Raw genomic sequence first — 136701 nt, forward strand, 5'->3', positions numbered from 1 at the left:
AATAAATCTATAATTTTTTCACAGTGCTTCTAATATTGTCTTCAGAGTATTAGAAAAGATTCCTGGGACATTATTGTATACATGATGGTAACGCCTAGAGGCCCCAGCTGAGATCAGGGCCCCGTTGTGCCGGGTGCTGCACAGACACACAGCGAGAGACAGGCCCTGCCCCAGCTGAGATCAGGGCCCCGTTGTGCCAGGTGCTGCACAGACACACAGGGAGAGACAGTCCCTGCCCCAGCTGAGATCAGGGCCCCGTTGTGCCGGGCGCTGCACAGACACACAGCGAGAGACAGGCCCTGCCCCAGCTGAGATCAGAGCCCCGTTGTGCCAGGTGCTGCACAGATAGACAGAGAGACAGTCCCTGCCCCAGCTGAGATCAGGGCCCCGTTGTGCCGGGCGCTGCACAGACACACAGCGAGAGACAGGCCCTGCCCCAGCTGAGATCAGGGCCCCGTTGTGCCGGGCGCTGCACAGACACACAGCGAGAGACAGGCCCTGCCCCAGCTGAGATCAGGGCCCCGTTGTGCTGGGTGCTGCACAGACACACAGCGAGAGACAGACCCTGCTCAGGAACAGAATTTTTCTTCTGTAAAAATGTTTTCCATTTTCAGAAAAAAAAATTGATTCTCTTCAGTTTTCAAAATCTGAACTTTCTTTGTGGCAGAAAATTGAACATTTTTATTGAAAATGGAAAAGTTTTCCAAAAAATGTCTAATTTCCACTTTTTCAAGGGGAAAAAAAAAACAATTTTTGTGGGAAACTGGCTTTTGTTTTCTGTTGTTTCAAGGAAAAGCCAGAAAATGTTGACCAAGGCAAAAATTTGCTGGGAACATGTTTGATTTGGTTGAAAAGCTGTTCTTCCCTGGAAAAAAAAATTTAGGCCAAACATTTTTTAAAAAGATCTATTTATAGCAGTGTCATTTCAAACCCCAGCAAATGTCGTTCCATTTCTCCATCCCTTACCCTCCTTCCCGCCCCCAGCCACATGCTAAAGTGACAAGAAAATTCACTAAGCACATTGTATAGCACAAAACTCAGGGCAGGACAATTCAGCTTTGTCTCCGCTGGAGAGAATCACTGCAGGATTCATTCACTGTTTTATCTGCTTGTCACCCCTAGGGGGCAGGGTCTGACTATGCACCAATGGAGGGAGCATGGCCAGCGTTGTAATGAAATACACAACCATACTGGTGTGTAAACAGAAGCAGCTATGATGTATTTAACCCTTTTAGTCTGTGCAATGACTGGAACTCCTGAAGCCAGTGTCTGGTCACTATCCCCAGTTCGATGCCTCTTTTGTTCACGGAGAGAGCGATTTAGCAGATTTAAGAACACCACCATTGGACAGTCATCTCCTTGCATTTCAGGGTAATTTCTAGCTATAGGGCTCAAAGCACTTTACATAGGATTTAGCGATGGGGAAGTTTCTATCCTGATTTCTATTCCCACCTCTACTCGAACCCACTAGTGTAGACTAGCTCGTAAATCCAGGCTGGTGTGGCTACGTCAGTTAGAGGTGTGAAAAACTAGAATGAGATAATCTCATGGTGGATAGGTCTCTCCATAGCCAAGATGGTCCGGGATGCAACCTCGTGCTCTGGGTGTCCCTAGCTCTGACTGCCAGAAGCTGGGACTGGACGACGGGATGGATCACTCACTAAATTGCCCTGTTCTGTTCATTCCCTCTGAAGCATCTGGCACTGGGCCCTGTCAGAAGACAGGATACTGAGGCTAGATGGACCTTTGGTCTGACCCAGTGTGGCCGTTCTTCTGACGAGCGCACATCCCTGACTGACACCAACCGAACGCTCATTGCAGACGTAGCGAAGATGACGGAAGAATGCATCCATCAGTGTAGCTAATCGCACGGTGTGGAGTTCCTACACTGGAAAAACTCCATGCACTGGCATACATTGCATCTAAGCTATGAGGTTATGGTGTCATCGTTATGCCAACGTTTTTTAAATGGTCACATGTCTTGAAAGTTTCGATTTTGTGCTAAGAAAACCAGTCTTCAGTTCTCCTCGGAAAACTCTGCCAAAAGATTTTTTTCATTGTTGTCAAAATTATTCCCAAGAATCCCTCCTCCTCCGTTTCCTGACTGGCTCTAACAACAGGCTGTACCTGGCATTACATAGATACTAACTGAATATCTTCATGGGGAGAAAATACTGGGCATTGAAGGTGCTTTAATGTAGCCAAGAAAGGCAGAACAAGAGCCAAATCCCAGTTACAAACACGGCACATGTGAGGGTGATTAATCATTGGAAGAAACCCCCAAGGGCAGTGGTGGATGCGCCGTCCCTTGCTGCCTTTCGGGAAGAGGCTTTTAGTCAGACACAAGTCACTGGGCTCAGCACAGGGGTAACAGCGTGAGATTCTCTGGCCTGTGTTATTTGGAGCGGTTTCTTGGTAACTCTTTATGCTTCACCATCTCTTCCACCTTGTTTTGAGCTGTGACACTCTGAGGACCTTTCCCAGACAGGCAGCAGAGCTCAGTGAACCTCAAAGGCTTCTCTCTCCCCAACAGATCCAATAAAAGATATTAGCAGAGGCGATGCATGGAGGGGGGAGCATGCGGGGTTATGTGCCCCCATCCCCAGATTTGCTGCTCGGTTTGTACTGAGCATGCTCACAGGGACTGGGGCTGGATCACTGTATAGTTACCGATTCCGTTCTTTCCCTCTGAAGCACCTGACACTGGCCACTGTTGGAAGATGGGACACTGGGCTAGATGGACCTTTAGTCTGACCCACTATGGCCGTTCTTATGATCTGATAACTGAGCATGCTCAGTAACATCTGCCGAAGCCGCCGCCCTTGCTCTGCTCCCCCCAGTATCGTCAGGTCTCTGGATATTGCATTGTACCGGATTTCAGGCTAGATGACCTAGTGGTCCCGTGTGGCCCAAAATGAGGACACCTGCTCTGGCCCCCGTGTTTCTCCCTGAACCCGGTGCCCTTTCACATGGGGTGCTGCCCCCTGGCAGTAACCCCTTTCTCTCGGGGTCTCCCCTCCCCGGGAACCCCCACCCTCTATCCCCACCTCACCTCAGTGTATGGCCACTGCCAGTCATTGTCTAGCCCCACGTCCTGGGGCAGGCTGCAGTATCAGCCACTCAGCACTGGCAAGGAGGGATTGGACCTGCTGCCTTGGCCTACCCCTGGGCTGCCCTCTGCAACCCCCAGTACCCGTTAGCCCAATGCTAGGCCGCAGCCTGGGGCTTTCCAGGCTGGAGCTCCCCAGCTCCTCTGCCTTTCCCCAGCCCTGCTCCCCTCGGGTACCCTGTGTCCAGCTCCCTGCAGCCTGGCCCATCTCTACAGCTAGAGAGAGACTCCTTGGGCTTCTGGCGTCCCTGGCCTTTTTATAAGGCCCTGTCGCTCAGTTTGGGGCTGGCCCCAGCTGCAGCCACTTCCCCCAATCAGCCCAGCCTAACGGCTGTTTTCTCCAGCCACCGCCCCTGCCCAGGGCTATTGTTAACCCCTTCAGGACAGGAGCAGGGGTCCTCCCTGCTACAACACACAAAGCCATTGCTCTGCTTTGGGGACTTTCCATACAAAAACAGGCTCGGTCAACTCTTTAGGCCTGTAAGCTTGACCAGAGTCCTAAGGGCCCCCTCTAAATTTTCCTTTACAATCCCTCCTTTGTTGCCTCTTCAGCATCACCTTAGCTTACACCCTCTACCTGCATTTTTTATAAACGTTCATTACTGTTCCTGGCCATCTGTTAGTATAAAGTTCATTGACAACCGTTAAGCTTAATGTAAAAGAAAAAGTAGCGTTAACAGGTCTAGAGCCGGGCAGGCAATGATACACACATTTATTACAGCAACAATAACATAGTCCTACACTAAACAATAAAAACACTAACATTCCTATGTTAACACAATAGTGAGGTTGAGATTGTTGAATAGCTTTAGTCACAAAACACACTGCATCAGATTTAGTACATAATGTAGATACTCTATGGGTGGCATGAAAAGTATTTTTTTTTTCAATTTGATAGGTATTTTGGAGGATGGGTATTTGTCCCTGTAGGTTGGAAATTTTTTGGACTTTTGGTAAAATTGAAAGCAGATTTGGGAACCGGTCAGGTACTAGGGTACTTCAAATAAAGGGTATTTGAGGTTGAAGGGCCGATTGCCAAATTCTATCTGCAGGCCAATATATGATATGGCTTCCTGCAGAAGTGGTAAGATTTAAATGTACATTCTGCAAAATGGTAGCCTTGACAAACACACAGCTGTTATTAGCTTTAAAGATAAGGTGTCCTGTCATGGTAGTTTCTTGTTTTATACCCTCTCAACAAATGCTGTTATAAATTGAGACAACTTCTCCTGGCTTCAGTTTACGTGTACACTGAAGCTGTGGGGGTTTTAATGACCAGAGTGTCCACTGATTTTTTATTCCTATCCAGATATCAGGCGTTATTTCAGAAGCACTGACTATAAATTGGTTAGGCATACCAAAGCAACAAAGAATCCTGTGGCACCTTATAGACTAACAGATGTTTTGCAGCATGAGCTTTCGTGGGTGAATACCCACTTCTTCGGATGCGAAGAAGTGGGTATTCACCCACGAAAGCTCATGCTGCAAAACATCTGTTAGTCTATAAGGTGCCACAGGATTCTTTGTTGCTTTTACAGATCCAGACTAACACGGCTACGCCTCTGATACTTAGGCATACCAGTTTGTTTAATTTCCCAAATGTCTTGGTGAATTACTCAATTCCATATGTATCCTCCTTACGGACCTGGCATGTGGGAGCCCACATCCCTCCTACTGGTCTGTATGCTTGGAAGGAGCACTGTGAACGTCTGCACTCCCACCCAGAAAATTTCCAAGTATGTTTTCATGACCACAGATTAGATGGTACTTCCGAAGAGTCTGTAAGGGCAGTAGGCCACCCCCGATGTTTAAAATTGCTCTGAATGGCCGTGAGCTGGTCACTCAGAAAATCCCAAACCTCTGAACAAGCCAGATCCCACTGCAATGCCTTCCCAGACTTGCTGGTACTTAATACCATCTCTGCCAGCAGCTTGCGAGTCTTTGGACTAAAGGCAGAAATAACATGTAATTCACCAACACCAGCCTGGACTTGGGTCAATTGTGCTCCAGGAATAAGACCTGTGGCTTTTTCCAACTGTCCTAATTACTTTTCATGTTGCTGGCCTTTATGGATATTCCAGATTGCAGCTATGCCATTTGCACCATCCCATAGGTGTCCAGCCAAGTCTCTTCTCTTTTTAGGGGAAATCCAGGTCTTTTGCTGAGCTAGCCAAATGGCAGCTCCTTTAGAGCAATTTGGATATGTAGAGGTAATTTAAAAACTGGATAAGGGCAGTGTAAATTTCATGGTCCCTAATGTAGCATTAATTACAGTCCACCGATGTCCTAACACATCTCTCCTCTGTGAAGTATTATACCACATCTGTTGGCCAAACACCTTCACAAAGGGCAGAGAAGCATCAATGGCAAAGGAAGGGGTATATTGCAATAGGGTGCAGGATAAATAATTAGTTACAGGAATAATTTTCAGTACAGGTAAAATTTCCAGTGGCAGAACAGATTCTTTGGGTCTTCCAGTTCCGTCTAGGTGAGGTGCTCCAGCAGCTGCTTGCATAGGCTGTGCTGGAGCAGCCAACTGCCTGCGTTCTAGGAACAGGTCTATAAGATCGTCAGGAGGGGCGGAGGGGATACTCCAAAGGGGCTTTGCCTCCTGAAGGGGTCTCGATGGGTAGAGGGATATCTGCTGGCCAGCGGAGTTATGGGAAAGAGTCAATTTCCTTTTTGTCTTTTTTAGTTGGGTTTTAAGCTTTTCTTGGGAGTCCTTGGGACTCCCTACTTGAGATTTATGGTGCTGTTTTACTGTTTCCTTACAGCAATAGAAGTATGCATCAAACTGACCTTGTCCGACTTTGTTGGCAAGAAGTGCGCCTCAGAGGTGCACAATCTTGTCAAGGTCGAAGCTTCCTTCTAAAGGAAATTGTAAGTTTGGATTATCCCTGGTATACCAATTCCATTTTTTCAGAAACTTGCAAGTAAAAGGGCTACAATTTAGGTACATGTACACTGCTGGCGGGACGGTGATTCCTTTTGACTCACCGGCCCCCACATTTTTATGGACAATTTATACACAGACAGACACAGACAAACACAAACCAGGTGTGCCCTTTTGGCAAGATGGTGATCCCACACCACCCCATTTTTTTTTTTTACAGCTTTCCCGGCGAGACGAGGATCACCTTGGATCCTCCGGCCCCCAGTATCCTGACTTTCCTGGCGGGGTGGTGCTCCCGTTGAGCCCGCCGCCCTAGGACCCAATACTTTCACACAGGAAAGGCTTGTTTAGGTACGTCCACGACTGTCTACACCCCCGTCCAGCAAAGAGCGTCGACTAGCCTCAGAGAGAACGCCGCCGCTCACTCTATTGCTTTGGTGGGGCATTGGGACCCGTCAGGGGCTCCTCAGACTGCCTTTTACTGGCGGAGCAGGGGAATCAGAGGGAAAGAGGGTGAGGAAACAGACCGTTCACAGACGGTAGAGGACAGGATCACACAATCCTCGACCCAGACAGGCCGCTCGCCGGTCATGCCATGCAGAGGAAGCCTTATCCTGGTCAGGGCCTTTTACCGACCCACCAAGGTGTGGTCACAGGGCTTGTGTTCGAGGCATCTCTGGTCACGAGCTCAGGGCGTCTTCCTGTGGCCCCCACTCACACCGGTCTACTGACCTTCACTTTCACACTGGCACACAGGAGCAGTACAGAGGCCTATTTAGCCACACCCAGAGGCTCTTCCCAGGGAACAGACAGAACAGAAGGGCGTCAGGCTTATCTGGTAGCAAAAAGGTTCAGATCCAGCGTGCAACTCACCCAAACCCAGACCCTCCGGGCAGTCCTCCACCGGAACCCAATACAGAGATTTTAAAAGGATCTCTTACCTTTCAGATGGGCCTGGGTACGGTGGGGAACGGTCCACAGTCCTCCGATCCGGGGAAGTCTTCTGTGGATCCCGGATGAGCCTCCAAATTGTTGTGGAACATCAACCACACGACTGATTTTGGATCAGATCAGCCTGAGGCACCTTTATTGATTACAAGCACAGGGGGGTAACAGCTCTAAGTAGCCGCCCCCTGAGTTCAGGAACACACAAGCTTTTTAAAGCCTAAGACCACAGATAAATTACACATATTTCCATATTAATTACCTTATTTGGAATACATTGCAAAATCAATACAGGCCAAAAGGAAAAACAGGCGTCTCCCCCGCTAGGCCCCTGCTGTTACTCACTGTCTGTTCTTTTGCAGTCTTTCTAACACAACTGTTGCGGTTATATATTACATAAGCCCGGCCATGGCAAATTATGCTACTTGGAGACTTTTCCCCTCAAGCCTTTATACACAACAAAGCCATTGTTCTGCTTTGGGGACTTTCCAGACAAAAACAGGCTCGGTCAGGCCTAGGCCTGTAAGCTTGAATAGAGTCCTAAGGGCCCCACCCAAATTTTCCTTTACACCACGCTCTGCTCCCATGTAGCAGGGCTACTTGTGAAAAGATTCGGGCTAGCGTCGCCGGCGCTAGCATGCAAAGACTGGCAGGGTGGCTGGGACGGTGCTGTGACTTAGGCTAATGCCCTGAGCTCAGACCGGGGGGAAGGCAGGCGACAGGCCTGGCCGTGAGCTGCGAGCCTGAGCCAACACCCACGCTGCCATTTTTAGGGTGCTAAGGGAGGGAAAGTCTGTCTAGCTATACATAGAATGAAACAACTGCCCCAAGGCAAATAATTAATAATAAAAACACCAACTTCCCGCCCCTTGGACCACGCAGTTAAACCAGGCCAGAGAAGTTGGATTTCAAATGTTGGGAAATGCTGGTTCCCCCGCCCCTCTTCCCGCCTCCCCACAGAAAATGTTAATGGGAAGCGATTTTTGTGCCACCATTTTAAATCAACATTTTCAGTGGAAACTTTCCTCTTTTTGTGCATCCTCCCCACACACAATCTTTTGCCACCCACCCCTCAATTGCAACCTTTTCTTTCTGTGGTGGGGGGTTTTTAGTTGGGGGACAAACATTCCAAACTTTTCTGCCAAAAAATTAAAAAATTCATGTTAGTGAAACATTTTGATGGAAAACTGCCCCCCCCCACACACACGCCCTCTTTTCGAGCTCATTTCCGCCTCTTCAGCTAAAATAGCTACACAGGCTTTCGACAGCTAACCACCATGGGCAGCCCACTCATAGACCCTTTATTCTCCGAGCACAGACAAAAGCAGAGGGGCAGGATCTAGACACAAGGCCGCTTGCACTGGCTCTGCCTGGCTCCAGATTGGAATTTGCTGCCTAACTGAGTTAGGATCTGCATTGAATCGGAGTCGGGTCGAGCACCCAACTCTCCTGACACTTTTCCAAAAAAAAGAGAGCAGCTGGGGCAGAAGGTACAGATTATTCAGCCATTCGCCAAAGCCCATGCAGTGGTCAGAAGTGGATATAGTTCAACGGAGACAATATTTCCTGATAGAAGAGGTGTCGGGCATCTTACCTCAGACACAAGGACGGTGCCTTCACACCCAACTCCCTGCCTGTCACCTTTGCTGGCTATGGCTGAGGAGGGAGCAATCTACACTTATCTAACCCACCCGGCAGGCTCCCTGCCCAGCGACAGGTCGGCCCTGGCTCAGCATCACAGTGAGTGCACTTCACTTTGTGGCGGTTTTTCAGGGGGGTGGATTTTGGGAGGCTGGGATTCCATTTTTGCTGCTGTAATGTTGATAAATAGCAGGTCTAGCAATGCACGAGGGGTCAGATCCCCATCTGGTGTAGGCGGGCACAGCTTCACTGACTTCAGTGCATTAACTCTGGATTTACACCAGGGTCACAGAGATCAGAATTTGGTCCTAACTCCAGTGACTTCAGTGGGGTTGCTCTGGATTTACCTCTGGTCACTGAGGTAAAAATCCAGCCCTGACCCCATTCGTTGCAGTGGAGTCACTCTGGATTTGGAACAAGGTAACTGAGATCTGAATCCAGCCCTGACACAATTCATTGCAGTGGAGTCAGTCCGGATTTGGAACAAGGTAACTGAGATCTGAATCCAGCCCTGACACAATTCATTGCAGTGGAGTCAGTCCGGATTTGGAACAAGGTCACTGAGATCTGAAATCAGCCCTGACTATGAAAGAAAATAACCTGAAGACAATCGAATGTCTCTTTCAAATCAGCTTCATCAAACCCAGCATCCAAAATGCTAAAATTGTATCTGTATTTCATGGCATCACTACAGGGCATTCTTAAGTTGTGTGACTGCCTTAATTGTGCATTTCCAGACCTGGATTCCTTTTCAGGGTAACCTTAACTCTCAATTTTGGGGCAGTGCTTGGCGGTAGGATGATTCTAACACCCCTGGAAAGCTTTTACCATTAAATTACACGCCACCTTCACACAGATTTTTGTCTGGGCATCACTATGCAAGGCCAGAGAATCAACAGCTCTGTAGACTGTGGTGGCCTTTCAGCAGCTTTGCACCAGCTGGGGTCTGGGTTTAGGTTCCTCTAGCCCGTAGGAGAAGCTCAGCGTAAGGCTTTGACTCACTTCTGCACTGGTAAATGAGACAGTGACTCTGAACTCTTCCAAACCAGCGACAGTCTAAGAGCCAGGTTGGCCCTGGTGTAGGCCCTGGTGTAAATCGCGGTGACGCCACTGGCGTCTACAGGGCTTTGCTGATTTGTACCAGCTGAGCACCTGGCCTTTCCGCCTTGATTTATTTATTCATTTTCCCACAATGCTCAGCACCACAACAGGGACCAAATTTGCAGGGGCTCTCAGCTTTCGTGTGGGCACCCAACTCAGTGGCTAGGTTCCAGGGGAGCCCAGCGCATTGGGTGCTAATCTCTGGAAATCTGCCCATAGACCCCACAGCCGGAGGTGCTGTTGGACTGGGGCCATCTGGAAAGCTGTGTCCTGAGCCACCAAGCCCGGATTGGGGGTGGTGAGGAAAATGTGCTTTAGCAGCTACCCCCCCTTTGCAGCTAACCCCACCCAGGGAGACCTCCCCCCATGGAAGCTAACCCCATCTGGGGAGACTCCCCCCGTCCCCCAGCAGCAGCTAACCCTGCCTGGGGAGCCCGCCCCAGCTCACCTCGGGTCCACCTCCTCCGCTGAGCATGCCGGCCCCCTCCCAGGCTTGATAATGAAACCCTTTATCATAAGGCAGTTTTGTAGTTCCTCATTTACTTAATCAGGGTGACAACATTGTATTCCTCCTGCCCCAATAACAAAGAAATTGGGGCTCCCACAGCTGTGAAAATAACCATCCCAGGCTGCTGTGCGCTATGCTAAGTGGAGTGAGTTTGTCAATGCAAATGTAAATTCCTGAAATTCCTTTCCCCACTCCAATGCAAATGCTTGAAATTCCTTTGCCCACTCCTCATAATTTACCACCAGATGTCAGGGTAGAGCTCATCCTGACTCTGCTTACATCTGTATTATCGTGGCCTCTAGCAGCCCCAGTCGTTTACCAGGACTCCATTGTGCTGGGTGCTGCACAAACCCAGGATAAAAAGGCAGTGCCCTGCCCTATGGCATTTCCAATCTGGGCCTAAGGCAGGAGACGACAGACGGTTACAGACAGACGATGGGGAGAACGACGAGCCCATAACGGTCGCTGTGACGAGCTGTGGTAGCTGCACCCTCAGCCTAGCCATTGTCAAGTTTTTTTGTGGGCTTCACAACCAAGACGAGTGTTGGTCTCTCTGCGCTGGGTCTGACAGCTCCTCCCCCTCGCTGAATCGGGCTCGCAGCACAAAGGGATCCCTAGGAGATGACACCTTCTGCAAGGTGTGTCACTGAGCGATGTGTTCTGCGTCTCGCCTTCATCCCACCACATATTGCTGGGCTGGAGGCAGGAAATCCTGGGTGAAATTCCCAGCCCCGGCTGTTGCAGGAGATGGGTTGAGATGGTTGGAATCATCCTGTCCAGCCTCAGTTTAGAGATCATAGAATCATAGAATCTCAGGGTTGGAAGGGACCTCAGGAGGTATCTAGTCCAACCCCCTGCTCAAAGCAGGACCAAACCAAACTAAATCATCCCAGCCAGGGCTTTGTCAAGCCGGGCCTTAAAAACCTCTAAGGAAGGAGATTCCACCACCTCCCTAGATCCACTCAGAGCTGATGGTTTACACTAGTTTACTGTATCTCTGTATGATCATTAACATATGTTCACCTCCCCCCAACCCCCACACTTCCGGCAGTGGGTTTCCTGATCTGCTGAGCTGAGAAGAGCAGTGTCTGATCCACCTCCTTCTCAGAGACTTTTGCAGGAAATTTGCTCAGCTAGCCACAGTCAAACAAGGGGGCTTCTTTCCACCGACAGGTGAGAACTGCAAACAGGCCAGGCCAGAGCGTTAAAGGGCAGAGATGTTGCCTTGCAGATGTCAATGGGTGTGGGTGCACCACAGGCAGTTATCTCCCCCAGTGCATGCAAACTGGCTCTGCATTTCCCCCGTTGATTCTTGCAGCTTGTCCGCAGTGCCTGCTTTGGCATCGGATCGCTCTGCGGGTGGGCTGGGCCGGGAACATCGTCCTGCTGGGAGCTGTGATAGCGCTGGCTGTCCTGGGTGAGTAGCCCCCGGCTGTGGGTTTTGGGCTGCGGCCCAGCAACGCTCCGGGAACTCAACACACCTTGTTGGGGCTCAATGCAAGAATCGCTGAGCGGCGGCCTCTGGCCTGGGTGATACAGGAGCTCAGACTAGATGAGCCAAATGGTCTCTTCTAGCCTTGAACGTTGTGCTTCTGGGACAACTGTGCCAGGTTCTCAGTTGCAATAAATTGCCTTAGGGTCATTGATTTACACTGCCTGGGGATCTGCCCATCAACTCCTATGGAGCTATGGCTGAGTCACACCAGCTGGGATCTGGCCCATTGACTCCGATGGAGCCATAGGCACCTATGTCAGGGGTGCTCTAGGCCTCAGGCACCCACAGACAAATAATAGGGGTTCAGCACCCACCAGCCACAGTGGTTCGGCCTGGCCCCAGGGCTGGCTGCTGATCAGCTGTTCGGAGGGCAGGGGGATGGGACGGGGGAAGAGAAGGGGATGGGATGGGAAAGGGGATTTTGGAGGAAGGGGGGTGGAGTGGGGGCAAGAAGAATGTAGCAAGGACGGGGCCTCGGGGTGGGGAGAGGTGGAGTGAGGGCGGGGCTTTGGGGGAGAGGTAGTGCAGGGGCGGGGCCTCAGGACAGAGCGGGGGTGTATCACCCTCTGGGAAATCCAGAAATCAGCACCTGGGGATGGAGATACGGCTGATCTACCCCAGCTGGAATCTGGCCTTGTCTTTTCCAATTTTTCGCTTCTATTTATCTTGCAGTTGGTCAGTGCCCATCCCAGACTCGCCCAACAGCAGCCGTCGTCCAGCAGACCGCTCAGCAGAGCAATTCATGTGAGATCAATGAAAACACACCAGCGTGCAACCGTACATTGGAGGGTTTCCGATCTTACCTGAAGCGAAATTTGTGTGGGGTGGAAAACAGCTCAGCCGTTAACCCCCCCCCCCCGTTCCCCCCACATCCTGTATCCGACCAGTCACTCACTCTCACTGTTACACACCCAGATTTTTACATGTAACCCTTCTGCCCCTCTGAGCTGGCAGCAACAAGGGCCGGGTTCAGTATCCAGGGGTTCTGTTTCAATAACACATGGCAAAACCGGCTCGAGCCCCCACCCAGTGACCTGGGACAATTACCTACCACCCCCCCGGGCGCCTCTAGGAGGCAATACTTCCCCTCTCGCAAGCACGGAGTCCGAGTGTAGCAAAATCCTTTTAATAAAGGAGGGAAACAATGCGGCATCACGTTGAAGAAACACCACAAACAGGATTATAACACAAACCATAAGCGACAAAAACGCACCTCCAAGTACATTTGGCAATGTCCTTTCCCCCTTAGGGTCTTAAGTCCAATCACCTCAAAGTCCAACAACCCAAAAGTCTCTGGTCAGTGCCACCCCAGAGTTCAAAAGTTTATCTGCAGAGTTCCCCCCCCCCCAGCATGGGTGGAAATGGGGGGTACACACAGGGTGTTAAGGGGCACCTTACGTGGGCCAGGGCCAACTGCTCCGCCTCTCCGTGGAGTTCTGCTGCAGCCTTCACCACGACCGGCTCCACTCCACCAGCTGTGCCGCTCCTCCAGCCGTCCCCACGAGCCGCTCCACTCTGCTCACTGTGCCATGAGCTGCTCCAGCACGCTGCAAACTGCTCCGCTCTGCTTGGCGATAGATCTTCAGGCTCCCCCACTAGTTAACACAGCACTCAGGGATCTCAGCTCAGTAAGTTCAGCTCTTTCAGTTCTTAGTAGGGGAGCCTCAGTGCTGGCTACTGGTCCAACGTGAATTCAGCTTAGCAGCCTCTAGATGGACTCCTAAGGGAACCAAAATTAGCTCTGCTCTTTTGACAGTGGAGAGAGGAGGATGTGCAGTGGGTGATCCAGGCCCTCAAAAGGGGCCCCTACCATAAGCAGTCCCCAACCTCTCTCAATTCAGTGGGTTTTGGCACCCATGTCCCTTGTCTAGCAAGTGCTATTTAATTTAGGTTGAGTCATTCCTGTCATAAAGCAGTCTCATAGTTCCTCATTCACATAATTAGGGTGACAGCACTTTATTCCTCCTGCCCCAATAACAAAGAAATTGGGGATCCCACAGCTGTCAAAATAACCATCCCAGGCTGCTGTGTGCTATGCTAAGTGGGGTGGGTGTGCCAATGTAAATTCCTGAAATTCCTTTTCCCGCTCCAATGCAAATGCTTGGAATTCCTTTTCCCACTCCTCATAATTTACCACCAGATGTCAGGGTAGAGCTCATCCTGACTCTGCTTACATACATAAAGCCGAGACATCTTCGTTCCCACCCCCTCTATCCCATCCCTACTTTCATAAGCCTCTATAACAGGGGTAGGCAACCTATGGCACGTGTGCCGAAGGCGGCACGCGAGCTGATTTTCAGTGGCACTCACACTGCCCAGGTCCTGGTCACTAGTCCGGAGGGCTCTTGTTTACTTTACATACAATCGTTTAGTTCTATATTATAGACTTATAGAAAGAGCCCTTCTAAAAACGTTACAATGTATGACCGACACGCGAAATCTTAAATCAGAGTGACTAAATAAAGACTTGGCACAGCACTTCTGAAAGGTTGCCAACCCCTGCCTATAGTATTGCCAGGAATCTACAGCCTCAGCTGTGACAGCTCGTGGCCAGTCAGGATGGTCAGAGCCCTGGACAGGCAGCTGGAGCCATAATAGCGTAATAAGATTTTATAGTTCTTTGGTTGATAGGTGTATTACATGTGTAGCACCTAGAGGCACTAACTGAGATCAGGGTCACACTGTGCCAGGTGCTGCACGGACTCACAGGGAGAGACAGTCCCTGCCCCAGCTGAGATCAGGGCCCCGTTGTGCCGGGCTGCACAGACACACGGCGAGAGACAGTCCCTGCCCCAGCTGAGATCAGGGCCAGCATTGACTGACATTAGCATACTCCCTACTGAGCCCTGCAGCACAGCGCCCCCTAGCACTGCACTGGTGCATTGGGGTCAGCAGTGGCTGCAAGGTGAGAGCGCCCCCTATTGAGCCTCTGATGGCCTAGCACAGCGCCCCCCAGTGCCACATTGGGGCATTGGAGCCAGTAATGGCTGTGAAGGGAGAATGCCCCCTACTGAGCCCCCCGTTCCACTAACCTGCACCACACAGAGGTATTGGGGTCAGCACTGACACAGAGCACCCAATGCTGTTATGATGTTGCCACGCTCCCCGGAGCTGTGCCAACGCGCTGCACGTTGTCTCACTAACACACTGAGTGGGAAGGCTCCGGGCGACTCTGCGGGGGAAGCTGGTCAGAGCTGGTAGCATGATTAGACTCGTTATTGAGAACTGTTCCATTTCCTCATCCAGAGGGCTCCGGGTGCAAACTCTGCCCCAGGCACTGGGTGCCGCACATGGACAAGTGCTACTGGCTGTCGGAAGAGAATCAGTACTGGAGCTGGGGCCGTGATGACTGCTCACGGAGGGGGTCTCACCTGCTCATGATCCAGGACCGGGAGGAGCTGGTAAAGAATGTGCTAAACTTCACCTAACATATTTGTGTCCTTGTTAATGAGCGCAGGTCAAGAAACCCTCTTTTATTTTTCTATCAACAAACTTTTGAAAGCAAAATTTTCTTTCACAATTTTTCTATTTTTTCACTGGAAAATTTTACAGTGAAAAGAGCTATTCATCTTTTTCAGAATTTTGACAGATATCTTTTAAATTTATATTTTCAGTGGTGCAAAATTATGGGTTATAAGTATTTTTTATCTATTTTTATTGCTTTATATTTCCACAGTTGTGGGAAATCACGGGGCGGGGGCAGACACTGGGCAGAGAGGTCCGACCATAACTATTTAATGACAGTAGCTGTTGAGATTCAAAATGGTCACGTTTTGTAACCATCAAAATATACAAAGTAAAACTCCTTAAATCAAATGCTAATGTCTCAACCAGGGTTTTTCTTACTTTACCTCTCTGTAAATTATCATCATCCATGGAAATATTTTTTCATCGGTTTGTGTGTCTACAGTGAATTTGACATTTACCAATAAAAATCTAATCTTTCCAGGCCTAAATATATTACATAAATACATTAATAGTAGATCCCAAAGCATTTTACGGTCCTAAAATGATGAAGTGCAAACTGGAGACAGGGATTGTTCAGCTATCACTGGGATGCGACTACCTCTGGGGTGGGGCAGCTGCGTAACAGCTGTATAACAATGTTGCACAGGGTTTGGTCACTCAGTACAGAATCATGCCCTATATGGAAAGAGGCACAGTAGCTGGATAACAGCAGAGAGTTTGCCCTGGGCTGAAATGTTACTAATTATTCATTAGAGCTGTGTTAAAAAAAGCCAGCACAAAAATTTTTTTAAATTTTTTCATTCCAAAAAATTGAGAATGTTTACTGAAGTTCATTGAAAATTTGAAATAAAATTAATCAAAATCCTGGTGGAGGGGAACAGGACTGACTCAGTTGTTAATTAGTAGTGTAAGTTATTTGTTATGTTTACAGCACTTTCAATTGGCGTTTCAGCTAGTCCTGATTTGTCACTGATATTAATGATCAAAACCCAAACTAGAGATCAGGTCTCATTTGCATCGTGAGCAAAGGAGCCAGAGAATTCCACCATGTTCTGTTCTCTCTGACCCCGTGCCCATTTCACAGGAGTTCACACAGAATCTTACAGGAAATCGTATTCCGGCGTGGATTGGACTCAACATCACCTCCCCTGGGAGGAAGTGGACCTGGGTGGATGGTTCCCCGTTAAATCAAACACTGTAAGTGTTTCCTGATTAGTATTTGACATCAGTCTGCAATAAGTATATAGAGTGAAATCCCCATTAAAGTCAACGGTAAATCTGCTGTTGAAGGATTTCATCCATTAATTTTACAGTGTAAAGGCCTCAATCTGGCAAACATACGTGGGTTTGACTGTCTCATTGCAGTGAATGGCAGTACCCAGGGGAGGGAAGCTAAGCGAATACATAAATGAATCAGGGTCTCTGTTTGCCTGGGCTCATCTAGGGTTACCAACTTTGGTTGGATGAATTCCTGGAGGTCTCATCACATGACATCTTTAATTCTTGAAGACGCCAGGGCAATCTTGGAGGGTTGGCAACCCTAGGCTCATTGGTCCTTGGCAAATGTGGTCACTTCCTTCTTTCTGGGTGGGTGTTCCACCCTTGCTCTACCCTGAGGGCCTGCCCCCTCCCCCATAGCCCCATCCCCACTCCATCTCTTCCTGCCCAGGCTCCGCCCCATCCCCTCAGCATCTCCTGCCTGGCGCTGAACAGCTGATTGGCGGGTGGCTGGTGGATGCTGAGCACCCACTATTTTTTTTCCATAGGTGCTACAGCCCCGGGACTGATTGCAAAACAGTGGAAACAATTTAAGTCTTTTCTTGGTTTTTTTAATCAACATTTGAGATTTCAGAATTCCAAAGCTGATCAGTTTCAAAACTGAGAAAGTTCCAACTACCTCAATAGCTGGTCAAAAAAAACCCAATCCTAGAAAAAAAGTCACACAAATTTCATCAAAACTTCCCCATGTTTTAAACTGACATTTGAAACTGACTCAACTTTGCATGTACGTTTCAAAAGCGGAAGATTTGCAGGGTTCTGAAGGTTGGCCTCTCTGAAGGAGCACCCGCGTTAACTTCGCTGCACGTTTCTGTACCATGCACATCTCTCCAAAACATACCAACTTGCTTTACGTATTAACCTACCTAGGGAAAGACGGCTGGAACCCCAGCGTCTTGGGAGGAAGGAGAAAAGCGGCTCTGCTCCACCTCTGAACACACTGATAGTGACTGTCTCCTTCACTCCTTAGATTCACGGTATCGGGTCCTGCGGAAGAGAACAGCTGTGCTGCAGTCAAGAAGACTCAGATCAAGTCTGAAATCTGCAACACTGACTATAAATGGATTTGCCAAAAGGAAGCTGTGCTCATTTAACCGGCTGGATTGGTGGCCTCTGTTTGAAGAGGTGGAATGCAAAATATTGTGTGTCTGTCTTTATTACCACTAACAAATTCTCAGCTGGGGGAAATCTGGGCCCCTCCAGTAAAGTCAGTGGGGCAAGACTGATTCACACCAGCCAGGGGCCTGGGCCCACTCATTCAAATGGAGCTACGGCTGATTTCAGCCAGCTGGGGTCTGGCCTCATTGACTCCAATGGAGCTTCCCTCGATTTATACCAGCTGGGGATCAGGCTCTTTGGAAGGGTTCTGGATTTACAAAATTATAAAATCACTTCGCTTCTAAAATTGTTTTCAGTGTATAAAAATAATTTGATTCCTGGGACATCATTAGGTGCATTACGGTAGCGCTCAGATCAGGGCCCCCTTCTGCCGGGCGCTGCACAGACACACAGGGAGAGACAGTCCCTGCCCCAGCTGAGATCAGGGCCCCATTGTGCCGGGTGCTGCACAGACACACAGAGAGAGACAGTCCCTGCCCCAGCTGAGATCAGGGCCCCGTTGTGCCGGGTGCTGCACAGACACACAGGGAGAGACAGTCCCTGCCCCAGCTGAGATCAGGGCCCCGTTGTGCCGGGCGCTGCACAGACACAGTGAGAGACAGTCCCTGCCCCAGCTGAGATCAGGGCCCCATTGTGCCGGGCACTGCACAGACACAGTGTGAGACACTCCCTGTCCCAGAGAATTTACAATCAGAGTCTGAGATTCCAAGGCCCCTAAAGGTGTCAGGTGTTCAAATCCTAATGAAATACAACTCTTGGGCTCCTCTGAAAATCGAAGCCTGAATGGACAGAGCAAACATTACTATCTACATGTAAGACATGGGGGGAGTGGGGGTTGGGCACCCCCAGGGAAATGAGGAAGCCGGCGCCGTACCTAAGTCCCCTGCCAATTTTTGTGGTTTTAAAAAATGATTGTTCTCTTCCCAGCATATGAAAGATGCACGAACAGGGGCACTGGACTATGGTGCAGATTTTGGCCGTTATACAAAGTGCAGTTAAATGAGCAAAGTAACAAAAATAAACATAAATTCCAGAAATCGACAGAAAAAGGCCGTAGATTTTTAAGGCCAGAAAGGACCGTTCGATGATTTTGTCTGATCTCCTGCGTAACACAGGCCAGAGACTCCTCTCCGGTGATGCCGGCCTGGAGCCCAATCCGTGGGGCTGAGCGACCGCTCTTAGCCCAACCCACTTGTGAGTCAAACCGCTCACGCGATGGCGAATCCGCCACATCCCTCGGTAAGTGGCTCCGATGGCCGGTTCCCCTCACTGTTAAAAAGGGGGCAGCGTATTTGCAGTCTGAATTTGTCTTGCTTCACCTTCCAGCCATGGGATTCTTCTGCCTCAGTGTGTCCGACTCGAGATCTCGACTAGAATCCTCTTCCCGCGCAGACTGTGAACAGGTCTCCCCCGAACCTTGTGTGTGATGAGCGAAGTAGAACGACCTCTTTAATGTCACCCACTGCCCGGCATGTTTGCCAGAAGAGCCCAAATCCTCCTTGTAGTTCTCTGAAAGAGCTGCAATTTCTTCAACATCTTTGTAAGGAGACAGCTCTGACCACCTGAGGTAGCAGGTTAAAAAAGAAACCTCGCTCATCTTAAAGTGTGATTCAAAGTTAGCAGTTGATCTTCGACACCTCTGGAGCGCAGCTGACCACAAAAGAGCAGCTGTCGCTTTCCTCAGGCGACAAAAGACTCCTGGCAGGATTCCACGGCATGTGTGAAATGCGTCTCTTAAATGCTCATTAGAATTATAGTTACAATTACCAGGCCATAGCCCAGTGCTCCCCAAACTGTGGGGTGGGCCCCCCTACGGAGGGCACAGAGGAACGTGTAGGGGGGCCTGGGCCAGCCTGTATGTGGGGGCGGGCAGGAAGTGCTACACAGCCCCACGCTGCCCCGCCCCCAGCTGCAGCTCCAGCCCCACCCTCCCCACTGGCTCCCGGCCCCAGCTACAGCCCCAATCCCGGCGGGGCAGGGACCAGGTAAGGGGGGGGAGGGCGGGCAGGAGAGGAATGACTGAAAAAGTCTGGGGCTATGGCAGGGGTCCCCAGACTGCATTAACTGGCCCAGCTCCTTTGGCTTCTACCAGCTGGAGATTTGGCTCTAAGGACTCAGTGGGGCTCGGGCCGATTTACCGCAGCTGGTGACAGTGAAGTGAACTCTGGCTCCCTCTGCTGTCTGCACCACAGCACATAGTCAGTATTGTACCGTGATACGTAAACAGATCTGGATGTGCCGACACCTCCCCTTTGGAGATACAGAGCCTGAGCCCAGTTACCACGTTCCTCAGCTCAGGCTGGGATTTAAGTAGTTTTAAGCCCCCTTTTTGCTTCCCCCTATTCTGGGTCTGTGCAGAGCTCTGCCTGCTGTAGATCGGAGCAGCTTCAAGGCTGCTCTAACCTACAGTCTGTTCTCTATTGGCCTTAGGTAGCACAGAACAGTGCACAGTGCATTCTGGCCATGTCCTCAATCCAGCCCCTACACCAAGGGGCTGGAAGCAGGGTATGTGCAGGGCCCTATGCCAGCTCCACACCGGCCATGGTAGCATAAACGTTTCCTGCAGAGAGAGAGAGAGAGAGAGAGAGAGAGAGTTTGTGGGGGTGTGAGTGTGTTCATTCCAAACAGGAATTAGTGGTCGGCTCTGTGATACTTTACACGGAAGGGATTGTTTTAAAAAAATTCAATTTTGGAAGAATTTTGCAAAAACGTCCAGTCCCACCTCTCCAGCTCCCTGGCATCCCACTGGGAGCAAACTTCCAAACAGGCAGGAAGCACTGGGAGACCCAGCTCCCCCCTGTTAGGATACCGAGGACCTGCGAGTCTGACAACTCCGGCTCCTGAGAAGGCCACCGGGGGGCTGCTGAGGAGCCAGGCAGGCAGGCAAGCAGGTAAGTTTCCATCCAAACTTTTGTCAAAATAGACACGTCCCTGCAGAATGTCTTGATTTTTGATGAATCACCATTTTCCCTGACAGGAAAAACGGGCTGTCGAAAAATTTCTGCCCAGATCCATTAGCGATTGTAACCCACTGGTCAGTGCGGGTCACAGGTCGCTGCCTGCGCCTGCTCCACAGAGGATCGACGTCTGTTATATCCGTCGCTACAAAGCCTGGCCCTGCAGCTCCAGCCCAGGGCAGCTCACGCGTCTTGTTCTGAATGTAACCCTTCTGCCGCTCTGAGTTGGCAGCAACAAGGGCTGGGTTCAGTATCCAGGGGTTCCGTTTCAATAGCACAATGCAAAACCGGCTCGAGCCCCCCACCCCCTCCCAGTGACCTGGGACAATTACATACCACCACCCCCCGGGCGCCTCGAGGAGGCAATGCTTCCCCTCTCGCAAGCACGGAGTCCGAGTGTAGCAAAATCCTTTTAATAAAGGAGGGAAACAGTGCGGCATCACGTTGAAGAAACACCACAAACAGGATTATAACACAAACCATAATCAACAAAAACGCACCTCCAAGTACGTTTGGCAATGTCCTTTCCCCCTTAGGGTCTCAAGTCCAATCACCCCAGAGTCCAACAACCCGAAAGTCTCTGGTCAGTGCCACCCCAGAGTTCAAAAGTTTATCTGCAGTTTTACCCCCCCGCCCCCGCATGGGTGGAAATGGGGGGGGGGGGCGCCACACACACAGGGTGTTAAGGGGCACCTTACATGGGCCAGGGCTGACTGCTCCACCTCTCTGTGGAGTTCTGCTGCAGCCTTCACCACGACCAGCTCCACTCCACCAGCTGTGCCGCTCCTCCAGCCGACCCGTGAGCCGCTCCAGCCGTCCCCACAAACCGCTCCACTCCGCTCACTGTTCCATGGGCTGCTCCAACACGCTGCAAACTGCTCCGCTCCGCCAGCTGATAGCGATAGATCTTCAGGCTCCCCCACTAGTTAACACAGCACTCAGTGATCTCAGCTCAGTAAGCGTAGCTCTTTTAGTGATTTCAGCTCTTAGTGATTTCAGCTTGTAGTAGGGGAACCCCAGTGCTGGTGCACTACTGGCGCAATGTGAATTCAGCTCAGCAGCCTCTAGATAGACTCCTAATGGAAACAAAATTAGCCCCACGGTGAACCATCCGACAGCCAGAGAGACACAAACAGCCTTTGTCTGACAGAAAACCCGGTTCACACCTTTGCCGGTGACCACCCGCCTGGACACAGACACTGGGACCATGACGGTCGGTGTTTACACAGAACTGCTTGCACAGCAGCTGCACGTGTGTTTCACAATGACAGTGGTGACCAGTGACACGCGCTTGAACGTGAGACCTCACGCCCCAGGCACCTCGCTGGCCCCTTTGCCAGGTGGCACTAAGGGGTCCCTGGGTCATACCATGCGTCTATCGCGGGACAGTCCAGGGGTCACCCAGAGAAGAGAAGCAGAACGAGAGGGTCCCCTAGTCACGGTGAAAGATGCAAATGCCCCAAGCCCCCTGGCTTAGACCAGTGGGTCTCAAACTCTTGTACCAGTGACCCCGTCCCCACAGCAAGTCTCTGCGTGTGACCCCCCCCTTATGAATTAAAAACACCTGTTTATATATTTAGCACCATTATAAATGCTGGCGGTGGGGTTTGGGATGGAGGCTGACAGCTCACAACCCCCCATGTAATAACCTTGCAACCCCTTGAGGGGTCCCGACCCCCAGTTTGAGAGCCCCTGGCTTAAACCATTGGTTTGCAACCTTTCTTCATTTGCAGAGCCCTACAGCATTTCCAATGGAGGTGCGAACCCCTCTGTAAATCTTACACATGGTCTGTGGATCCCCAGGGGTCCATGGAGCACAGGAAACCACTGGCTTAGACAGTTAGAATGAAAGTCCTGCAACAATCTCCTCTCATTGTTCTCTGGTTCTCTCCCTGACTGTTTCTTACACTTAGATTGTAAAGTCTTTAGAGCAGCTCTTTGTTATATGTTAGTGTATTATTGGTTATTGGTATTTCAAGTGACACTTATCCCCAGTCATTTAACGTTGCTTAACATCACCAATGGAGTGAAGCAGGGCTGCGTAGTGGCTCCTACACCGTTTAGTATTTACTTCCCACTCCCGCTTGAACGTGCGTTCCGTGATGTCCGAGGGGGTGTCTGTACTAGCACCAGACAGGACGGAGCGGGGTTTAACACTGCACGGTGCAGAGCTCAGACGAAGGTGAAGGAGATCATCAGAAGGGACCTGCTGTTTGCAGAGAATGCAGCCCCTGTGGCTCACCGTGTTGATGTCCTGCAACAGCTTATTACCAAGTGCTCTGATTCATGCCAAATCTCTGGGCTAGAAGGAGCTTGAAGAAGGCAGTTATCACGCCCCAGAGCCAGTTCCAGATATCACCTTAGGGGGTATTCATCTGGATGGTGTGGACCAATTTTGCTACCTTGGCTCTAACGTTACCAGCCATGTAGATCTTTATGCTGGGCTCACTAGCAGAATCAGCAAAGCAGCCGGGAACTTTTGTCTTTTGCAAGATAGATCCTGGAACAACAAATGGCCAATTAAAGTGAAAATCCATATTTATAAGACGTGTGTGTTATCCACTGTTCTATAGGACTCAAATATGGATGACTTATGCCAAACATACCAGGAGATTAACTAGCTTCCATGTCAGATGCTTGGGTAAAATTCTTCAAAGATGGCAGCAACACGGGGTGACAAATGTGGAAGTGCTAAATCGTGGTGGCATGTCATTTACGGGAACGTTAATTAGTAAGAAAGGGCTCAGGCAGCTTGGTCATGTCACGTGAATGCCGGATTGCAGGATCCCGAAGAGTTTGCAGTACTTTGACACTTGCGAAGGGTCTAGAAAGAGAGGCAGGCCGCTGCACAGATCCCGGGATGCTTGCAAAGCTTAGTGTCCTTTGGAATCTCTCTGGATGATTGGGAAAGGAACGCAGAATGCCGCACCGGTTGGCAGAATCAGCTTGTAGATGGAGTGAGGCGTTGCAAGGTGGACTGGATCAAGCTTTGTGATGACCAGAATCAGAGGAGGATTGAGAGGAGCCAGCAGAGGGGGTTTGGGCAGCTAATAAGGATGCCCCGGTTGGCTTCCTTTGGAACTCTACTGAACATGTACCACTGGGAGGCCAACCCAAAACATGCTGGAGGGATTATATCTCCCAGCTGGCCTGGGAATCCCCCAGGAGGAGCTGGAATCTGTTGTGGAGGAAAGGGAGGTCTGGTCCTCCCTACTCTCCATGCTGCTGCTGCGACCCTCACCAGGAAAAGCAGCGTAGAGGAAAAAAGAAAGAAAGAAGTTGGGGTCATCACTAGGTTCCAGAGTTAACAAGTCAATTAATTAAACGGGGCACTTTTCTGAGTTATTGTTTCAAGCTCTCTGCTGACTCTGATTTGCCAGGGTATATTCAAAACCAAGGAAGCTAGAAACATACTCTTTTTTAAATAAATAAAAGCAGGGATTCTTCATAATTTAAATAATTTATCCACTTCACCTATTAAGGGAATATTAAATTTAAGCCCCTAAAACCTCTGTTCGGTAGCTCCATGGCAATGGTGTTATTGTGCAGTAGAGTTAGTGCAGTGAGCATTGTAAAGATGTTTTTTCAGCCAGGATCTAGAGGGAGCAATGGCTGGAGAGGTCAGATGCTGCACAAGAGATGATGTATGTGTAAGTTCTGCATCCAGTGAAGAGGCTGCATTGGTCCTTTACATGATCTTAGACATTCTGTTCCCTCCTGCAGCACTTGGCTTCCTTCTAGAGCACTCGTCCGGCCGCTTGCAGATAAAATGTCTCTCTGAGTAGCACCTGGAGCTGCTGACCCCATATTCGTCCAGGTAGGCACAGTGCCCTTCCCCTCTGACCTGAAACCTGCAATGAGAAGCAGTGTGGGGTTATCAGATGCAGCCGGCTCCCGTTCCTGCTCACATACGGAGAAGCGATGTGGTTCAGTGCTGTACGACGCAGGGGAACTGGGTTCTCAACCAGGCTTTGCTACTAATCAACCCTGAGCTAGTCACTTCTAGCTGTAAATGTCACAGTGGACGCTGAGCGCCTGAAAATCAGGCTCACAGAGAACAGGAAACAGAGGTTGTGAAGTTTCTTGCAGGTCTTTCCAGTGTGTGAGGGGACATAGGCCTGGAAGGGAGCTCCTGGGTCACTGCGTCCAGCCCCCTGCTATGGCAGGCAACCCCGGCATATCATCCTGTTCACAGACTTCTCAGGCTCCGTGTTCTATCTAGTTAGGTGGTTCGCCCCACGGCTCCTATGGGGCGGCTGCTTCAGAACCTCCCTCCTCTGATGGGCAGAAACCTGCTAATTTCCAGCCCCAGATTAATTCCTGGCCAGTTTATCCCTGTGTGATCTTGTGCCAACATTGCCCTGTAGCTTCAGTAGCTCCTCTCCCGCCCAGGTGTCTACCCCCGAGGTATTTACAGAGCAATGAGAGACCCTCTCCTCTTGCTAGGCTCAACCAGCCAAGCTCTTTCAGTCTCCTCGGATAAGAGAGACTCTCCATTCCCACGAGCTGCACTTCTCTGCACCTATTCCAGTCTGAGAGCATCTCTCTTGAATACAGGTGACCAGAACTGGACACCTTAGTGCAGCTGGACTGGAAATCAGGCAATACCTCAGGGTAAGCAAACCTCATAAGAACGGCCGTGCTGGGTCAGACCAATGGTCCATCTAGCCCAGTGTCCTGTCTGCTGACAGTGGCCGGTGCCAGGTGCTTCAGAGGGAATGAACAGGACAATTCTCAAGTACCCATCGCCTGTTGGCCACTCCCAGCTTCTGGCAATTGGAGCTAGGGACATCCAGAGCTTGGGGTTGCTTTGCCTCTCAGACTCGCCTCGTCCAGCAACTTCTCTCTCCCAATATCCTTTTTCTGCCTCACCTGCCCCCTCACATTATCTTCTCCCCCTGGGTCTCCCAACCCCTCCCCCACACTTCCCATCCATTTCCTCTGCGTCCCCTTCTGCCCCAGGCAGCCAGAGCCCAGCTGTGCTCAGCAAGGCCCTAACGCGGCTACCAAGCTGCTCCCCCACTGAGCTGCCGCATCTTCTGCCGCATCCCGTAGCCATAGCAATTCCCCTCAGTGGGGTGTCATTGTGCACGAACGATGGGATGTGCTCGTGAATGCCTCAGGGGGGAACCGTTTACACAGAGGTGGGTGGCAAATGGAATTTCCATCTTGATGGAAATTCTCATGTTTTGGGACAAAAAGTCAAAATTTAAATTTCCTACAGAACAGAAATTCTCTTCCCCTCTCCCCTCAAAAAATTATTTAGGTTGACCCAAAATGAAACATTTTTATTAGACTGAGGCTGATGCCAGGCATCATGGGAACTGTAGTTCCTGGTTCTTCCACCCATGTTCTCTCCTATAGGTTCTGATTCCCAGCTGGACTACATCTCCCATGATGCACTGCAGTGTCTTCCTACCACCAAAATACCACAGAAGAACACGCATGAGTGAGACACTGCAGTGCATCATGGGAGATGTTGTCTTGTCAAAGACCAGAGACAAATGAGATCAGAAGGACCCAGAACTACAATTCCCATGATGTGCTGCAGCGGCCCCACAGGCAAACCAAAATGAAAATGTTTTGTTCTGGGTTGACTGAAAATAAACATTTGAGTCAATTTCCACAATGGAAAAATCTCATCCAGTGACCTTTCCCTCCAGGAAATTTTGCTTTCGACACAATCAGACTTTCCATAAGGGAAAACTTTTAGTTGGAATTTTTCCAACCAGTCCCGCTTGTGTCATCCACCGTTAACCGAGTGGGGCTCTCTGTCTCCTCTGGTGCCTACGCTATGGAAGAGGTCTACAGGTCTCCTACAGGTGCAACCTCCCCAGAACGAGCCCTGTAGCTCAGGCAGTAGAGGATCAGACTTTTAAGCTCCTGAGGTCTCGCTTCTAATCCCGGTTCTCCACCCAGCCCAGGGTTTTGTTGCATTTCTCTGAGCCCTAATACTGAGAAAGCGAATGAGGAAAAGGGACGCACAGGTTGTTGAATATGGTACCGTTGGTCCACTTCCAGGGCTGGCCCTCGCCTTGTTCCCTCTGGAGGCCAATCCAGCGGTAAGGGATCCCTTTATAGCGCAGCATGAAATCCTGTGGATAAGAACACACACATTATATCCTTAGCTGTGTTACAGCCGCCTTCACGGGGATCAGGGCCCCCACGCGCTGGGTGCTGCACACACAGAAAGCTGGTCCCTCACCCAAAGAGCTGCCAGTCAAACTACACAGGGCAAAGGGGTTCATCCAAAATGATTTTTCCCCCCACCAGAAAAATTTAAAAAAACCAAACAAACAAACAAAAAAAAAAAACCACATGCACCTGCCCTTCCCCCTCCATTTCATACCTGGGGGGTTTCCTCCCATTTTCTTACAGTTTCCCAACTTTGGGGAATCACAGAACACAGGGCTGGAAGGGACCTCAAGAGCTCATCAAGTCCAGCTCCCCATGCTCAGCCAGGAGAAAACAGACCTAGACCGTCCCTGACGGGTGTTTGTCCAACCTGGTCTTTAAAACCTCCAGTGATGGGGATTCCCCCACACCCTTGGAAGCCTGTTCCAGAGGCTAACTACTGTGAGAGTTAGAAAGTTTTTCCTAATATCGAACCTACATCTCCCTTGCTGCAAATTAAGCCCTTTACTGCTTGTCCTGCCTTCAGTGGACATGGGGAACAACTGATCAGTGTCCTCTTTATAAAAGCCCTTAACATACTGGAAGACCGTTATCGGGTCCCCGCTCAGTCTTCTTTTCTCAAGACTAAACACGCCCAGTTTTTTAAACCTTTGCTCATAAGTCAGGTCCTCTCAACCTTTGATCATTTTTGTTGCTCTCTCTGGACTCTCTCAAAATTGTCCACGTCTTTCCTAAAGTGAGGGACCCAGAACTGGGCACAGTATCCAGCTAAGACCTCACCAGTGCCAAGTAGAGCGGGACAATCACCTCCCATGTCTTACATACAACACTCCTGTTCATACACCCCGGGATGAGATTAGCCTTTTTCTCAGCTGCATCACATTGTCGAGTCATATTTAATTTGTGGTCCACTGCAACCTCCAGACCCTTTTCAGCAGCACTACTGCCAAACCAGGTATTCCCTATTTTCCTTCATGCATTTGATTTTTCCCTCCTGGGTGAAGTACTTTGTACTTGCCTTTATTGCTGGTTAAATTATATAGATATGGCTAGATATAGATATATAAAAGTGAGGCATATACTGTTGAGATGAAAATGTTCCATTCTTTTTCAGAGTAACCTTTGCACTGTTTTCCTGCTGGAAACAGTTTGGGGAATATCTGTATCTATATAAAGGTGGGTTTCCACACCTCTTTCCCACGCCTTTTACTTTCCTTCCCTTTTTCCAGTATAAAATGTGGAAAAAGGCAAAAAAACCCAAACCAAAAACAAAACAAAAACAAAAAAAGGAGAGTGGCGGGGTGGGGAGGGAACCCCAAATTTTGAAAAAATGAGATTTTGGAGTTAAAAAACCCAAACGAAAATGACATTTGAAGTTAAAAATGAAATGAAAAATTTTGGGGGGAAAAAATCAACTTTTTTCTATTTAAAAATGGCAAATCCTGCCCCTGAATTTCCATTTTACAGCCAGCTCCGCAGGGGATTCAGTTCCTTGAATCTAGGAGCTGCGTTAGACCTTCGGGGGCGCCAGGCTCTGGCATGTCCCTAGCTGTGGTTATGAAGATTCGTGTCTCTTCCTTACCAGCTCCGGCAGGGAATCAATGGAAGCCAGGGAGGCGTTGAGGGAAGAGCAGTGGCTCTGGCTGTTGTTCCAGTTCTCTTCAGTCTCTGAGAAGTAGAAGCATTTCCCTTGGTATCCCACCCAGCCGTCCGGGCACGCAGCAGTGACGTGGGGTGGGCAGGGGGGAGGCTTCCTGGCTGAAAATAAGGAAGTAGCACAGTGGTGAGAGATGGACTATCTCTGCTGTCTCTCTCTGCGTGGGAATCCCGGCCCGAGAGGGCAATAAGACCCCCATGTCTCAGGCTGGGTTGTTATTTTGCAGAGATCCCAAGACCAGAAGGGACCAATCTCTTGTCTGACCTCCTGCATCACACAGGTCTTAGAACTGCCCCAAAATAATCCCTCGAGCGGAGCTTTTACGTCCTCATCCCATCGTGATTTCAAAACCGTCAGTGATGGAGAATCCACCGCGCCCCTTGGTAAATCGTTCCGAGGGTGACTAACGCTCACTGTTAACAGCTGCTGCCTTATCCCCAGTCTGAGTTTGTCCAGCTTCAACTTCCAGCCATTGGATCCTTCTTGAATTGTGGGCACCAGAACTGGACATGGGATTCCAGCAGCGGTCGCAGCAGGGCCAAATCCAGAGGTAAAATAACCTCTCTACTCCTACTTGAATTTCCCATTTATACATCCCAGGGTCGCATTAGAGCCTTTGGCCACCGCATCCCACTGGGAGCTCGTGTTCAGCGGATTATCCCCCATGGCCCCCAAACCTTTGTCAGAGCCCCTGCTCCACAGACAGAGCTCCCCCTCCTGGTTGTACGGCCGCCATTTGCATGGGTTGGCTGGGGAGGACAGGGTGGAGCTAAGATGGCGTCATGACCCACGGTAACCATGCATCCAAATGGGCCTGTCCGCCATCTTAACTTCTGGCACCGTCAGGGGTGGACCCATTCTGCCAGGCAAGCAGTGAAAAATGGGAGGGGTGGGGGCATTTCATGGACTCCCCCTTGACATACCATCCTCAGTGCACACATGTGACAGCTGCCACACCGGGGCTAGAACTGGGGCCCTCCAGAGCTAAGAGCGAGACCCGTAATATCAGAGCCGAGAGCCCCTAGGTGGGGCTAGAACAGCTCATGTTCTGGGCCCAAAGCCGGCCTGTCACACACACTCGCCAAGTTGTTCCACTCGGGCGAGCGAAGCAGCTACTAAAACTGAGGGCAAAGAGCCTAACAAGAGGGATGCGGAAAACACTTTCAGTTTGGGCCAATGGAAACTTTTACCAGACATGTGATTTCCCAGTGCACAGACACATTAACTATGGGCAGAAATGCTGGCACGTGCTCTGCAGCAAAACAGCACGGGTGGATGGCTGGCACATGTGTAGAGATGCTGGCTCTGCGCTTCCTGTATTCCAGGCCCATTCGGGGCCCTGACATTCCCCTGGTGTGACTTAGAGCAGCCTCAGGGTTGCTCTAACTTACGCTCTGCTTCTCAGGCCACCTGGGAAGCACAGAACAGCTGTAATGCAGCATGCTCTGGCCACAACCCCAACCCATCCCCTACACTCTGGGTGCAGAGCCCATACACCAGCTTCACACCAGCTGGGGAGGCCCCCTGAATTGGGGGGATTCTCAGAGGGCTCTTTGGATCCATCTTGAGTCCCCAGAGTGGTGTCAAGTGGTCTAAGGATCCAGCCCAGAGTCTCCCACTCTCCACACAGTCCAACCCGACCCCTGCAGCGGGGTCCTCCCTGTAGCCATTTCCTTGTGAAGGTCTGTTTGCCCAGTGAGGCCAAGCAGCCAGCCCCTCGCTCCAGCACTGACAGCTGTCACCGCACACTCCCTACCGCATGTGTCTTCTCTAAGGAATCCCGGGGGCAGGGCGCACACACCCCAACACACCCCTTTCCGCTGCGCCAGCGACACCCAGCCAGGAACGGGAAGAATCCGTTCAGCGTGACAGATTCTCTGTGTACTGTGAGTTTTATGGAGGAGCTTTGCCACGGAAAAGAAATTCAGAAATGCTCCTAAAGCCACGAGAGACTGGCTGGGATCAGGGAACTGAATCCTCTGCCTGAGACTCCCAGTTGCATTTACACACAGTACGGCGGATGGGGGAGGAAGAACAATGATAAATGGATCGGAAACTATTTTAGAAATGCGCAGTGAGCCATGGCCACACGGTGGCACCCAAACCTACGACAATTTAAGGTGAGACTGGGCGTTGGATGACACAGGGAGTGGGAGGCAGGGAGACCCACCCACTGCATCCCTACACTGCTACCCAGGCCTGGGATCTAGTGGGGCTGCTTCCGAGGGGGCAGGGAACGGGGTTGGTCCCTTCCTCTTTGGGGGAAAGGGTCTGGAGAGAGATTTCCCCTCTGAAAAGGGGAATGTGCTTCAATGGAGGAGTCAGACCAGGGCAAAGACGGGGTGAGAAGAGGCCGTGGGAAACGCAAGTGGGCACCGTGACCTTGGGGCTAGGACAAGCAGCCAATGAAGAATCAGTGACAAGGGAATGAGAATCAGCCGGGTTAGTAATGACCCTTCACTCACCCGCCAGTGCAATTACGGTGATGATCAAAGCTGTGATGACGACAATAACGGTAATTGGGATCCATTTATCTTTAATGCATTTCAGGCTGAAATCTGCAAAATAAAAAAAAATATATGACATGAAAGCAGATGAAGGTGGGCAAACGTATCAACCGCAAATGCTGCCAGAGCGAGAAAATGGTCACGTTTTGCTAAGTGCTTCCACGAGTGGATAAATCTAGTTGATGATGATCCAGGGCATGGAACAGCTTCCACACGAGCAGAGACGACAAAGATTAGGGCCGTTCTGCTTAGAGAAGAGACAACTAAGGGCGGATAGGGCAGAGGTCTATAAAACAATGAACGGTGTGGAACAAGTGAACAGAGAAGTGTTATTTACCCGTCCCACAACACAAACACCAGGGGTCACCGGATGAAATTAGCAGGAAGCAGGGTTAATACAAACAAGAGGAAATACTTTTTCACACAGCGCATAGTCCACCTGCCAAGGGATGTGGTGATGGCCAAAAATAACTAGGCTCCAAACCAGAATGAGCTAAGTTCCTGGAGGACAGGTCCATCGATGGCCATTAGCCAAGGTGGGCAGGGACACGACCCCTGCTCCTCTGACTGCCAGGAGCCAAGGCAGGGGTGGGTCGCTCAGTAATTCCCCTGCCCTGTCCCCTCCCTGAAGCTCTGCTAGTGGCCACTGTAGCAGACGGGGCTACACTGACCCTGCTCTGACCCGGGGTGGCAGCTCTTACGTTTACAACTTTCCCAAACAACTTAAAAATGTATTTTCAATAAAAATGTCACCAAAAGAGCAATGAAAAAAGAAAAAGCAAGAAACACCTTTGTTTCCACCAAAAATGAAAAAGCCAAAACAACTCTGACAATTCTGGGTGAAAAATTATTTGTTTTTCAGTTAAACAAACAAAGAGGTTCAAAAATGTTACTGAGCTCCCTTCACCAGCTTTGAAGGACCTTCTTACTTTCCAGATTGCCAGATCAGGGACCTTGCCGCCATGAGCTGGTTGACTGGGAGAGAGATTTTCATGGTTGCCCAGAGTTACTGGGGCTAATTTGGGTGCTACCAGGATATCCCAGGACTTGCCTTTAGAAAGGGGATAAATCATCAGCAATAGAAATTGAACTCCTGATTTCTGGATTTAAAGGCACAAGCCATTACCACTCGAGCTAAAGGAACAGCACCTTAAGGGATTGTCTCTTGTTGTGTCTGTGCAGCGCCCGGCACAAGGGGGCCCTGATCTCAGCTGGGGCAGGGACTGTCTCTCCCTGTGGGTCTGTGCAGCACACAGTGGGGCTCAGCTGCTGTCTCTAGGTGCTACCGTATTATACCTAATAAATAATATAATTATTTACCGACTTCTCTTCTTTCTTCCACTGGTTTCTGACTCAACAGTATTGAGACATTCATTCCAATACCTACCAGAAAGCAAAAGAAACCATCATTTAAGGTCAGATCATACAGTCCCCTCAGTGCAGGGCCCAGTGCTGTGTACAAAGCCCAAGCCTTTTGAATGCGTCCGTCACTGCTTCCCCTCCCCCTGTGCATCCCAAGGTGACTGGCAGTCCCCAGATCTTGCTATCCCCACCCCACACAGCCCGCCCTTGGCCTGGTTGAGGGGCTCCAAGCGGATTAGAGAGCATGGCAATGCATTTGACAAATTATGTTCCATGTCCCCCTCTAGTGGCTGGTAAGAGGATAATTTCTCTGCCAACATTTTTGTTAGTATTATAACAACTCTGGCACTTCCTGTTCTCCATAGAAATCTCCAATCCCTCTTGGAATTCTGCTAATTTCTTGGCCTTAACATCATTGGTTGAGGTCACCTAGCAGCGAGTTCCACCATCTAATTACCCAGTGCGTGAAAAATTGTTTCCGCTGATCAGTTTGAAGTTCCCACCTTTCCATTCCATTGACTGTCCCCTTTGTGCTTGTGCTAGACACAGATCTACCTTCTCTATCCCACCCATTATCCTGTCCCTTGTACCCATCTCCTCTCCAAGGTAACAATCTCCGTCTTTTCAAGCTCTCTTCACAGGAGAGTTTTCCCAGGCCCTTGAGACTTCTCGTCACCTCTCTCGGAACCCCTCTAGTTCTACAATATCCTTTCCGAGACGGGGCGCACACAGTATTCCAGATTTTCAGCCTTTCACTCCACCAGTTCTCCTGTTGGCCATAGAGTCCTTCAGGGTGGAAAAGACCCAAATTTCTAATATAAAAAACAAGCATGAACCAAAGAGCAACAAAAACTCCTCGTTTCCTGTCTTTATCCCTCATAAAAAAGAGGGGGCAACCCACCCTCCCTATTTTTGTCCCTCTGCCAATCACACTGCAGGCTCCCTTTTAATTAAGGCCAAAGTATTTAGTATTTACCGGTATCAGTTGTCACTTCAGCGCTCTCTTCTGCCATTTACTGGACAATCAGCACCGAGACTGCTGTGTCTCCATCTACCCAGAAGGAACAGAAATGGTCACTCAGGGTGGGTTATTTTAATTACGCACTTCTCCTTTAAAGCCATCAGAACATACCATGTACCAAATGCAATAGACAATGCTAAGTCCAACCTCTCACTGTGTCCATCTGTCACCATGTGAGACCCACGGTCATGGCTTCCCCCAGCCTGAATATCCTCCAATACCCAACAGTCCCCACCCCTCCTTCACAGACATAGATTTTAAGGCCTGAAATAGGGCTGTTGATTAATCGCAGTTAACTCACGCGATTAACTCAAAACAATTCATCACGATTAAAAAACTTAATCGCGATTAATTGCACTGTTAAACAATAGAATACCAATTGAGATTTTTGGATGTTTTTCAAATATATTGATTTCTGTAACACAGAATACAAAGTGCACAGTGCTCACATTATTATTTTTGATTACAAATAATTGCACTGTAAAAATGATAAAAGAAATGGTATTTTTCAATTCACCTCATACAAGTACTGCAGTGCAATTTCTTTATAGTGAAAGTAACTTACAAATGTAGATTTTTGTTACATAACTGCACTCTAAAACAAAACAATATAAAATTTTAGAGTTTACAAGTCCACACAGTCCTACTACTTTTTCAGTCAATCGCTAAGACAAACAAGTTTGTTTACATTTACGGAAGATAATGCTGCCTGCTTCCTATTTACAATGTCACCAGAAAAGTGAGAACAGGGGTTCGCATGGCACTTTTGTAGACAGCCCTGCAAGGTATTTACATGCTGGATATGCTAAACATTCGTATGCCCCTTTATGCTTCAGCCACCATTCCAGAGGATATGCTTCCATGCTGATGATGCTCATTAAAAAAAAATACCGTGTTAATTAAATTTGTGACTGAACTCCTTGGGGGAGAACTGTATGCCTCCTGTTCTGTTTTACCCACATTCTGCCATATATTTCATGTTATAGCAGTCTCTGATGATGGCCCAGCACATTAGTTTTAAGAACACTTTCACAGCAGATTTGACAAAATGCAAAAAAGATACCAATGCGAGATTCTAAAGAGAGCTACAGCACTCAACCCAAGGTTTAAGAATCTGAAGTGCCATCCAAAATCCGAGAGGGACGGAGTGTGGCGCTTGCTTTCAGAAATCTTAAAAGAGTAATGCTCAGATGCGGAAACTACAGAACCCGAACTATCAAAAAAGAAAATCAACCTTCCGCGGGTGGCATCTGACTCAGATGATGAAAATGAACATGCGTCAGTCTGCTCTGGATCGTTATCAAGCAGAATCCGTCATCAGGGTGGTTGAAGCATGAAGGGACATATGAATCTTTAGCACATCTGGCACGTAAATATCTTGAGACGCCAGCTACAATTGTGCCCATGCGAATGCCTGTTCTCACTTTCAGGTGACGTAAACAAGAAGCGGGCAGCATGTCTTCACATCACCACAGCCTGATGAAATACATCCTAGAATACTCCAGGAGCTGACTGAGGAGATATCTGAGCCATTAGCAATTATCCTTGAAAAGTCATAGAAGACGGGAGACATTCCAGAAGACTGGAAAAGGGCAAATCTAGTGCCCATCTATAAAAAGAGAACTAAGGACAACCTGGGGAATTACAGACCAGTCAGCTTAATTTCTGTACCCGGAAAGATAACGGAGTAAATAATTAAGCAATCAATTTGCAAACACCTAGAAGATAATGAGGTGATAAATAACAGTCAGCATGGATTTGTCAAGAACAAATCGTGTCAAAACAACCTGATAGCTTTCTGTGATAGGGTAATAAGCCTTGTGGATGGGGGGGAAGTGGTAGATGTGGTATATCTTGGCTTCAGTAAGGCTTCTGATACTGTCACGCACGATCTTCTCATAAACAAACTAGGGAAATACAACCTAGATGGAGCTACTATAAGGTGGGTTCATAACTGGTTGGAAAATGGTTCCCATAGAAGAGTTATCAGTTGTTCACAGACATGCTGGAAGGGGTCCCGCAGGGATCAGTTCAATATCTTCATCAGTGATGTAGATAATTGCCTAGAGAGTACACTTATAAATTTTGCAGACGATACCAAGCTGGGAGGGGTTGTAAGTGCTTTGGAGGATAGGATTAAAATTCAAAATGATCTGGACAAACGGTCTGAAGTAAATAGGATGAAATTCAATATGGACAAATGCAAAGTATTCCACTTGGGAAGGAACAAATCAGTTGCACACACACACAGAATGGGAAATGACTGCCTAGGAAGGAGAACTGCGGAGAGGGATCTGCGAGATCATACTGGATCACAAGCTAAATATGAGTCAACAGTGTAACACTGTTGCAAAAAAAGCAAACATCATTCTGGGATGGGGGTTGGACTAGATGACCTCCTGAGGTCCCTTCCAACCCTGAGATTTTATGATTCTATGATGTATTTGCAGGAGTGTTGTAAGCAAGACACAAGAAGTAATTCTTCCACTCTACTCGACGCTGATTAGGCCTCAACTGGAGTATTGTGTCCAGTTCTGGGTGCCACATTACAGGAAAGATGTAGACAAAATTGGAGAAAGTCCAGAGAAGAGGAACAAAAATGATTAAAGGTCTAGAATACATGACCTATGAGGGAAGATTGAAAGAACTGGGTTTGTTTAGTCTGGAGAAGAGAAGACTGAGAGGGGACGTGATAACGGTTTTCAAGTACGTAAAAGGTTGTTACAAGGAGAAGGGAGAAAAATGGTGGTTCTTAACCTCTGAAGACAGGACAAGAAGCAATGGGCTTAAACTGCAGCAAGAGAAGTTTAGGTTTGACATCAGGGAAAACTTCCTAATTGTCAGGGTGGTGAAGCATTGGAATAAATTGCCCCAGGCAGGTTGTGGAATCTCCATCATTGGGGATTTTTAAGAGCAGGTTGGGCAAACACCTGTCAGGGATGGTCTAGATAATACTTAGTCCTGCCTTGAGTGCAGGGGACTGGACTAGATGACCTCTCGCAGTTCCTTCCAGTTCTATGATCATCTCCTGCAAACTACAACCAAACTCGTTTGTCTGAGCGATTGGCTGAACAAGAAGTAGGACTGAGTGAACTTGTAGAATTATGTACAAAAAATAACTGCATTCAAAACTAAAACAATATAAAACTTTAGCACCTACATTTGCAAGTTCAACTTTCATGAAAAAAGATGGCACTATGGTACTTGTATTAGATTAATTGAAAAATACTATTTCTTTTGGTTTTTGCAGTGCAAATATTTGTAATCAAAGAAATATAAAGTGAGCACTGTACACTTCGTATTCTGTGTTGCAATTGAAATCAATATATTTGAAAATGTAGAAAACATTCAAAAATATTTAAATAAAATGGTATTCTATTATTGTTTAACAGCGCCACTAATCGCAATTCCTTTTTTTAATTGCTTCACAGTAATAGCCCAAAGACATTAAGTATGGAGAATCCAGCGCTTCCCTAGGGAATTTGGTCCCAGGGTTAAGCACTCTCACTGTTAAAAAAAACCTGCGCGTTATTTCTCATTTGAATTTATCTGGCTTCAGTTTGCAGCCATTGGTCCTTGTCCTGCCTTTCTCTGTTAGTTTAAAGAGCCATTTAGCACCCGGAATTTCCTCCCCGGGCAGGTCCAAGTCACCTCTCAATCTTTTGTATAAGAAACTAAACAGACGGAGCTCGTTAAATCTCTCACCGCGAGGCCTTTTCTCCAGCCACCAATCATTTTTGGGGCTCTTCTCCGCCCCTCTCTGATTTTTCAACATCCTTTTAAAATCATCGGCACAAGTAGTAGAATCACTAGTCCAGTATCAGCCTCACCAGTGCTGTACACAGAGGTTAAATCACCTGCCTCCCCCTGCTTAGAGCTCCTGTTTACACATTCATGGATCGCGTTTGCGATTTTTGCCATGGGATCGCACTGGGAGCTCATGTTGAGTTGCTTGTTCATTATCACCTCTGCTCCCCCCAGGCTGAGATAATAACCTGCCTTTTCAATACATTCAGTGTAATGCATTGCAAAGGGAGACTCTTGTACCTCTCTACTGGTCCATTCGCACAGCGGATAACAGCCTACTACTGCTGCCACCTCAAGTTCTATGTTGTGGCGCTAACTGTCCCCACTTCAAACCCAGCTCATAGACAACGAGGAAAGTCTTTATGTTAACAAACAGTTTAGTGGGGTTCAGGACACACCCACTGATCAGAGATATCGCCTGGCTGATACAGGGACCCTTAATGTAATGGGGTGCACAGGGGGTTCCCCAAACAAGGGCTTAGTAAGTAAGAGCAATGGGCCAGCGTGGCTGAGCTTTCAGTCTCCGTCCCCAACGCTGCACATTCTCCTGCTCCAGCCACTGGTCTCTGGGCCACCAAATTCCCAACCTTCACTTACACCCACCACACGGCTACTTTTAAGGCATTAAAGAATGTGACCTCCTCTGGCACCAGGCCTTTAACTCAGGGGACACGCGGCATTTCCTTTTCACCTCGGCTTCAGTGGTGAGGGCTGCTGGGCAGGGCGAGCGAGACTTTGCACAGACACCTGGGAATGCAGATTGCTCATCTGTCTCCCTCATTCCAGCCCTTAGTGCTGCAAGTTCTATCATCACCGTAGCTTCTGAGAATCTCCCATGTACTCGGTGCCAACGCACCTACGGTTAATATTATTAGCTACTTCTCTTGCAGAAGTGTCACGGGGCATCAACCAAGACTGGAGCCCCGTTGTGCCGGGTGCTGCACAGACACACAATGAGAGACAGTCCCTGCTCCAGCTGAGATCAGGGCCCCGTTGTGCCAGGTGCTGCACAGACACACAGTGACAGTCACTACCCTAGCGAGATCAGGGCCCAGTTGTGCAGACCCAAAGAGCTCACAATCTAAACAAAGGGCGGGAGGGGAAACAGTGCAGAGAGGGGACTTGCTCAGAGCCACACCACAGTTTAGTGGCAGAACCAGGATTAGAACCCAGGTCTTCTGTCACCCATGCTGGTGCTCCAGGCACTAGACTACAGCATGACTGTGGTTTTTGGTCTGATTAGCATGGGCCTGGCTGGAGCCCTTGGCATAACTAACCTCTTGGCATAACTGACCTCTGCAAAATAACGTTTAGCTCACACCAAGTGAGCATATACTGAGCGGAGAGGATGGTACAAAAACACGCAGATCCCTCAAAGGAACACGTCAGCACATTCCCGAGAGATGGTGCAGGAACATGCCGACCCCTCGTACAACAAGGAGGGGACGACAGAATAACAGATCAGGATGTTTTGGCGGAACTAGAAGGTACAAGGACAAGGGTGGTAACTAATGACATCTGTATCCTAAAGAGGAGATGCCAGAGGAGGGGTGACTTTTTGCTGATCTAGGGGCAGGATCCTGGCACGCTGAGTGAGCAGGTACCATTGTCCCGGGTATACATGTGTTAGTGTCCTTGTGGCTCCTACGGGACGCTAGCACTGTGGTGTGTCGACAATGGACCTGGCCGAGTGCCTTTGCCAGTGAACCGAGCCCAGGGGCTTATGAATAACACACTGAACAAACACGCTGCGCTGTGAGCGGGAACAACGCTGCAGCATCAGCCGCGCCCCGCAGCGCGGATGACAGTCATTGAAAACGGCCAAATTCACAGAAACAGCCGAGTATCAGGGACGCTGAAAATCAGGTTCTTTCCCCAGGTCAAAGGCCAGCAGGGCCCATTAAGATCATCTCATATAATACAGCCCAGAGATCCTCCTCCGCAGCACGTCCGGCATCCAGAACGGTGACATGTTAAACAGAGCGTGTGTTTCAGGAAGATAGCTAATCTCGGCTTTGCCTGCCATGGGAACCCCTCGGCCTTGGAGAGCTGTTCCAATGACTGATTAACCTGTGAAAACAGGTGCTGTTTCTGCAGCCTGATTTTCCCACCCTCAGCTTCCTTCTCTTGGTTCTGCTTTTGTCTGCTCCATACCAGGGACTTTCCTGAGGCTGCCCAGCATGGCCTCTCCAGCCGCGGGGCTTATTTAGCCCGGCTTTCTCTGCAGGCAGCAAACAGGAAAAGGTCTGTGATCCCCAGAGCAGCGTTACCAAGGTGACAGCGGTCGCTGGGCTCCCATCTGAGGCCTGGGCTACCCCAAGAAGTGATTCTGGAGTAAGATAGGGAGAGACGTGAAAGGGCCAGAGCTGTTCTGGAACAACTCCCAGGGCGGGCGCTCTCCTTCTGAAATAAGATCACCTCGTTCTGGTTCAGCTTCACCCACTTCTGGAACAAGGGGAGCTATTCCGGAGCAGCTCAGCCCACGGGAGCTTTTATCTTTGGAGCCATTGGTACATGCTGTGCATTTACTGAGCCAGGGTGGAACGGCTGCCAGAGCCGGGGCTGACGGCATTTTCAGGCAACAAATATTTCAGATTGACGGTGCTTAAAAGCAAAAATCCAAGGAGGCAAATTGCCCCTGAGCTCCTCAAAGAACCAGTTCATCAAACATAGGATCCAAAAAATGTGGGGTGGGAAGGGACCTCACAGGTCATCAAGTCCAGCCCCCTGCGCTGAGCACGACCAAGACCATCCCCGACGGGTGTTTGTCCAACCTGGTCTTAAACACCTCCAGTGACGGGGATTCCACACCCTCCCCTGGAAGCCTGTTCCAGAGCTTAACTCCCCTCTGAGTTATTTTTTTTCGTAATATCTCACCTGAATCCCCCTTGCTGCAGATTCAGCCCATTACTTCTTGTCCTGCCATCAGTGGCCATGAAGAACAATTGATCATAGTCCTCTTGATAACAGCCTTCAAATATGTTAAGGGCTGTTATCAGGTCCCCCCTCTGCCTTCTCTTCTCACGACCAAACACGTCCCATTATTTCATCCTTTCCCCATAAGTCGGGTTTTCTAAACCTCTGAACTCTCCCAAATTGTCCACTTCTTTGTTAAAGTCCAGAATTGGTCACAATGCCCCAGATGAGGTCACACCAGCACCGAACAGAGCTGGACAATGACCTCCTCTCTCTTCCACACGGCACTCGTGTTCATGGACCCCGGAATGATATTAAAGCCGTTTTTGCAACTGCATCACATTGTTGTCTCACATGGAATTTTTTGAACCACTAGAACCCCCAGATCCTTTCCCCCAGAACGACCACCTGGCCAGTTATTCCCCAGTGTGTAATTGTCCATTTGTTTTTTTCCTTCTTACGTGTAACACTTTGCACTTGTCCTTATTGAATTTCATCTTGCTGATTTCAGACAAATTCTCCAATTTATCAAGGTCATTTTGAATTCTAATCTTGTCCTCCAACGTGCTTGCAACCCCTCCCCGCTTGGTATCAGCCTCCCATTTTATAAGCATTCACTCCACTCCATTATCCAGGTAATTAATGAAAATAATGACTAGCACCTGACCTACAACTGACCCCTGCTACACCCTACTAGATACATCTTCTGAGCTGGACAGTGAACCACTGATAACTACTCTGGGTACAGTCTTTCAACCAGTTGTGCACCCACCTTACAGTCATTTCATCTAGATCACATGCCTCAGTTTGCTTGTGAGAATGTCACGTGGGACTAGGTCAAAGCCTTTACTAAAATCAAGATATATCACGTCTCCTGCTTCTCCACTAGGCCAGTGACCCTGTTAAAAGAAGGAAATAAGGTTGGTTTAGTTAGTATAATTTTTTCTTGACAAATCCATGTTGACCCTGACTTATTACCCTGTTATCCTCTAGGCTAGGGGCTTACACACTGATTGTTTAATCATTTGTTCTAGTCCCTTTCCAGGGATCAAAGTTAGACTGACAGGTCTATAATTCCCTGGTTCCTCTTTCTTCCCCTTTTTAAAGCTGGTCCAACATTTGCCCTTCTCCATTCCTATGGGCCCTCACCCACCTTCCAGGAGTTGTTGAAGTTAATCGCTAACAGGTCCGAGATGGTTTCGCCTGCGTCGTCACTGCAAAGTGGGCAGGTTCCAGGCGCTCAGTAATGACCCAGGGTACGTCTACACTGCAAAACACCCACAGCAGCGAGTCTCAGAGCCCGGGACTAGAGACTTGGGCTTGTGCTATGGTGCTAAAAATTGCCACGTAGATGTTGCTGCCCAGGCTCAGAGACCCCCCTCCTCACCAAGCTTCAGGGCAGGAACGTCTACATGGGTCCTTTTAGCACCGCAGCGTGTAGACAGGGGTGGGCAAACTACAGCCCGTGGGACGGATCCAGCTCCTCAGGCCTTTGGATCCGGACCGCGGCGCCGCCGTCACCATGTCCCTGCAGCCCCCTGGGGGGGTGGCGCAGAGATCTCCATGCGTTGCCTCCAGGCAACGCCCCCCCCCCCAGCTCCCATTGGCTGGGAACGGGAGCAGCAGCACTTCCTGAAGCGGCACGGGGTCGGGGACAGGGCAGGCATGCAAGGAGCCTGCCCTGGCCCGCGGTGTGTGTGCCGCTGCCCCCCCCCCCCGGAGCCCGAACCCCTCCTGCAACCCGCCCCCAACCCTCCTGCCCTGAGCCCCGCTGCACCCATCACCCCACCCCCCTTCCCAGAGCCCCCTCCTACATCCCACACCCCTCCTGCACCCCTGCCCTGAGCCCCTTCCTGCACACCACACCCCTTCCCACACCCCTCCCACACCCCTGCCCTGAGCCCCTTCCTGCACACCACACCCCTTCCCACATCCCACACCCCTCCCGCACCCCGCCCTGAGCCCCTTCCTGCACACCACACCCCTTCCCACACCCCACACCCCACCCCCACCCCGGCCCAGAGCCCCATCATGCACCCCACACCCCATCCCACACCCCACACCCCCTCCCACACCCCAGCCCAGAGCCCCTTCCTGCACACCACACCCCTTCCCACACCCCACACCCCTTACCGCACCCCCCCCTGAGCCCCTTCCTGCACACCACACCCCTTCCCACACCCCACACCCCTCCCGCACCCCTGCCCTGAGCCCCTTCCTGCACGCCACACCCCTTCCCACACCCCACACTCTCTCACACACCCCAGCCCTCTGCCCTGCATACAATTTCCCCACTCCGATGTGGCCCTCGGCCCAAAAAGTTTGCCCAGCCCTGGTGTAGACCCAGGCTCGGAGAGGAACATCTGTCACGGGTGGTTTATTCTCTCTTGCTCTATGCCCAGGGGGTGAATTGCCAGGGCCCTGGAGTGTTGTGTTTTGGCAGGGTTGCATTGTTAACACACATGCTGCCCTGTGTACTAAACAGCAACATTTGTTACTAGTCATAAAAGTCTCCAGGCTGTGGCAGCTTTTTCTGCTTCTGGGGACTTGTCTTTGCCACAGGGTTAGCTGGAGGGGCCACTGGAGCTTTGCCCTGAGCCAGCTCCCGAGCACACCCACAAGCCACTAGTCTGAGTGAAGCAAGTCGTCGGGCACAAACGCTCTGCTCTGCCCGTCTCTGTGCTGCCCGTGAAATCACCCGGTGGCTCGGCCGCGGTTCTGCACCATGGATCGCTGGGCTGGCGAGTGCAGCACCTCGAGCTGCTGTGACCACAAACCCCTCTGGGCCTGGAGTGTTGTTACATTACTGGGGGGGGGGGCACTTTGTAGCCTGTGCTGACTGGCCTCATTGCACCCACCAGGGGCTCCTGGATCTCCCCATATCCTGCCCCTGCTCCACAGGCTGCCTGATGCCACCTGCCTCTACTTCCCCACTGCAGGCACTTCCTGCAACTGCCCCCAAACTTCCCCCTGGCAGGGCCTCCCCTCGCCCTCCCTCGGCTCCTGTCACGCAGACCCAAAGCTGAAGGCCACGGTCCCAGGCGCAGGCACACTGACTATTGGAGTTACCAAGCAACCACAGCTCTGCACAGCAGCACAGCTTTCCCCATCCCCCTCCTCTTTCTTATCAGGCCTAATCAGACCTGTAGTGCCTGCCCCTCCCCCACCCCTTACAATTTATGGCCATGTTCCATTTTGGAGGATCAGGAGTCTGGGGGCTTCATCAGCACTTCTTTTTGTGCCGCATGGGAGGGGTGAGGAGGGAGGGGGTGTTTCGGCCAGGCAGGGTCACTGTTTCTTTGGCTTTTAGCCTTTCTTATGCCTCCCCCCTACACACACACCCCTCTCTCCCCCCTCCAGACTGGTTGCTTGACCTTGGCCTGGGAGAGGAGTCCAGCAGCCTTCAACTGTCCACTCCTACGTCAAACTCCCACCATCCCCAGCGAGACTTTCACTCTCTTCCTTCTCGTCTCATCGTGTGCCAGAAACCCCACCTGGCCGTGGGCAGATGCAACACACAGAGTCTTTGTTCCCACGTGTTAGTGAGGACGTAAGAAGATCAAAAGTCAAACGAACCCCAAATTCTACCTCAGGCTAATAAACAGGCCTAAATACTAGATGACCATCACTAACCCCCCGGCAGGGGTTCTCTGCGCCCCCAGCTCTGTCCCCTCAGGAGATATTGCAGAGCTGCAGCACTGTTACTAGGCCAGGGACAAGCTGTGCCAATTGTCAGCTCCCTAAATCGTGCTCACTGCCCTTCCCCCCCCCCCCCCCCCCGGCCATCTGTTTCAGTCTCTGGTTGCCACATTAGTATCAGTACTTGTCTGCCTGCCTCTCCCCTGTTGCCAGGATTTGAGCCTGTGGGTCAGGTGGGGGCAGGTACCATCTGTGCAAGCCCCCCAACAATGGAGCCCCCAGGCAGGGCTATAATGCAAACACTGGGGTCAGTTCCATGTAGAGAGAGTGGGGCCAGACCCCGCTTGCTGCTGTGAATTGGGGCAGCTCCATTCAAGTCACTGACGCCAGACTCCCAGCTGGTGAAATGAGCCATCGCTCCACTGCAGTGGGGTCAGATCCCCAGTTGGTGTGAATCGTCAGTAGCTCCCAGGAGTCAGTGAGGAGAATCCCCCAGCTCTGTTTGGTGATGTCTGTTTATCAGTCACACCTGAACTGGCAGCAATGAATCTGCTTCCCCTTATGCGAACAGTTCCAAGAAGTCGTTATGGTTCAATTTGAGAGCCTGGAATTTCTCGCGTGGCTGGGTCCTTCCCGCTTTCTGCCCCTGGGGGATGCCCCGGAAAGTCCCTGCACCCTAGAAGTACAGAGACTGGGAGAGCAGCAGACACAGATTCCCAGCTGAGCCCAGTGACAGCTGCAGAGCTGCCAGCTGAGCAGATCTGAAGGGAGCGACTCCAACAGCAGCCAGCACCAGCTGCTTCAGCGGGAGGGGCAGGACACCCCTGTACTGGGCAGTGATGGAATAACCTGCCCCAGGGATTCTTCCCTCACCCCCATTGGTTAGAAGCTGGGCTTGTACCTTGTCACTTAGAGCCCTTCCCACTCCAGGTTATTTTGTAATATTGACAGTTTAATGGGTCCATCCCGAGTTATAACCAACAGCCCCCTCCTCTCACAGCTCCTCTCGGGCATTAGCAGAGCCGTGGGGTAATGGGGGAGGGGGTAACGGCTACCTCAGCCAGCTGGGAACTGCCCGATAGTCCCATTGTGTGTCATAAAATGCTACAAGGGCAGGAATGCGGGAGACAGAAAATGCAGCAGTTTCCCAGTAAGAGTCTCCTGTGCACATACAGAGATTCGGATTCTCCCCTGCCTGGCACCTTGTAACATTTCAGCCACCTGCCCAGTGGGGTATTGTGCCTGCACCTGGGACTGTGGCCTTCAGCTTTGGGTCTGCGTGACAGGAACCGAGGGAGAATGAGGGGAAGCCCTGCCAGGGGGAAGTTTGGGGGTGGTTGTAGGAAGTGCCTGCAGTGGGGAAGTAGAGGAAGGTGACATCAGGCAGCCTGTGGGGAGAAGAGCAGGATATGGGGAGATCCAGGAAGCACCTGGTGGGTGCAATGAGGCCAGTTAGCACATGCTACAAAGTGCGCCCCCTCCCCCCAGTAATGTAACAACACTCCAGGCCCAGAGGGGTTTGTGGTCACAGCCAGCTCGAGGTGCTGCACTCGCCAGCCCAGCGATCCGCGCTGCAGAACCGCGGCCGAGTGGGGTATAAAATGCCACCGGATTAGAATCTCCTCTCACTGGTATCCACCGGCCTCATCACCAACCCATTGATAACTACACCTGGCCTGGGATGGTGCCAGCGAATCACTAAGGGTCCGTCTACACTGCATTGTAAACCCAGTTCTGTGGGACCCGGGTTTTTGGGTACATGTGTCCAGGGGCGGCTCTACCTTTTTGGCCGCCCCAAGCAGTCATGCGCGGGAGGCGCCCCGGAGCCGCGGGAGCAGCGGACCTGCCGCGGGCATGACTGAGGAGGGTCCGCTGGTCGTGCGGCTCAGCTGGACCTCCCGCAGCTGCGGACGGTTCGCAGGTCCCGCGGCTCCGCTTGGGCTGCCGCCGGCATGCCGGCGGGACGTCCAGCCGACCCGCGGGACCAGCGAACCGTCCGCAGTCATGCCTGCGGCAGGTCCGGTCGTCCCGGGGCTCCGGTGGACCTCCCGCAGGCGTGACTGCGGCAGGTCCACCGGCCCAGCCTGCCGCCCCCCCGGGAAAGGGCCGCCCCACGCGCGTGCTTGCCGCGCTGGGGTCTGGAGCCGGCCCTGCATATGTCTGAGCCCACACGCTTGAGCATCCACACTGCACTGCAAACCTGGGCTTACAATTGCTGCCCTGGGTCTCCCAGACGTGCTAATGGTCCATATCGCACTGCACAGACCTTCTGACTGGTCTGCAGCTTGAGCTGCGTCCACACTGCAAAACGACAGGGCTCGGATCGGAGTCACACCAGGACAATGAAAAGAAGCCCCCTCCCACAGCACCCATCTGCCCCGGGGGCATTTGTCCCCGGCTGCTCACAGGATCCAAGCTCCGCAGACCCTGGTGAATTTCATTTGCAAGCAGACGAACCCAGCGAACACACCCCCAGGCTGGGGCAGCAGGTTAATAGTCGGTAACTCGAGTCCAGCCAGTGCAGCTGCCACCCGCTCCCCAGTGTCTGTATCTGTCCGGCCGGGAGAGACGCAGCAGCTGCTGCCCGGGGGGGGCAGGAGGGACCCACCCGCCGGGACAGGCAGCGCCGGACCAACGGAGCAGGAGCCGGAGAGTGAATCCGGCAGCTCCGGGCACCAGGCGGCCCCAGCAAAGGCACCAACCGGAGCCGGCTCCAGGGTCTGACCCAGGGCAAACCCCGCGGGCTCTGCAGTGGGTGCAGAGATCAGACCCCACCTGGCTTTGCAGGGCGGGCACATCCCGGGCTGGGCACTGGGGCTGCCCGGGGGGAGGGTCACCGCCCCTGTCCCCAGCGCCCCCCGCCCCACAGGAGCCCCCCGCAGCCAGCCCCGCACAGCCCCGCGGGCAAATGAGCCGGGAGCTTAACCGGATCCGCGGGGACCAAGCGGGGGAGCCGGGACGGAGCCAGCCCGATCCCCAGGGCAGCTTCCCAGGCAGACACCCGCCCCCACCCCACTGCCCCCCGCTCACCTGGGCAGCAGCTCCCGGCAGGGCGCGGCGAGGAAAGGGTTAACTCCGGCCCCAGATGGTTTGCGGGGCCGGGACACGCTCAGCTCCAACTCCAGCCCGCTCGGGCCGCTTGTGCCGCAGCCGGGGAGCTGGGGGGGGGGGGGGATAACTGGCCCCGCAGCCCCTCCCTGCTCCGGGGCGGAGCAGAAACCAGAGCGACACCGGAGGAAACCCCACCGAACCCGAACTGCCCAAGCGCCGCCCCGCGCAGCGCCGCCGGGGGGGGGGGCAATTTGCCCCGGGCCCCACAGGGCCCCTCCCCCATGAGAGTTTTTTGGGGCCCCCGGAGCCGGGTCCTTCACTCGCCCTGGGGGGCCTGGGAAACTCTCGCGGGGCCGGGCCGGAGCATCTTCCGCTCGGGGTCTTGGGAGGCGATTCTGGGCGGCCCTGACCACGTGACAAACTCAAAGCCCAACCCCCTTCCCTGAGACCCCGCCCATGCCCCGCCCCTTCCCTGAGGCCCCGCCCCACTCCCTCCCTCCTCGTTCGCTCTCCCCCACCCTCACTCACTGTCACCCGGCAGGGCGGCGTGGGCTCCAGCTGGAGATAAAGGCTCTGGGTGGGGCTAGAAATGAGGGGCTCAGAGGGGTTGGAGTGCAGGTGTGTGTGTGTGTGGGTGTGCATGCGCTCTGGCTGGGGCCACATTGTGCCGGGCGCTGCACAGACACACAGGGAGAGACAGTCCCTGCCCCAGCTGAGATCAGGGCCCCGTTGTGCTGCAGTTTCCCCGGTAAGAGTATCCTGTGCTCATATACATTTTCCCCTGCCTGGCACCTTGTAACATCTCTGCCACCGGCCTAGTGGGGTATAAAATGCCACTGGATTAGAATTCTCCTCTCATTGGCAAAAAGAACAGGAGAACTTGTGACACCTTAGAGACTAACAAATGTATCTGAGCATAAGCTTTGGTGAGCTACAGCCCACTTCATCGGCTGCATAGAATGGAACATATAGTGAGGAGATAGATACACATACAGAGAACATGAAAAGGTGGGAGTTGCCCTGCCAACTCTAAGAGGCTAATTAATTAACATGAATTGTTGTCAGCAGGAGAAAAAAACGTTTTTAGTGATAATCAAGATGACACATTTCAGACAGTTGACAAGAAGGTGTGAGGATACTTAACATGGGGAAATAGATCCAATATGAGTAATGACTCAGCCGCTCCCAGTCTCTATTCAAACCCAAGTTAATGGTATCTAGTTTGCATATTAAATCAAGTTCAGCAGTTTCTCGTTGGAGTCTGTTTTTGAAGCTTTTCTGTTGCAAAGTCTGTTACTGGGTGACTGGAAAGGTTGAAGTGTTTGTTCTCCTACTGGTTTTTGAATGTTATGATTCCTGATGTCAGATTTGTGTCTGTTTATTCTTTATATATCTGGGTGTACATAATTTATCATACACACATGTGAAGTGTAGAGTCTGAAATGTATCCAAGGATTCCTGGTCAGGCAGGCAGGAGGGAAAAATAGAGACATTAGGGTACTAGAATAAGCTCTACAGCAGTCTGTTGCTAGGGAATCAAAAAAAAAAAAAACCACGACAATTAAAAGATTTAGGATTGGAAGGTATGACCACTTATTAACCGTTACTGACTTTGAGCCTGGTTCTGATCTCTTGTGAGTTTTAGCTCCAATAACCTCACTGGAATGTCTCCTGATTTACACTGGTGTAAATGAGATCAGAATCAGGCCTCATATCGTCATATGGCATAACATGGCTAGCTCTGATTACTTACTTATTAGTGTTGTTTCTAATTTGTTTATGATCATGCCCACTAGGTGCTAGATGCTGTCCAAAAAGACAAGTAGGAACAGCCTATGCCATGAGGAGCTCCATAATCTAACAGCAGAGAGAGATTAGCGGGAAGCAGAAATCATAAATCCTTTTAAAATTACTCTATGGGACAGCTAGATTCACAGTTGACAGCATGGCCGAAATGGGTCTTCAAGAGGGACTTAACCTGGCCAGAGTAGAGGTCTGGCAGATAAGGTCATGCACAAGGGATGGCATGAGATGAGGCAAAGAAGTGAGAAGCTGAAATACAGGCAGCTGAGGGGAGTAACCCTGGTGGAGCAGAGAGGATGTGGGGGGAGAAGAGAAGCTTGATAATGATACTAGATAGAGAGGACAGAATTATTTTGAGCTCAGAAGGTGGTGAGATGAAGTGATAAGAGATGGGGAGTCAGCAGAGAGATTTGATCAGAGCAGCAGGCAGGGAGTTTAGCAGCTGCTGTTTGCATGGTGTAAATAGGGTGTGATAGGCTCATAGGATATCAGGGTTGGAAGGGACCTCAGGAGATCATCTAGTCCCAACCTCTGCTCAAAGCAGGACCAATCCCCAGATTCCTAAGCGGCCCCCTCAAGGATTGAACTCACAACCCTGGGTTTAGGAGGCCAATGCTCAAACCACTGAGCTATCCCTCCCCCCAGTGCCTGTTTTTGGGAGGCCAAAGCAGGAGATGTTGCAATAATCAAGGTGGGGCCTGAACTAGTGATGGGGCCAGGGGGATGGAAGGAAACAGATGGTACTTGGAGATGCTGAGGAGGAAGACGTGCCAGATTTCAGTAAGGCCTGGATGTGAGGGGCAAGGGAGAAAAAGGAGTCCAAAATACCCCCGATAACGTGGCCCTGACTGACTGAAAATGGTAGTTTTCTCAAGACTAGCGGAGAAGGCGCAAAACGGAGAGGGTTTGGGAGGAAAGATGAGTCATTCGGGTCTGTCCATGTTACGTTTAAGCAGATCATGAGACATCGGTGAGACAGGCCGAAACGCAGGAGGCGACGGAAGGGGGGAGACAGGTTGGGGTGGGCAGCTTGATTCATGAGTAGGCCCAAGAGAGATGGTAGTTGGTGTCAGTGGGAGCTGACGGCTGTTTGCCATCTTTGAAAATTAGGTCACTTGCTTAGGGGCTTTAACATGGAATTTGGAGCCTAAATTTAGGCTCCCATCTTTGACCATCTTGACCCACATATACGTATTTAACCCTATTCTTACATGTGGAGTAACGACACCTTTGATTTAAAATTGAATATGAACAAATCTAATTTGTTGGGTGCACTTTATTCTTGTTTTCACTTCATTTAGTCCATGTAGTGAAATTAGGCTGGTCACTTTAGGAATTTCCATGCTCCAGTTGTCTAGGCGTCCGAAACCGCTGGGAAAGAACCCACAGGGCTCAGGAATATCTCTAGTCAATATTCATCTTTGTAAAGTTGTTTTCTAACCAAATCTAAACATTGCCCATATTTTATATGGCCCGGGCTAAACACCTCAGTGACCGAGAGCCAAAGTCCCGTGTTGAAAATAGCTAAGGCACTTAGGAGCCCAAGTGTCAATGGGACTTAGATGCCGAAGGGCCAGATTCTTAAAGGTATCTAGGCATCTAACATTCATTTCAGTGGGAATTAGGTGCCTAATACCTCTGAAGATCTGGGTGTAAGTTATTTATAGAATCACTTAAAGGAGAGGCTGGAGAGTCATCAAGTTCATCCCCCTGTGTCAAGGCAGGACTAAGCAAACCCGTCCTAGACTATCCCTGGCAGGTGTTTGTCCAACCTGGTCTTAAAAACCACCAATGACAGGAATTCCACAACCCCCCTGGAAGACTGTTCCAGAGCTGAACTCCCCTGAGAGTTAGAAAGTTTTTCCTAATATCTTATCTAAATCTCCACTGCTTTTGAAAATTTTGCCATATGTCTCTTTAACACTGGTGTATATTTTCATATAAACTTGAATGCAAATTAAAATATCTTTGAAAAAGGAAAGAATAACTCTCACAGGGAAGGGATTGGGCTGTGTATGCAAAGGACATTTGTTTTTGCTTGGCAAACCCAGGTCTCAGATCAGTTTATTTTACTTCTTACAACCCCCATCACACTGATTCTTTTTTCACTTTCATCCCTTCCTCTCTCCCCATTTTTAGACTGCCCCATTTCTGCTTTGAAAAGTGGCATTTTGCAAATTGGATTTTTGTCAGGGGATTTTCCCAGGCTCGGCAGTTCACACACTATTACTGTAGGCTCAGTGGAAAACTCCCCACCCGCACATCTCCACCCGTGCTGGTGTCCTGAAGGTGGCAGAGAAATTTAAGGGTTAAATATAGCTAGTTTGGAGGTTTTAAAGAAACAGACAACAAGGCAGCAAATATCTCTATGATCTCGATAAAATACCTGCAGGCTTTCACCTTATATAATCTTGGATCCAAATTTTGCTGTCCTTACATACATGGACTAGTACCTTCCTCTAGGACTGGTGACTAGTGAGACTACTCAGGGAATGAGGTGCTACTAAGCTGGAGGAAGGGTATCAGAAGAATCTTGTACTTAGAAGGCAATGTGTTATCTCTCTATTACTGTATCATTTACAGTCACCATAGTAACTTTTGCGTATCCCTGGGATTGATCAGGACACATTTATGAGAACGAGACCAGGCAGAGGGCCAGGAAGTACCAAGTGCTTTGGCAGGGGCTATAAACCCTCCTGCTTCAGGGCATCAATCAACCCCTAACTGAGGGGCAGGAAGGGTCTGACGTGGGGGACAAGTTCTCAGTGTCCACTAGGGGGCGTCGTGCTCCTCGCTCAGAGGTAGCTGGGTCTGTCCACCCTTGGAGGTGGGAGAGCGGGTTAGATGGGCCCTAGGTCTGACTCAGTCTGGCCAGCCCCATGCAGCCAGTTTTTTGGGGGGGGGGGTGTTTTGAGGGTGCGAATAGGTGGAAACCTGGGCTGGGTTTGCAAAGAAACCCAAGGGATTTAGGTACCTAATTCCCAGTGATTTTTCAATCCCAGGAACTTTTTCAGACTGTGTCCCTTTGGGGCTACTCCAAAGTCCATTGGAGTCAGTGGTGATGGGGCTGAACGGGCTTTGGGGCAGGTCCCTGTGTCTCCACAGGGCTCTGTGCTGGTGCTTTTACCCATCAACCCCCCCATCACATTGACCGGCCCCCTCACTCCCACCGACGCTGCTTTGCAGTTTCCCACTTGGTGTCCGAGAAGGGACAGACCCCGGCAGCCCCTGGGAGCGACGGAGCCGGGAGCAGAGATACAGTGACACCCCCTGGGAGCGATGGAGCCGGGAGCAGAGACCCCAGCACAGCAGAATGCAGCGCCCGCCTGGAGCGCTTCCGATCCCAGCTGTGCCCCCCGGCCCAGGCCTGGGTTCTGTTCCCCCATCTGCTGGGTGACCTTGCACAAGGCACTTTGCCTTTGTGTTTCTCTTCCCGCCCCAGCCTATGATTTGCCTTGTCTGTTTACCGGGAGATTTTCAGAAGCCCTTAAGGAACCACCTTCATACTGACATTAAATATCCTCCATTTGGCTGCAAGCTGCTCTTAGCTCTAGCATCAATCCCTGGCTCTGCCATAGACTCCCTGTGTGACTGTGGGCAAGTGCCTCAGGCCTCAGTTTCCCCATCTATAAAATGGAGATCGTGCCTCCCTTGTCTAAGTAGATAGCAAGTGCTTTGAGGCAGGGACTGTCTCTCCCTGTGTGTCTGTGCAGCGGGGGGGCACAACGGGGCCCTGATCTCAGCTGGAACCTCTAACTGCTGATGTGATACAAATAATCTTTTTATCTTCCTGATGCTTAGCACAGGGGTTAGGGTGCGTGTGTATCACTGTTCACAGTTTGTCCAATCAGGAATTGTGCCTGGGGATTGCGCCTGGCCAGAGAGAAAACAGCCCGGCTCTTTGATCTCTCGCACCCACACTCCAGGGGACTTGTGACAGACCCGTTCTTCTTCCCCAAGGCAGAGACACCAGTGCGGAGCCTGTCCCTTTACAGGCAGAGCTCAGAGAAAAGCCCAGTGAGTGCAGTGCCCTTCCACTAGAGGGCATCACCACTCCCCAAGTGGGCAGAGTTTCCCCTCATTCTGGGGGAGCCCCTCCCCGGCAGGCAGAGGGGAAACAGGGAGGATGACAGACAAAGACAAAGACACACACATTAGTCCTTGTGGGGAGGGGAGCTTCACAGCCCTGCTGGGAGGATGCAGCTGCTGCCTCAGTTTCCCTGCTCGGTTGGAAGGAGCCAGTCACATGAGAACTTTAAGTTTACAAAATAAAAGTTTCCCTTGTGGGAGCTGGTGTATTATTATACAAATAATTCTGTACACACATGGATATACACACACACACACGTCTGTCCTAGCACGTCCCAGCAATCCCCTCCTGGCCGCGGCGTCTCTTCTCGCTCCCACAGCGCTCAGCAGGGCTGACACAACAGCCCTTCTCGCTGCACAGCAGAGTTTATGCGTCCTCACCCCAGGCTGCAGGGGTCACACCAGCCCCTTCGCCCCATGGCTCCAGGGTTCACAGCACCTCCCGAAGGCCCCATGGCTGCAGGAGTCACAGCACCTCCCGCTGGCCCCAGCCGGTACATTGGCTCTAGCCCCAGCCCGGGCCAGGCTCCTGCCCTGGGCCCCTGACAGGAGGGACACAGCAGCTTGGCTGCTCCCCTGCTGATTTCCAAGTCAGAAGGTTCCTGTCTCTGTGCCAGAGAGTGAGCTGGGGGCTGCTGGCCAATCCGCACCCTCACCCCAGTCCCCAATGGGCCAATGGGGGCCAGAGGCTCCAAGGGGAGGAGCTACCTGATGTCCCTCAGCGTCTCTCTTCCTTGCTGCTGGGCTGTCCCCCTTCGCCAGCCCCATCCAGTTCCCCATGCGCTGAGGCAGCTGGGCCCAGCCCCACTGAAAGGACAAGGCCCGACGCATCCAGGGTCAGTCACTTTGCTCTGCCTGCTGGATTCTCTGCTGCTTTGCTGCAGATCCAGTGTCCCTCCTTGGAGCAGCCTGAACTGGCAATTTCGCCATTGTCCGCAAAAGCACACAGGCCTCCTCCTGCTATTGTAAACCTGCAACAGCAACAAATCATAATAAAACCCCGACACAACTGTTACAGCAGCTTCGACTAGCAGTGAAAATCCAGCCCTGAGCAATTCATCCCAGGTCACACGGCAAATCTAAGGTAGAGCCAGGCACTGAGCCCCGACTTCCCAAGTCAACCCCAGGCCTGAATCACAAGGCCAGTGTCCTGTTTCACATGTGAGCTGGAACATTTACTGAGTTAATAGAACTGAATGGGACCCACCAGTTGTTGAATTTGGTGCCATTGGTCCACATCCAGGGCTGGCCCGGTTCCCTCCGGAGGCCGATCCAGTGGTGAGAGGATCGTTTATAGCGCATCAGGAAATCCTGTGTTAAAAAAGTAACAGCAAATACACGTTACACATCTCCGTGTCTGGGATCTCTACAACCTACGCTGGGTTCTCTGGGCTGCTACGCAGGGCGCTGGGCAGGTGGTCCAGGCTGGGAATTCCCAACCCCAGAGGCAGGACCCATCCGCAGCATGAGCCAGAGGATTCAGGGGGCCTGGAGTCTTTGGTGGTGGGGAGCCCCCGCCACTGAATTGCTGCCAAAGCCCTGGCAATGCGGCGGGGGGGGTCCTTTTGCCCCAAGACCCATCGCCATAGGTCTTCAGGGCACTTCGGCAGCAGGTCCCGGAGCGGAAGGACCCCCCGCCACCGAATTGCTACGGAAGATGCTCTGGGGGCCCAGGCATCACGAGAGTTTTCCATGGTCCCCGGAGCGAGTGAAGGACCCCGCTCCAGGGGCCATGAAAAACTCTCGTGGGGGCCCCTGCAGGGCCCAGGACAAATTGCCCCACTTGTCCTCCCCTCTGGGTGGCCCTGCTATGGGTTGGTGCTCAGACTAGTTTAGTGTATTTCATAGATCTGGCTGGAGATTTTTCAGCAAAATATTTCTGACAGAAAATGTGTTTCCTACAAAGATGAATTTTGATTTCATGGAAAAGTTTCTATTTTCCATTGAGCAATGATTTTGTTTTGGGTCAGTTCGACATTAATCTGTAGGCAGCTGAGTTACCAAGGTGCCTCATGGGAGTTATAGTTTGGGCCTCATTATCTGCTCTGGGTTGGGTTCCCCCAGACTACATCTCCTATAATGCACCAAGGTTTCCCTATTGTCTGAGCCACTGCTGGGCATCATGGGAGATGTAGTCCAACCCAGGATCTCAGCACACAGAAGGGGGCAGAAGGCCCCCAAACTACAACTCCCATGAGGAGCCACAGGTGCTGTTCAATGCTGGACCAAGCTGAAACAAAACGTTCTGATTTGGTTTGACAAACCAAACTGCTTTGCTATGTGAATGCGGAAAGAAATTGGTTTGATCAAATGTGGAAACCAGATATGTTCACACATTTCTGGAATTGAATGCAAAGTAAAAAGTTTGTGTATTTCAACTTCTTGTCCTGACTCATGATAGAGACAAAAATGTGAAAATATCAGAATGTCCCATCAAAATTCTGATTTAGCAGCTACCTGGCAAAGCTTCTTGGCTGCATTCCAGACCTTTACCACCCCTGCATTCTTACCAAATCCCATGATTTTTCCAGGAATCTCATGCTGTTTGGTGTTTTTCTTAACACCCCAGCTCCTGGAGTCAGGTGATTACCAGAGACTCTTGTCTTTCAGAAGTTTCTAGCCCTCATGGTTGCATAGAAAAACTTGTAAATGTGACCCCTAAAAGCTACGACACCAGAAAATAAATTAAAAGCCGTGACAGCTGTTATTTTAAAGTCAATCTCATGGTTTGGGGGGTCCCAATCCATGATTTTTGAACACTTAGGTTGGCAATGCTGTTCCTGTCCCATTAAAGGGCTGGAAAATAACTGGATTCCCCTGTTGGGGATTCCCCTGGAGCAGAGGGTTGGCACATTAGCCCCACACTGCTCCGACTCAACCCCCAATGAACGGGGAGGATGGAGAGTGGGTGGCTGTAGTGGGGCGGACTGCCCCACTCCCTGTGAGAGTGGGCTGCGGCAGGCCAGGGTGCCTGCGCAGACAGGGAGCCAATCAGAGAAGGGCTTATTGTGAGCCAATCAGGGCCCAGTTTAGGGACAGCCAATCAGGGCCAGGCTCAGAGGTATATAAAGGCTGCCCAGAGCAAGAGCAGTCAGTCTGCCCCAGACCTTCAAGAGGGGAAGGTCAGTCTCCAAGGGAGGAGGCTAGCACCACGGACAGTGCAGTGCTGGTCAGGCTCGGGGAGGCTAGGGAGCTCTAGCCCGTAGCCTGCCAGGCTGCAGGCCCCTGAAGGGAAGGGCCTAGCAGGTGCAAGGGGCCGTAGGGGAAGTGGCCCAGGGAAACAGACAGCGGAAGGGGAGAGAAGGACAGCGAGGCTGATGCCAGAGGGTCCCTGGGCTGGGACCCAGAGAAGAGGGCAGGCCTGGGTCCCCCCCTTCACCCCTTGCAGTGCACCCAGCCATTGGCCGTAGGGAGTGGCCATATTGCTACGCCAGATCCCTGACGAGGGATTGGACTCAAGGGTGGTTGGACATAATGACTGAGGTGTGGGACTGCTGATCACCGACCCCCCCCGGAAGGGGGCACAGAAGGACTAAGGGACACTGCTGGAGGGCAGTGGCCTCGAAGAGGACGCCGCCGAGCACGCAGCAACGTGGGTCCAGAGACGACAACAGAGGACAGAACGACGGACGGGACACCACCAGGAGGAGGCGCTCTACTGGAAAGAGCTAATTCCCAGAGTCACCAGGAGGAGGCGCCAGGTGGTGAGTCCCAACCCGTTTACAGTGGAGCACTCTGCACTCTGGCTATTCTGGGATGTGAGAAGTTGCCCTAAATTCAAGCAGCATCTGGGGCCCTGCCAGCCCCAGGGCAAACCCTGCCACCCCTACCCTATGCAGCCCAGAACCTGGGTCTCACCGCTTCCTGCTGGGTGTCAATCGCCGCCAGGGAGGCACCGAGGGCAGAGCAGTTGCTCTGGCTGTAGGTCCAGTTCCCTTCAGCCTGTGAGAAATAGTAACACTTCCCCAGGTGCCCGATCCAGCTGTCTGGGCAGGCAGCCACTGGGGAGGCAGCACAAGCTGGACACGGCTCAGGTTTCTTTGCTGGAGATGAGAAAGTAACGGTGAGAGATCTGCCCGTCACCCACTGTAGCCACGGCAACAAGCCCCAGTGACACCACACCACGGAACCCCGCACCCCCTCCACACCATGGGAAGCTGAGCTTGTGCCTGGGCACGTTCCCCTTCACACCAGAGAGAGGCCAGCGCCACCCACCAGCTCCCCACAGCGACACGAGCTGTGAATTCGGGGTCTCGCTTCCAGCCCTGGGCTCCTTTGCTGGGGTCCCCATTTTGGCCCCTGCAGGCACAGACGGTGACGCAGTGGAATATGTGGAACACTTAGTGATGTTATTGATACCAATATTATCAAATGGCAACCGAGCTGGCCAGACAGGCCGTGTGAGGGAGCTGCGAAAGTGTTATGATTTGCCAAGCACGATAACCTTGTTTAGATGTTTGTATCACTTTTGTGCTATGAGTTATAGATGTGTGGGGTATAGCTGTGCTGTGTTTCTGGGTGACACCCCCAGACAGATTGGCATCGGCACTGCCCAGCCTGCTCAGTGGCCCACCCAGGGTCATCAGCTGTACAATGAACTCGTGGAAAGGAGACAGGGGCTACACCTTGAGTCAGCAAGACATGTAGGGACAGGCCGGTGGACAGAGAACTCTACAGCTCTTCCATGCCATGTGCTGTGAGCCTGTGTTTGGGACACAGGAAGTGCCAGCCACATAGCAAAAGAACATAATGGGCAGCTGCACCATCTCCATTTTGTCTTCAATCCTGCTCCTCACCTCTGCAGGAACTTCTCTGCAAACTGAAGCTCTGAGCAAAGGACTGAGTGACCCATCCAAGCTGGGGATGTTCCCAGGGGGACTTTCAAGCCAGCAAACACCAATGCAGCTAAGAATCTGATCTATGGACTCTGAAGTCTCTGGATGTATCTAACTGCTTGGCCATTTGACAACTCTTCTTGTTCTGTCTTGTATAGTGAACCTTTAAGGTTTAGGTACTAAAGGACTGGCTGGCAGGATGGTATTTTGGGTAAGATCCAACCTAATACTGGCCTGGTCATGTGACTGGCCCTTTGGGGTCAGAAGAACATTTTGTCGAGTGAGCAGAGCTTTAAACTTCTCACTGTACTGGCCCCACTGGATCCATTCACCGAGGAGGAGCAGGGGGCTTTCAGGCAGGCTTGGAGCCTCATTCCTGTGAAGCCGGCCAGCTCGGCAGGAGACTGGACTTTGGGTGGGTGGCTTTAGTAGACAGGAAAGCTGAGTGCAGACCCAGTGCTCAGAAGTGCTGTGCGTGATACAGCAATATAAAGTAGAACTATTGGACAGGGACACATGGCATCTCTGGGGGCAGCAGATCTGGGATTTCTGTGAGGACCCAGTGTCAGGGCTGGATGTCACAGGGCAGCGCTGCAAAGGGACGCAGGGACTGGGGTGCAGCTATTGTTACCTGCAGGGCAAAGCCAGGGCTGGCCTAGCCGGGAGGAGAGGGCTTGTGAGGCTGACAGGCTGGTGGGTTTAGGGAGCTGACAGCCAGTCAGGCGCAGGTACAGATCCCTCCCACTGCAGGAAGGGGGGTGAGACGGTGACCCACAGCCCTGGGTAACCAGGTGTGTTTGGGCAACACAGCAGAGTTACCCAACAGCCAGTGGGACATTGGAGGAGGGGGAGACCCCACAGAAACGCCATGGGCTCAGCAGAGTCTGATGTGACAGTTGAAGCAGCGGTGGGCTGCGGTGGGAGGGGAGGAGAGGGGAACTGTGACGTTTCCTGCACTGAATGTAAGGTGCAGTGACAGGGTCAGTGCAGGCTCCACACTCACCTGACAGTGCGATGGTGATGATGATGAAGATGATGATGGTGATGATCAGTACGAGATTGAGACTCACACTCTGAACTGCCCAGCGACGTGCCCATGGTTTTAACCAAGATAGCAAACCTGTAATAGAAACAGCCAGGAGTGCTCACGCTGCTGCTAGGGCAGGGGGTGCAGGGCCCTACACTGATTAACTGCATCAGCTGGAGCTCGTTTGAAAATGGGGTCTATTCTGCAAATACAGAGAGACATTTAGAGTGAATGAAGTGAAAATTTTCATTCCAACTCGGTGCAGGAGGGGGCGGGGGGGGGGGGAAGTGAATCATTTCAACTTTTCTTCGTGGGGGGAAAAGGGGGAAATCAGAAAAAAAAAGTGGGTTTCAATTTGAGGTTCAGAGATTTCCCCGGCCCCTTGAAAATGTTTCCAGTGAAAGTATTTAAAAAGGGAGAGAATGGAGGGAGGAGACCCTAACATAATAAATAAAAAACTGATTTTTCTCTTGTTTTCTAACAGAAAAATCCCTTCCCCACAAAGTGTGTCCATCTGGAATGCAGCCTGGCATTGTTTCCATTTGAAACACCAAAAATGTCTGAACAAAAAAATTGTGAAAAAATTTTTGTAAAAAAAAAAAAAAGCATTTCCCACCCAGAAGGCGCTGATGGAAAGTTGACCAGCCTGTCTAGCGCTGATGGAGGAAGTGAGGTGAATACGCAGGGACTGAGCAGGGACCTCTGGATCGAAAGCCACAGACGCTCCTGCCTGGGCTAAAGGCCGCAGTATATTGAAGGCCGTGGCTGACTTGTGTCTTTTACACGGACCGGCCACTAGAGGGAGCGAAAGGCCCTCGCTGAGTGAATGCGGGTTGGACAGGAGAAGGGTAAGAAGACCCCACAGAGGCAGCTGTACCTGTAGGGCAGATTGTGCAGCTCTCTCCAGCCTGGGGGGGGATGAGCATGTGAGTTGTTCCGTTTTGTTTCATTTGGGTTTCCTGGGAACCCAGGTCTGGCTCTGGCTCCGGCTCCTGAGCAGGAGATGACTCGTCCCGCATCTTTTCTCTCTCTGTTAGACTCACGGACTCCAAACCAGGGGACATGTTCACCTTTCTGCAGCCAGCAGTAACTATGGCCCTGTTCGCACTGGGGCTGGCGGTGCCGGCAGAGCCCTTCGTAAGGACAGTTTCAAAGCAGCTCACTGGATTACAGCTCAGGAGCGGTTTGGCTACGTGGTGTGATCAGGAAAAACTCCTGTCAAATATAATTTGATGGTGAGTTTTGCCCCAATACCCCAACCAGCCAGGCTGGGTCTGAGCTGTGTTCGACTGAACTGTTTCAAAGCTTCCCCTGACACTGCTTTGATCCCCAGGGACAACCAGGCCTTAGCAGGCGCTGAGCAAATCGACTCCAGGTCGCTGTATCGTCCTTGTTCTGTTTCCTTTCACTGGCGTCCCATCCCGTGGGGTCTGGGTTCGAGGCTTTGCCTGTGGAGAGAATTGTCGGGTTACTCGGGCTGGGTCCTGTCGGTGTTTATCTGCCCAGCCACAGCTCTGCACAGCAGGGTCAGTTAGAGCCGACAGTGCTAGGACGGCCCTGGTTTCTCTACAGCAATTGTCATCGGAAGGATCCCAAAGCACTTGACAAACCCATGGAGGCAGGTGCTGGACTGGGGTCAGTTCCATGCAGAGCGAGTGGGGCCAGATCCCGGGCTGGTGTGAGTTGGGGCAGCTCCATTGAAATCACTGACCACAGATCCCCAGCTGGTGAAATGAGCCATCGCTCCACTGCAGCCAATGGGGCCAGACCCCCAGCTCTGATTGGTTATGTCTGTTTATACAGTTGCTCCAGACACACCTGAATTGACAGGAATGAATTTGCTTCCCCTTATGCTGATAGTTCACAAGAAGTCGTTATGGTTTCATTGGAGAGCCTGGAATTTTGCATGGGGGGCAGTTCCCTCTCTCTGACCTTGGGGTAGCCCCATGAAGTCCCTGCACCCCAGGCAGCACGGACACTGGGAGAGCAGCAGACAGATTCCCAGCTGTGCCCTGTGACAGCAGCAGAGCTGCCAGCAGAGCAGATCTGAAGGGAGTGACTCCAACAGCAGCCAGCACCAGCTGCTTCAGCAGGAGAAGCTGGACACCCCTGTACTGGACAGAGATGGAATAACCTGCCCCAGGGACAGATCAGGCTGGGGAGCAGATGGGGTCCAACACGATCAGGTCAGCAGCAGCTACCCCTGGAGAAGAGATGGAATCACCAGGACCCCTCTTCCCTGGCCTTTTTACAGGGCTAGAGCCACAAAAGAGACGGAGGTGGTCATGCACCGTTATCCCTGCGGTTAGAGCAGCTCCCGGGAGACGGTCGGGCTGTGGGGTGTCCTAGGGCAGGTACCTCCCAATCTCTCCTCCTGACGCCATATCAAGTACTGAGCTCTTCACTGGGCCAGAGAGCACATGAGACCGTCCCAGCCACCGGGCTATGGAACCAGTCACCGAGGAGGGAGAAATCCCTGCTCCATCCCCTGTGAACGTCCTCCCCGTAGAACTTTTAGTCCAGTGGTTACAACAGCATCTAACCCCCCACACCCCTCCCCCCCACACGCTATTTTGTGAATGGCACCTAAGTCAAGGGGGGGGGGTGGCCAAACTATTCAGTGAAATCGAACCATTTTCCAGGCTCCTGAAATGTTCCTTTTATCCCCAGCTAGCTCTCCACTGTGAGCCATTCATGCGGTATAAATAGGATTAGATTTTTATCTGCCACTGTCAATAAAGGTCAATTTCACCAGCGATGTGTCAAATTTGCAAATAGCTTAAGGTCCAATTTCACACATACCCTGGCAATAAGCTAACATTGCTCATGTTCCGCTACAAGTTATGAAACATGGGCGAGGCCTCATTTCTTGGAGGACAGGATTAGGGATTATCAGCAGAAATGTTTGCGCTAAAATAAGCAAATGGGACAGTAAGCTAAAAGAGGGAGAACACCCAGGGAACCATTTGTTAACAGCAAGAAAACAATGGCAAGAGAAGTCAGGAGCTATCTGCATCCATCCATCACACCCCATCCCCCCAAAGCTCCCATCCTCCTTTATTGTAGGGACTCCAAGCAACTCCCCCCACTATGCCAGGGGCTCTGTGCCCCCAAATTCCTCCCTCCCCACATACAAGGATCCCCCTTTCTGCCCCCATGCCAGGGCCTCTGTGCATCCGTCTCCCCACATACCAGCACCCCACAATGTCCCCCCCCCAGGGCTCTGTGCTCCCCCCTCTCCCCACAGACTCATTTTTTTTACCTCTGGGCGATCAATCACCCAACGTGCCAACCTGCCAAGCTCCCCGGGGACAGGCCAGAGCTGAGCTGGGGGGTGACGCTGGAAGGTGCTGCCAGCACCCGGCTCTTTGCTCCCCAGCCCAACCCCGCCCTCCTGCAGCCGATCAGCTGCAGCTCCCCAGAGTCAGCCTGACCCAGAGAAACGCCCCCGAGCCGAGCGCTGCCCCCTGCTGGGCTGGGCCAATTCACCGCCCTGAACGCGCCTCTTCTCCTCCCTCGATCCGCTCCCCCAGGGTCCAACCCCCAGTCCCCTCCCGGGTGTTTCCCCCCCCACCCCTGGGGGCTTGAAGGGGGTTTTCCCTGCTCTGCATCCAGCAACCACATCCACTAACCCCCCCCCCCAACTTCCCCCGGACACAAGGCACCGCTTACCCCGATCCCAAGCAGCTGCACAGCTACCTGCATCGCACGTGCTCCGCGCAGTGATTGACACAATGAAGCATTTCAGCCCCTCCTCCCTTTTTATCTCCTGAGCCCGCCCACTCCTTCTCCCATTGGCTGTTCGGGATGCCGATCGGAGCCGTAATGGCAGAAGGGGGCAGCAGAGGAGGAGAAGGGGGGGAGCTGGATGGACAGAGCTGGTGATTAGCTCTGTGTGATCTTGCTGGTCTCCGCTAGCCCTGCTGGGAAGCTGCTAAGCACTGGAATAAATTGCCTAGGGAGGTTTCATGTTCCCGGCGGAATTTATCAGTGTTACCACAAGAAAAAACAGGTGACAATCAGGGCAAAAACCAATTAATAATTTTTCTGGGTGAATATCGGGGTTTGTTTTGGTGGATGGAAAGACGGCGGCGGGGGAGTTATTCCGTAGATTGATGCTTTGAATTCCGTTCACCAGTGCGGTTTGCTGCAGGACTGAAAGGGATCTCCACACACACGGTCACAGCTCTGTAATCCCCAAATACAACTTTTCATTTGAACAGTTACTGTTGTAGACTTAGAACTATGATTTCCCTCCCATGGAAAATTCCACATTTCCAGCAGAGACAGAGTGAGTGGGTGTGTTCCAAATTGGTATTAATGGTCAGCTCTGCGATACTTTCCACAGAAGGGATTGTTAAAAAAAATATATCTATTTTGGAAGAATCTTGCAAAAACATCCAGTCCCACCTCTCCAGCGCCCTGGCATCCCACTGGGGCAAACTTCCAAACAGGCAGGAAGCGCTGGGAGACCCAGCTCCCCACCTGTTAGGATCTGAGGACCTGGGAGTCTGATAACTCAGGCTCCTGAGAAGGCCACCAGGGGGGCTGCTGAGGAGCCAGGCAGGCAGGGTAGCAGGGAAGTTTCCATCCAAACTTTTGTCAAAATAGATGCGTCCCTGCAGAATGTCTTGATTTTTGATCAATCACCATTTTCCCAACAGGAAAAACGGACTGTCAAAAAATTTCTGCCCAGATCCATTAGTGACTCTGTAACTCACTGGTCAGTGTGGGTCACAGGTCGCTGCCTGCGCCTGCTCCACAGAGGATCGACGTCTGTTACACCCGTCGCTGCAAAGCCTGGCCCTGCAGCTCCAGCCCAGGGCAGCTCACGCGTCTTGTTCTGAACATTCCCTGGGTCAACTCCTGGGGGGTCAGCCGAGCCAGCGGCTGTCACAGCTCCACTGGGCCACCCAGCGGCAATAAACACCCAGCTCTGAATGCAGGGACTGCTGCAGAACAGGCCCATCCCCAGGAGTCAGGTGGGGATTCGCACACTGCCAAGTAGCATCTGACAAAACAGCACATTTGTTGGGTGAGGAAGATTCAGGAAAACCTTAGATACTGCAAATCCCACAGGAGAGACAGATTCCCCCCTGCTACTTAGAAAAAACAACAACAAGAGTCGGTTAATATATTACACATAAATATAAACAGAATTCAGATGCAAGTGAGACAGACACGGTACATACACGTTATTACAGACCAAATGCATCACTCAGAGCATTTGCCCAGAAGCTGGGGCCAATTTCTACGCACTCAGGGACTGCAGTAGCAACAGGCCATTTCTGTTCCTGATACAGCGACAGGGTTTAATTTCCAGTTATAAATGGAGGTAGAAGCAGCGTAACTGACACTGCTCCATCCTGTTAATTTTTTCTCTGTGTGGTTCCCCCCTCGTCCTTCCTCAGCGTTTGGTTCAGACGCGGGAGAGGAGCCCCACGGTGAACCATCCGACAGCCAGAGAGACACAAACAGCCTTTGTCTGACAGAAAACCCGGTTCACACCTTTGCCGGTGACCACCCGCCTAGACACAGACACTGGGCCCATGACGGTCGGTGTTTACACAGAACTGCTTGTGTAAGGGGACTGTTGCCCCCTTACTAACATTCAGTGGGGGTGTTTTGGCTGCTAGCTCCCAGCACTAAAAGGGGAGGGATTGATGGCAAATCAGGACCCTGAGACTGACAGTCCCCAGGAACAATGGCAAGAGGCCAATGCTCCAGGTCAGCCTGATTGACAGGGCAGGCCGGCTAATCAGGGAGACAGAAGGCCAGTGTGGGTCCCGTCCTCCGTGTGTGAGCAGGAATGTGCCGGAGTCAGACGGAGTGGGGCCGAGCTAAGGAGGAAGCAGGGGCCCAAGCTGAGCTGGAGAACAGAGCCAGGCCAGATCCAGAGGGGCCAGAGCTGCAGCCAGAGAGCCAGAGGCACAGCCCAGAGAGAGCAGATCCTGTGCTGGGAGCGGAGCTGCAGCCAGAGAGCCAGAGGCACATCCCAGGGAGAGCAGATCCTGTGCTGGGAGCAGAGCTGCAGCCAGAGAGCCAGAGTGTGGTGAGCAACTGGGGCCAGCCAAGGGGGGACCTTGGTAAAAGGGCCCAGCGCAGAAAGACACTCCAGCCAAGGGTCCATGCAGGCCAGGCTGGGAGGGGGACCTTAACCTGCCGGGGGGCTGGCACTGGAAAGAAGGATCCCACCACCCAAAGCCCGGAGGTGTGTGGTCACCACCATTTCAAGTGTCCCACCCACAGCATCCCTGCAGCACAGCCAGGGCCTGAGAAGGAGGCCTGGGGCCTACAAGGAACAGACTGCAAAGTGCTTTGATGTCCAGAGACATTGTTTGTAATGTTCCCTGCCACAGAGCAGGGTGATGTGTTTCCCTGTAACCGTTCCCATTTATTCTTATTCTTTTCTTTAAATTGATTGTTAAGTAAACAACTTGTATTTGCTTTAAATTGTATGGAATAATCAGTGGGTCAGGGAGGTGCCCAGTGCAGAGAGGGTACCCCGGAGTGGGGACACCTTAGCCCCTGTCCTAGGTGGCCACAGCAGGGTTGGGGGTTGAGCCCCCCAGGAATCCTGGGCCCAGTCTTGTTGGGGCTACGAGAACTCTGCCAAACAGGAGAGTCCTCAAGGGCAGGGAGGCCTCTGGGTAAAGGAAGTGGGAGCGAGGACTCAGATCCTTTCGCTAGCCCACTTCACCGGGGTACACAGAAGCCAGGAAAGTTCCCCACAATAGCGGGACCATTCCCCCGCTTACACTTGCACAGCAGCCGCACGTGCGTTTCACAATGACAGTGGTGACCAGTGACACGTGCTTGAATGCCAGGCTTACGCCCCAGGCACCTCGCTGGCAGGCCAGGGGCCAAGCTGATGGCCGCCGGGAATGTGATGTGCCCGGCAGCCCTGGGCGAGCGCAGCCCCGCCACCCTGCCCCACGCCCTGCGGTGCAACGGGGCTCGGCCGGGGAGCCCGCCCAGGGCTGCAGGCAGGGGGATGCTCGGAGCAGAAAGAGCCTGGAAAGCAGAGACACCCCCCCCCCCAGCCCGCTCGCCCCTCCCCCAAGTCCCGCTTCCCTCCAGTACGGCCAGGCCACGCTCCCCCCACCCCCGCCGGAAGGTCCCGGAGCCGGGGCAGCCTCCCCGGCCCCGCCGGCCCCACGTTCACTTTGCTGCCCGACTCCGTGGTGCTGCGCCCGCGCGCTCCCGCCGAAGGCAGCTACGCCGCGCCGAGCCCAGCCGGCCACGCTACCGCCGGAGCCGCGCGTCCCGTGCGCCCGCGAGCCCACGCGAGTCCCCGGCGCGCGCGCTGCTGCCTCCGCCGCGCGCCACGCCCCGAACCGCGCCGAACAAAACCTGCCCCTGCCGCGGCTCATAGACCCGGCTCAAGTGTGTGTCGCGAGCGCCCTCCTGATTGGCTGGGCCGTGAGGGACACGGGGGTGTGTCGAGGGTGTGTAATTGGCTGGCCGCAGAGCGGGGTCCTGAGTGGCTGGTCCGTCCGTCATGGCTCCTCCCACGCTGGCTCCGCACGGGTTTTGTTCCCGTTTCTAATGCAGTGACTGAGCCGAGTGGGGGCTCCCGCGGGCCGCTGCCCGGCTCTCTGCCCCCGCGCTGAGCCCTCAGGAGTTCGCGAGCTGGAAGCAGGAGCGCAGCGTTGCAGTCCCTGAAGCAGAATCCTCCTGGCTGGGCCCTTCCCCAGCTGTTCGCTGGTGCTTCCGAGGGACTCCTGCTTGGCATTTAGACCAGCAGCCTCAGAGAATCTTCCGGCCTGGCCTGGCCGAGCCAGAGATTTACAGCTGCTACGCCCCTCCCATGGGCACTCTCTCTCACACATACACACGCCACAACCACCTGGGTCCGGGGGAAAGGAACAGGGCCTGCAATTCATTCCTGTGGGTAGTTTCTGCTTCCCAGGGCCGGTAAGGAGCAAATCATAAAGTAGAGCAGCCCCGAGGTTGCTCTAAGTGACACCAGGAGCCAGGCAGGGCCCAGTCCAGCTCCAGATTTCAGGGAGCACAAAAGGGACTCAAATACATTTTAGCCCCACCCTGCCCCAGTTGCTGGAAGGGTGTATCTGGGAATGTCTGTGGCTCAGAGGGCTCAGAGCATTAATGACGCCCGTCTCTCTGCAGGGGGCTCCGGGTGCAAACTCTGCCCCACGGACTGGCAGCTGCGCGGGGACAAGTGCTACTGGGTCGGCAGAGGAAGTAAAACATGGAGCGAGAGCCACGCCGACTGCTCAGCGAGGGGCTCCCAGCTGCTGGTGATCCGGGACCGGGAGGAGCTGGTAAAGGGGACGATACCTTCCTGCTGGAGCTGCCCCTGCAGGGCTGGGCCCTGGGTGCAGAGTCCAAGGGGCTCATTAGGATACACTTTAGGGAGTTTCCAAGTTGCCTAGGGGATCTGGACACTCCTTTGCCATTAATTGTTAATAACAGTGTGTCCAACCCCCCTAGGCAGCTTCAACAATCCCAGCCTCAATCACTAGCCACCAGTGCCGCCCCCGTTCTGGGGTGTGCCCAACACAGGGCAGCTGGAGAGCGAGAGAGGGGTATGAGGGTGGATGGCTACAGAGAGGTGGATGTATGAGTGGGGATGGATATAGGGGTGTATATGAGGCATAGATTGATAGATGGGTATGTACGGGAACAGATGGATGGACAGAGCGAGGGGTGTGTATGAGGTTAGATGGATGAGGACGGATTATGGGGCTAGATAAACAGCCAAACAGTAGTTCTGGTCCTGAAGTTGTTGACAACCTGGATTCACAAGAAAAGAGCCTGTCAGGACGTCTGGTCACCAGCTGCCTGTCCCACGCTCCCTGCAGGAGTCCCTAAAGGCCCTGACAGGAGGCACGTCTCTGTCCTGGGTCGGACTGTCCGTCCCCTCCCCAGGGAAGGCCTGGACCTGGCTGGACGGCTCCCGGCTGGATCAGACCCAGTGAGTGATTCCTTGAGTCAAACCCTTTCCCTCCCCTCCGTGGGCAGAGGGAGCCAGGGCCAGGGCTGGGGGAGGTTTGGGGGAAGGTCGGGAGCTCAGGGGGAGCCGTGTTCAGTGTCAGACGATGCTGAGACCCCAGGAGGGGGGCTGGGGAGCCCGGCTGAGAGGGGGGCTGGGTGGGAGCAGACAGGGCCATGGAGAGATTTGCCCATCCCCCAGCACAGAGATGGTGGCTGGAGCCCTGGGGGTGGGGGAGGTGGCCCAGAGTTGGGGTGTGGAGGGAGAAGAGCAAAGGGGTCAGGCCAGAGCCCTGGGGACCCCCCAGACAATGGGGCAGGGGGGAGGGGGAGACACAGAGCAGCCAGAGGCAGGAGGGGACCAGGAGGGGGCAGCGTCGGCCCAGCCCGGTGGGGAGGAGACGCGGAGCAGGGGAGGGAGCTGGACAGGGTCTAGCCCGGCAGGGAGGAGGAGGCTGGAGCAGGTCCCTGGGCTCTGGGCAGGGAGAGGCCGTTCGAGACCCTGGCCAGGACCTGCCAGTGGGGAGAGGGGGCAGCCCCCAGGGCAGAGCTGGAGGAGACGACGGCTGCGGATCCCGTTGGAACAGGGAAGAGCCGCTACCGACTGCGTGTGATGGACCCACACGCGCTGACCGGGGCCCTCTGCTTTGTCCTGCAGGTTCCCGGTGTCAGGCCCGGCTGAGGGGAACAGCTGTGGGGTGGTGAAGGGGAATCGGATTTATTCTGACATCTGCGACTCTGCACGTCAGTGGATTTGCCAGAGAGACGCCGTCCCGCTCTGAGCAGGATACAAGGGAGACCTCAGAGCACGGCACCGTTAGCCCCATGTCACACACAGGGAAACTGAGTCACAGACACTGACCTGCCGAAGATCACAGCGAGCTTGTGGCAAAGTAGAAATGGAACCCAGGGGGTCTGACTCCCAGCCCCCCTCCCTCTAACGCACCAGCCCCTCCCCCTCTCCCAGGGCTGGGACTAAACCCCAGGAGTCCTGGCTCCCAGTCCTACCTCAGGTGAAAGAGTTTAAAGGGTTAATTCCATAGAGAAGAGCAATTCCCAGCTCTGGCGTTACACATTCCAGCAGGAGTTGGACGCGCTGCAGGGGCAGGCTTGGGCCGTAGCTATAACGCTCTGCACAGCCCGGGGGCAGTTTAACTCTCTCCGTCCTGGAACTGGGAGGGAGGAATCTGCCAGATTCTCAGCGGATGTAAATCAGCCTCCATCCAGGGACTCCAATGGAGCAGCACTGACTGACCCAAGCTGGGATCTGGCCCCAGTGACTCCAGTGGTGCTAGGGTGGATTCACACCAGGTGGGGATCTGGGTTTTCACCTGTATTTCACTCCTGGTTAATTTCTTTGCACCTCTCTGCCAGGTCCCACTCTGAGCTCTCTTCCCCGGCCCGGCCATTGCTCCCGTCCGGCCTGTGACCTGACGCACCTCTGCCCGTCCTGCCCTAAGGGATCGTTAACTCCTGTCACTAACGATGGGGTCTCAGCTTCCCCAGTCAGGCTGACGTGCTGTCCACTTGCTACCTCCTCAGAGCATCGTTAAGGGGATCAGAGCCCCGATCCCAAACGGAGCCTTTCCCTGCATGTTGCTGGGTGATGTCTGGGGTCACTGTCTCTGTTGGAGGAGCAGGGTGGGGATGCTCGGTGGCAGTGCAGGGAGCACCCCGGGGAGGGCTGGGTGCTAACGAACGCCCTGGTACTCAGGGGCCCGGCAGCCCAGGAGGAGATGGACTGGGAAAGCTGGAGGGCAGGTTGGCTGGACAAGCCAAACAGATCCCAGTGTCTTTAGGAGCTGCCCCCCCCAGACAGCTGGGCCTGTGACTGCCGGAGAACAGAACTGGGCTGGTCTGCGGGAGAGACGGGGCTGCCGAGCGCAGACTCATTTTGGGTTTGGTCACTGGGGCTGGACGAATGCACCCTGCTGACGGCGATGTCAGGGGAGGGAGGCAGTGTGGCCTAGTGGATAGCACACTGGCCTAGGACAGGGAAGGCTGGGTTCTGTTCCTGGCTTCGCTACACGAGGGCCACCCTGGTGTTTGCTGCACCCTCTCTCGCTGATGGGCAGGATGCCCCGGGCCTGCTGGGTGACTCTGCATGAGACACTTTAGCTCTTTGAGTTTGTCTGCACCAGGGGTTCTCCAACATCATTGCTCCGCGCCCCCTTCAGACAACAAAAATTCTTACACGGCCCCAGGATAGGGGACCGAAGTCTGAGTCCTGCTGTCCCAGGCCAGGGGGCGAGAGCCAAACCTCAGGGGCTCCAGCCCTGGGGACGGGGGGCTAGAACCTGAGCCCTGCTGCAGTGGGGCTCAGTCTTCGGCTTCAGCCCTGGGCCCCAGCAAGTGTAACACCAGCCCTGGCGACCCCATTAAAATGGTGTCACGACCCAAGATCCCTCTGAGTTTCACAGCCACCCAGTTACCTATGAAGCCCCATGCAGGGGCCCAGGGCTGCAGCGGGCTGAGATGACTTACCCCAGCGTGGACCTGCCCCGGATTTGCTGCGGCTGGGGGGGGAGGAGCCCCTCCCTAGGCCCAGCCCGACCTGGGTCTGGGTTGCAGCAGGCTGGGGGGGTCTGGCTCAACAAGGCAGCGTGCTGCAGTCCCAAGCTAGCAGGGGAAACGGGCTCAGAGGTAGTTTCAGCACATCAGGGGACAGTCCCAAGGGGTCTCTGTGACCGAACCCGTCAGGTGTTGTGACCTGAGTTCCCTCTAAGCTGTGTGGCCGCATAGCTACCCGTTCTTCCTGAGCGCAAAGCCATCAGTGCAGAGCCTGGCCCTTTATAGGCAGAGTCCAGAGAAAAGCCCAGTGAGGGCAGTGCCCTTCCACTAGAGGGCATCACCCCCTCAGGCAGAGTTTCCCCTCATTCTGGCGGAGCCCCTCCCCGGCAGGCAGAGGGGAAACAGGGAAGTTGACAGGAAAACAGACACATGCTCACATTGTCCTCAGCACATTAGTCCTTGTGGGGGAGGGGAGCTCACAGCCCTGGTGGGAGGATGCAGCTGCTGCCTCAGTTTCCCTGCTCGGTTGGGAGGAGCCATTCACATGAGGATTTAAGTTTTATTTTGTAAAGTTTCCCTTCTAGGAGCTGGTGTATTATTATACAAATAATTATGTACACACATGTATATACACACACGTCTGTCCTAGCGCATCCCAGCAATCCCCTCCTGGCCGCGGCGTCTCTTCTCGCTCCCCCAGCGCTCAGCAGGGCCTGCACAACAGCCCTTCTCGCTGCACAGCAGAGTTCATGCGTCCTCGCCCCATGGCTGCAGGGTTCACACCGGCCCCTTCGCCCCATGGCTGCAGGGGTCACACCGGCCCCTTCGCCCCATGGCTGCAGGGGTCACAGCCCCTCCCGCTGGCCCCAGCCGGTACATTGGCTTTAGTCACAGCCCGGGCCAGGCTCCTGCGCTGGGCCCCTGACAGGAGGGACACAGCAGCTTGGCTGCTCCCCTGCTGATTTCCAAGTCAAAAGGTTCCTGTCTCTGTGCCAGAGAGTGAGCTGGGGGCTGCCGGCCAATCCGCACCCTCACCCCAGTCCCCCAATGGGCCAACGGGGGCCAGAGGCTCCGAGGGGAGGAGCTACCTGATGTCCTTCAGCGTCTCTCTTCCTTGCTGCTGGGCTGTCCCCCTTCGCCAGCCCCGTCCAGTTCCCCACGCGCTGAGGCAGCTGGGCCCAGCCCCACTGACAGGACAAGGCCCGGCACATCCAGGGTCAGTCACTTTGCTCTGCCTGCTGGTTTCTCTGCTGCTTTGCTGCAGATCCAGTGTCCCTCCCTGGAGCAGCCTGAACTGACAATTTCGCCATTGTCCACAAAAGCACACAGGCCTCCTCCCGCTATTGGAAACCTGCAACAGCAACAAATAATAATAAAAACCCGACACAACTGTTACAGCAGCTTCGACTAGCAGTGAAAATCCAACCCTGAGCGATTCACCCCAGGTCACACGGCAAATCTATGGCAGAGCCAGGCACTGAGCCCCGACTTCCCAAGTCAACCCCAGGCCTGAACCACAAGGCCAGGGTCCTGTTTTACACGTGAGCTGCAACATTTACTGAGTTAACAGAACTGAACGGGACCCACCAGTTGTTGAATTTGGTGCCATTGGTCCACACCCAGGGCTGGCCCGGTTCCCTCCGGAGGCCGATCCAGTGGTGAGAGGGTCCTTTATAGCGCATCAGGAAATCCTGTGTTAAAAAAGTAACAGCAAATACACGTTACACATCTCCGTGTCTGGGATCTCTACAACCTACACTGGGTTCTCTGGGCTGCTACGCAGGGCGCTAGGCAGGTGGTCCAGGCTAGGAATTCCCAACCTCAGAGGCAGCACCCATCCGCTCCATGAGCCAGAGGATTTGGGGGGGCCTGGCAATGCGGTGGGGGGGGGAAGGGTGTCCTTTTGCCCCAAGACCCGTCATCATGGGTCTTCAGGGCATTCGGCAGCAGGTCCCGGAGCGGAAGGAGCCCCCACCGCCGAATTGCCACAGAAGATGCTCTGGGGGCCAGGGCCTCACGAGAGTTTTCCGGGGTCCCCAGAGTGAGTGAAGGACCCTGCTCCAGGGGCCCCGGAAAAAACTCTCGTGGGGACCCCTGCAGGGCCCGGGACAAATTGCCCCACTTGTCCTCCTCGGGTGGCCCAGCTATTGGTTGATCAGCCCACAGAGGGACATGGTGCTCAGACTAGTCTAGTGTATTTCATAGATCTGGCTGGAGATTTTTCATCAAAATATTTATGTGACAGAAAATGTGTTTCCTACAAAGATGGATTTTGATTTCATGGAAAACTTTCTATTTTCCATTGAGCAATGATTTTGTTTCGGGTCAGTTCGATATTAACCTGTAGCCAGCTGAGTTACCAAGGTGCCTCATGGGAGTTATAGTTTGGTCCTCATACCTACATTCTCCGCTCTGGATTGGGTTCCCCCAGACTACATCTCCTATAATGAACCTATTGGCTGAGCCACTGCTGGGCATCATGGGAGATGTAGTCCAACCCGGGATCTCAGCACAAAGGGGGCAGAAGGCCCCCAAACTACAACTCCCATGAGGAGCCACAGGTGCTGTTCAAGGTTGGACCAAGCTGAAACAAAACGTTCTGATTTGGTTTGACAATACTAACTGCTTTGAAATGTGAATGAGGAAAGAAATTGGTTTGATCAAATGTGGAAACCAGATATTTTCGCACATTTCTGGAACTGAATGCAAAGTAAAAAGTTGGTGTATTTCAACTTCTTGTCCTGATTCATGATAGAGACAAATGTCAAAATATCAGAATTTCCCATCTCAACTCTGATTTAGCAGGTACCTGGTTCAGCTTCTCAGCAGCATTCCAGACCTTTATCACTCCTGCATTCTTACCAAATCCCGTGATTTTACTGAGAGATTCATGCTGTTTGTTGTTTTTCTCAACACCCCAGCTCCTGGAGTCAGGTGATTACAAGAGACTCTCGTCTTTCAGAAGTTTCTAGCCCTCATGGTTGCAGAGAAAAACTTGTAAATGTGACCCCTAAAAGCCACGACACCAGAAAACAAATTAAAAGCCGTGACAGCTGTTAATTTAAAGTCAATCTCATGGTTTGGGGTGTCCCAATCGATGATTTTTGAACACTTGGGTTGGCAATGCTGCTCCTGTCCCATTAAAGGGCTGGAAAATAACTGGATTCCCCTGCTGGGGATTCCCCTGGAGCAGAGGGTCAGCACATTAGCCCCACACTGCTCCGGCTCAACCCCCAGTGAACGGGGAGGACGGCGAGTGGGTGGAGCTCTCTGCACTCTGGCTATTCTGGGATGTGAGAAGTTGCCCTAAATTCAAGCAGCATCTGGGGCCCTGCCAGCCCCAGGGCAAACCCAGCATAAAGCCGCCTTTGCCACCCCCACCCTGTGCAGCCCAGAATCTGGGTCTCACCATTTCCTGCTGGGTGTCAATCGCTGCCAGGGAGGTACTGAGGGCAGAGCAGTTGTTCTGGCTGTAGGTCCAGCTCCCTTCAGCCTCTGAGAAATAGTAACACTTCCCCAGGTACCCGACCCAGCCCTCTGGGCAGGTGGGATCAGCTGAACATGGCTCAGGTTTCTTTGCTGGAGATGAGAAAGTAACAGGGTGAGAGTCTGCCCATCACCCTCTGTAGCCACGGCAACAAACCCCAGTGACATCACACCACGGAACCCCGCCCCCCCTCCACACCATGGGAAGCTGAGCTTGTGCCTGGGCACGTTCCCCTTCACACCAGAGAGAGGCCAGCGCCACCCACCAGCTTCCCACAGCGACGCCAGCTGTGAATTCGGGGTCTCGCTTCCAGCCCTGGGCTCCTTTCCTGGGGTCCCCATTTTGGCCCCTGCAGCTACCTGCAGGCACAGACTGTGTGGAATATGTGAAACACTTAGTGATGTTATTGATACCAATATTATCAAGTGGCAACCGAGCTGGCCAGACAGGCCGCGTGAGGGAGCTGCGAAAATGTTATGATTTGCCAAGCACGATAACCTTGTTTATATGTTTGTATCACTTTTGTGCTACGAGTTATAGATGTGCAGGGTATAGCTGTGCTGTGTTTCTGGGTGACACCCCCAGACAGATTGGCATCGGCACTGCCCAGCCTGCTCAGTGGCCCATCCAGGGTCATCAGCTGCCCAAAAACCCGTGGAAAGGAGACAGGGGCTACACCTTGAGTCAGCAAGACATGTAGGGACAGGCCGGTGGACAGAGAACTCTACAGCTTTTCCATGCCATGTGCTGTGAGCTTGTGTTTGGGACACAGGAAGTACTAGACACATGGCAAATGACTATAAAAAGCAGCTGCATCATCTCCATTTTGTCTTCAGTCCTGCTTTTTACCTCTGAAGCAACTTTTCTACAAATGAAGCTCTGAACAAAGGACTGAGTGACCCATCCAAGCTGGGGATGTTCCAGGGGGACCTTCAAGCCAGCAAACACCAATGCAGCTAAGAATCTGATCTATGGACTTTGAAGTCTCTGGATGTATCTGACTGCTTGGCCATTTGACAACTCTCTTCTTGTTCTTTCTTGTATAATGAACCTTTAGTTTTAGGGGCTAAAGCACTGGCTGGCAGGGTGGTATTTTGGGTAAGATCCAACCTAATACTGGCCTGGTCATGTGACTGGCCCTTTGGGGTCAGAAGAACATTTTGTAGAGTGAGCAGAGCTTTTAAATAACTTCTCACTGTACTGGCCCCACTGGATCCATTCACTGAGGAGGAGCAGGGGGGCTTTCAGGCAGGCTTGGAGCCTCATTCCTGTGAAGCCGGCCAGCTCGGCAAGAGACTGGACTTTGGGTGGGTGGCTTTATTAGTCAGGAAAGCTGAGTGCAGACCCAGTGCTCAGAAGTGCTGTGCGTGATACAGCAATATAAAGTAAAACGATTGAACAGGGACACATGGCATCTCTGGGGGCAGAGGAGCTGGGATTTCTGTGAGGACCCAGTGTCAGGGCTGGATGTCACAGGGCAGCGCTGCAAAGGGACGCAGGGACTGGGGTGCAGCTATTGTTACCTGCAGGGCAAAGCCAGGGCTGGCCTAGCCGGGAGGAGAGGGCTTGTGAGGCTGAAAGGCTGGTGGGTTTAGGGAGCTGACAGCCAGTCAGGTGCAGGTACGGCCCCCTCCCACTGCAGGATGGGGGGTGAGACGGTGACCCACAGCCCTGGGTAACCAGGTGTGTTTGGGCAACACAGCAAAGTTACCGGACAGCCAGTGGGACATTGGAGGAGGAGACGACCCCACTCAGCAGAGTCTGATGTGACAGTTGAAGCTGGGGTGGGCTGTGGGGGGAGGGGGAGAGAAGTTGGGGGTGGATTGGGAGGTTTCCAGCACAGAGTGTAAGGTACAGAGACAGGGTCAGTGCGGGCTCCACACTCACCTGACAGTGCGATGGTGACGATGATGAAGATGATGACAGTGATGATCAGTACGAGATTGAGAATCACACTCGGAACTGCCCAGCGACGGGCCCATGGTTTCAACCCAGACAGCAAACCTGTAACAGAAACAGCCAGGAATGCTCACGCTGCTGCTACGGCAGGGGGTGCAGGGCCCTACACTGATTAACTGCATCAGCTGGAGCTAGTTTGAAAACAGGGGCTATTCTGCAAAAAGAGAGACGCATTTAGAGTGAATGAAGTGAAATTTTTCATTCCAACTGGGGAGTGTGTGAATCCTTTCAACTTTTCGGGCAGAAAAAATGTGGGTTTCAATTTGAGGTTTTCAGAGATTTCCCCGGCCCCTTGAAAATGTTTCCAGTGAAAGTATTTAGTTAAAAAGGGAGAGAATGGGGGGAGGAGACCCCAACATAATAAATCAAAACTTGATTCTTCTCATATTTTCTAACACAAAAATCCCCCCTCCTCCCAATGTGTCCATCAGGAATGCAGACTGGCATTGTTTCCATTTGAAACCCTGAAAGCTTTGGAACAAAAAAATTGTGGAAAAAGCATTTTCCACCCAGAAGGCGTTGCTGGGAAGTTGACCAGCCTGTCTAGCGCTGACGGAGGAAGTGGGGTGAATACGCAGGGACTGAGCCGGGACCTCTGGATCGAAAGCCACAGACGCTCCTGCCTGGGCTAAAGGCCGCAGTACATTGAAGGCCGTAGCTGACTTGTAGCTTTTACACAGACCGGCCACTAGAGGGAGCTAAAGGCCCTCGCTGAGTGAATGCGGGTTGGACAGGAGAAGGGTAAGAAGACCCCACAGAGGCAGCTGTACCTGTAGGGCAGATTGTGCAGCTCTCTCCAGCCTGGGGGGGGATGGGCACGTGAGTTGTTCTGTTTTGTTTCACTGGGGTTTCCTGGGAACCCAGGTCTGGCTCTGGCTCCAGCTCCATCTCCTCAGCGGGATACGACACGTTCAACATCTTTTCTGTCACCGAAAGACTCACGGACTCCAAAACGGACGACATGTTCACCGGAACCACCTTTCTGCAGCCACCGGTAACTACGGCCCTGTTCGCACTGGGGCTGGCGGTGCCGGCAGAGCCCTTTGTAAGGACAGTTTCAAAGCAGCTCACTGGATTACAGCTCAGGAGCGGTTTGGCTACGTGGGGTGAGCAGGAAAAACTCCTTTCAAATATAATTGGATGGTGAGTTTTGCCCAAAGACCCCGACCAGTCAGACTGCATCTGAGCAGTGTTCGATTGAACTGTTTCAAAGCTTCCCTGACATTGCTTTGATCCCCAGGGTCAACCGGGCCTTAGCAGGTGCTGACCAAATCAACTCCAGGTCACTGATTCGTCCTTGTTCTGTTTTCTTTCACTAGTGTCCTGTCCCGTGGGGTCTGGGTTCGAGGCTTTGCCTGTGGAGAGAATCGTCGGGTTACTCTGGCTGGCTCCTGTCCGTGTTTATCTGCCCAGCCATAGCCCTGCACACCAGGGTCGGTTAGAGCTGGCAGTGCTAGGACGGCCCTGTTTTCTCTACAGGGATTTGCATCTGATGGATCCCAAAGCACTTGACAAACCCATGGAGGCAGGCGCTGGACTGGGGTCAGTTCCATGCAGAGAGAGTGGGGGCAGATCCCCGGCTGATGTGAACTGGGGCAGCTCCACTGAAATCACTGACCCCAGATCCCCAGCTGGTGAAATGAGCCATCGCTCCACTGCAGAGGGGCCAGACCCCCAGCTCTGACTGGTTATGTCTGTTTATACAGTCGTTACAGACACACCTGAATTGGCAGGAATGAATTTGCTTCCCCTTATGCAGATAGTTCACAAGAAGTCGTTAAGGTTCAATTTGAGAGCCTGGAATTTTGCATGGGGGGCAGTTCCCTCTCTCTGCCCTTGGGGGAGCCCCATGAAGTCCCTGCACCCCTGGCAGCACGGAGACTGGGAGAGCAGCAGACACAGATTCCCAGCTGCGCCCTGTGACAGCAGCAGAGCTGCCAGCTGAGCAGATCTGAAGGGAGCGACTCCAACAGCAGCCAGCACCAGCTGCTTCAGCAGGAGGGGCAGGACACCCCTGTACTGGGCAGTGATGGAATAACCTGCCCCAGGGACAGATTCCTCCCTCACCCCCATTGCTTAGAAGCTGAGCTTGTACCTTGCCTAGGAGGGCTTGGAGCCCTTCCCACTCCAGGATAGTTTGTAATATTGATGTTTATAACTCTGGATGGTCCCATTATCCCTATAAACGCCTAGAGCTTGGCAGGAGTCAGAAAGGAAGACTGACCAAGGAGATCTTGTGGCAGCGAGTTCCACAGGCCAGCTGTGCCTTGTGGGGAAAACATTCCCTTTGATCAGATTTGAATTTGCCGCCTTTTCCTGGCAGAGGGGGAAATGGTTCAGACCCTGGGGCAGTTACTTGAACATTTGGGACCGTCAGGGGTATTCTGCCATTTCCCTCTCCCAATTGCCCCCCCCCACTGCCTCCTCCGCCCGCTTGCCTCCTCAGCCACCCCTCCCCCACCACCAGCTCACTTGCCTGGCCTTTTACCTTCTGCCGCTGCCCCCGCCTCCTGCCACTGGCTCACCCTCACTCTCCAGAGTCCAGACTGACACTGGCCTCTTCACCACCCCACCCACCCGCCAGCCAGCTGTTGGCTTGCCTACTCACTGCATGCGGGCCGCACAGTGAGCCCACCTCCTCCCCTCCCCACCCCCACGGGCCACACAGTGAGCCATGCGGGCCGCATGTTGTGCAGGCCTGATCTAGGGTGTAGCCCTAAGGGTGTGTCTGCATTGCAGCGTAAGCCCAGGGTTAGTAAAACTTGAGTGAGCAGATCCTGGGTTTGTTACCCTGGGACTTGAGCGTCTACACTTATTTGTGAACCCCTCGAGTCTGAACCCTGGGCTTACAGTGCAGTGTGGACATACTAGAACCTGATCGCAAACCCCCTGTTTCTGTTAAGGTTAGTGACTGTACAGGGAGACTTTGGCAAACCAGTACAGTGCCTGAAACCACTATGGCTTATTGTTAAAGACAGCCTAGTCAGCAAGCTGTTAAAAGCAAGTCTCAGCTTGACCAAGGCAGGAGGGGAGGGGGTTTTGGGTGCCACCAAAACGGCAGCTTGACCCTGCGTCCTTCCTGATAAGAATTGTGTTGAAGTTGCTGATACACGTGTTTTAAAAGAGTAGGTGGATCTTACCTTTCCGTCCCAAAACAGGGGGGGCCCCCATGACCCCTCCCCTCCAGCCCCTTTGCACCCCGACTCGGGCCCTCACTTTGCAAACAGACATCGGACTCCTCTTCCCAGCCCTGCTCCCGCACCCGGCCCCATCCCATCCCGCTTAGAATCATAGAATCTCAGGGTTGGAAGGGACCTCAGGAGGTCATCTAGTCCCACCCCCTGCTCAAAGCAGGACCAAACCCAACTAAACCATCCCAGCCAGGGCTTTGTCAAGCCGGGCCTTAAAAACCTCTAAGGAAGGAGATTCCACCACCTCCCTAGGTAACCCATTCCAGTGCTTCACCACCCTCCTAGTGAAAAAGTTTTTCCTAATATCCAACCTAAACCTCCCCCACTGCGACTTGAGACCATTACTCCTTGTTCTGTCATCTGCCACCACTGAGAACAGTCTAGATCCATCCTCTTTGGAACCCCCTTTCAGGTAGTTGAAAGCAGCTATCAAATCCCCCCCTCAATCTTCTCTTCTGCAGGCTAAACAATCTCAGTTCCCTCAGCCTCTCCTCATAAGTCATGTGCTCCAGCCCCCTAATCATTTTTTGTTGCCCTCCGCTGGACTCTTTCCAATTTTTCCACATCCTTCTTGTAGTGTGGGGCCCAAAACTGGACACAGTACTCCAAATGAGGCCTCACCAGTGCTGAGTAGAGGAGAATGATCACATCCGATGATCTGCTGGAAATGCTCCTACTTATACAACCCAAAATGCCATTAGCCTTCTTGGCAACAAGGGCACACTGTTGACTCATAGTCAGCTTTTTGTCCACCGTAACCCTTAGGTCCTTTTCTGCAGAACTGCTGCCCAGCCATTCAGTCCCTAGTCTGTAGCAGTGCATGGGATTCTTCCATCCTAAGTGCAGGACTCTGCACTTGTCCTTGTTGAACCTCATCATATTTCTTTTGGCCCAATCCTCTAATTTGTCAAGGTCCCTCTGTATCCTATCCCTACCCTCCAGCGTATCAACCACTCCTCCCAGTTTAGTGTCATCTGCAAACTTGCTGAGGGTGCAGTCCACACCATCCTCCAGATCGTTAATGAAGATATTAAACAAAACCGGCCCCAGCACCGACTCTTGGGGCACTCCGCTTGATACCGGCTGCCAACTAGACATGGAACCATTGATCCACTACCCGTTGAGTCCGACCATCTAGCCAGTTTTCTATTCACCTTACCGTCCATTCATCCAGCCCAGACTTCTTTAACTTGCTGGCAAGAATACTGTGGGAGACTGTATCAAAAGCTTTGCTAAAGTCCAGAAATAGCACATCCACTGCTTTCCCCTCATCCACAGAGCCAGTTATCTCATCATAGAAGGCAATTAGGTTAGTCAGGCATGACTTGCCCTTGGTGAATCCATGCTGACTGTTCCTGATCACTTTCCCCTCCTTTAAGTGGTTCAGAATTGATTCCTTGAGGACCTGTTCCATGATTTTTCCAGGGACTGAGGTGAGACTGACTGGCCTGTAGTTCCCTGAATCTTCCTTCTTCCCTTTTTTAAAGATAGGCACTACATTAGCTTTTTTCCAGTCGTCCGGGACCTCCCCCGATCACCATGATTTTTCAAAGATGGCCAATGGCTCTGCAATCTCATCGGCCAACTCCTTTAGCACCCTCGGATGCAGCGCATCCGGCCCCATGGACTTGTGCTCGTCCAGCTTTTCTAAATAGTCCCGAACTACTTCTTTCTCCACAGAGAGCTGGTCACCTCCTCCCCATACCGTGCTGCAGAGTGCAGCTGTCTGGGAGGGGAGCTGACCTTGTCTGTGAAGACAGAGGCAAAAAAAAGCATTGAGTACACTAGCTTTCTCCACATCCTCTGTCACTAGGTTCCCTCCCTCATTCAGCAAGGGGCCCACACTTTCCTTGACTTTCTTCTTGTTGCTAACATACCTGAAGAAACCCTTCTTGTTACTCCTAACATCTCCGGCTCGCTGCAACTCCAAGTGTGATTTGGCCTTCCTGATTTCACTCCTGCATGCCTGAGCAATACTTTTATACTCCTCCCTGGTTATTTGTCCAATCTTCCACTTCTTGTAAGCTGTTTTTTTGTGTTTAAGACGAGCAAGGATTTCACTGTTAAGCCAAGCTGGTCGCCTGCCATATTTACTTTTCTTCCTACACATCGGGATGGTTTGTTCCTGCAACCTCAATAAGGATTCTTTAAAATACAACCAGCTTTCCTCAACTCCTTTCCCCGTCATGTTATTCTCCCAGGGGACCTTGCCCATCAGTTCCCTGAGGGAGTCGAAGTCTGCTTTTCTGAAGTCCAGGGTCTCTGTTCTACTGCTCTCCTTTCTTCCTTGTGTCAGGATCCTGAACTCGACCATCTCATGGTCACTGCCTCCCAGGTTCCCATCCACTATTGCTTCCTCTACTATTTCTTCCCTGTTTGTGAGCAGCAGGTCAAGAAGAGCTTTTCCCCTAGTTGGTTCCTCCAGCACTTGCACCAGGAAATTGTCCCCTACACTTTCCAGAAACTTCCTGGATTGTCTGTGCACTGCTGTATTGCTCTCCCAGCAGATATCGGGGTGATTAAAGTCACCCATGAGAACCAGGGCCTGTGATCTAGCAACTTCTGTTAGTTGCTGGAAGAAAGCCTTGTCCACCTCATCCCCCTGGTCTGGTGGTCTGTAGCAGACTCCCACCACGACATTATCCTTGTTGTTCATACTTCTAAATTTAATCCAGAGACTCTCAGGTTTTTCTGCAGTTTCATACCGGAGCTCTGAGCAGTCATACTGCTCACTTACATACAACGCAACTCCCCCACCTTTTCTACCCTGCCTATCCTTCCTGAACAGTTTATATCCATCCATGGCAGTACTCCAATCATGTGAGTCATCCCACCAAGTCTCTGTTATTCCAATTACATCATAATGCCTTGACTGTGCCAGGACTTCTAGTTCTCCCTGCTTGTTCCCCAGGCTTCTTGCATTTGTGTATAGGCACTTAAGATAACTCGCTGATTGTCCCGCTTTCTCGGTCTGAGACAGGAGTCCTCCCCTCTTGCAGTCTCCTGCTTGTGCTTCCTCCCGGAATCCCACTTCCCCCACTTACCTCAGGGCTTTGGTCTCCTTCCCCCAGTGAACCTAGTTTAAAGCCCTCCTCACTAGGTTAGCCAGCCTGCTTGCAAAGATGCTCTTCCCTCTCTTCGTGAGGTGGAGCCCGTCTCTGCCTAGCACTCCTTCTTCTTGGAAGACCATCCCATGGTCAACGAATCCAAACCCTTCTCTCCGACACCATCTGCGTGGCCATTCGTTGATTTCCACGATTCGACGGTCTCTACCCTGGCCTTTTCCTGCCACAGGGAGGATAGATGAGAACACCACTTGCGCCTCAAAGTCCTTTATCCTTCTTCCCAGAGCCACGTAGTCTGCAGTGATACGCTCAAGGTCATTCTTGGCAGTATCATTGGTGCCCACGTGGAGAAGCAGGAAGGGGTAGCGATCCGAGGGCTTGATGAGTCTCGGCAGTCTCTCTGTCACATCATGAATCCTAGCCCCTGGCAAGCAGCACACCTCTCGGTTTTCCCGGTCAGGGCGGAAGATAGATGACTCAGTCCCCCTGAGGAGAGAGTCCCCGACCACCACCCTCCTCCTCCTCCTCTTGGGAGTGGTGGTCGTAGAACCCCCATCCCTAGGATGGTGCATCTCTCCTTAGCCCGGATCCACCCTGCCTGCTGCAAACCAGACCCCTTCTGCTGTCTGCCTTCCCCATGGAATGAGCCGCCTCCGTCCTTCCCCCGGCAAGCCTGGATCTCCCCTCCTGCCTCACCCCTCAAATCCAGGGGCCTCCCTCCCCCCATTCCCAGATCCACCCACCCCAGCGCTGCTGTTCCCAAAACAAGGGAGCCTCCTTCCCGCCATGCTGAGAGCCCCCCAGCCATCCCCAGCCCATCTGAGCAGAGCAGGGGGAGGCTGCTAGCTGCGTGGGCTGGTTATGGCTGCGGCTCTCCCTGCACGAGGCCCCATAGGAAGGGACGTGATTCAGCAAACCCACAATCGCCCATCTGCTCTGTGCGGCCCCCTGGCTCCCATCCGCCCACAGATGGCCCGGCCCTGCCTTCACTCGGGAACCCCCCCTCCCGTCCCTTTCCCCTGGGATTGAGGTTGTGGCCCAGCACAGGTACATCCAGGCAGCTGGATGGAGACAAGCAGGCCCCTGGCTAATGGGAATCACCCTGCGACCTTGTGACAGCCCCTCCCTCCTCGCTGCCCCCAGCAAAACAGACACACACATCGCCCTGCACCCCACCCGGGGTCCCACACTTCCCAGCCTGTGCAGGCCAAGCTCCCTGCACACACCATGGGCTACCTGCATCCATCTATCCCACCTCACCCTCCCATCTTCCTTTATTGTAGGGACTCCAAGCAACTCCCCCCACTATGCCAGGGCTCTGTGCCCCCAGATTCCTCCCTCCCCAGATACAAGGATCCCCCTTTCTGCCCCCATGCCAGGGCCTCTGTGCTCCCCCTCCCCACATACAAGTACCCCACAAATGTCCCAGAAGCTGGGAATGAACAACAGGGGATGATGATCACCTGTCTGTTCATTCCCTCTGGGGCGCCTGGCATTGGCCACTGTTGGAAGACAGAATATTGGGCTAGATGGACCTTTGGTCTGACCCAGCAGGGCCGTTCTTATCCCGCCCCCCCAGGGCTCTGTGCTCCCCCTCTCCCCCCACACACTCATTTCTTTACCTCTGGGCGATCAATCACCCAAGGTGCCAACCTGCCAAGCTCCCCGGGGACAGGCCAGAGTTGAGCTGGGGGGTGATGCTGGAAGGTGCTGCCAGCACCCGGCTCTTTGCTCCCCAGCCCAACCCCGCCCTCCTGCAGCCGATCAGCTGCAGCTCCCCAGAGTCAGCCTGACCCAGAGAAACGCCCCCGAGCCGAGCGCTGCCCCCTGCTTGGCTGGGCCAATTCACCGCCCTGAACGCGCCTCTTCTCCTCCCTCGATCCGCTCCCCCAGGGTCCAACCCCCAGTCCCTTCCCGGGTGTTTCCCCCGCACCCCTGGGGGCTTGAAGGGGGTTTTCCCTCGTCTGCCTCCCCCTCCCCCAAACTTCCCCCGGACACAAGCCACCGCCCACCACTTACCCTGAGCCCAAGCAGCTGCAGCGAATTAAATGCATCGCACCTGCTCCGTGCAGTGAGATCATCTGTAGGACCCAGTGACTCAGGCACTGCAGCAGTTCAGCCCCTCCTGCCTTTTATCTCCTGAGCCCGCCCACTCCTTCTCCCATTGGCTGTTCGGGATGCCGATCGGAGCGGTAATGGCAGAAGGGGGCTGCAGAGGAGGAGAAGGGGGAGCTGGATGGACAGAGCTGGTGATTAGCTCTGTATGATCTTGCTGGTCTCCGCTAGCCCTGCTGGGAAGCTGCTAAGCTCTGGAATAAATTGCCTAGGGAGGTTTCATTTTCCCCGGGGACTTTATCAGCGTTACCACAAGAAAAAACAGGTGAAAATCAGGGCAAAACACTATTAATTTTTCTGGGTGAATATCGGGGTTTGTTTTGGTGGACGGAAAAATGGGGCAGGGGGGCATATTCCATAGATTGAGGCTTTGAATTCCGTTCACCAGTGCGGTTTGCTGCAGGACTGAAAGGGATCTCCACACACACGGTCACATCGCTGTGATCCCCAAATAAAACTTTTCATTTGAACAAACAGTTACTGCTGTGGACTTAGAACCATTAGCCTCTAACTATTTACATTTAATAATTGGGCCGCACCAATTGTAGCGCCTACACTCAACTTCATCCTTTTCTCCTCTTTTTGTGGTTTTAAAACTTTTGAATACGCGTGTTCTGAACCGTATTCTGAGACAGACTTTCGTTTCCTTCCCACTTTAGGGTGTCGGATCTCGAAACCGTTATCTGCTAACAGCTGGAAATGTGTCCGTGGTGGGCGGGAGATTCAGCAGTACGTTCAGAGCTTGCATTCATGCCGGTTTGTTAATATACGATCATAATGCAGAGATTGCACACAGTGTATTGTATTTTCCTCATAAAACAAGTTATTTTTTACATAGATGAATGATACAAAAGAGGGTGAAAATTGAAAAAAAAGAAAAATATTTTTTGTAAAACCCAGAAATTTTTCAGTAAAAATCAGTTTAAACTGAACACGAAGGGGTTTAAGTGTGACTCTGAACATTGGGTTTCTATCCCTGTTTCAGCCCCCTCCCTGCTGCGTGACCTTGGGCCCGTCTCTTCCCCTCCCCCATCTTGTCTATTTGGATAATAAACTCCCCTGGGCAGGGACTGTGCTGTGTCTTTTGCTCTTTGCACAACAAAATAGTGTGTAGCATCCACACAGGCACAGGGGAGTTCCCAGTCACCGTGTTTACTGACTGCACACCCACGTGCCAGGCTCAGCTACACACGGTGCTGCTCCGGCTGCATCTGGCTCAGGACACAGTGAGCACCACTAACTGAGTCACTCCAAGCCCTGGCTTCTTAGGTCACAGAAAAACCCACCCTCAAAAGGTAACAAAAGTTTCTCCCCATCTCAGTGTTTTTATACCAGCCCTGCACTGAGATCACCCTTCCCCCAGCCCCTTCCTGCTGGCAGAGTCTGAGAGCAGCTGGTTTACAGCTTCCTGTCCCAGAGCAGCTGTAGGTACCTCAACCATTATTTAAATCATTCCCTCCCCACAGGTCACTGAGAGCCACAGGACAACAAACACCAGATCCGGCTGGCGTGTGTCAGTGTCGCTCCATTGGAGTCAATGGGGCCAGATCTCCAAATGGGTGGCCACTCCTCCGTCCCAGACACCCAGCTGGTCTGAAGGAGAACTTAACCAGTTGTATCCTCCTTCCTGATTAGATTACTGGCTGGGATCAAGTGACTGCCGTGGCTCTAGGCTGAGTTACATGTAATTCTATTGCGGGACAGTCCAGGGGTCACCCAGAGAAGAGAAGCAGAACGACAGGGTCCCCTAGTCACTGTGAAACAGAAATAAGAAGATGCAAATGCCCCAAGCCCCATGGCTTTAAACCATTGGTTTGCAACCTTTCTTCATTTGCAGAGCCCTACAGCATTTCGAATGGAGGTGCGGACCCCTTTGTAAATTGTAGACATGGTCTGCGGATCCCCGGGGTCCACGGAGCACAGGTTGAAAACCACTGTTTGTGGTAACAACAACCCTTTGTGGAGCCCTTAGACATCATCTACAAACCCCCAGGGTCCGCAGAGCAGAGGTTGAAAACCACTGGCTTAGACAGTTAGAATGAAAGTCCAGCAACAATCTCCTCTCGTTGTTCTCTGGTTCTCTCCCTGACTGTTGTCTTACACTTAGATTGTAAACTCTTTGGGGCAGCTCTTTGTTATATGTTTGAATATTATTTATTTCTATTACAAATGACACTCAGCTTCTTTGGGAAATTGTGCAATGGTTTCATCCCAATTTGGGACAGAATTTTTGTTTTTAAATATCAAAAAATGTTGTGGGACGGGAAAACAGGCTGCCCTGTACAAGGCACTTCCCAAACATGGAAGGCACACTCTGTCCTGAGACTGTGAGCGATTCACAGCAGGGAATCTATGTTAAGGGGAAGGGAAGCTAAACGTGTAATTTATCTACACATCAATAGACCAGATCAAAAACTTGCCAACAAAACATTTTTTTAAAACAGAAAATGCCTTTTTTACAAAAAAATGTTTAGCCCCCTTCCCCCTCCCCAATATCTTCATTTTGGTTGAATTTCATTTCTTTTTCTTTGTTTGGACAAAAGATTTTGAAGTGAAAAATTCTAAAGAACCCTCCCCCGCCCCCCTACTTTCTGTATCTCTTTAAAAAAAAATATTTTTCCCATACCCCTCTTTTGGCGTGGGAAAAAGATTTTTTAGAAGTGAGAGGAAGTAGGGTTGGTTGGTTGATTATTCGTCCCACCAAAACAAAAGGTTTATTTACTTGTCTATTTTAAACACCAGAGTAACCCAAATGGGAGGCCCGGCTTAAGCAGGAATTATTTGGTGGCAGGTCTCTGGCATGTGTCGTACAGGAGGTCAGATGAGATGACCACCGCCGTCCCTTCTGGCCTTGGAATCTACGACTCGTGTTCAGTTTTCTGTTTGTGTTTTTTTGTTTGCTTTTTGCTTTAGTTTCTGCTCCAAGTTAAGGACCCTCAGGTTTCCCTCAACCACTGTGCCAGCTCCCCTGTGACCCTTAGGGCGGATTTTCAGAGCAGCTCAGCTCACTGGATATGGCGTCGGTGAGCTGGACACCAGACTGGTGCCTTTCTGGAAGACAGATGTTAGCCAAACACAAGTTCTTGGGCTCAATATAGGGGTAAGCGGGAGAAGTTCTCTGGCCCTCAGGGGCGGCTCTAGGAATTTGGCCGCCCCAAGCAGTCATGCCTGCGGGAGGTGCTGGTCCCGTGGCTCGGGTAGACCTCCCGCAGGCATGACTGTGGAGCGTCCGCTGGTCCCGCGGCTCCAGTGGACCTCCCGCAGCTGCGGAGGGTTCGCTGGTCCCACGACTCCGGTGGAGCATCCGCAGGCATGCCTGCGGGAGGTCCACCGGAGCCGCCTGCCGCCCTGCCGGCAAAATGCCGCCCCATGCGCGCGCTTGGCACGCTGGGGTCTAGAGCCGGCCCTGCTGGCCTGTGCTAGGCATAAGGCCCGACTAGATGATTTAATGGTCCCTTCTGGCCTTAATCTACATGAATCCATTGAAAACCTGGCCACTCATTTTGGTTCCTAACTGGGAGTCATTATGGGTTACTCTGTTATTTACACAGCCCAGGGGAAGCGACTAAACCCTTCCAGGAGCTCTCCCGACCCAAACAATCTTAGCTCAAAGCAATTAATTAAATGCAGATGATGAGAGATGCTCACTAAATACCTCCCATTCACAGTTTCTGTCAAAATTGTAAATGAATAAAGAAAGAAAGGATGGCAAACAAGTCCTGGAGAAAACACTGTTAAAAATGTTTCTTGTCAAATTCTGATCAGATCTACTCAAAAACGCATAAAAAAATAAAGTTCATCAGAACAGCCATACGGGGTCAGACCAATGATCCATCTGGCCCAGTGTCCTGTCTTCCCACAGTCGCTGGTGGCAATTGCTTCAGAGGCAATGACCAGAGCAGGGCAATTATCAAGTGATCCATCCTGTCATCCAGTCCCAGCTTCAAATGATGTTTCCAAGATCCACTGGCTACTTCTTACCCCGACTTTGGTTCAGTGTCTCTTCGGCCTTTTCCCAAGTGCATCCCACGGGTCTGTATCCTACACTCAGGGTCTCTGTCCCCCTGTAGCGGCTGCTGTTCACAAGTCTGGTTCTTTAGCGCAAAGAGTCGCTCCTGTGTCCGCAGAGGCAGCGATCCCAGGTTCACATCACGGCAGATACGCTGGGTTAACAGGGCTGCAGATACGCTGCTGCAGTGTGGAGACTTGCTAGTGAGACAGGTGGTTTTCTTCCCATCGCTACTGTAAATCCAGCTCCTGGCGAGACTGTAGAATTCTTTCCTGGACCAAGCGGTGTCTACAAGGGGGCTAAGGTAGCTTCACTCGTCTCTCAGGGCTGTGAAGTTTTCACATGTGAGCAAGGGATCTAGGTCCAGCTAAGTTTTAAGCGTAGAGAGACCAGGGTCTCAGCTCTTTGCACACTAGTGTTCACTTCCCATCTAACCTGGATCCCACCTCCCTCACTGAGCAGCACAGAAAGGGAAGGTGAGGACACAACTAGCGCTGGGCAAATCATGGATTTTTTCACTTTGTTGGAAGTTCCAACAAACCAAACAAAAAATAGTCTTGGATTAAGTCAAGAACAATTTTGTTTCAAAATTCTTATTGCATCAAAAAGTAAAAAAAAAAAAAAAGTTTAAAAAAAGTTTCATTTTGATTTTTAAGGTTTAAAAACAAAATTAAAGGAAGTTATGAAACAAAAAGCCCAAACCAGTGAAATTAAATGTTCAGCTTTTTTTGGAGTTTGTTTCTAGGTTGTTTGTCTGCTAAAATTGATTTGGCAAAATTGATAAAGTTTCTCATGTTGTTTTGGTGTCACCAGATCTGCATTTTTGGCCAAAAATAAAAAAGATTTTGTCAAAACATTTCACTCAGTTCAAGTTGTGACCAAAATTTATGACCTTTAGATTTTGTTAATCCAGTTTTGTCAAACCCAAACATTCAAAAATCCCCCCCCCAAAATCATGACTTTTTTAATACACAAATTGAGGTATTTTTTTTAACCTTTGTTAGGGGAGGGGAGGATCCAATTTTCAAACTTTTCTCTACAATCAGGAAGGCTAGAAATATTCTCATGTAATCACATGACTCCTGGGGCTAGAGATTTATGAAAACCCTCCAAATAAAAGCACATTCCAGTAGCAGAATCTGGCTTTAAATTAGTAATGGAGACCTAGACCCTCAAAGGTATTTAGGCTCCAAGGAAACCTTTGAGGTTCCAGGCCTGAGTTCTTAGCTCTTCTGTCCCCCATTCAACATCACTCAGGGGGATCCTCCCTTTAGAGCAACCTGTCCTTTCCGTCTCTTCTTTCTCCATCCTCCCCTGTCTGCTCTTTCCCCCTGTCTTTGTCACTCTCTTCCTTTCTCCCCTCTGCAGCTCCAAGCTCTCATCCACTAAAATAAGCTACAATTAATTTACGAATTAATGTGGTCATTTTAGTGTCAGGCCAGTTTCCATTGCGGAGGGCTAGCCCATCATGGGAATACTTGGGAATCCCCCAGGAGGAGCTGGAGTCTGTTGTGGAAGAAAGGGAGGTCTAGTCGTCCCTAATCTCCATGCTGCTGCCACAACCCTCACCAGGAAAAACCGGCGTAGAGGAAAAAGAAAGAAGTTCATGTCATCACTAAGTTCCAGAGTTAACACGTCAATCAATTAAATGGGGCACTTTTCTGAGTTATTGTTTCAAGTTCTCTGCTGACTCAGGCTCTCTTTGATTTGCCAGGGTATATTCATAACCAACCAAGCTACAAACATACTCTTTTAAAAATAAAAGCAGGGATTCTTCATAATCTAAATAGCTTATTCACTTTAGGTATTAACGCAATGTTAGAGTTAAACCTCTAAAGCACCTGTTCAGTAGTACCATGGTAATGAAGTTATTGTGCAGTAGAGTTAGTGTTCTGAACACTGAAAGATGATTTTTCAGCCGGGATCTGGAGAGAGCAATGGTTGCAGAGGTCGGATGCTGCACAAGAGATGATGAATGTGTAAGTTCTGCATCCAGTGAAGAGGCTGCATTGACCCTTTAAGTGATCTTAGACATTGTGTCCCCTCCTGCGGCACTTGGATTCCTTCTAGAGCACTCGTCCGGCCGCTTGCAGATGAAATGTCTCTCTGAGTAGCACCTGGCGCTGCGGACCCCCTGTTCATCCAGGTAGGCGCACTGCCCTTCCCCTATGACCTGAAACCTGCAATGAGAAGCAGTGTGGGGTTATCAGATGCAGCCGGCTCCCGTTCCTGCTCACGTACGGAGAAGCAATGCGGTTCAGTGCTGTACGACGCAGGGGAACTGGGTTCTCAACCAGGCTTTGCTACTAATCAACCCTGAGCTAGTCACTTCTACCTATCAATGTCACAGTGGACGCTGAGCACCTGAAAATCAGGCTCACAGAGAACAGGAAACAGAGGTTGTGAAGTTTCTTGCAGGTCTTTCCAGTGTGTGAGGGGACATAGCCCTGGAAGGGAGCTCCTGGGTCACTGAGTCCAGCCCCCTGCTATGGCAGGCAACCCCGGCCTATCGTCCTGTTCACAGACTTCTCAGGCTCCGTGTTCTATCTAGTTAGGTGGGTCGCCCCACGGCTCCTACGGGGCAGCTGCTTCAGAACCTCCCTCCTCTGATGGGCAGAAACCTGCTAATTTCCAGCCCCAGATTAATTCCTGGCCAGTTTATCCCTGTGTGATCTTGTGCCAACATTGTCCTGTAGCTTCAGTAGCTCCTCTCCCGCCCAGGTGTCTACCCCCGAGGTATTTACAGAGCAATGAGATACCCTCTCCTCTTGCTAGGCTCAACCAGCCAAGCTCTTTCAGTCTCCTCGGATAAGAGAGACTCTCCATTCCCACAAGCATCCTAGCTGCGCTTCTCTGCACCTGTTCCAGTCTGAGTGCGTCTTTCTTGAATACAGGTGACCAGAACTGGATGCATTAGTTCAGCTAGACCAGAAATCAGGCAATACCTCAGGGTAAGCAAACCTCATAAGAACGGCCATGCTGGATCAGACCAATGGTCCATCTAGCCCAGTATCTTGTCTGCTGACAGTGGCCAATGCCAGGTGCTTCAGAGGGAATGAACAGAACGGGGCAATTATCAAGTGATCCTGTTGGCCACTCCCAGCTTCTGGCAAACAGAGCTAGGGACACTCAGAGCATGGGGTGGCTTCCCTGACCATCATGGTTAATAGCCATTGATGGACCTGTCCTCCCGCTTTCCCTCCAGACTCGCCTCTTCCAGCAACTTCCCCTCTTCCCACAATCCTTTTGCTGTCCCACCTGCTCCCCCCCCCGCATTATCTTCTCCCCCTGGGTCTCCCAAGCCCCCCCACACTTCCCATTCATTCCTCTGCCTCCCCTTCTGCCCCAGGCAACCAGAGCCCAGCTGTGCTCAGCAAGGCCCTAACGCAGCTACCGAGTTGCTCCCCGACTGAGCTGCCGCATCTTCTAGTTCATCCCATAGCCATAGTGATTCCCCTCGGTGGGGTGTCACTGTGCACGAACGATGGGATGTGCTCGTGAATGCCTCAGGGGGGAACCGTTTAGACAGAAGTAGGTGGCAAATGGAATTTCCATCCTGAGGGAAATTCTCATGTTTTCGGACAGAAAGGTCAAAATATTTAAATTTCCCACAGAACAGAAATTCTCTTCCCCTCGGCCCCAAAAAATGCTTTAGGTTGACCCAAAATGAAACATTTTCATAAGACTGTGAGGCTGATGCCAGGCATCATGGGAATTGTAGTTCTTGGTTCTTCCACCCATCTCTCCTATAGGTCCTGATTCCCATCTGGACTACATCTCCCATGATGCACTGCAGTGCCTTCCTACCACCAAAGTACCACATAAGAACATGCATGAGTGAAACACTGGGCTGTAGCCTACGAAAGCTTATGCTCAAATAAATTTGTTAGTCTCTAATGTGCCACAAGTTCTCCTGTTCTTTTTGCGGATACAGACTAACACGGCTGCTACACTGAAACCTGAAACACTGCAGTGCATCATGGGAGATGTTGTCTGGTCAAAGACCAGGGACAAATGGGGCTGGAACTACAATTTCCCGTGATGTGCTGCAGCGGCCCCACAGGCAAACCAAAATGAAAATGTTTCAGTCTGAGTTCACTGAAAATAAGTCAATTTCTGCAATAAAAAAATCTCATCCAGTGACCTTTCCCTCCAGGAAATTTTTCTTTTGACACAATCAGATTTTCCATAAGGGAAAACTTTGAGTAGGAATTTTTCCAACCAGTCCCACTGGTGTCATCCACCGTTAACCAAGTGGGGTTCTCTGTCCTCCTCTGGTGCCTACGCTATGGAAGAGGTCTACAGGTCTCCTACAGGTGCAACCTCCCCAGAACGAGCCCTGTAGCTCAGGCAATAGAGGATCAGGCTTTTAAGATCCTGAGGTCTCACTTCCAATCCCTGTTCTGTACCCAGCCCAGGGTTTTGTTGCATTTCTCTGCACCCTAATACTGAGAGGGCGAATGAGGAAAAGGGACGCACAGGTTGTTGAATATGGTACCGTTGGTCCACTTCCAGGGCTGGCCCTCGCCTTGTTCCCTCCAGAGGCCAATCCAGTGGTAAAGGACCCCTTTATAGTGCAGCGTGAAATCCTGTGGATAAGAACACACACATTATATCCTTAGCTGTGTTACAGCCGCCTTCACGGGGATCAGGGCCCCCACGCGCTGGGTGCTGCACACACAGAAAGCTGGTCCCTCGCCCAAAGAGCTGCCAGTCAAACTACACAGGGCAAAGGGGTTCATCCAAAATGACTTTTTGCACAGGAAAATGTATTTAAAAAACCCAAATACTTCCCCCGCTGCCCCATTTCATAACTGGGGGGTTTCCTCCCATTTTTTTTATTACAGTTTCACAACTTTGGGGAATCACAGAACACAGGGCTGGAAGGGACCTCAAGAGATCATCAAGTTCAGCCCCCCGTGCTCAGGCAGGACAAAATAAACCTAGACAATCACCTCCGGAATCTTACATACAACACTCCTGTTCATCCACCCCGGATGAGATCAGCCTTTTTCTCAGCTGCATCCCATTGTCGAGTCATATTTAATTTGTGGTCCACTGTAACCTCCAGTCCCTTTTCAGCAGCACTATTGCCTAGCCAGTTATTCCCAATTTTGCCTTCATGCATTTGATTTTTCCTTCCTAGGTAAAGTACTTTGTACTTGTCTTTATTGCTGGTTAAATTATATAGACATAGATACTGTATATAAAAATGCGGCGTATACTGTTGAGATGAAATGTTCCTTTCTTTTTCAGGGTAACCTTTGCACTGGTTTTCTGCTGGGGAAAGGTTGGGAAATTGTTTTTTTGTTTGTTTGTTTTTAAGGTGGGTTTCCACAACTTTTTCCCCACATTTTTTATTTTTCCTCCCTTTTTCCAGTATAAAATGATGTGGGAAAAGGAAAAAAAGGGGGGGATTTTGGAGTTTAAAAAAAACCAAAAACCCAAACTGAAATGACATTTGAAGTTAAAAATTTGGGGGGGAGGAGAGAATCAACTTTTTTCTATTAAAAAATGTCAAATCCTGCCCCTGAATTTCCGTTTTACAACCAGCTCCGCAGGGGATTCAGTTCCTTGAATCTAGGAGCTGCGTTAGGCCTCCGGGGGGCGCCAGGCTCTGGCATGTCCCTAGCTGTGGTTATGAAGGTTTGTGTCTCTTCCTTACCAGCTCCGGCAGGGAATCAATGGAAGCCAGGGAGGCGTTGAGGGCAGAGCAGTGGCTCTGGCTGTTGTTCCAGTTCCCTTCAGTCTCTGAGAAGTAGAAGCATTTCCCTTGGTATCCCACCCAGCGGTCCGGGCATGCAGCAGTGACGTGGGGTGGGCTGCGTGGGCAGGGGGGAGGCTTCCTGGCTGAAAATAAGGAAGTAGCACAGTGGTGAGAGATGGACCTATCTCTGCTGGCTCTCTCTGCGTGCGAATCCCGGCCCGAGAGGGCACTAAGACCCACACGGCTCAGGCCTGGGTTGTCATTTTGCAGAGATCCCAAGGCCAGAAGGGACCAATCTCTTGTCTGACCTCCTGCATCAAACAGGTCTTAGAACTGCCCCCAAATAATCCCTCGAGCGGAGATTTTACATCATCATCCCATCGTGATTTAAAAACTGTCAGTGATGGAGAATCCACTGCACCCCTTGGTAAATCGTTCCGAGGGTGAATAACGCTCACTGTTAACAGCTGCTGCCTTATCCCCAGTCTGAGTTTGTCCAGCTTCAACTTCCAGCCATTGGATCCTTCTTGAATTGTGGGCACTAGAACTGGACACGGATTCCAGCAGCGGTCGCAGCAGGGCCAAATCCAGAGGTAAAATAACCTCTCTACTCCTACTCGAATTTCCCGTTTATACATCCCAGGGTCACATTAGAGCCTTTGGCCACAGTATCCCACTGGGAGCTCGTGTTCAGCGGATTATCCCCCATGGCCCCCAACTCACGTTCTCTGTGGCTGGGCACAAAGCCGGCCTGTCACACACACTCACCAAGGCCTTCCACTCAGGAGAGCGAAGCAGCCACTAAAACTGAGGGCAAAGGAGCCTAACAAGAGAGACGCGGGAAACGATTTTCCCAACATCCTACAAAAACGTTCGAGGTTTCAGAGAATTTTCCCTTCCTCAGTCGGGGAGAAAAGTCAAATGTTTTCATGAACTGAAAAGCCAGAAACAATTTCAGTTTGGGCCAATGGAAACTTTTACCAGCCATGTGATTTCCCAATGCACAGACACATTAACTATGGGCAGAAATGCTGGCTCATGCTCTGTAGCAAAACAGCACGGGTGGATGGCTGGCACATGTGAAGAGATGCTGGCTCTGCGCTTCCTGTATTCCGGGGCCATTCGGGGCCCTGACCTTCCCCAGTGTGACTTAGAGCAGCCTCAGGGTTGCTCTAATTTACCCTCTGCTTCTCAGGCCACCTGGGAAGCACAGAACAGCTGTAATGCAGCATGCTCTGGCCACAACCCCAACCCATCCCCTACACTCTGGGGGCAGAGCCCATACACCAGCTTCACACCAGCTGGGGGGGGCCCTGAATTGGTGGGATTCTCAGAGGGCTCTTTGGATCCACTTTGAGTCCCCAGAGTGGTGTCAAGTGGTCTAAGGATCCAGCCCAGAGTCTCCCACTCTCCACCCAGTCCAACCCGACCCCTACAGCGGGTTCCTCCCTGTAATCATTTCCTTGTGAAGGTCTGTTTGCCCAGTGAGGCCAAGCAGCCAGCCCCTCGCTCCAGCACTGACAGCTGTCACCGCACACTCCCTACCACACGTGTCTTCTCTAAGGAATCCCGGGGGCTCTTCGGTTCCTGGGGGCAGGGCGCACACACCCCAACACACCCCTTTCCGCTGCGCCAGCGACACCCAGCCAGGAACGGGAAGAATCCGTTCAGCGTGACAGATTCTCTGTGTCATGTGAGTTTTATGGAGGAGCTTTAGCACAGAAAAGAAATTCAGAAATGCTCCCAAAGCCACGAGAGACTGGCTGGGATCAGGGAACTGAATCCTCTGCCTGAGACTCCCAGTTGCATTTACACACAGTACGGCGGATGGGGGAGGAAGAACAATGATAAATGGATTGGAAACTATTTTAGAGACGCGCCGTGAGCCATGGCCACACGGTGGCACCCAAACCTACCACAATTTAAGGTGAGACTGGGCTTTGGATGACACAGGGAGTGGGAGGCAGGGAGACCCACCCACTGCATCCCTACACCGCTACCCAGGCCTGGGATCTAGTGGGGCTGGTGCAACCACTAGGCAAACTAGGCGGTCGCCTAGGGCGCCAAGTGGTTCGGGGGTGTCCGGGATTTTCCTCCTTCCCCTCACGCAGAGTGTGGCACAGCTGATTGGGTGCCTGGGCCTGATTTAGCTGCTCCCATTGGCCTCCAATTGGCAGAGTCCCTCTCCGGCCCCCCCTCCAGCCCGGCGTCGCCAGCAGGCTGCGGGGGAGAGGCTGTGGGCTCCGCAGCCTGTTTGGTTTCGCTCCATGTGGAGCCAGAGTCTGACTGGCCTGGGCCTCGTAAAGGGAGTCCCGGGGGGGTTGTCAGGGGGCGGGGGAGGGTTGGATGAGTCGGGAGTTGGGGGGGGCTGTCAGGGGGCAGGGGCGGGTTGGATGAGTCGGGAGTTCGGGGTGGGGAGCTGTCAGGGGGCGGGGGAGGGTTGGATGAGTCGGGAGTTCTGGTGGGGGCTGTCGGGGGGCAGGGGTGGGTTGGATGAGTCAGGAGTTTGGGGGGGCTGTCAGGGGGAGGACTGGATGAGTTAGGAGTCCTGGGGGGGCCCTCAAGGGGCAGGGGTAGAGAGAGGGATCAGAGCAGTCAGGGAGAAGGGGGAGGGTTGGATGGGTTGGCAGGAGGGGCAGGGGGCACAGCTGCTCCCCTCTAGCTGCTGCCCCCCTGCACCCCACCGGCTCCTCCCTGGCTGGGGCCCGCCGCTGACGCTCTGGCTCTCTGGTGCCTCCAGAAGGCGGCTTCTCCCTGCCAAGCTGCTGCAGCGGCTCAAGCCCGGGAAAGCCAGAGAGTGGACTTGGGGCGGGGGTCATCAGGGTGGGTAGGAGTGGGCTTGGCTTGCGGGGGGGCTGTGCACCGTCCAGGGGAGTTCAGGGGGCGGGAGGGGGAACCTGGTCTGAGGAGCAGCCCCTGGGGTCTATAAAGGCTCGTTGGGATTTGCCTCTCAATGAACCGATGTGCAGGGGAGGAGGTGGGGGCGCAAGGTGGAAGTTTTGCCTAGGGCACAAAATATCCTTGCACTGTCCCTGCTGGGCCCCCAAGATCTTCCCATACGAGAGAGACAGAGAGCGTGCAAGGGAGCTTGCCAGAGAGCATGCAAGCACAACAAAAAATGTGCCAAGCCTGCCTGCACGACCACCGCAACTGACATGCGTGTAACGTCTCTATGGGACAGTGAGTGCCCAGAGTGCATTTTAATGGCAGCTCTGGTTTTCACCTCTAGCCTAAACCCAGTCCAAAACACTGCACACCCTCAGTGCTCCCAGTGGCCTGGCCAGCCTGGAACACCACCCCTCTTTATACCAGTATACCATGGGGAGCAAGGAGGAAGCAGGAAAACAGGGGTGTGTATGGTGGGGAGGGGATGCATCAGGGTGGAAGTTACAGCTGCCTTGTGGCTGCTCCTGCTTACACCAGAGAACCAGACAGGGCCCTGCACAGCCCCAGAATGTGGGGAACACACAGGTGGCTTAACACCTGTCCCTGCCCGTGTGTGGGAATGGGCACTGAGAATGAGACCCGGGGTTGTTACAGCTCGTGCCACATCTCTTTACTCAGAGTCTAATGTCTCCACCTAGCCCTCCGTGATTGGCTGTAGCCCATTTCAACCTGGCTGTTAAAGAGACATTTCTTCCTTCAAGTACAAGTGCGGGAAAGGAAGTTTCAGGAGAACAAAAACAGCCGTACTAGCCACTGTATTGTGCCAAGGATGCAGGGGTGTATTTAGCCGGGAATAACTGCCAGTGGAGGGTTGAAAGACCAGTGCGCTCCCAGCTTGCAGACACACCATCTACCACGGGACAGGTTTAACACCCGACCCCTGCAGCGAGTTCCTCCCTGTAGCCATTTCCTTGTGAAGGTCCGTTTGCCCAGTGAGGCCAAGCAGCCAGCCCCTCGCTCCAGCACTGACAGTTGTCACCGCACACTCCCTACAGCATTCTAAGGAATCCCGGGGGCTCTTCGGTTCCTGGGGGCAGGGCGCACACACCCCAACACACCCCTTTCCGCTGCGCCAGCGACACCCAGCCAGGAACGGGAAGAATCCGTTCAGCACGACAGATTCTCTGTGTCACGTGAGTTTTATGGAGGAGCTTTGGCACGGAAAAGAAATTCAGAAATGCTCCCAAAGCCACGAGAGACTGGCTGGGATCAGGGAACTGAATCCTCTGCCTGAGACTCCCAGTTGCATTTACACACAGTAGGGCGGATGTGGGAGGAAGAACAATGATAAATGGATTGGAAACTATTTTAGAAATGCGCAGTGAGCCGTGGCCACACGGTGGCACCCAAACCTACAACAATTTAAGGTGAGACTGGGTGTTGGATGACACAGGGAGTGGGATAGGGAGACCCACCCACTGCATCCCTACACCGCTACCCAGGCCTGGGATCTAGTGGGGCTGCTTCCGAGGGGGTAGGGAACAGGGTTGGTCCCTTCCTCTTTGGGGGAAAGGGTCTGGAGAGAGATTTCCCCTCTGAAAAGGGGAATGTGCTTCAACGGAGGAGTCAGACCAGGGCAAAGATGGGTGAGAAGAGGCCGTGGGAAACGCAAGTGGGCACCGTGACCTTGGGGCTAGGACACACAGCCAATGAAGAACCAGGAATGAGAATCAGCCGGGTTAGTAATGACCCTTCACTCACCCGCCAGTGCAATTACGGTGATGATCAAAGCTGTGATGACGACAGTAACGGTAATTGGGATCCATTTATCTTTAATGAGTTTTAGGCTGAACTCTGCAATAAAAAAAGATGAAAGGAGACAAAGGCGTTTCAATAGCAAATGCTGCCAGAGCGTGAAAATGGTCATGTTTTGCTAAGTGCTTCCACGAGTGGATAAATCTAGTGGATGATGATCAAGGGCATGGAACAGCCTCCACACGAGGAGAGACGACAAAGATTAGGGCCGTTCTGCTTAGAAAAGAGATGACTAAGGGGGGTAGGACAGCTTCCCACAACACAAACGCCAGGGGTCACCGGATGAAATTAGCAGGAAGCAGGGTTAACACAAACAAGAGGAAATACTTTTTCACACAGCGCATAGTCCACCTGCCACGGGATGTGGTGATGGCCAAAAATAACTAGGTTCCAAAATAGAATGAGCTACGTTCCTGGAGGACAGATCCATCGATGGTCATTAGCCAAGGTGGGCAGGGACACGACCCCTGCTCCTCTGACTGCCAGGAGCCAAGGCAGGGGTGGATCGCTCAGTAATTCCCCTGCCCTGTCCCCTCCCCCGAGGCTCTGATAGTGGCCACTGTAGCAGACGGGAGACGGGGCTAGACTGACCCTGCTCTGACCCGGTGTGGCAGCTCTTACGTTTACAACTTTCCCAAACAACTTAAAAATGTATTTTCAATAAAAATGTCACCAAAAGAGCAATGAAAAAGGCAAAAGCAAGAAACACCTTTGTTTCCACCAAAAATGAAAAAGCCGAACAACTCTGACAATTTGTTTTTCCATTAAAAAAACCAAACCGGTTCAAAAATGTTACTGAGCTCTGGTCGCCGGCTTTGAAGGACCTTCCTACTTTCCAGATTGCTAGATCAGGGACCTTGCCGCCAGGAGCTGGTTGATTGGGAGAGAGATTTTCATGGTTGCCAAGAGTTACTGAGACTACTTTGGGGGCTACCAGGATATCCCAGAACTTGCCTTTAGAAAGGGAATAAATCATCAGCAGTAGAAATTGAACTCCTGATTTCTGGATTTAAAGGCACAAGCCATTACCACTAGAGCTAAAGGAACAGCACCTTAAGGAATGGTCTCTCCCTGTGGGTCTGTGCAGTCCCCGGCACAACGGGGCCCTGATCTCAGCTGGGGCAGGGCCTGTCTCTCCCTGTGTGTCTGTGCAGCGCCTGGCACAATGGGGCGCACACAGTATTCCAGATTTTCAGCCTTTCACTCCACCAGTTCTCCTGTTGGCCATAGAGTCCTTCAGGGTAGAAAACACCCAAATTGCTAACGTAAACAACAAGCATGAACCAAAGAGCAACAAAAACTCCTTGTTTCCTGTCTTCATCCCTCATAAAATAAAGGAGGCAACCCACCCACCCTCTGCCAATCACACTGCAGGCTCCCTTTTAATTAAGACCAAAGTATTTTTTATTTACTGGTATCGCTTGTTGCTTCAGCGCTCTCTTCTGCCATTTTCTGGACAATCAGCACCAAGACTGCTGTGTCGCCACCTACCAGGAAGGAACAGAGACGGTCACTCAGGGTGGGTTATTTTAATTACGCACTTCTTCTTTAAAGCCGTCAGAACGTACCATGTGCCAAATGCAACAGACGATGCCCAGTCCAACCTCTCACTGTGTCCATCAAGGTGTTTTCAGTGTATCTGTCACCATGTGAGACCCACGGTCATGGCTTCCCCTGGCCTTAATATCCTCAAATACCCAACAGTCCCCACCCCTCCTTCAAAGAGTCATAGATTTTAACGCCCGAAATCAGGCTGTCGATTAATTGCAGTTAACTCACGTGATTAACTCAAAATATTAAACACGATTAAAAAAAAATTGTGATAAATTTAGTGGGGTTTAGGACACACCCACTGATCAGAGAGATCTCCTGGGGCCCTTAATGTAATGGGGTGCACAGGGTTCCCCACACAAGGGGTTAGTAAGTAAGAGCAATGGACCAGCGCTGCACATTCTCCTGCTCCAGCTACTGGCCTCTGGGCCACCAAATTCCCAACCTTCACTTACACCAACCACACGGCTACTTTCAAGGCATTAAAGAATGTGACCTCCCCTGGCACCAGGCCTTTAACTCAGGGGACACGCGGCATTTCCTTTTCACCTCAGCTTCAGTGGTGCGGGCTGCTGGGCAGGGCGAGTGAGACTTTGCACAGACACCTGGGAATGCAGACGGCTCTTGTCTGTCTCCCTCATTCCAGCCCTTAGTGCTGCAAGTTCTATCTCATCACCGTAGCTTCTGAGAATCTCCCATGTACTCGGTGCCAACGCACCTACGGTTAATATTATTAGCTACTTCTCTTGCAGAAGTGTCACGGGGCATCAACCAAGACTGGAGCCCCGTTGTGCAGGGTGCTGCACAGATACACACAGTGACAGTCACTACCCTAGCGAGATCAGGGCCCCGTTGTGCAGACAGTCCCTGGCCCAAAGAGCTCACAATCTAACCACACAAAGGGCAGGAGGGGACTTGCTCAGCGTCACACCACAGTTTAGTGGCAGAACCAGGATTAGAACCCAGGTCTTCTGTCACCCACTCTGCTGCTCTGGGCACTAGACTCCAGCATGGCCGTGTTTCTTTGTTCTGATTAGCATGGGCCTGGCTGGGGCCTGACCTTGGCAAAATAACTTTTAGCTCACACCAAGTGAGCATATCCTGAGCGGAGAGAATGGTACAAAAACACGCAGATCCCTCAAGAGACGTCAGCACATGATCTCCTGAGTTCCCTTCCAACCCTGATATTCTATGATTCCCGAGAAATGGTGCAGGAACACGCCGACCCCTCGTACGACAAGGAGGGGACGACAGAATAACAGATCAGGATGTTTTGGCGGAACTAGAAGGTACAAGGAGAAGGGTGGTAACTAACAATGTCTGTATCGATGCCTAAAAAGAAGACGCCGGAGGAGGGGTGACTTTTCGCTGATCTAGCGGACAGGATCCTGGTGTGCTGACGGAGCAGGTACCATTGTCCCGGGTATACATGTGTTAGTGTCCTTGTGGCTCCTACGGGACGCTAGCACTGTGGTGTGTCGACAATGGACCTGGCCGAGCGCCTTCACCACTGAACCGAGCCCAGGGGCTTACGAACAACACACTGAACGAACACGCTGCGCTGTGAGCGGGAACAACGCTGCAGCATCGGCCGCGCCCCGCAGCGCGGACGACAGTCAGTCATCGAAAACGGCCAAATTCGCAGAAACAGCCGAGTATCAGGGACGCTGAAAATCAGGTTCTTTCCCCAGGTCAAAGGCCAGCAGGGCCTGTTAAAATCATCTCGTTAACCACAGGCCAGAGACCCTCCCCTGCAGCACGTCCAGCATCCAGAACGGTGACTTGTTAAACAGAGCGTGTGTTTCAGGAAGACAGCGAATCTCGGCTTTGGAGAGCTGTTCTCATGATTGGGAAACAGGCATTCTTTCTGCAGCCGGATTTTCCCACCCTCAGCTTCCTTCTGTTGGCTCTGCTTTTGTCTGCTCCATGCCAGGGTGCTTATTTAGCCCGGCTTTCTCTGCAGGCAGCAAACAGGAAAAGGTCTGTGATCCCCAGAGCAGCGTTACCAAGGTGACAGCGGTTGCTGGGCTCCCATCTGAGGCCTGGGCTACGGAAGAAGTGATTCCGGAGTAAGATAGGGAGAGACATGAAAGGGCCAGAGCTGTTCTGGAACAACTCCCAGGGCGGGCGCTCTCATTCTGAAATAAGATCACCTCATTCCGGTTCAGCTTCACCCACTTCTGGAACAAGGGGAGCTATTCCGGAGCAGCTCGGCCCACAGGAGCTATTCTGGTCCATTTCCCCATGTAGACAAGCCCTCGGAAGGTGTTTGATTGTGAGAGTCAGACAAGAGCTTGGGGAAGGCTAAACCGCCCCTCCAGAAGGACGAGGAGCCATGACAGTGCGGTGGATTCTCTCCCAACCTCCCCTCCAACCCCTTATGCCACTGGACTTGCTCAGAAGCCCTGTGCCCCCCTCCTACACAGCCCTAGCATAGAGGCCTGCTGGGGGTGCAGCAAGGGCTAGGAGAGAGCATGACTCTGCAAGGCTGCTGCAAATTAGAGTAGCCCTGGGGCTGCTCTAACTTGCACTAACATCCCCGGAGCAGACCTGAATAACAGAGACCCACTGGTGTCTTTAGGCCTTGTACTCCCCCCTGCCTGGGCTGTGATCCATGTGCTGATCCTCCTTCTCCCCCCCTTGTCCCTTCTTCCTGTCAGAACTCCAGGGGTTAAAGGAAGGGGGAGCTAAAAGCAGAGGCAAGGCCCATCCTCCTCTCCCTGGCTTGGGTTGAGCAGCCTCCTTCGCAGCTCCCATGCCGTTCTGGCTGGTGCAGACAGGATGCCCCCTTCCTGCTTCTATCACCTTCAACACCCATGGACTCCTGCGGGACAGGATGGTCTAGCAGCAATAGGGTGACCAGACAGCAAGTGTGAAAAATCGTGACAGAGGCTGGGGGGGCGGGGAGGGTAATAGGAACCTATATAAGAAAAAGCCCCCAAAATCAGGACTGTGCCTATAAAATCAGGACATCTGGTCACCCTAAGTAGTGAAGGTGCCATGCTCCATGCTGGGTCTCAGGAGAGAGCAATTCTGTTTGCAGCTCTGCCACTGCTTTCCTAGGTGACCTTGGGCAAGCCCCTGCTCTGTGACTCAGTTTCCCCACCTGCACCTTTCTTTCTGGTGCATTTCACTTGCAAGCTGCCCGCCTGAGTGTGTGTGTCTGTTCTGTGCCAAGCGCAGTGGGGTCCTGGTCTCACTTAGGGCCTCTAGACCCCACAGTAATAATATAATCACTAACGTAACAACAGCTGTTTGTGACTGAGATACGTCATGTGACACACAACGGAGCTGAGCTGAGGCACTTCTGCTGAAAGTCTTGTGCTGGTTCAGTGAGGAAGGGGCGGCTGACTTGACCTTCGTTACAATCACAGTCCCTAAATGCTAAACTTTCACCTCTCACTCCATGGACCTAGTTTCCTTTCTCCCAGACGTTTTCAGGTGGGATTGGGGGAGTGAGACCTTTAATTGAACTTGAGACTTTCACATCGATGGGCCTTGGAGGCTTTTCGCTTTGGAGCCATTGGTACATGCTGTGCATTTACTGAGCCAGGGTGGAACGGCAGCCAGAGCTGGGGCTGACGGCATTTTCCGTCAACAAATATTTCGGATTTTTGCTTTTAAGCACCGTCAATCTAAGGAGGCAAATTGCCCCTGAGCTCCTCAAAGAGCCAGTTCATCAAATCAAAGGATTTGAAAAATGTCAGGTGGGAAGGGACCTCCCAGGTCATCCAGTCCAGCCCCCTGCGCTGAGCACAACCAAGACCATCCCGGACGGGTGTTTGTCCAACCTGGTCTTAAACACCTCCGGTGACGGGGATTCCACATCTTCCCTTGGAGCCTGTTCCAGAGCTTAACTCTCCTCTGAGTTATATTTTGTCCTAATATCTCACCTAAATCTCCGTTGCTGCAGATTCAGCCCATTACTTCTTGTCCTGCCATCAGTGGCCAAGAAGAACAATTGATCACAGTCCTCTTGATAACAGCCCTTAACGTATTTGAAAAATGTTATCAGGTCCCCCCGCCGCCTTCTCTTCTCACGACTAAACATGTCCAATTCTTTCATCCTTTCCCCATAAGTCATAAGAACATCAGAACGGCCATACTGGGTCAGACCAAAGGTCCATCTAGCCCAGTATCCTGTCCTCCGACACTGGCCAATGCCAGGTGCCCCAGAGTGAACATAACAGGTAATGATCAAGTGATCTCTCTCCTGCCATCCATCTCCACCCTCTGACAAACAGAGGCTAGGGACACCATTCCTTACCCAGCCTGGCTAAGTTGGGTTTTCTAAACCTTTTATCACTTTTGTTGCTCTCTTCTGAACTCTCCCAAATTGTCCACATCTTTCTTAATGTCCAGAACTGGGCACAGTACCCCAGATGAGGTCACACCAGCACCGAACAGAGCTGGACAATGACCTCCTCTGTCTTCCACACGGCACTCCTGTTCATGCACCCCGGAATGATATTAAAGCCGTTTTTGCAACTGCATCACATTGTTGTCTCACATTGAATTTTTTGATCCACTAGAACCCCCAGATCCTTTTCCCCAGAACGACCACCTGGCCAGTTATTCCCCAGTGTGTAATTGTCCATTTATTTTTTTCCTTCTTACGTGTAACACTTTGCACTTGTCCTTATTGAATTTCATCTTGATTATTTCAGGCCAATTCTCCAATTTATCAAGGTCACTTTGAATTCTAATCTTGTCCTCCAAAGTCCTTGCAACCCCACCCGGCCTGGTATCAGCCTCCCATTTTATAAGCATTCACTCCACTCCATTATCCAGGTAATTACTGAAAATAATGACTAGCACCTGACCTCCAGCTGACCCCAGCTACACCCTACTAGATACATCTTCTGAGCTGGACAGTGAACCACTGATAACTACTCTGGGTACAGTCTTTCAACCAGTTGTGCACCCACCTTATAGTCATTTCATCTAGATCACATTCCTCAGTTTGCTTGTGAGAATGTCACGTGGGACTAGGTCAAAGGCTTTACTAAAATCAAGATATCACGTCTCCTGCTTCTCCACTAGGCCAGTGACCCTGTTAAAAGAAGGAAATAAGGTTGGGTTAGTTAGTACAATTTTTTTCTTGACCAATCCATGTTGACTCTGACTTATTACCCTGTTATCATCTAGGCTAGGGGCTTGCACACTGATTGTTTAATATTTGTTCCAGTCCCTTTCCAGGGATCGAAGTTAGACTGACGGGTCTATAATTCCCTGGTTCCTCTTTCTTCCCCTTTTTAAAGGTGGGTCCAACGTTTGCCCTTCTCCATACCCACCTTCCATAAGTTAATCGCTAACAGGTCCGAGATGATTTCGCCTGCATCGTCACTGCAAAGTGGGCAAGTTCCAGGCGCTCAGTAATGACCCAGGGTACGTCTACACTGCAAAACACCCATGGCAGTGAGTCTCAGAGCCCGGGACTACAGACTTGGGCTTGTGCTATGGCGCTAAACAGGGGGAGACCCCCCTTCTCACCGAGCTGCGGGGCAGAAACATCTACATGGCTCCTTTCAGCACCACAGTGTGTAGACCCAGGCTCGGAGATAAACATCTGCCACAGGTGGTTTATTCTGTCTTGCCCTCTGCCCAGGGGGTGAATTGCCAATGCCCTGGAGTGTTTTGTTTTGGCAGGTGTCAGGGCCGAATCCCCACTCTGGCACTCCGAGTGCAGAAGTGGAGCCTGCAAGGATTTTTAAAAATTAATACTGGCCGCTTCAAGCTTGTATTGCACTCCCAAGATTACAGCTTTTTTCAGATATTGGCTTGGTAAACGCTGCCATCTCCAAACGCAAAAAAAAACCCCAACTCTTTGAACCCAGGAAGGAGCACTTGGGAATTCCTCCCTATGGGGTGCCCTCAAGCCCTTTCACTCCCCCCTCCCCCATCAGGGGAAGAGCTGAGAAAGAAAACAAAGGAAATTAGCTGTGGCTACCAGCTAATCAAACAACAGGCACAAACCTCTGAGGACACCAAAAATCCAATCCTGTTCTTAGGGTTAATTTTATTAAAAACAAAAAGAAAAAAATTACATCTGATCTTAAAAGAAACAATTACAAAAATCAAGCACCCAAAATAGCTTTCTTGGGGGTTTCAAGCAAACAAAAGCATCTGGGGTTCGCACAGAGGAGTCCACAAGCCACTAAGAAATAAAAGAAATAACCGTAATCGCCTCTAGCTAAACATTCTGATCTACTTACACAGCTGGAGCTCAGATAAGTAGTTCTAGGCATGATCATACCTGGCTTCAGCTGCTTATAGCCCGGCTGCGTCCCTCCAGCCCAGAGAACAACAGACAAAGGGGAAGTTTCATTCTCTATTTTGGAAAGTCCTGCCTTCCCATTGGCTCTTTTGGTCAGGGGCCCACTTTTTCTCTCTTTACCTGGGGGACATTTTAACCCGTTACAGGTAAAGCAAGTAAAGAACAGATACCAAGTGGAATTTTACAGCTAACTGGCTGGCTGGGTGTCCATCAAAGCAAGCTACACCCCCTCCATTTATCACAGCAGGGTTGTGTTGTTAACGCACACGCTGCCCTGAGTTCTAAATAGCAACGTTTGTTATTAGTCATAAAACTCTCCAGGCTGTGGCAGCTTTTTCTGCTTCCGAGGACTTTGCTGCAGGGTTAGCTGGAGGGGCCAGTCGAGTGTTGCCCTGGAGCCAGCTCCCGAGCACACCCACAAACCACTAATCTGAGTAAAGCGGTGCCGTAACCATGACCCAGCCGCCCCGCTGGGGCTGGGGCTGGGGGGGGGAGGGCCCGTAGCTCGAGCGCTGCTGATGCCAGAGCCAGTACTGCAGTCGGGACGTCGTTAGCGCAAGTCGTCGGGCACAAACGCTCTGCTCTGCCTGTCTCTGTGCTGCCCGTGAAATCACCCGGTGGCTCGGCTGCGGTTCTGCAGTGTGGATCGCTGGGCTGGCGAGTGCAGCACCTCGAGCTGGCTGTGACCACAAACCCCTCTGGGCCTGGAGTGTTGTTACATTACTAAGGGGGTTGGGGGGGGGGGGGCGCTTTGTAGCATGTGCTGACTGGCCTCATTGCACCCACCAGGGGCTCCTGGATCTCCCCATATCCTGCCCCTGCTTCACAGGCTGCCTGATGCCACCTGCCTCTACTTCCCCTTCGCAGGCACTTCCTGCAACCGCCCCCAAACTCCCCCCTGGCAGGGCCTCCCCTCGCCCTCCCTCGGTTCCTGTCACGCAGACCCAAAGCTGAAGGCCACAGTCCCAGGCGCAGGCACAATGACTATTGGAGTTACCAAGCAACCACAACCACAGCTCTGCACAGCAGCACAGCTTTCCCCATCCCCCTCCTCTTTCTTACCAGGCCTAATCAGACCTGTAGTGCCTGCCCCTCCCCCACCCCTTACAATTTATGGCCATGTTCCTTTTGGAGGATCGGGAGTCTGGGGGCTTCATCAGCACTTCTTTTGGTACCGCATGGGAGGGGTGAGGAGGGAGGGGGTGTTTCGGCCAGGCAGGGTCACTGTTTCTTTGGCTTTTAGCCTTTCTTATGCCTCCCCCCTACACACACACCCCTCTCTCCCCCCTCCAGACTGGTTGCTTGACCTTGGCCTGGGAGAGGAGTCCAGCAGCCTTCAACTGTCCACTCCTACGTCAAACTCCCACCATCCCCAGCAAGACTTTCACTCTCTTCCTTCTCGTCTCACCGTGTGCCATAAACCCCACCTGGCCGTGGGCAGATGCCACACACAGAGTCTTTGTTCCCACGTGTTAGTGAGGCCGTAAGAATATCAAAAGTCAAACAGGCAAATGAACCCCAAATTCTACCTCAGGCTAATAAACAGGCCTAAATACTAGATGACCATCACTAACCCCCCGGCAGGGGTTCTCTGCGCCCCCAGCTCTGTCCCCTCAGGAGATATTGCAGAGCTGCAGCACCGTTACCAAGCCAGGGACAAGCTGTGACGATCACCGGCTCCCTAAATCGTGCTCACTGCAAAGTGGGCAGGTTCCAGGCGCTCAGTAATGACCCAGGGTGCGTCTACACTGCAAAACACCCACGGCAGCGAGTCTCAGAGCCCGGGACTAGAGACTCGGCTTGTACTATGGCACTTTAAATTGCACGGGCTTGGAGACCCACCCTTCTCACCGAGCTTCAGGGCAGGGACATCTACATGGATCTAGTGACGTCCACCAGGGTCCTGTCTCAGGAGCAATTCATTGTTTCCATGAATAACAGAGTGGAGAGCAAGCTTGTAAAATTTGCAGCTGACCCCACGCTGGCAGGGGCGGCTCTACAAAGTAGGCTGCCCCAAGCAGCGCGGAGCGCTGCGCCGCCCTTCCCCAGTCCCGCGGCGGGTCCCCTCTTCCCGCGGCTCCGGCATCCTGGGAGGCGGCATTTGCTCGTGGAGCTCCCGCCGCATGCCTGCCGCAGGTCTACCGAGCCCGGGACGAGCGGACCTGCCGCAGTCATGCCTGCGGAGCTCAACCGGAGCCGCGGGAAGACGGGACCCGCCGCAGTCATGCCTGCGGCAGGTCCGCTCGTTCCGGGCTCCGGTGGACCTGCCGCAGGCATGCCGGCGGGAGCTCCACCGGAGCAAAATGACGCCCTCCCCAGGATGCCGCCCCAAGCGGGCGCTTGGCCCGCTGGTGCCTAGAGCCGCCCCTGCACGCTGGGAGGATCACAGGCACTTTGCAGGGCTGGATGAGAATTCAAAATGACCTCGACAAATGGGAGAATTGGTCTGAATTCAGCAAGATGAAATTCAGTAAAGACAAGCACAAAATACTGCACATGGGAAGAAAAAATCAAACACACAACTACAAACTGGGGAACAGCTGGCTCGGGGGTTGTACTGCTGAAAAGGAGCTGGGGGTGCGAGTGGGTCACAAATTGAATGAGTCAGCAATGGGCTGCAGCTGCAAATAAAGTGAACCCACCCCTGGGGGTCAGATTTTCCAAAGAGTCCAGCACCCAATAGCCCTTCTTCCCGCACAGCTTGAGCTAACGAGGGGAACAGAGCCTCCTTTCATCCAGGGTAGCAGCTGATGGTCTTGAGGCCTTATCAGAGACAGAGGGTGGCCTTGTGATTCAGGCCATGTGTGGTGGGGGGATAAACTGCCTGGCACCAACACACGAGTGAGTCAGAACAGGCAACCGCAGAACTGATCATAACTCAGAATTCTGCTATTTCATCAAGAACAGATTTCCCCCTTCATCTCCCTGCAGACTGCCACTGACGCTCGCGGGAACCTCGCAGTGCACTGAGGGGCGTGCGTAGCTCTAAATCTATGCCCCCGGCCCCCGGATTGTGATTAAACACAGGGCCGGGCCTGTCACACAGAATTAATTGGGGAACTTTTGTATCCTATAAGTAGAATGAAACTAAAACTGACAGGGGTTAAAAACAGACCAGAGAGCAACTGTGCCATTAAACTTAACTAGACAAGTAACAGACACGTGTGAGACTGCAACTAATCACAACCACCCACATCACTAAAAGGCTCTTCCCATTCTTCACTATTTTCACTTGCATGTTCTAGCCATGGCCCCAGCGGCTGGTCTGTTTCGTGTCTATTCAGACTGCAGGCTGCTTGGGGAAGGGACTTAACTCGGTCTGTAAAACACCCAGGGCAAAGGGGCTCTGATCCCGACAAGTCTCCAGACGCTGCCGTATACATTCTGTTCTCCTCATTGCTGCACGACATGAGCAGCTGTCGGTGACCCGGGATTCGTTCCCTCCCCTCCCGTCCCTGGAGGAGAACAGAGCAGGGCGGCTGGGGAGCGGTTTGTTTTTAGTGCACACACTGGTCTGGGTACTAAACAGAAATGTTCACTCTGGCAACATAAAGCCTCTTTCCTATTGATGCCAATTTTCTCTACACTCGCTTTAAGGTAACGAGCAGGAATTCTCTCTCCCTCCCCACTGACCCCCTCCCTCTCTCTGCCCCCCGCAGACCAGAGCTCACCCCTTCCCCGCTTCATTCACAACGTGGCTGCTGAGAACAGAGTCACAGTGAGGTCGGGCTGGACAGGACCTCGCGAGCTCCTCAAGCCCAGCCCCCTGCGCTGCGGCAGGACCAGGTCACCCTAGACCAGCCCTGACAGGCGTCCGTCGAACCTGTTCCTAAAAGCCTCCAGCGCCGTTACCCTTCGAGTTTGTTCCCCTGCCAACGTAGACGCCTCCCTGGTCTCTCCCCCTGGCTCCCGCTCTACAGCGTTAGACACAAGCTTCTCCTCGATGTAACAGCCTCACTGCAGGGCTCTCCTGGCTCCTGCCCCCGCTGGGCTGAGAAAGTCGCCCAGACACCTTTAGGTGCAGGGCCCACCTGGTGCTTTTACTTACAGGCTGTTACAGGCTGTGCTCCCACCACCTTTCACCGCACACGTCGCCCCCGTCTCGCAGGCCCCCGGCAGGACAGAGGGGCAAGTTCTCTCTCTGCCTCCCTCGCTGCCTTTCCTCTGCCGCAGCTTCCACCCTGGCTTCCTTCCCCTGGGCTCTTAGCCAGCCCAGCCTGAGCAGGCAGCAGCTGTTCCAGCTTCCCCAGCCAGGGCCGGGGGGGTCTGTCCAGCTCCATTCACCCCCCTCACTGGAGCTGGAGTGACCGAGGGCTGGAGAAGCAGTTTTCTGCTTAGCCCCCGTCGCAGTTCTTCACCCTTCAGCCCCTCACGTCCTAGCAGACCTGCTATTTCATCATACCAGGGACAGCGCCATCGCTCTGCTGGTGATACCCAGCCCTGTCCCCCCCTGCAAGCGTCTCCAGGCTCCCCCCTCATCAAGGTATAAAACATCCCCCTGCAAAACACAGAAAGTCCCTACAATACCTTCCTTTCCACTCCGCTCTGCTGCAACACCCACAGAATGCAGCCAGCTGGTGAGGGCAGGGCCGGGGGAGAAGCTGAGACTGACTATGCAAAACATGCTGATTTTATTTGTCTTAAACCAAGTGCCGGGCTGCTGAAAATAGGACGAGTGATGGGCTTTAATCAGCAGCAAGGGAGTTTTAGATTCAGTATTAGGGAAAACTTTCTAACTCTCCAGGAAGTTCAGCTCTGGAACAGGCTCCAATGGTCCAGGTCCCTTCCAGCTCCACATTTCTATGAGTCTAAGCTTAAGGCCTCCAGGCACTGCTGTAATACCAGTGACAACACCCAGTTCTGCGCCTCCAGCAGATTCTGCAGGGGAGTAACAGGAGGTCCCACCCCGCCAGGGCATGGATGGGACAAACTCAGCCCAACCTCACAGGAACAAAGGACACTGGCTCAGGCAGCAACAAAAGAATCTGTTAGGGGAGTGACCCCCCTTCCTTTGGGCAGTCTGGGACTGTGATGAGGTGATGCTCAGCTGACTCTGAAGGGGGGTGGGAGGGAGCAAAGCCAGGAGGGAAGAAAGGACATGATAAAAGGGAGAGACGTTTGCCATGGTCTCTCTCTTCCTCCACCATCTACAGACACCACCACCATCAAGTGACTGAAACGCTGATCAAAGGGGAGAGCCTGGCTGAAGAGCACCCAGCATGTGGTGAAAAACATCCAAGCTTTAAGGACATTGAATGTGTTAAGACCAGCTTAGAATGCTCTGTGCTTTCATTTCATTAGACCAAATCTGACTTGTTCTGATTTGACTTAGCATCACTTAAATCTACCTTTATAGCTAATAAAGCTGTTTGTTTATTCTACCTGAAGCCGTGCGTTTGGTTTGAAGTGCGTCAGAGGCTCCCCTTGGGAGAACAAGCCTGGTACATATCAATTTCTTTGTTAAATTGACAAACTCTTATAAGCTTGTAGCATCCAGCGGGCATAACTGGACGCTGCAAGACGGAGGTTCCTAGGGTTGTGTCTGGGACCAGAGATATTGGCTAGTGTCATTTGGTTGCACAATCCAAGGAGCAGCTGACATGCCAGAGGCTGTGCGTGAACAGCCCAGGAGTGGGGGGTTCTCACAGCAGAGCAGGGTAAGGCTGGTTCCCAGAGTCAAGGATTGCAGTGACCTAGGAGATCACTAGGCCAGACAACACCAGAAGGGAACGTCACACACACTCAGTGGATTATAAGCTTTGTAATGATACCTTACAAGAGACCTTCTGCATGAAGCATATTCCAGTTACATCATAGTCACACTCATGAGCATATTTTCATAAAATCACATGGAGTGCAACGTCGCACTGGTCACCGCAATCTTTTATTGGATTTAGCCCTACAAGGCAGGGCAGCGCTTTTACCCCCGTGTTACAGACGGGGAACTGCGGCCCAGATCGATTTCAGTGGGAAATAGGCAGGTAAATACCAATGAAGATCAGGCCCAGGTGCTGCACCCCAGGTATCAGTGCTGGAGCAGGGAATCAAAGCCAGGTTTTGCAGGTCCCAGGTTAAGGTCCTAACGACGGCACCATCCTTCCTCTCTTCAAGGCAGGGGGGCCTGGCCCCACAGAGGGTGTCGTGCTGCTGAGAGTCACAACACAACTTTCAGATGCCTAGAAAAATCTCAGGAACAGCACCAGGATCCACCACGCCTGGGTTAGGTTCCCCGCTCTCAACACAATGAATGGGGAGAGGTAGGTGCCGTAGAATGGGATTCACAACAGCCAGCATGCTGGGCAGTGAGACGCCTACTCCGGCCAATGCTAATGAGAGGGGTGTGTCCTAAGCTCTGCCCCCTCGGGGAGTTTGGCACCTAAGTCCAGGCTGGAACAAGGCACCTATCTCCGCTAGCGATCCACGAACGGGACACGTCTCTGGAGTCAGACGGTTAAGCCACCCAAGTAGTTTCTTGTGAGATCCAGATAAACAACTGGACAGGGAGGATGACTATGAGCCACCAGTCTTAGGGTGCATTAGGCAAGATATTTCCCGTAGAGACAGGGAAGTGTTTGTACCATTAGTCAGTACTAACTGTCAGGGTGGTTAAGCACAGGAATAAATGGTGGAATTTTGTGGGAAGTTGTGGACTCTCCATCGTTGGAGATTAACAGCAGGTTGGACAAACACCTGTCAGGGATGGTCTAGATAATACTTAGTCCTGCCTTGAGTGCAGGGGACTGGACTATATGGACCTCTCGAGGTCCCTTTTAGTCCAACGATTCTGATTATACAAAGCACTGGTGAGACCTCCCCTGGAATACTGTGGGCAGTTCTGGTCTTCCATGTTTAAGAAAGATGAATTCAGACTAGAACAGATGCAGAGAAGGGCTACTAGGACGATCTGAGGCATGGAGGACCTACCTTATGAGAGGAGATTTAAGGAGCTTGGCTTGTTTACCTTAACCAAACAATGGCTGAGGGGAGATAGGATTGCTCCCTATCAATACATCAGAGAGATCAGTACCAGGGAGGGAGAGGAGTTATTTAAGCCAAGGGCCAATGTCAGCACAAGAAAAAATGGATATAAACTGGCCATCAGTAAATTGAGGTTTGAAATTAGATGAAGGTTTCTAACCACCAGAGGAGTGACGTTCTGAAACAGTCTTCCAAGGGGAGCAGTGTGAACAACAAAATTACTTGTTTTAAGACTGAGCTTGATATTTGGGGTGGGGGTGGGGGGTTACGATGAAGTTGCCTACAGCGGCATGTGGCCCAGCCATGAGTGCAATTAGCAAATATCTCCAATGACCCGTGATGGGACACAAGCTGGGGAGGGCTCTGAGTTACTACAGAGAATTCTTTCCCAGGCATCTGTCTGGTGGGTCTCGCCCACATGCTCAGGGTCTCACTGGTCACCAGATTTGGGGTCAGGAAGGAATTTTGCCCCAGCTCAGCTTGGCAGAGACCCTGGGGAGGTTTCATCTTCCTCTGCAGCATGGGGCACGGATCACTTGCAGGATTGAACTAGTGTAAATGGTGGATTCTCTGTCACTTGAAGTTTTTAAGCCATGATGTGAGGACGTTAGTGACTCAGCCAGAGTTTCAGGGTCTGTTACAGCAGTGGGTGGGTGAGGTTCTGTGGCCTGTGACATGCAGGAGATCAGACTGGATGATCGTGATGGGCCCCTCTGGCTTTCAGTGCTAGGAGTCTATAGGGCTGCGTGTGTGTCTGGTGGGTGGGCAGCAGGGACACAAGTGTACAGGCCAGAGATCAGCAGATGAATCCCGCACTGCCGGGGTGGCGCCAACATGGGTGAGTTGTGAGAGTCTGAGGCAGGTGTTATTCTCCCCCACTCCCCCATAACGAACGGGGTCTAAGAACAACCCCCATGACACCTGCATCTGCCGAACTGAACAGGCAGTTGGAGGCTTCCTGCTTCAGGGCATTGTGGGCCAACCGTCAGGAAACAGCAGTTGGGAGTTGTTGTTGTGCAGCTGCTGGGGTGTAGATACGACGTGTCTCACAACCAAAGAGCTGGATAAGGAAAGCGGGAGGGGCGACAACACAATATGTTGAAGTGGTGAAATACCACAGTCCTCAACAGAAAAGCAGCTGAAATCAATTTCTTCTTTGGCAGGCGTTAAAATCCCCTCCCCCCCGCCCCAAGACCATCAATGAAGAATTGAGAAGCAGTTCCTGTTGGTGTCTGGCTGACTGAATGCTTATTACACAGAATGCCATTTGTTTTCAGTTTTTAACTGAAAAATTCCAGGGTTTTACAAAAGCTATTGGGTGGAGGGGTTTTTAACCAATTCTTGACCTCTCCAGTACATGGAAATACTAATTATGTTTTAAAAAATCCAGTACCTTACATTACATTGATGTGTTCCCATTAATAATAAGTTAGACTAAGTGTAAATGCGAGCTGTCTATTAAAGTGAAACACACACACATATATGAGTGCCTACATGTATGTACTATGTACAGTTCATAACACAAACCACAGCGTTAAACTGAGTTTTCTTTCAATACTCTCACTTCTCTCTACTTGTTGCTTTTTTTTCTTCTGTCCCCCAATATTTAACCAGAAAACTGTGAAGTTAATTTTTTGCAGTGATTTTCACCTATGTTTAAAATTGTTTGTAACAAACACTGATAAATTCCCAGGGACTTTTAAACAAAATAAAAACCAAAAAAGAAAGGGCCTTGGTTCTATATATTACTAGTAACACATTAGAGAGTCTGAATCTTAATAAAAGCTCCACCACTGTAAATGTTTCCATCAGGATCGGATGTTTTTCTAAACTCTCTGCTCTAGTTCAAACAGGAATTCATCCAGGGCCGCTCTGTGGCTGGTGCTATTCCGGAGATCCAGCTACACGATCACAATGGTCCCTTCTGGCCTTGGAACCCATCCATCTTGTCCGCTCTGTCTCAGAGTCGTGGGACGTCAATGGGCCCCGTTCCAGACTCTTCGGTTCTCATGAGCCAGTCTTGCCACCACAGTCTGGTGCCAGGCTTTGTCCTTACGCTGCGCTGGTATAAATGGGCTGCATGACCCGGGCCCATTGTTTGCCCTGAAGCTTAAAAACCAAGCCGGGTGGTGCAGGGGGTAAAGCGTCCCAGGACTGTGTTTGCTCCTAGCTCTGAACAAAGAGCTCTGCTAAAATGGGGAATCGCTCCCAGCGCTGGTGCACTGTCTACGCTGGTGCTTTATAGCGCTGACATGTGCATTACTCGGGGGGGGGGGGGTGTTTTTTCACACCCCTGAACGAGAAAGTTACTAGTGTAGACAAGCCCTAAATCAGATCAACTCACCCAGCACCTGTTCCCCTAGTAATAGCAGCTGCAGAGCATGAAACCCACAGTCGGCACTTCAAAGCAAACAGCATTATCCCCCAAAGCTGCTCTGTCCGTCCGCAACGTGGATACGCAGCCTGGCACCAAACTCCGTGGGGGTAGGATGTGCACTGAGCCTGTGGCAATGGACGGGTCTGGAACTGGGGCCCATTGATGTCCCAGGACCTTGAGACAGAGCTGTCCTAGCTTACGCCCATGCTGGGCTCAATGCACCGGCTGCTTCTGGAGCCGAACAGCCCCAGGCCTGTGCTTAGACCACCAGTCAGGACGCCAGGCCGTCTGCGTCATTGCAGAGCGTCTGCCTAAAACCTTCCCCAACCCAACCCAGACTCACCTCCTGAAGAAAAACAGGCTATAAACTAGGCTAAGAAAGAGGTTTGTTTAAAAGCCCAAGAAACAGGATACAATGTGATGTACCTGTTACTCATTGGCCTGACTCCTACCAACCACATTTGCATGCGCAAAGATATTTGTATTAGTTGCCAGGGAAGAAAAGGAAAAAGCCAAGCAGAAGATCAATGAGCAATTAACAGACAGTTGAATCCGATCAGAATCAGTTTTTGCCATTTCCCGGGGGCTGGTACTTCTCCAGAGTCATTTATCTGGCAGTGTTTTGCATTATTTTAGTTCCTGCAGGTATTTCTGTAACCCTCCCCCCAGGCAGGAGTGGCAGAACGGCTGTGGGTGGGGACGGGGGCATGCGAGAGCACCCCCTCCTCAATGGAAATATTGCAGGGGCTGATCTGTTTCTGCTCCTGCCCATCAGGCTGCTCAGGCGGGGGGAGGGCTTGCAGCTGCTGGGAGCAGCCACTGGAGCTCCAGGGATCTGGCTGGGGAGCAGGTGTCGGGGTCCAACACGATCAGGTCAGCAGCAGCTGCCCCTGGGGAAGAGACGGAATCACCAGGACCCCTCTTCCCCGGCCTTTTTACAGGGTTAGATCCACAAAACAGACGGAGGTGGTCGTGCGCCGTTATCCCTGCGGTTAGAGCAGCTCCTGGGAGACGGTCGGGCTGTGGGGTGTCCTAGGGCAGGTACCTCCCAATCGCTCCTCCTGACGCCATATAAAGTACTCAGCTCTTCACTGGGCCAGAGAGCATGTGAGACTGTCCCAGCCACCGGGCTACGGAGCCAGTCACCGAGGAGGGAGAAATCCCTGCTCCACCCCCTGCGAACGTCCTCCCCATATACGGACAGTCCTGATATTTGGGGCTTTGTCCTATAAAGGGGCCTTTTACCCTCCACCCCCGTCCCGATTTTTCACACTTGCTGTCTAGTCACCCTACCTGGGTCTGCTCACTTGAGTTCTACTAACCCTGGGCTTACATTGCAGTGTAGATGTGCCCTTCAGTGCTACCCTCTATATCTTACCTCTCAGTCCCAACAAAGCATGGTGAGAGCACTGATCTGCTGACCAGGAAATTGAACCAATACGTCCAACAACCTCACAGGCTCCTTGGGCTGGTCAGTTTCTCTCTGTCCCTCACCTACCAAACAGGCCCGGGATAACGCTTGCTTGGTGAGGAAATATTTCATTCCTAGTTTGGGAGGCTCAGATTCTGCAGTGACGAACAGCAGACACCTCCTAAACTCCACCCATCTTCAACCTGGCTGCTACCCCAGAGAGGCAGGGCTGGAACAGCAGGTTTGGAAGCGAACGCTGGAGTGACATCTGTGTTCCTTCACAGATGCACCACTCAGTTCAGATCTATAGTTTGTATTCCTGGCCTGGGATACCAAGCACCCATAACCAGATGAGCACAGGACACCTGTTTTTACATCTCATCCATTCATCATTTATTTCCACTGTAAGCTCTTCAGGACGAAGGGTGTGGGGTTTAATTAGTCTGTAGAGCTCCGAGCATGCTGGTGCTTGGTAAGTAACAAATCACAATCCCTTCTGCCAAGATCAAACCACCTTCAGCCCCCTGCAAGACAAAAAATGTGCAACATGAGGAAACAGAATCAGCGGCTGAGCCATAAGAAATGGCCATACTGGGTCAGACTAAAGGTCCGTCTAGCCCAGTATCCTGTCTGCCAACAGTGGCCAATGCCAGGTGCCCCAGAGGGAGTGAACCTAACAGGCAATGATCAAGTGATCTCTCTCCTACCATCCATCTCCACCCTCTGACGAACAGAGGCTAGGGACACCATTCCTTACCCATCCTGGCTAATAGCCATTTATGGACTTAGCCACCATTAATTTATCCAGTTCTCTTTTAAACACTGTTATAGTCCTAGCCTTCACAACCTCCTCAGGCAAGGAGTTCCACAAGTTGACTGTGTGCTGCATGAAGAAGAACTTCCTTTTATTTGTTTTAAACCTGCTGCTTATTAATTTCACTTGGTGACCCCTAGTTCTTGTATTATGGGAACAAGTAAATAACTTTTCCCTATTCACTGTCTCCACACCACTCATGATTTTATAGACCTCTATCATATCCCCCCTTAGTCTCCTCTTTTCCAGGCTGAAGAGTCCTAGCCTCTTTAATCTTTCCTCGTATAGGACCTGTTCCAAACCCCTAATCATTTTAGCTGACCTTTTCTGAACTTTTTCTAATGCCAGTATATCTTTTTTGAGATGATACCACCACATCTGTACGCAGTATTCAGGGCCGGCTCCAGCCACCAGCATTCCAAGCTGGTGCTTGGGGCGGCAATCTACAAGGGGTGGCAGCGGCCGCGCGCGGGGGCGGGGGGCAGTCCGCGTGCCCTTAAGGCGGCAGGCACGTTTCCGCGACAGCAGCAATTCGGCGGCAGCTTCCATGTTTAGCTGTCCGGGGCGGCTTCAGCTAAACACAGAAGCTACCGCGGAATTGCCGCTGCCGTGGAAACGCGCCTGCCACCCCAAGGGCACAGGGACTGCCCCTCCCCCCCAGGGCGGCAATTCGGCGCGCTGCTTGAGGCGGCGAAAACTGTAGAGCCGACCCTGGCAGTATTCACACCATGGATTTATATAAGGGCAATAAGATATTCTCTGGCCTATTCTCTCTCTCTTTTTTAATGATTCCCAACATCCTGTTTGCTTTTTTGACCACCTCCCCCTCACCAAAGCTCCCATCCTCCTTTATTGTAGGGACTCCAAGCAACTCCCCCCACTATGCCAGGGCTCTGTGCACCCAAATTCCTCCCTCCCCAGATACAAGGATCCCCCATTCTGCCCCCATGCCAGGGCCTCTGTGCTCCCTCTCTCACCACATACCAGCCCCCCACAATGTCCCATCTCCCCACAGGGCTCTGTACCCCCCCTCCCCACACACACACTCATCTCTTTAGCTCTGGGCGATCAGTCACCCAAGGTGCCAACCTGCCAAGCTCCCCGGGGACAGGCCAGAGCTGAGCTGGGGGGTGATGCTGGAAGGTGCTGCCAGCACCCGGCTCTTTGCTCCCCAGCCCAACCCCGCCCTCCTGCAGCCGATCAGCTGCAGCTCCCCAGAGTCAGCCCGACCCAGAGAAACGCCCCCGAGCCGAGCGCTGCCCCCTGCTTGGCTGGGCCAATTCACCGCCCTGAACGCGCCTCTTCCCCTCCCTCGATCCGCTCCCCCAGGGTCCAACCCCCAGTCCCCTCCCGGGTGTTTCCCCCGCACCCCTGGGGACTTGAAGGGGGGTTTCCCTCTTCTGCCGCCAGCAACCACATCCCTTTAAGAAATCCACTAACCCCTCCCCCAAACTTCCCCTGGACACGAGCCACCACTTACCCTGATCCCAAGCAGCTGCAGCGAGTTAAATGCACTGGGTCTGTTCCAGACAGTGACCATCTGTAGAACCCAGAGATTGACCCACTGCAGCATTTCAGCCCCTCCTGCTTTTATCTCCTGAGTCCTCCCACTCCTTCTCCCATTGGCTGTTCGGGATGGCGATCGGAGCGGTAATGGCAGAAGGGGGGCAGCAGAGGAGGAGGAGGAGGGGGAGAGCTGGATGGACAGAGCTGGTGATTAGCTCTGTATGATCTTGCTGGTCTCCGCTAGCCCTGCTGGGAAGCTGCTAAGCACTGGAATAAATTGCCTAGGGAGGTTGTGCAATTTCCAGCACTGGAGAGTTTTAAGAGCACGCTGGACAAACACCATGGGCTAGAAAATACATATTCCTGCCATGAGTGCAGGGGGCTGGACTAGGTGACCTCACAAAGTCCCTTCCAGTCCCATGATTCTATGCTGGGCCCTCTGCCAACCTTCACTCTAACCAGCCCAGTTATTTTTGCACGTGGGAATTAACCCTCACAAGGCCACAGAAAAGAGGGAACCCGAAAGCCACAAATGAGCTCCCAGCTGCTGTGGGAAACGGGCTAACCTGATCCAGGGGCACTGCATTAAAGGCAGCCGGTCTAACACAGGGGTTCTCAGGACAAACTTTTTGGTGGCCTCAGAATGCAGCCACCAACTCTTCCTGGTGGCCATTCTCACATTTCTTCCTAAAATACTTAATTAGCTCCCCACAGGTCACTGAGTCACAGGACAACAAACACCAGATCCCAGCTGGTGTGTTAGTGTCGCTCCATGGGAGTCAATGGGGCCAGATCTCCAACTGGTGTGGCCACTCCTCCGCCCCAGACACCCAGCTGGTCTGAAGGAGAACTTAACCAGTTGTATCCTCCTTCCTGATTAGAGTACTGGCTGGGATCAAGTGACTGCCGTGCATCTAGGCTGAGTTACTTGTAATTTTACATAATTAGACTGTGGAACTCATTGCCACAGGAAGGTGTCGGGGCTAAGAACTTTGCAACATTCAAAAAGGATTGGACCCTTTTATGCATAAAAAGAGCCCCCTGAGTTACAATAGTTCATGCTAACGAATTGTGGCAGGGGCTGGGTTCAGGGCATAGCTCAGTCTAACGATTAGAGACCAAGGTCTGACCTAATGTCCCACAGATTGTCCCACATCTCCTGCTGCACCTACATTGGCCTTTGAAGCATCAGTTACAGGCCAGAGGCAGGGTCCTGGGTTAGATGGACCTCGGATCTGGTCTGATCCATTCTGGCAATTCCTATAGGAACTGCCCCAAGTATAACGGGTGCTGTGACTTCTGCCTGAGTCTGCAGACAGCCTGAAACAATCGCTCTGAGATACGAACTATTCTCCACTAAGCGAGATGATGCCTTAAATATTAATGTTGTGGGTTATGTCACTGCTCGTTAACGCCTGGGAACAAGAAGAGGGACAGTTAATGTTATGAAAATCCACATTAGCAATTCTTCTAGTGAGGAATGATGGACTAGCTGGGGGAGGGGGCAGGCACGGAGCGTGTCTCAATTAAGATGCGGAGGCTTTTAACACCACTTGCTTTGGTTAGAAAAGGGAAACAATCAGTTTAATTTCTCTGATGTGGGAACACGGGGAGTCAGGCTGGGTTTCGCACCAGTTTAAATACGCACCTTGGGGAACCAGCACAACCCTGATCCCAGAACAAAGCCAAAGTCTCTGGATGTGCTGAGCAGTTTTGGCCAGGGGCAGCCATGTTGTGAAGGGCTGGCTCGGCGCTTGAGGCGTTGCCATGGTACCTGGAAAATTTAGATTTAATTCCTGACTCTGCCACAAACTCCTGGTGTGACCTTGGGCAAGTCATAAAATCTCTTCAGCTCAGGTAGCCCGAATCTACGGGGCAGGGCCTGTCTCTCCCTGTGTGTCTGTGCAGCGCCCGGCACGACGGGGCCCTGATCTCAGCTGGGGCAGGGCCTGTCTCTCGCTGTGTCTGTGCAGCCCCCGGCACAGCGGGGCCCTGATCTCAGCTGGGGCAGGGCCTGTCTCTCCCTGTGGGTCTGTGCAGCGCCCGGCACAACGGGGCCCTGATCTCAGCTGGGGCAGGGACTGTCTCTCGCTGTGTGTCTGTGCAGCACCTGGCACAACGGGGCCCTGATCTCAGCTGGGGCAGGGACTGTCTCTCGCTGTGTGTCTGGGCAGCGCCCGGCACAACGGGGCCCTGAGCTCAGCTGGGGCAGGGACTGTCTCTCCCTGTGTGTCTGTGCAGCGCCTGGCACAACGGGGCCCTGATCTCAGCTGGGGCAGGGACTGTCTCTCCCTGTGTGTCTGTGCAGCGCCCGGCACGACGGGGCCCTGAGCTCAGCTGGGGCAGGGACTGTCTCTCGCTGTGAGTCTGTGCAGCGCCCGGCACAACGGGGCCCTGATCTCAGCTGTGGCTGGTACTTTCTCTAGCTCTGTGTCTGTGCAGCGCCTGGCACAACGGGGCCCTGATCTCAGCTGGGGCAGGGACTGTCTCTCCCTGTGTGTCTGGGCAGCGCCCGGCACGACGGGGCCCTGATCTCAGCTGGGGCAGGGACTGTCTCTAGCTGTGTGTCTGTGCAGCGCCCGGCACGACGGGGCCCTGATCTCAGCTGGGGCAGGGACTGTCTCTCGCCGTGTGTCTGGGCAGCGCCCGGCACGACGGGGCCCTGATCTCAGCGGGGGCAGGGCCTGTCTCTCGCTGTGTGTCTGTGCAGCGCCCGGCACAACGGGCCCTGATCTCAGCTGGGGCAGGGACTGTCTCGCTGTGTGTGTCTGCAGCGCCTGGCACAACGGGGCCCTGATCTCAGCTGGGGCAGGGACTGTCTCTCGCTGTGTGTCTGTGCAGCGCCCGGCACAACGGGGCCCTGATCTCAGCTGGGGCAGGGACTGTCTCTCCCTGTGTGTCTGTGCAGCGCCCGGCACAACGGGGCCCTGATCTCAGCTGGGGCAGGGCCTGTCTCTCCCTGTGTGTCTGTGCAGCGCCCGGCACGACGGGGCCCTGATCTCAGCGGGGGCAGGGCCTGTCTCTCGCTGTGTGTCTGTGCAGCGCCTGGCACAACGGGGCCCTGATCTCAGCTGGGGCAGGGACTGTCTCTCGCTGTGTGTCTCTGCAGCGCCTGGCACAACGGGGCCCTGATCTCAGCTGGGGCAGGGACTGTCTCTCGCTGTGTGTCTGTGCAGCGCCCGGCACAACGGGGCCCTGATCTCAGCTGGGGCAGGGACTGTCTCTCCCTGTGTGTCTGTGCAGCGCCCGGCACGACGGGGCCCTGAGCTCAGCTGGGGCAGGGACTGTCTCTAGCTGTGTGTCTGTGCAGCGCCCGGCACGACGGGGCCCTGATCTCAGCTGGGGCAGGGCCTGTCTCTCCCTGTGTCTCTGTGCAGCGCCTGGCACAACGGGGCCCTGATCTCAGCTGGGGCAGGGACTGTCTCTCGCCGTGTGTCTGGGCAGCGCCCGGCACGACGGGGCCCTGATCTCAGCTGGGGCAGGGACTGTCTCTCGCTGTGTGTCTGTGCAGCGCCTGGCACGACGGGGCCCTGATCTCAGCTGGGGCAGGGACTGTCTCTCGCTGTGTGTCTGTGCAGCCCGCGGCACGACGGGGCCCTGATCTCAGCTGGGGCAGGGACTGTCTCTCGCTGTGTGTCTGTGCAGCACCCGGCACAACGGGGCCCTGATCTCAGCTGGGGCAGGGACTGTCTCTCGCTGTGTGTCTGTGCAGCGCCCGGCACAACGGGGCCCTGATCTCAGCTGGGGCAGGGACTGTCTCTCGCTGTGTGTCTGGGCAGCGCCCGCACGACGGGCCCTGATCTCAGCTGGGGCAGGGCCTGTCTCTCCCTGTGTCTGTGCAGCGCCCGGCACAACGGGGCCCTGATCTCAGCTGGGGCAGGGACTGTCTCTCGCTGTGTGTCTGTGCAGCGCCCGGCACGACGGGGCCCTGATCTCAGCTGGGGCAGGGACTGTCTCTCGCTGTGTGTCTGTGCAGCGCCTGGCACAACGGGGCCCTGATCTCAGCTGGGGCAGGGACTGTCTCTCGCTGTGTGTCTGGGCAGCGCCCGGCACGACGGGGCCCTGATCTCAGCTGGGGCAGGGCCTGTCTCTCCCTGTGTGTCTGTGCAGCGCCTGGCACAACGGGGCCCTGATCTCAGCTGGGGCAGGGACTGTCTCTAGCTGTGTGTCTGTGCAGCGCCCGGCACGACGGGGCCCTGATCTCAGCTGGGGCAGGGCCTGTCTCTCCCTGTGTGTCTGTGCAGCGCCTGGCACAACGGGGCCCTGATCTCAGCTGGGGCAGGGACTGTCTCTAGCTGTGTGTCTGTGCAGCGCCCGGCACGACGGGGCCCTGATCTCAGCTGGGGCAGGGACTGTCTCTCGCCGTGTGTCTGGGCAGCGCCCGGCACGACGGGGCCCTGATCTCAGCGGGGGCAGGGCCTGTCTCTCGCTGTGTGTCTGTGCAGCGCCTGGCACAACGGGGCCCTGATCTCAGCTGGGGCAGGGACTGTCTCTCGCTGTGTGTCTGTGCAGCGCCTGGCACAACGGGGCCCTGATCTCAGCTGGGGCAGGGACTGTCTCTCGCTGTGTGTCTGTGCAGCGCCTGGCACGACGGGGCCCTGATCTCAGCTGGGGCAGGGCCTGTCTCTCCCTGTGTGTCTGTGCAGCGCCTGGCACAACGGGGCCTGATCTCAGCTGGGGCAGGGACTGTCTCTAGCTGTGTGTCTGTGCAGCGCCCGGCACGACGGGGCCCTGATCTCAGCTGGGGCAGGGACTGTCTCTCACTGTGTGTCTGTGCAGCACCCGGCACAACGGGGCCCTGATCTCAGCTGGGGCAGGGACTGTCTCTCGCTGTGTGTCTGTGCAGCGCCTGGCACAACGGGGCCCTGATCTCAGCTGGGGCAGGGACTGTCTCTCGCTGTGTGTCTGTGCAGCGCCTGGCACAACGGGGCCCTGATCTCAGCTGGGGCAGGGACTGTCTCTCCCTGTGTGTCTGTGCAGCGCCTGGCACAACGGGGCCCTGATCTCAGCTGGGGCAGGGACTGTCTCTCGCTGTGTGTCTGTGCAGCGCCTGGCACAACGGGGCCCTGATCTCAGGTGGGGCAGGGACTGTCTCTCCCTGTGTGTCTGGGCAGCGCCCGGCACGACGGGGCCCTGATCTCAGCTGGGGCAGGGCCTGTCTCTCCCTGTGTGTCTGTGCAGCGCCCGGCACAACGGGGCCCTGATCTCAGTTGTGGTCTCTCTCAGGGTGCTACTGCTGTTAGTAACCGTTCACCCCAGCAGGGTGTGCCTAGTGGGGAGCTCAGTACAGCACAGGGCCAGATGCCAGCAGTGCAGAGAAGCCCCCGGCTCCAGCCCTGGGGGGTCTCCATGAACCCCCCCCCCCCCATTCCCAGTAAGCGATGGAAGAATCCTTACTGTGGCTGGTAGAGATAGGGGGAGCCAATGCTCTGAGCACGCGGACAGCAGCTTATAACAAATCATCAGCGCAGCCACTGCTAACCAAGCACCCTGAAGCCGGCGGTTAGAGGGGAAAAGGGAACTGTTCCCATGGGCACCTCTGTCCCAGTGCCATGTCCCTCCAGGGTCCCTTCTCCCAGGGATGATCCAGCAGCTCCTGACCGATGTGCCAGACAGAGCTCAGATTTGTGTCTGTGGTCTCACTAGGGCCTTTCTGCAGCGTCCGCCTTCCACCCCACGTGCATTTGCCCCACTCTGCCCCACACCGCCTCACTGCTGCCCCCACCCCATCCCCAGCAATCCCTGTCTCTATTTTTCTAGCACAATCTCCTTGCGCAGCTCTCCGTACTGAGTGACACAGCGACCTCTGCTGGCTGCATCCTGTCCCTCCAGCTCAGAGGCATCAAACCCATTCAGAGGAGAGGGCTGGGTTCATTGAACCATAGGGTTAGACGGGACCACAAGGGTCACCCACTCTAACCCTCTGCCAAGATGCAGGATTTGTTGTGTCTAAACCATCCAGGACAGATGGCTCCAGCCTCTTTTCGAAAACCTCCAGGGAAGGAGCTTCCACCACCTCCCGAGGCGTCTGTTCCATTGCCCTGCTGTTCTCCCAGTTAGGAAGTTTTTCCTGAGATTTAATCTAGACCTGCCATGCTGTTGTTTGAACCCATTGCCTCTTGTTCTGCCTCTGTGGCAAAACAGAGCAACTTTTCTCCATCTTTGTTATGGCAGCCTTTCGAGTATTTGAAGACTGCAGTCAGATGATCCCTTTATCTCCTCTTTCCCAAACTAAACATACCCAGTTCCGTCAGCCTTTGCTCAGAGGGCTGGTGTTCCATCCCTGGGGTCATCTTTGTTGCTCGCCTCTGGATCCCTTCCAAATTCTCTACATCCTTTCAATACATCGGTGACCCAAACTGGACACAGCCCTCCAGCTGCCACTGTGCAGTCTTGGCCTGACCCCTTTTCCCCACCCCTCTTCATTGGAGAGCAAATCTAGGCCAGAAACTGAACATGCTTCAGATTTCAGCTGATTTTGTTTTCTTTTGGTTTACAGCAGTTTTTTAGGGGGAAAAATCAATATCAGATAAAAATTAGTTTTCTGTTGCCGACCTGAAAACAAAACATGGTGGGTTTTTTCCTATTTTTCACAAAACATCAATTTTTTTCCCCTTGAAAATTTTGACCAAAATTATTTTTCCCTTCAGTTTCTTTGGAATTTTCCCCAGGAGAGGAAAGATTTCCTGCTATGTGTAGCTGCAAGCCAAAGTTGTGTGTGTAAGAATTAAATCATTGTCAGTGTTGCCAACTCTCACAATTCTATCACAAGCCTCACAATATTTGGTGCTTTTCTTAAAGCGCCAGCTCCCGGACTCATGTGATTACATAAGAATCTAAGCATTTGTTTTATAATGGAAATTCCTTGCCTGTTTGGTTCCATAGGACAGCTTGAAAACATGATCAAAGTGGGCTCTAAATGCTCAGAAACCATAAGGCAAATAAAAGTGCCCTCTGAAATTTATTTATAAAAAAACATCATTTTGAAGCCAATTTCATTATCTGGGGACCTGAGCCATGATTTTTACACACTTGGGGTTGACAATACTGATTAAAGGGCTGCATCAACGTGTGGTCTGGTTACCTTCCATCTGTACTATAGCAGTGCAATCGATCTGGGCATGAAGCCAGCTCCCACAGGACAGTATAATGAGATTTCAAAGCCCGACGTCATGTTTGCTTAGCAATAGGGATTCCCATCCTCCACTCTCTGCTCTCCCCAGAGAATATCACATCCAGCCTAAGATCTCCCAACGCACTTAACGAATTGGGCCCAGGGCAGCTAAAAGCTCAACTCCACATCTCTGCCACAATAGAGCTCCCTGAAACACGGGTTCCATATATACGGCTGGGTGAAATTTTTCACACAAAGCTTTTTTCCCCTGAGATAAATGCAGATCCAGCGACACCAGAATATTTGGCAAATTCATCTCGGTTTTGCCAAATTGTTTCAGTAAAAATAATAAACCAAAACTAACTCCAAACAAGTCAAAATGTTTCATTTTTTGACCTTTTTTCAACACAATGTTTGGATTCTTTTGGTTCAAAGAGACTTGTAGCTTCAAAAACTTCCTTTCGATTTATTGAGCAAATGCTTAAAATGCTCAAAAGAAAAAACACCACCGTTCATTTTGGATCCAACAAAATGTTTAATTCGACCCCAAATTATTTTTTTTTCAATGTTTTGATTCACCAAAACTTTCAAAGAGTTTCATTTTTCAGTTCAACCCAAAATAAATGTTGGTATTTTTCAGACTGACCAGCTTACCAAAACAAATCCATTATTTCCCCAGATTTATCCACATCTCACTGTGCAGAAGCCAGAGGTTTCTTGGGGTAGGTTTGCAGTGCAAAAGAATCCTGCAAACCCGCAGCCCTGAGTCTCAGACCCTGGGTCTACAGACTGAGGTTTGTGGGCCTTGTGCCACGTTGATGTTCCCGCTCAAGCGCTGAAACCCAGCTGGGGGCGGCTCTCAGACCCTGAGCTCCAGCCCAAGCGGGAATGTCTGCACAGCTATTTTTAGCCCTGTAGCATGAGCTGGAGACTTGCTACAGCACATTTGGGTTTTTGCAGTGTGGACGCACCCTTGGGGGCCGGACGGGGCTGTGGAACGAAGTCCAGCAGGCCCTACGAGCTGCCCCAGGCTCAGCGCTAAGGGGAACTTCGACCTGCCTTCACTAATGCCAACAGAAGCCCGGCTGGTAGAAATCGACCTGGAAAGTTCCCCTCTCCCGGCAGTAGGGGGCAGCGTGTGTCCATGCGGTGCCCGTTCACACCCCTAAAAGCGATGCAGAGTGTGCTGAGCGCTGGCAATAGCCGGGCTCTCAACTCCCTGAGGTGCCCCACGAGCCAGGAGAGAGCTTTCCCCAGGGGCAGATGATCCGATAGCTGCAGGGTTACGGCCCCTCCCTCGGAAGCAGCTGGCACTGGCCACTGGCAGAGACAGGATACTGGATGAGGGTGACGTCAGGTCTGATCCAGCCTGGCAGTCCCTGGGAAGCCAGAGGTTACCTGCCACTAAGTGATTTGTGTTCTCTGGCTAAATCGCCTCTGCAGAGCCGCCCCGACCCCCACTCCCAGCCCCCCACCGCCGAGAGTTACAGGCTGTGCCTGCGGTGAGTGAGCAGCTGAGACACAGGGTCATTCTGCAGGGCCTGGGGGATTTCCCGGCTCTGAACAAGCTCCCCCCTGACACCTAGCGATGAGCTGGGGGGAGGAGACCTCAGCACCGGACGGTATTTGCATAGACACACCCACTCTGCCCGGGTAGTCAGCGGACGCAGCTGGGTCGCCAGACTGATCGATTCCGGCTGGTGCTGGGTTACAAACCCCTTTAGTGCTGAGTGCGGGAGCACTGCGAGGGCCATCGTAGGCTGGGATCCATCATTGGGACTGATTCTGGGCGGCATCTGCTGAGGCTCTGACCCGCTCAGAACCCACTGTTCCCCTCACCAGGGCCGCCCAGAGGGGATTCAGGGGGCCTGGGGCAGGGCTGGGTCTTCGGCGGCAATTCAGCGGTGGGTCCTTCACTCGCTCCGAGGCTTCCGCTGCACTGAAGGACCCGCTGCCAAAGACCCAGAGCGAGTAAAGGGCCCGCCGCCGAAGTGCCGTTGAAAACCTGGAGCGGCTTGCAGGGCCCCTGCAGGGCCCGGGGCAAATTGCCCCACTTGCCCCCCCCGGGCGGCCCTGCCCCTCACCCTGGTGTCAGGGCAGCCGAGCCCCCTCAGGGAGTGGAGAATGGGGGTGTCCGGGGCTGGCTGGGAGCTTTCGCTTGACAGAGCCAACATCTGCCAGAGCAGAGAGAGGAAATTCAGGCCGGAGCCTCTGACCGTCGCCCCATCAACCACAGGGCTGCAGCCGGTAACCCAAGCGCGTGTGTCTCTGAGCCGCCCTCCGCCCCGGGCACAGCCAGTGGGAACCCAGCTGCCGTCCCAGCCCCTGGGGATCCAACCACACGGCTCAGCACGATCACAGCCAAGGTCACAGTGACCCGCCCGGCGCCCAGCGCCACTACGCAGTGTCTGTGCCTGCAGGGAGCTGGAACAGGGAGACGTGGGGACACAGGGGCAGCAGCCGCCCCTGAAACTTTGCTGCCCCAAGCATGTGCCTAGAGCCGGCCCTGCTTGTAGGTACAGAGACCAGAGCCCCTCACTCAGGTCCATCTTGGGGAGCAGGGAGGCCAGAGCCCCATCTGGGCCTCCCTCCATTTCCCCAGCCAGCTCCAAACTGAAACCCCCTCCAGCCCCTCCTCTGCCTTTGTCTCTTTCCCGGGCCAGGAGGCACCTGATCTCTTTGTTCTCCAACACCCTCAGTTGGCACCTTGCAGGGGAGGCGCACAGGCCATCAGTTGCCAGGAGAAAGGGTGTCGGCCATTCTCTGTGCAGACAGGATCACACTGGCCTGCCAAGGCTCTGCAACAATCACACCCCCTTATCCCACCACATAGATAATTAAGAACTGCATAGGGGAAACTGAGGCACCCACAGAGATTCAGAGAAAACATTAAAAACAGTTCCACTTTGTCACATATTTGTATTATAATAGGCCCTACAGGAGATCAGGGTCACATTGTGCCGGGCCCTGCAAAGACACACAGGGAGAGACAATCCCTGCCCCAGCTGAGATCAGGGCCCCGTTGTGCTGGGTGCTGCACAGACACACAGGGAGAGACAGGCCCTGCCCCAGCTGAGATCAGGGCCCCGTTGTGCTGGGCGCTGCACAGACACACAGCGAGAGACAGTCCCTGCCCCAGCTGAGATCAGGGCCCCGTTGTGCTGGGTGCTGCACAGACACACAGGGAGAGACAGGCCCTGCCCCAGCTGAGATCAGGGCCCCGTTGTGCCGGGCGCTGCACAGACACACAGGGAGAGACAGGCCCTGCCTCAGCTGAGATCAGGGCCCCGTTGTGCCGGGCGATGCACAGACACACAGGGAGAGACAGTCCCTGCCCCAGCTGAGATCAGGGCCCCGTCGTGCCGGGCGCTGCACAGACACACAGGGAGAGACAGTCCCTGCCCCAGCTGAGATCAGGGCTCCATTACACTGGGAGCTGCACAGGATCACAATAAGAGACAGTCCCTGCCACTAAATGTTTGCAATTCAAGGTCCTTATAAAAGCCAGTAAAGCGAAGAGAACTCCAGGTTGATTTCAATGGGCTTTGGATCAGGCCCTAAATCGACAAGGCCGAGGGCGGGTGCCAGGTGTGTAGACTGAGGAACTGAGACACAGAGACGGCTTGACATGTTCAGGGTACCACAGGGAGTCTGGGGCCTGGAATCTAGCTCTCCGGAGTTGAAAGGAAACGTGGCTGTGCCCCTAAACCCCCTACGCTGGGTGCTGGGAGCAGGGCTGGTTCAGAACCAAGAGACTTTGGCGCTGCAGCCATAGGTGAGCTGGGGCCAGTTGCCGGGGGGGCAGGCAGAGATCCTGCTAGGTTTTCACCCCGCCTGTGCTGCCAGTGGTGAAGTGTGAGCCGGCCAGTGCCGCTCTCCCTCCAATGGGAGCTGAGTCACCCGAGGCCAAGCTGCCAAAGGCCTCGTCCCTCAGCTGCTGTTTGTCCGTCTGCAGGAGCTGGGCAGGGGCCGGAATTTCTGTTCACAGGAAGTGTCGGGTTTTGAAGTTGACATTCCTTCCTAATGGGAACGAATCAGACGAATTCGGACTCTCCCGCCAAAGGAGTGTCTAAAATTTGGCTTTCGGTCGATCATTTCGATTTCAACGTTTACATTTTCTATTGCAATGCATAATGTAACATGAAGAGTTTCACCCTTCTCAGAGCCAATCGCTTTGATTTTTTCTAAATGAAATTGCATCGGAATTGGCCTGTTCCCACAGAATATTTTGATTTTGTCTGACCAGCATTTTCCCATAAAAACCGCTCCATGTGGAAATTTTCAACCAGCTCTACTTAATGGCTCTTGTGCATGTGCAAAGTGCGTTGTGCTGCGAATGGGAACAGACTCCCATGGGCACAAAACAGCATCTCCCTTGTCGTGTTTTAGTTTTGCAATTGTTCACTGTTTCAATCCATTCATCTATATGTAGAAATATCTTCAGCCACCCTTGCTTTGTGCAAGGCCAGGCCGGTTAGCAAACATCTGAAACCACCAGTTCTGCACCAATTGACCATGGTTTTTGGCAACACTTCCAGCTCAGTCTCCAGCTGACAACTTACTTCTGCAAACTGCTTTCCATGGCCACGCTAGGGGGTCACTTCATGGTTTTCAAGCACCAAGCCAGTGTCTTAACTCCAAATCCTGCTCTCCTGAGTGCACGGCAATGGGTGTATTTCAGCTCAGCACTATAATGGGACTGTCTGGCCTTGGTTCTCTTCTGTGCCATTGGCCGGGGCTGTCGCTTCATGCACACTCAGAGCAGGGGGGTGTCACTACAGTGATGATGTCAGACTGTGACTGGGAGATGTAAGATCCAGCCTTGGCCACAGTTACTCTGCTGCTGGCTGGGAGACAGAACTGGCTCTTCCTCGGTGCTCCTGAGGAATCAGCCTTTGCTCCAGAGACAGCCCTGCCCTGGCAATGCTGGGGGATGTGATCAGCTCCTCCAAAGCTGGTTTTGCTGCTGTGTTTGCATGTGAACAGGACCAGGGATTTTGCACACAGGGAGGTCTGGCGTCCGTAGGGCAGGGTAATGTTGCAATAAACCGTGCAGATGTTTCTCCATTGTGAAGCTGGACTCTCCAGCCCAGCTGCAGGGTTCGTTCTAGGTCTCAAGTCATTTGACATTTTTGGTTAGTTAAGTTTGCAACGGCCCTTGACAAACTAGCAAACAACAAGCCAGGCCATCAGCAGGTGTAAATTGGACCAACTGTTCATTGACGCCAATGGAGCTACGGCCGATTGACACGAAGTGGGGATCTGGCCTGGGGCTGGTTTGAGATCAAGACCAAGAGAGTGTAGAAAAGAGCATTCGCTGTCCCTGCGGCTTTGCCCACACTAGGAAATGTGCACAGGCCGGATAAGGTGCCTGAGCAATGCAGGCAGTTGCATCTGTCACCATCAACGGGTGAATTTCCCAGAACAATCAAGGCCTCTAGTGAGAGGGTCTTAGCTGAACAGACGGAAAACAAGGGCAGCTGGTTGTGGAGATACAGTGTAGCCAACTCCCCATGATTAACACCGCTTGTCACAGTCTCCCCTCCCTCAGAGGAAGCACATGGGGCCTGGCTCTCAATCACACAATTCCTGAGGTTGGGAATCAACACAATGCATTCAATCAAGGAGGAAGGTTCAACAAATGAAGAGCCTGCCCCAGTGCTCCCCTTGTTCTGGGGGTCTGCATGAGGCCCTCATCAGAATTTAGAGCAGCCTCGGGGCTGCTCTAATTTACATTCTGCTCCCCATGGGCCCTGACCAGCATGGGCTAGCTATAGGGCAGTGTGCTCTGGGCCCCCCCGAATTAACCCCCTATGCAGGAGGCCTGAGAGCACGGTGTTTGCAAGGTCTTTACAACAGCTCCACACCAGCCATGGAGATCCCTTGCATAGGCTGTTTCCAGGAGGCTGTTTGCATCCATTGTAAGGTGCATTTATACTTCCAGAGCAGCACAAAGTGACCTGATTGTGATGGAGAATCAGGCCTGAGTGACACCTGTGCACAGAGGGCGAGGGGAGATTCTACTTTGGGAATGTCTCAGTCTCACTTTGCACAAGTGTAAATGGCTTTGACAAGGCAGAGAGCAGGGCAGACAGACCCCATGTGTCAGCACGAATAATCCAGCTACCCTGGCAGGGGCTGGTGGGCTGAGAAAGGCTCTGCAGTAACCAAAGCCTCAGGTTTCCACAGGTTCTTAGAATGCGTTCAAACCCCCTGGGCTAGAGAAAATTCTCATTGACCTAACATGAAGGGGCGAGAGGTTCTGCACATATCCCAGGTGAAGGACACACAGGGGAAGGTTGGTTTTGTGATTGAGCCAACAGGCTGGGGATCCGGAGATCACATTTCAATTCACGGCTCTGCCACTGAGTCCTTGGGTGACCTGGGACAAGACTTTGTGCCTCAGTTTCCCCAGGTGTAAAATAGGAACAAGGCTCCTTCCTTTGTCTGTCTTCTCTGCGTCAGCTAAGCTCTTCAGGGCAGTGTCTGTTCCTGTCTACACATAACAATACTCTAGCTTATGCCAGGAGATCCAGCGAATGGCAGAGGGGCCAATGGAGTGGTGATCCACACCCCGACATTCCCCCTGCATCAGTGGCGGAAGGAGCAGGCTGTCGACATAGTAACCCAGCGCCTCCAGCATTACACCACCAGGGCAATTCTCCACAGACCATTTCCAGCCAGAATCCAGAGCCTTTGTGCCACCCGAGTGGGCGACGGGGACAGACGGACCCTAACCGAGAATCCAGCGCAGCATCTCCATGCCCATGGATGTCCCACATGATTTGAGAGAGCTCAGCTGGGGAGGGAACAGCCCTCAGGTTCCAGGTGGTGCTTAGCCACCCACAGTAAATGGTCACTCAGCTTCTGTCCTGAGCAATGAGAGAGCTGGGGAGGGGGCAGCAGTAGCTGAGATCAGGGATAGCTGCTCTACAAGCTTCTAGACCTGCTCTCTAGAGGTTCCCACAATCACACGTGTGCCAGTGAGCAGTAGCGGCCGTCTGGCATAGGGGTGGCTGGTCGCCCAGCACAGGAGGCGCCAGCAGAGTAGACTCTGGTGTTAGGACTCGAGTGGGTAGAAAGGTTTTGAAAGTCGAAATGTTGATGAACATTTTTTATGAAACTTTGATGGATTAAAAGGGACGCATTTGGGGGCACATTGTTCAACCTGCTCCCATGTAAACCTTACAACGGAATGTAGATTTCTAACATAAACCAGGAGGCAGGACAAGTTTCAGGACATTGACACTGAGGTACTGTAAAACGTTCCGGGGCTTTCACAGGGCCGCCTGGGAGGGGGGTGGGGGGGGAAGTGGGGCAATTGGTTCTGAGCCCCACAGGGGCCCCCACGAGACTATAATATTCTATAGTATTGCAACTTTTTTTATGGAAGGGGCCCCCAAAATTGCTTTGCCCCAGGCCCCCTGAATCCTCTGGGCAGCCCTGGGCTTTCACGTCTCCCTTGCTAATAATGGACGTCTGTTTTGTATCTGACGTTGAGCTAACTGAGAATGGAAAGCACCTGAAATCATTGCTCCCAGCAGCGCTCTGACATAAGCCAGAAACCACAGCAGGTAACTGCGCAGATACAGTCAGTTTCACACTGTGAATATCGGGCAAGGTGACAGATCTGAAGCCACTCAGGAGGAATGGCCTTCGGTACCACGGGACATCCTCTGACTCAAAACTGTGTCTGAGATAATTTAGGAGCCTAAGGGCTGGTCTGCACCAGAAGCTCTCCCATCAGTGGTGTAACATGTCATTCACGGGACGCAGTGGGTCCCACCCCGGAGCAATGTACCTTATACCGAAGTAAGTGGTAGTTAGACAAGGTCTGAGTCTCTGTGACAGGGCTGACGATGGGACAGTTCTAAAAAATCTTCACTGAGTTATTTTACCTACATGGGGACATTTCACACCCAGGTCTTTATTACGTGCCACTAACGTACTCCCATGCTCGGAACTTTTCCATGTTTGAAGAGATGGGAAATCATAGCAATAGTATATTTATTATTATTGTTGCCCCTTTGTCCTGAGCAATTTGCCCATATTCAGGGCCTTGTAGGGTTGTTTCCATTACAATGAGAAATCAGTGACATGAGTCAGGTCTATTCTCAGTGTAATCTCGTGTATTTCAGAAGAATGTCCACAGAGTCCTTGTTTCCATGAACACAACAGAAACAAACAGCCACAGGCCTTGTTCTTGCTCAGAAATCCCTAAGTCTGCCCCTCCATTGAGCTCTGTGCCCAAAAAGCTCAGTCTCTCTGCTCCCTCTCAGGGCCCTGCTCACAATTCTTTGCCCTGGTTTCCTGCCTCTAACTCAGACCAATTGCAAACCAGCCTCCTAGCCCCTGCATTTGCAATCAGGGAAACCCCTTGGCTCATGTGGCTTAGCTCTACCCTGCCATGCGCCTTGGATGGTCTCTCCATTGTCTCCAGCTGCCTTTACTACAGAACAGGTGTTTAATGGCTCCTTCCATTGAGTTGGACAGCGGGTGCTTAGCCACCCATGGACCCCGCCGAGGTCTGCGGCTGTCGTAGGAGCAAAGACTCACTTCATGGTGTCCATCTCCCAGCGTAGTGGTATTTTTGTGCCGCATCTAGCACAGTGTGCAGCATTTCTAGCAATGGAAGGCCCAACCTAGAGGCTTTTGTTGCTTTGATGCTTTGTTTAGTAATAATAAGGTGGAAGGATTTAAAGAAGAGTTGGGAATGATTTAGGCAGCAGCACATCCAAACAGAAGAAGGGAAATCTCCCATCTGCCTGACTGATGGTCTTTTCATTCATTAGGGTCATGGGCTAGTCAAATGCAATTTTCTCTGTGTAATCGGAGACAGGGCAGGGTTGAACTGAAGCCCCAGGGGTCTGGAGGCCTCCGCAGTTGCCACAGAGAGGAATTGCTTCATGGGTCATTGCGCAATCACATTGGCAGGGGAAGCTCCTCAACCGAAGAGGTGGTTGCTTTAGCTCGAAATCCAGACATTTCATAACTCAGGAGTCACAGCAGAGCAGAGCTGGGCAACATTCTTCATTGCAAGACAGATGTTTCTGCGAGAAAATTTCACCTTTGACAAGAATTTGGGGGAGTTTCATCAGAAACCAAAAACGTTTCCATTTTCAGCAACCAAACTCCTTTTTTTTTAAATTATAAAGCAACTGAAAATTTTCAACCAATCTGGTAAAAATTCTCAACACCACCAAAACATTTTGGCCAAAAAATTTCATCTGGGTGTACCAGCCAGTCCTCACAGGGGTGTTTATGAGAATAAATAGATTCATGATTGTGAGGTGCTCAGATGCTATGGTGATGAGGACATATAAAGATGTCCCCCATTTCATTGTTAATTATTAGAGGGGTAGCCATGTTAGTCTGGATCTGTAAAAGCAGCAAAGAATCCTGTGGCACCTGATAGACTAACAGACGTTTTGCAGCATGAGTTTTCGTGGATGAATACCCACTTCGTTGGATGCAAGTAGTGGAAATTTCCAGGAGCAGGTATATATATGCAAGCAAGAAGCAAGCTAGAGATAACGAGGTTAGTTCAATCAGGGAGGATGAGGCCCTGTTCTAGCAGTTGAGGTGTGAAAAACAAGGGAGGAGAAACTGGTTCTGTAGTTGGCAAGCCATTCACAGTCTTTGTTTAATCCTGATTAAACTACAGAACGAGTTTCTCCTCCCTTGGTTTTCACACCTCAACTGCTAGAAGAGGGCCTCATCCTCCCTGATTGAACTAACCTCGTTATCTCTAGCTTGCTTCTTGCTTGCATATATATACCTGCCCCTGGAAATTTCCACTACTTGCATCCGACGAAGTGGGTATTCACCCACGAAAGCTCATGCTGCAAAATGTCTGTTAGTCTATAAGGTGCCACAGGATTCTTTGCTAATGTGAATCAGGAGGGATTCATTTATTAACAAGCTGCTCTGGGATCTGCATCAACAACAGAGGCTCCATTCCAGGACATGAACTCACAGAGTTCTTAGGCCTCCCATTGCTAGAAATGACCAGAATGTGTTGTCACAGAAATATGGGTCTTTCACACAGTGGCAGAGGAGAATCCCATTGAAAAACATAGCGAATGGTTGTAAAAGGACAGAAAACGAGATGTGTATTCAAAAGCAGGAGTAGGGAATGACATTGGTTTGATCTCATTTTCTCATATTGCAATAACCACTGTTACTCACACCTTCTTGTCAGCTGTTTGAGATGGGCCGTCCTGATTATCACTACAAAAGTTTTTTTTCCCTCTTGCTGATAATAACTCACCTGAATCGATTGGTCTGGCAACCCCCATTTTTTCCATGTTTTTTTTTGTGTGTGCGTATTCCTACTGTATTTTCCACTCCATGCATCCGAAGAAGTGGGCTGTAGCCCACGAAAGCTTATGCTCAAATAAATTTGTTAGTCTCTAAGGTGCCACAAGTAATTTCTACAAGCTTTCTCGTTCTTTCTACAAATAAAATAAAATTTCAAACGTTTTGAAACCCAGGAAATGCAGATTTCAACTTGTGCCTCTGAAACAAAGCACCCGCTGTGGCTAACTATTGAACTACTGGGCTAGAGAAAGAAAACAAGCTGGAGAATGACTCCATTGCCTAGTGGTTAA

General features: G+C 52.4%; 6 protein-coding genes across 14 annotated transcripts; 2 read left to right on the forward strand and 4 right to left on the reverse strand.

The window, feature by feature from the left end:
- The first annotated feature begins 8599 nt into the window (after window positions 1-8599).
- On the forward strand, window positions 8600-17541 carry LOC120394225 (killer cell lectin-like receptor subfamily B member 1B allele C). The gene is made up of 6 exons (XM_039518452.1): window positions 8600-8687; window positions 11516-11614; window positions 12365-12534; window positions 14941-15093; window positions 16245-16357; window positions 17409-17541. The coding sequence occupies exons 1-6, from the start codon at window positions 8600-8602 to the stop codon at window positions 17530-17532; spliced, it is 747 nt and encodes a 248-aa protein (XP_039374386.1). The 3' UTR covers window positions 17533-17541.
- A 4016-nt stretch (window positions 17542-21557) lies between these two features.
- Window positions 21558-107860, reverse strand: LOC120394237 (C-type lectin domain family 2 member D-like). 9 transcript variants are annotated; one of them, XR_005592217.1, is made up of 9 exons: window positions 46589-46681; window positions 40692-40818; window positions 33152-33226; window positions 32134-32196; window positions 30772-30864; window positions 28232-28407; window positions 26519-26609; window positions 22917-24365; window positions 21558-21590 (listed from the first exon to the last, which is right to left on the reverse strand). XR_005592217.1 is itself a non-coding variant. In XM_039518467.1 (9 exons), exons 4-9 carry the CDS (start codon window positions 33186-33188, stop codon window positions 24136-24138), a joined length of 690 nt encoding a protein of 229 aa, XP_039374401.1. In that variant the 5' UTR covers window positions 33189-33226; window positions 40692-40818; window positions 41073-41186; window positions 46589-46702; the 3' UTR covers window positions 21597-24135. The 9 variants fall into 9 exon arrangements, 6 of the variants coding, with proteins under 6 accessions (XP_039374401.1, XP_039374403.1, XP_039374400.1 ...); XR_005592216.1 differs by having other exon boundaries at window positions 21561-21590; window positions 22757-24365; XR_005592215.1 differs by lacking the exon at window positions 21558-21590 and having other exon boundaries at window positions 21597-23014; window positions 23121-24365.
- Window positions 52672-62076, reverse strand: LOC120394235 (early activation antigen CD69-like). Its single transcript, XM_039518464.1, has 6 exons — window positions 62036-62076; window positions 59241-59811; window positions 58340-58456; window positions 56360-56544; window positions 53709-53812; window positions 52672-53472 (listed from the first exon to the last, which is right to left on the reverse strand). Exons 2-6 carry the CDS (start codon window positions 59425-59427, stop codon window positions 53343-53345), a joined length of 723 nt encoding a protein of 240 aa, XP_039374398.1. The 5' UTR covers window positions 59428-59811; window positions 62036-62076; the 3' UTR covers window positions 52672-53342.
- Window positions 66044-68100, forward strand: LOC120394242 (killer cell lectin-like receptor subfamily B member 1B allele C). Its single transcript, XM_039518478.1, has 3 exons — window positions 66044-66648; window positions 67189-67301; window positions 67977-68100. The coding sequence occupies exons 1-3, from the start codon at window positions 66442-66444 to the stop codon at window positions 68098-68100; spliced, it is 444 nt and encodes a 147-aa protein (XP_039374412.1). The 5' UTR covers window positions 66044-66441.
- LOC120394236 (C-type lectin domain family 2 member D-like) lies at window positions 70375-76446 on the reverse strand. Its single transcript, XM_039518465.1, has 5 exons — window positions 76046-76446; window positions 75204-75320; window positions 73239-73408; window positions 71417-71520; window positions 70375-71180 (listed from the first exon to the last, which is right to left on the reverse strand). Exons 1-5 carry the CDS (start codon window positions 76236-76238, stop codon window positions 71051-71053), a joined length of 714 nt encoding a protein of 237 aa, XP_039374399.1. The 5' UTR covers window positions 76239-76446; the 3' UTR covers window positions 70375-71050.
- On the reverse strand, window positions 88124-110077 carry LOC120394240 (C-type lectin domain family 2 member D-like). Its single transcript, XM_039518475.1, has 7 exons — window positions 109940-110077; window positions 104543-104667; window positions 99476-99550; window positions 98010-98102; window positions 93321-93505; window positions 92135-92244; window positions 88124-89835 (listed from the first exon to the last, which is right to left on the reverse strand). The coding sequence occupies exons 3-7, from the start codon at window positions 99510-99512 to the stop codon at window positions 89673-89675; spliced, it is 588 nt and encodes a 195-aa protein (XP_039374409.1). The 5' UTR covers window positions 99513-99550; window positions 104543-104667; window positions 109940-110077; the 3' UTR covers window positions 88124-89672.
- Window positions 110078-136701: the final 26624 nt, after the last annotated feature.

Source organism: Mauremys reevesii, unplaced genomic scaffold (assembly GCF_016161935.1).
Source record: "Mauremys reevesii isolate NIE-2019 unplaced genomic scaffold, ASM1616193v1 Contig43, whole genome shotgun sequence".
Taxonomy (NCBI): domain Eukaryota; kingdom Metazoa; phylum Chordata; order Testudines; family Geoemydidae; genus Mauremys; species Mauremys reevesii.

What these genes read in the sequence shown, in the direction of transcription:
- LOC120394237 (XM_039518469.1), bottom strand. Translation starts at nt 33,188, where the DNA reads ATGGCAGAAGAGAGCGCTGAAGTGACAACTGATACCG. An exon ending in TGAAGTGACAACTGATACCG is followed by an intron (nt 32,197 to 33,151) that starts GTAAATACTAAA and finishes GCTTTCTGGTAG; the next exon opens with GTATTGGAATGAATGTCTCA. An exon ending in CACCGTAATTGCACTGGCGG is followed by an intron (nt 28,408 to 30,771) that starts GTGAGTGAAGGG and finishes CCTTATTTTCAG; the next exon opens with CCAGGAAGCCTCCCCCCTGC.
- LOC120394235 (XM_039518464.1), bottom strand. Translation starts at nt 59,427, where the DNA reads ATGTCCCCTGGTTTGGAGTCCGTGAGTCTAACAGAGAGAGAAAAGATG. An exon ending in TTGACACCCAGCAGGAAGCG is followed by an intron (nt 53,813 to 56,359) that starts GTGAGACCCAGG and finishes TTTTTAACACAG; the next exon opens with GATTTCCTGATGCGCTATAA. An exon ending in GGCACCAAATTCAACAACTG is followed by an intron (nt 53,473 to 53,708) that starts GTGGGTCCCATT and finishes TTGCTGTTGCAG; the next exon opens with GTTTACAATAGCAGGAGGAG.
- LOC120394242 (XM_039518478.1), top strand. Translation starts at nt 66,442, where the DNA reads ATGTCTGTGGCTCAGAGGGCTCAGAGCATTAATGACGCCCGTCTCTCT. An exon ending in TCCGGGACCGGGAGGAGCTG is followed by an intron (nt 66,649 to 67,188) that starts GTAAAGGGGACG and finishes CGCTCCCTGCAG; the next exon opens with GAGTCCCTAAAGGCCCTGAC. An exon ending in TCCCGGCTGGATCAGACCCA is followed by an intron (nt 67,302 to 67,976) that starts GTGAGTGATTCC and finishes TTTGTCCTGCAG; the next exon opens with GTTCCCGGTGTCAGGCCCGG.
- LOC120394240 (XM_039518475.1), bottom strand. Translation starts at nt 99,512, where the DNA reads ATGGCAGAAGAGAGCGCTGAAGCAACAAGCGATACCA. An exon ending in TGAAGCAACAAGCGATACCA is followed by an intron (nt 98,103 to 99,475) that starts GTAAATAAAAAA and finishes TTTTTATTGCAG; the next exon opens with AGTTCAGCCTAAAACTCATT. An exon ending in GGTACCATATTCAACAACCT is followed by an intron (nt 89,836 to 92,134) that starts GTGCGTCCCTTT and finishes TTCTCATTGCAG; the next exon opens with GTTTCAGGTCATAGGGGAAG.
- LOC120394225 (XM_039518452.1), top strand. Translation starts at nt 8,600, where the DNA reads ATGGCTGAGGAGGGAGCAATCTACACTTATCTAACCCACCCGGCAGGC. An exon ending in GGCCCTGGCTCAGCATCACA is followed by an intron (nt 8,688 to 11,515) that starts GTGAGTGCACTT and finishes TGATTCTTGCAG; the next exon opens with CTTGTCCGCAGTGCCTGCTT. An exon ending in TCCCCGTTAAATCAAACACT is followed by an intron (nt 16,358 to 17,408) that starts GTAAGTGTTTCC and finishes TTCACTCCTTAG; the next exon opens with ATTCACGGTATCGGGTCCTG.
- LOC120394236 (XM_039518465.1), bottom strand. Translation starts at nt 76,238, where the DNA reads ATGTCGTCCGTTTTGGAGTCCGTGAGTCTTTCGGTGACAGAAAAGATG. An exon ending in CTGCACAATCTGCCCTACAG is followed by an intron (nt 75,321 to 76,045) that starts GTACAGCTGCCT and finishes TTTCTGTTACAG; the next exon opens with GTTTGCTGTCTGGGTTGAAA. An exon ending in CGTCACCATCGCACTGTCAG is followed by an intron (nt 73,409 to 75,203) that starts GTGAGTGTGGAG and finishes TCTCATCTCCAG; the next exon opens with CAAAGAAACCTGAGCCATGT.